The following is a 124,154-nucleotide window of genomic DNA, read 5'->3' as shown; positions in this document are numbered from 1 at the left end:
TCATGAGTATGTCCTTGTTAAAAGAGGTGTGTTTTCTGTGGTCCTTTGCAGAAGCTTGAATTGTTTACTGTGTGTGTTCATTTCCTGAGTGAGTTTTTGAGACTTAGTGTTTGTTGTTTTCTAGTGTACTGTGATCCTGCGGCTACTGTTTCTCAGTAAAGTATTTATGTTTATCCTTAACCACTGATTCCGAGTCTGGTCTCTTCTCTGCACATGGGTCCAACCTCATCACGTCACAGCAAGCTTCTGCCACAACATGGACCCAGCAGAGATCACCCATATCCAGAATGTGGTAGCCTACCCGGGAGCACTGTTAGGACGGCAGCAAGAACACCTCTCCCAAATCTCCGGGACCCTTCAGGGACTTGCCAAGTCTGTCACATCTGCTCCTGCCACATCCCCTAGTGGACATACGGTGTCTCCTTGACCTGCAGCCATTCCCCCAGTACCCTCTCCCTCTCTCTGTGTGTGATTGTATGGTTGGAGACACGTGTGCTGGAGTCAGAGCAGATCCCCACCAGCTGCAACCTGTTCCATAATCAAGACCTCTACAAATACTCAGTCCTGCCACTTCCACTCTGCCAGATCGTAATCTCCGTTCAGTCAGTCATTCTTCTAGCTTTTTGTTGTTATTTAAGATTCTGCTGTGCCTGTTTTCCTGCCTGACACTGTTTATCCTTGGGGCAGCAGGTAGCCTAGTGGTTAGAGCGTTGGACTTGTAACCGAAAGGTTGCAAGATTGAATCCCCGAGCTGACAAGGTAAAAATCTGTCATGCTGCCCCTGAACAAGGCAGTTAACCCACTGTTCCTAGGCTGTCATTGAAAATAAGAATTTGTTCTTAACTGACTTGCCTAGTTAAATAAAGGTAAAATACATTTTAAAAATCCTCTCACTGCAGTTTTTACACTATGGTTCCTGTTCCACATCTCACTGCTACCCTGTTCTGGATTCAGCTCACCACCACTCCCTTGGATTCCCCTTCGGACCTGTTAACCCTGTCCCAACCCAGCTCACTCCATCCTCAGCCTCCACATCTGGTTTCCTACAACTCATCCGAGCTTCCCCGGATCTGCACTCCATTTCTCCCTGTGTTACAATAAATACCTTGGTTCATTCATCCCTGTTTCCTTGTCTGAGTCTGCTTGGGTTCCCCTGTGCTGCTCCGCCTAACAGAATCGCATGCAGCTGGGTCACACGTCTGAGCCCACAGGAGCGTGACAGGTGCATGTGCGAAGGCTGCTTCCTCTACGGCGGAGGTCTCGGCAATCTCTGTGCTACCCGCCCAGAGTTTACAGAATATGCCAGGGCTCGCCAGCACAGGGGAAGAAACTGACGAGCGGTGCAGTTACCTCTCGGCTACCCAGTCACCATCTGTTACTACCCACAACCCTCCACTGGGACAACTGTCAGCACCAGATTCAAGCCTTTGTGGACTCCGGGTCTGCGGATAATTTCATTGATCAAGACTTCGCCAGAGATTTACTGATCCCCTGCATGAAATGTCCCATCGATCTGCAGATTCAAGCCCTCAATGTACGCCCCATTGGCTCCGGTCAGGTGGAATATCAGACCAAGCCCATTCTACTGCAGGTTGGGGTGAACCACTGAGACTCTTAGTTTTCTGTTGATCGCTGCTCCCGAGAACCCCCTTATACTAGGGTACCTCTGTGTAACAGTATAGCTTCCGTCCCTCTCCTCGCCCCTACCTGGGCTCGAACCAGGGACCCTCTGCACACATCAACAACAGCCACTCTCGAAGCATCGTTACCCATCGCGCCACAAAAGCCGCGGCCCTTGCAGAGCAAGGGGAACAACTACTTCAAGGTCTCAGAGCGAGTAACGTCACCGATTGAAACGCTATTAGCGCGCACCACCGCTAACTAGCTAGCCATTTCACATCGGTTACTCTTGGCTTGCGCTACATAACCCACTAGTTTCCTGGTCCACGGGACACCTACTAGACTGGGGTATGGACTGCCAAACTAAATGTCTAAGACCCCCACCAAGAGCCTCATCGTGTCTTCCTGCATCCCTTGAAGACCAATGCTTTTTTTTCTGCTCCTCGACCTCCGGGAGGCCTTCAGTAAGAGGCTGGCCGCCACCCTTCCCCTCATCGTCCTTACAACTGTGTCATAGAACTCCCCGAGATCATCTGTGCTCCCTTTCGACCCCTGAACCAGCAGTCATGAACAATTACATCCGGGAGTCACTGGAGGCAGGTTTCAATCGCCCCTCTACATCCCCTGCTGGTGCAGGCTTCTTCATGGGTAAGAAGAATGGAGGCCTGTGTCCCTGCATCGACTACAGAGAGCTGAACCAGATTACGATCAAGAATTGTTACTCCCTACCCCTGATGTCCTCCGCATTGGAGTTGGTCCAAGGGGCCCAATTCTTCACCAAACTGGACCTCTGTAAGCGTTGCAATCTGGTGAGAATCAGGGAGGGAGATGAGTGGAAGACTGCCTTTAACACCCCTAGTGGCCACTATGAGTATTTAGTCATGCCCTTCGGATTATCAAATTCTCCGGCAGTCTTTCAAGAATTGGTCAATGACACCCTGAGGGACATGTTGAATTGGTTCATCTTTGTTTACCTCGACGACATCTTGATCTTCTCCAAGAGCATTCCGGATCACACACTGCATGTCCGCCAAGTCCTGAGACGCCTCCTGCAGAGTCAACTATATCAAGATAGAGAAGTGTGAGTTCCACGTATCCCAGGTTTCCTTCCTGGTCACATTACCTCTACCACAGGCATCCAAATGTACCCCGTAAAAATTGAGCCAGTTGCCGACTGGCCCCGTCCCACCTCACTCAAGCAGGTCCAGCGGTTCCTCGTGTTAGCCAATTTTTACTGCCACTTTATTCACAACTTTGGTGTGGTGGCAGCGCCTCACACAGTCCTAACCAGTAAGTCCCAGACCCGTTTTTGCTGGACCCCCGAGGCTGACAGGGCATTCATGGAGCTCAAGGGACATTTCAACTCTGGACCCATCCTCATTCATCCTGATCCAACTCATCCCATTGTGGTGGAGGTGGAGCAGAGGCGGTCCTTTCACTGCAGAACGAGGAGGACAAGAAACTGCACCCATGTGCCTTTCTCTCCAAGTGGTTCTCGCCAGCGGAACGCAACTACGATGTAGGCAACCAGGAGCTCTTGGCAGTTGTGGGCTCTCAAGGGGTGGAGACGCTAATTGGAGGGGGCACCTCCTCCTTTTGTGATCCGGGAGGGGGGGGGGGGGGGACTGTCATTGTTCCTCTTGGCACCAGAGGGTGGCAAATACCATCCTAGAATATTTTATTGGAGGTGTGTATTATTATGCCTAGAAGACCAGCATCACGGAGTCCCCTCTTCGTTGTTGAGACTGATGTTTTGCGGGTAATATTTAATGAAGCTGCCAGTTGAGGACTTGTGAGGCATCTATTTCTCAAACTATACACTCTAATGTACTTGTCCTCTTGCTCAGTTGTGCACTGGGGCCTCCCACTCCTCTTTCTATTCTGGTTAGAGCCAGTTTGCGCTGTTCTGTGAAGGGAGTAGTACACAGCGTTGTACGAGCTCTTCAGTTTCTTGGCAATTTCTCGCATGTAATAGCCTTCATTTCTCAGAACAAGAATAGACTGACGAGTTTCAGAAGAAAGTGCTTTGTTTCTAGCCATTTTGAGCCTGTAATCTAATCCACAAATGCTGATGCTCCAGATACTCAACTAGTCTAAAGAAGGCCAGTTTTATTGCTTCTTTAATCAGGACAACAGTTTTCAGCTGTGCTAACATAATTGCAAAATGGTTTTCTAATGATCAATTAGCCTTTTAAAATGATAACTTGGGAGTAGCTAACACAACGTGCCATTGGAACACAGGAGTGATGGTTGCTGATAATGGGCCTCTGTACGCCTATGTAGATATTCCATAAAGAATCTGCTGTTTCCAGCTATAATAGTCATTCGCTGTATTTCTGATCAATTTGATGTTATTTTAATCAACAAAAAATGTGCTTTTCTTTCAAAAACATGGACATTTCTAAGCAACCCCAAACTTTTGAACGGTAGTGTACCTTAAAAAAAAGTTAGGGGCGTGGATCCTAAAACCACTCTTTATTTGGTGTGACCACCATTTGCCTCATGCGACACATCTCCTTTGCATAGAGTTGATCAGGCAGTTGATTGTGGCCTGTGGAATATTGTCCCACTCCTCTTCAATGGGTACGCGAAGTTGCTGGATATTGGCGGGAACTGGAACATGCTGTCGTACACGTCGAGCCAGAGCATCCCAAACATGCTGAATGGGTGACATGTATGGTAAGCATGCAGACCATGGAAGAATTGGGACATTTTCAGCTTCCAGGAATTGTGTACAGATCCTTGCGACATGGGGCTGTGCACTATCATGCTGAAACATGAAGTGATAGCAGCGGATGAATGGCACGACAATGGGCCTTAGGATCTCATCATGGTATCTCTGTGCATTCAAATTGCCATCAGCAGTCCGGGTGGCTAGTCTTAGGCGATCCTGCAGGTGAAGAGCTGACGTGGTTACAAGTGGTCTGCGGTTGTGAAGCTGTTTGGACTTATTGCTAAATTCTCAAAAATTACGTTGGAGTTAACTTATGGTTGCGAAATGAACATTTCATTATCTGGCAACAGCTCTGGTGGACCTTCCTGCAATCAGCTTTCCAACTGCACGCTCCCTCATCACTTGAGACATCTGTGGCGTTGTGTTGTGTGACAAAACTTCACATTTTAGAGTGGACTTTTATTGTCCCCAGCACAAGGTCCACCTGTGTAATGATAATGCTGTTTAATCAGCTTCTTGATATGCCACATCTATTAGATGAATCGATTATCTTAGAAAAGTAGAAATGCTCACTAACAGGGATGTAAACAAATTGTTGCACAACATTTTAGAGAAATAAGCTTTTTGTGCATATGGCAAACTTTTGGGATCTTTATTTCAGCTCATGAAACATGAAACCAACACTTTACATTTTGCATTGATACTTTTGTTCAGTATAGTTTTCATGCATCTAATTAGCCTATTTCTCAGCGGCGCCGACGGAGGCCCGCCTCGGCCTCCTCACCTAATTGCAGTGATGTAAAGTACTTAAGTAAAATTACTTTAAAGTACTACTTTAGTAGTTTTTGGGGGTATCTGTCCTTTACTTTACTATTTATATTTTTGACTACTTTTACTTCACTACATTTCTAAAGAAAATAATATACTTTTTACTCTATACATTTTCCCTGACGCCCGAAAGTACTGGTCACATTTTTCCAACTTTTCTTTCCAACTCGCTGGAGGTTGAAACCAGAGATCTGTATAAAAGGACAAGATGCTCATGTCTCCGCCCTAACAATGGGAGTCTTTGTCCCAAAGGCAGGAAGGCAGGAGACAAGCTTAGGTTTGCATATTATGCCCATAGAAACATTGAGCTTATTCTGGACAGAGTTTGGCAAGAGTGAGACCTCTCGCTTCGCCTCTTCCTCTCTGCTGAAACAGTGCATTCGGAAACTATTCATACCCCTTTACTTTTTCCACATTTTGTTACGTTACAGCCTTATTCCAAAATGTATTTTTTTTTTAAACACACATGACCCAATAATGACCAAGCAAAAACAGTTTTTTATACATTTTGGCAAATGTATCAAAATAAACTGGTTTACATAAGTATTCAGACCCTTTGCTATGAGTCTCAAAATTGAGCTCAGGTGCATCCTGGTTCCATTGATCATCCTTTAGATGTTTCTACAACTTGATTGGAGTCCACCTGTGGTAAATTAAATTGATTAGACATGATTTGGAAAGGCACACACCTGTCTATATAAGGTCCCACAGTTGACAATGCATGTCAGAGGAAAAACCAAGCCATGAGGTCGACGGAATTGTCCGTAGAGCTCAGAGACAGGATTGTGTCGAGGCACAGATCTGGGGAATGGTACCAAAAAATATCTACAGCATTGAAGGTCCCCAAGAACACAGTGGCCTTCATCATTTTGAAATAGAAGAAGTTTGGAACCACCAAGACTCTTCCTAGAGCTGGCCGCCTGGACAAACAGCAATCGGGGGAGAAGGGCCTTGGTCAGGGAGGTGACCAAGAACCTGATGGTCATTCTGCTGAGCTCCAGAGTTCATCTGTGGTGATGGGAGACAATTCAAGAAGGACAACCATCTCTGCAGCACTCCACCAGCCTTTATGGTACAGTGGCCAGACGGAAGCCACTCCTCAGTAAAAGGCATATGAAATACCGTTTGGAATTTGACAAAAGTCACCTAAAGACTCTCAGATCATGATAAACAAGATCCTTTGGTCTGATGAAACCAAGATTGAACTCTTTGGCCTGAATGACAAGCATCACGTCTGGAGGAAACCTGACACCATCCGTACGGTGAAGCATAGTGGTGGCAGCATCATGCTGTGGGGATGTTTTTCAGCAGTACGGACTGGGAGTCTAGTCAGGATTGAGGGAAAGATGAACGAAGAAAAGTACAGAGAGATCCTTGATGAAAACCTGTTCCAGAGTGCTCAGGACTTCAGACTGGGGTGACGGTTCACTTTAAAACAGGACAATGACCCTAAGCACACAGCCAAGTCAACGCAGGAGTGGCTTCGGGACAGGTCTCTGAATGTCCTTGAGTGGCCCAGCCAGAGCCCAGACTTGAACCCGATCGAACATCTCTGGAGAGATCTGAAAACTCTCCAAATACAGGGGTGCCAAGCTTGAAGTGCCATACCCTAGAAGACTCAAGACTTTAATTGCTGCTAAAGGTGCCTCAACAAAGTACTGAGTCTGAATACTTATGTAAATGTGTTATTTCAGTTTTGTATTTGTTATAAATGTGCAACATTTTCTAAAAAAACAGTTTTTGCATTGTCATTATGGGGTATTGAGTGTCGATTTGATGAAGTTTAAAAAAATATCAATTTTAGAATAATTCTGCAACATAACAAAATGTAGAAAAAGTCAAGGGGTCTGAATGCTTCCCGAATGCACTGTATGTATCACAACCAGCCGTGATCGGGAGTCCCATAGGGTGGCACACAATTGGCCCAGTGTCATCCGGGTTAGGGGAGGGTTTGGCCAGGGTAGGCCATCATTGTAAAATAAGAATTTCTTCTTAATTGACTTGCCTAGTTAAATAAAATAAAAATGTCACCGGAAAAAGCATCAGAGCAAGCAAAACTTGCCCTTCTATATCTAGCCCATGTATCTGATGCTGTCTGGCCAGAAATAGTATGACATGACATACTCTTTTGATCCAGATAGCATCAGATACATGGTCTACAGATACTGAGACAGAAGACGGGCAAGGAGATGCGGTACGGTGGACCAGGCACCCTAAGTCTCGCCCATAACGCCGGACCTGCCAATGTGTAATTTAAATAGGCTACCAGCTAAATACTGTATATAGCTACTGATAGGCTAGAAGGTTAGACTGCATTGTCTACATAATGAAATAATCCCTATTGGTTTGACGGTGGACTTTGTCACATGCGCCGAATACAACACTTACTGTGAAATGCTTACTTACAAGCCCTTAACCAACAATGCAGAGTTCTTTTTTTAAGTAAGTAAGAAAATATTTGCAAAATATGACCTGAAGATCACTGTCGTCATGATATTACCTAGTTTTCTTTTCTCCAAGTTCCCAATTGTCTTGAAAGCAACATGACCATCAGTCCTACAGAACTGTTTTATTAGCTTAATGTTATATTTTTTAAGTCATGTTTCAAAAAAGAATCTGAGCGGTAGATCTTGGCTTGCTTTCTGACTGCAAAAGTGATCTTACATATTTTAGTTGTATCAGCTTGAACATTTTGAGTAACTCCACTAAACCACACCTCCACTATAATTCCCCAGTGTGCCTTGCCTTTGAGTGAATTGTAGTTACCACCCACGACTCTATTTGTTAGTGATAGAAACATGGTTGTTGAATTCAGTAAACTTCAGTTCTGTGGCCTTCACCAAGTGAGTTCCTAAGGACAGTGTTTCCCAAAATTGGTCCTCGGGACCCAAAGGGGTGCATGTTTTGGATTTGCCCTAGCGTTACACAGCTGATTAAAATTATGAAAGCTTGATTATGAGTTGGTTATTTGAATCAGCTGTGTAGTGCTCGGGCAAAAAAACGATTTCGGGAAACCCTGATATAGAGAGCAGCTGTTGCTTCATGACTTATATCTACCTGAAAATACATGATCTAAGTGATTGATAGTTTGTATTCAGCAGTCATAAAAGTATGCTTATTTACTTTAAAGAACTATAAAATAGTGGTTTTGTCAGACAGCATAGGCAGCAGCTCTATAGAGATGAGATGATGACTTGGAATAAAACAAATTATAATATACACAACTGAAATATTTTAGTAAAGTAATGTGAATAAATGGCTAATAAGTGATAAGCAGTAATGGGCAGTCACTACCATCATGGGACTTATATTCATTGTTTTATTCTGTGTAGTTAGAGCATGCAAAATGTAAAATAAAATAATCTTGAAATTGAAAACTGTGATTATTTTTTAAATAATCGAACCAAAACCGAACCGACCTCAAAAAAGTACTCAACACTAGAAGGTATTCGCTCCCCTTGACTTTTTCTAAATGTTGTTGTGTTACAGCCTGAATTAAAAATATATATATTTTGTGAATTATGTTTTAATTTTAATTTTTTATAAATGAATTAAAAATGAAAAGCTGAAATGTCTTGAGTAAATAATTATTCAAACCCTTTGTTATGTCAAGCCTAAATATGTTCAGGAGTAAACATTTGCTTAACAAGTCACATAATAAGTTGCATGGACTGTGTGCAATAATAGTGTCTGTACCCAACACATACAATTAGCTGAAAGGTCCCTCAGTCGAGCAGTGAATGTCAGACACAGATTCAACCACAAAGACCAGGGAGGTTTTCCAATGCCTCGCAAAGAAGGGCACCTATGGTAGATGGGTAAAAAAAAGTTATTAATTACACTTTGGAATGTGTTTCAATACTCCCAGTCACTACAAAGATCTTTCCTAACTCAGTTGTCGGAGAGGAAGGAAACTGCTCAGGAATTTCACCATGAAGCTTTAAAACTTTAAAGAGTTTAATGGCTGTAATAGAAAACTGAGGATGGATCAACAACATTGTAGTTACTCCACAATACTAACTGAAATGACAGAGTGAGAAGGAAGCCTGTACAAAATAAAAAATATTCAAAAACATGCATCCTGTTTGCAATAAGGCACCAAAGTAAAACTGCAAAAAATGTCGCAAAGAAATTAACTTTATGTCCTGAATACAAAGTGTTATGTTTGGGGCAAATCCAACACAACACATCACTGCGTACCACTCTTCATATTTTCAATCATGGTGGTGGCTGTATCATGTTATTGGTATGCATGTATATCGGCAAGGACTAGGGAGTATAAAAAAATAAAAAATAAAGGGAATGTAGCTAAGCACAGGAAAAATCCTAGAGGAAGACCTGGTTCCGTCTGCTTTCCAACAGACACTGGGATGCAAATTACTTACCAAGACAACATTGAATGTTCCTAAGTGGCCTAGTTACAGTTTGACTTAAATCGTCTTTAAATCTATGGCAAAACTTGAAAATGTCTGTCTAGCATTCATCAACAACCAACATGACAGAGCTTGAAGAATTTGAAAAAGAATAATGAGCAATTATTGTACAATCCAGGTGTATAAAGTTCTTTGAGAATTACCCAGAAAAACTCACAGCTGTAATTGCTGCCAAAGATGATTCGAACATTTATTGACTTAGGGTGTTAAAACTTATGTAAATTAAAATATTTCTGTATTTAATTTACAATACATCTTTTTATTTTTTTTATATCTAAAAACATTTTTCATTTTTTTATTTTGTCATTCATTTTGTCATTGTGTGTAAATGGGTGCAATTATTCTTTAAATCCATTTTGAAATCAGGCTGTAACACAACAAAATGTTCGCTACACCAGACCTCCGGCTGCACTTTCCATCACAAGCAAAGAGTCGTCCCCCCACCTAATCCACCAGCTTTTGTCTTGATTTCATTTGATTGAAAGAGTTTGACAAAGACATCAATGGGACAGACCCCAAATCAAAGCATAAGGGCACACTCATTCACCTACACTTATACAGTATGCCAATGCCATTGGCTTCACCATACACACATCTAAGCCTTTCATTTTGTCACTAACTGACTAACCTAAGAATAACCCAATTTAGGGTAATTTGATTCTGGTGGTCAGAAGATCAGAAAGAAGGACAGTTGAGAGGTTTTATTAAGCCCCAAACATAGTAAGTTGAGAGGGGGGAGATGGGGGGGTGTCACGTCCTGACCTTAGAGATCCTTTTAATTCTCTATTTGGTTAGGTCAGGGTGTGACTAGGTTGGTCAATCTATGTTTTCTATTTCTTTGTTGGCCTGGTATGGTTCCCAATCAGAGGCAGCTGTCTATCGTTGTCTCTGATGGTGGGATCATATTTAGGCAGCCTTTTCCCACCTATTGTTTGTGGGATCTTGTTTTTGTGTAGTGCCTGTGAGCACTGCATTTGCTTCACGTATCGTTTATCCTTTATTGTTTTCATTATTAAAGATGTGGAACTCTGCGCACGCTGCGCCTTGGTCCATTTATTCAACAAGCGATCGTGACAGGGGGGGGGGGTCGTTTTTCTTTCCAATCAAACTCTCTCGAGGAGGGAGATGACCTCAGTAATCTGATTACTGTCTGTGTTATCATAAGGCATTCTGACTCCTTTTGAGTAAATCTAACTGTGTGTCTGCAATGGTGTTGCTGCTAAACAAACATATTGGGTGTTCCTGAACTTTAGTAAAGTTATATAGACTGAAAGCACCGGGGTGCACCTTTAACCTGAAGCAATAAGATAGGGGCTTATTATTTAAGATGTCAGTCTAATATGTGACAATTATTTGTGAAGATAATGGTACTGGCAAATCATCTCTAAAGAGTTATGACTAACATGTCAATCAAGGCAATTACCTGTCAATATTAATCGGACAATATACTGAATGTTATTTGATTAATCATTTTATGTTAACAACTGTGGTCATAATAGTGCCCACATTAGTAGAAATGAAAGAGCATGCACATCCAGTTTCTTTTTTTCTTTTTGACAGCAAACTTGGAATGAAGTTGTATATTTATTTTAAATGCTGACACTTCAAAACCCATTGATAAAAGTGTGTGTTGATTTGGAATTCTAGCCATTTCTGTGTAAAAACCATAACAGGTTCTTGAAACCAATTTAAGTTCTGATCCAGCACTTTTTCCTCTTGAACTTTAAAAGGCATTTTGAACTACATTTGGCCTTAATGAGATTAGTTTATGCACACATGATAATGACTATAAATCAGAACAAATGTCAGAATGATTTTATTCATTGTTAAGGCGTGTGGGACTTGTGCTGTGTCTTTCACAGTACTTAGAATACAGTGTTTTCCACATGCAGTATGTGGACAGTTGCGATGTATCATTATCATGTTAACACTGGAAAATAATTGATGTTTTGACACCCATAAAAACGAAAGTACTCAGCTCCATAAAAGTATGTCAACGTAAAGCATTTGACCTAGCTGTACAATTTAACGCTTTAAAAGCACTTTTTGATTAATATGTTTTTTTTTGTTCTGCTTGTGTGAGATAACAATAACAATATGACCTGTGGGTGAAAAAGCTTGAGAAATGCTTCAACATGACATATATCAGGAGATATCGCGACAGAGAAACACAAACAGTAACTGAAGAAGCAAATGTAATGAGTCTTTGCACCAGGGTACACCAAGATCAACCGTCCTGAATCACACTGTAAGACACTGGCAGGGAGTCCTATCTAATACTGACATGTATAGGTTACAGTGTATTTACAGCTCACACCTTGACTACCACATCGCAACATGAACACTCTCCCCAGTAATTCAAGCCTGCTTGACTCTCCTTACCGAGGTTGACTCGATGGAGGAGGCTTGCCTTTAGCCTCTAGATTTATGATGAGGGGGGATGGCCTTGATGTGTCCACAACAAAAACCCAGACAAGTCGTTTCTTGCATGTTGCTCTCTTGGTTGAGGGTACAGTGAGAATAACAATTTAAAAAGGATTGAACAATCAGGCTTTGATGAAAGTCATTGCAAATGAAGGGTGGTGGGGAACTTGGTGTTAACGACATTTGGTTCTATTTGGAACAGTAAAGCAAAGGAACAGTAGCCCTATAAAGTATCAAAGGGTATAGGAACATGTACAGGCCTTCTTAAAATGAAGTACAAAGCTTCCTACACTATGGGACAAAAATAAAACAGAGTTGAGGAGCCTTTTGCTAAACTAACAGACGCAGCGATGCAATGGAGGAAATTGGTTAATGGGTCGTTACCATATGTTTACAGCTAGCAGTCTCGTTGATAACCTCACAGATAACCCAGGCATATTTCTCTCCACCCCCAGCATGTGGGCCCAAAGCCTGCACATGCTGACTCAACAAAGAGCATATTTACCAGCCCAATGGCTGCTCCTTAGTGTGGGGTTTGTAGTCTAAAACTGGCAAGTCATCCTGGGGTTACAGTACTGTTTCACAGTTTCTTTTTTATCCTCATCACACACTGGCATGACTCACTCCTGTGAAATTGATATAGGCCAGGGTGTGATGTGGGGGATTGTGTATTTTCTGATATCTTACCAAAGGTCAATTTGTGGTTGAATAGGGTTCCCATTGCGTCGATGGACCATGAACCGCAGTAAATAATGCAGAGCCCACATGTAAAATGACTTTATTCCTTATGTACTTTTCTTTCCGTTGGATAACAGATAATCTATGTTTTTTTTACTTTTTCAAGCGCCTCCTTGATTGAGCAACATCAGTGATTGTAAAAACATGGGCACACAAAACGCTGCTCTTCAGGACATCTTTGCCACAGATTTACACAACATGGTTAGCTAAGCCTGGGCAAAACACCCAGGAATGCAAGAGGCACACAGCAGCAGCTAGTTTACGCCATCTACAAGTTTCCAAATACACTGTCTCCCTGTCAAGAAGCCTATCACATGCAGTCTAAATGTCTACGATTGAACAATCCATATCATTTGATTGGTGTAGTCTCTCAATCTTGTGTTATGGTAAAATAACCAAAAAGTAATTATCTAAGGCAAAAAGCAGGATCACAAAGAGAGGGCCACAGAAAAGGGCTCAGAAAAGGAGAGGGCGAACTTAGGATGGGGACAAGCTGAACTGAAATGTGACACAGATCACTCACTTGCCCTGGGAGAAGATAAGATGGTATAGGGGAGAGGGGGGCAAGAGCCTTGTCCCTGGACCAAAAGTTGTTTTGTAAAATGATCCACTGTTATCAAGCATGAAGAATTCTAGAAGCGCTTTGGACTCAGCCTTTTCGCTTGTGGCAGTGGTCTCTGGAGCCATGTCTGCACTGCATTAAAAATACAAAAAGAAAACCCCAAACCAAGAAGGCTTTGAGTCAAGCATTGCTACAGTACAACATCCTGAGACTTCAAAGCTTTGATTCCTATAGGAATAATTTAATATCATACAGATGAAATAGGGGAAACCACAGCACATGATCCAACTTCCATTAATAAGTACAGGGTTTCCAGCACACCCTGTATACATGCAGTGTGAAGTCTCTGCGTTCACAGTAGTCTTTGTTGCATGAGACTTTGTTTCAATTCATTATTTCAGAGCCAGCACTATATGATCATGGCTTGAACCAGAGACAATGACCCTATTGTCTAGTCTAGGATAGACATACAGTGCCTTCAGAAAGTATTCACACCCATTGATTTTTCCCACATTTTGTTGTGTCACAGCCTGAATATAAATGGATTCAATTGAGATTGTGTGCCACTGGCCTACACACAATACCTCATAATGTCAAAGATGAATTATGTTTTTTGAAACGAACATGAAAAGCTGAAATGTCTTGAGTCAAGTATTCAGCCCATTGTTATGACATGTCTAAATAAGTCTAGGAGTAAAACATAATATGCTGCATGGACTCACTTTGTGCAATAATAGTGTTTCATGTGATTTTTGAATGACTACCAAACACTAATTCAACCACAAAGGCCAGAGTTTTTGCAATGCCTGGCAAAGAAGGGAACCTATTGGTAGATCGGTAAAAATACAAATAAATCTGACACTGAATATCCCATTGAGCGTGGTGAAGTTATTATTTACACTTTGGAATGTGTATCAATACACCCTGTCACTATATTATACAGGTGTCCTTCCTAACTCAGTTGCCAGAGAGGAAGGTCCCGTGTGGCTCAGTTGGTAGAGCATGGCGCTTGCAACGCCAGGGTTGTGGGTTCATTCCCCACGGGGGGACCAGGATGAATATGTATGAACTTTCCAATTTGTAAGTCGCTCTGGATAAGAGCGTCTGCTAAATGACTTAAATGTAAATGTAAGGAAACTGCTCAGGAATTTCACCATGAAGCTTTAAAACTTTAAAACAGTTAAAGAGTTTAATGGCTGTGATAGAAAACTGAGGATGGATCAACAACATTGTAGTTACTCCACAAAACTAACTGAAATGACAGAGTGAGAATGAAGCCTGTAGATAATAAAACAAATTCAAAAATATGCATCCTGTTTGCAATAAGGCACTAAAGTAAAACTGCAAAAACTGTGGCATAGAAATTAACTTTATGTCCTGAATACAGTGTTATGTTTGGGGCAAATCCAACACATCACTGAGCACCCCTTGTTATATTTTCAAGCATGGTGGTGCCTGCATCATGTTATGGGTATGCTTGTCATCGGCAAGGACTAGGGAGATTAAAGAATCCAGGTGTTTAAAGCTCTTCAAGAATTATCCAGAAAAACTCAATGTGTTCGTTGCCAAAGGTGATTCTAACATGTATTGACTTAGGGGTGTGAATACTTATGTAAATTAGATATTTCTGTATTTCATGTTCAATACATTTTTTTTAAATCCTAAAAACATGTTTTGACTTTGTTATTATGGGGTATTATGTGTAGATGGATGAGAAAAAAACGAACAATTTAATCAATTTTGAATTCAGGCTGTAACACAACAAAATATGGAATACGTCAAGGGCTATGAATACTTTCTGCAGGCAACTAAAACCATGTATCCTTTAGTACATATACAGTAAATTACAATATACAATAATAATTTTATTGGCACTTTATGTTATGGTACAGAAATGACCAGGGAACTCAAAAAAAATAATATATATATATATATATATATATATATATATATATATATATATGGTCAAACTATAATTACATAGTAGTAACCTCTGAATTACTTATTTGTTGGGATTAGATGAATCAGGCACCACTAGGGACTATTTGTCAGTCCATCTGTAATTTGCATGTCTTGTATTCATGGAGTATGTAAAATGAACTATGCAAAACTAGCTAGTCTACATCCCAGCATATTCAAATATTCAGAGGAACAACATTTCTAAGGTCTGCTCTCTAAAAGTATTTTTGACATAATCATGTTGAATGTATTGTTTGTAGCTTATAGCTATTTATACTATTGCACACACACACATACACACACACATATATCTAAACATCTGAGTAGAGGGTTTGTCCATTGTGGTCCTCCCAGGTGACACACACCCTAGGTCTGTAGGCCATCCTAGTGACATCCAGCTCAGGCTTACACTGGAACCATGTTTGAAGCAATTGATCCATCTGTTCCTGCTTGGTGATCCCATGGAGTCTCTCCTCCTCTTCATCCACCATGTCTTCTTCCCCCCTGTACCTGACTTCGGGTGAGAGAGGCAGTCTGAGTACTGCGTCTTCCCGCATGCCCTCGAAGAACTGCACAACGCACTTGCGGGCAAAATCGCGGCAGTGAAGCACGCAGGTCTCATCGAAGAGCTTCTGCTCGATGTCCAGGTAGTTGCTCCAGTAGCGCGTCTGGAGGTTGGTGGCGTGGTCGTCGAAACAGGGCTTGATGAGACGGCCCAGCGCACCCAAGAGAATGAGGAAGAGGAGGATAGACCAGCCAATCGCCTGTCAGGAAATACAGTACAAAGCATTGGCATTCTCGAATGGAGAGTGGAGGACATGGGTGATAGTTTCTGACACACCCCGGTTTAGGAATGGGATTTGACTGTACAAATAACGAACAAAAGCCAGCCTACCTAAGTAGTGCAGCAACATTTTTTTTATCCCTTTGAATACTAAACCCATCAACTCAAATACGCAAAGTAAAGACATGAGTTTCAGAGGTATTTAAAAATGGGAGTGCACTCACTTGGGAGTAGCAGCGCACGTAGCGTGAAACAGCTTTACGAAATGTGCTGTTCCTGAAAATCATATCCTCCTTGCAGGGCACCTTGGCCATGAGCTTGATCAGGTCCAGGCCAGTATTGTTGGGCATGCCTGTGAAAGTATAGAGTACAACTAAAGTTTGTGTTTGAGTCGAAGTTCAAATATTATAGTGGACAAGACTACACTATTTTGACTCTGGGTGAGGGTTTGGGTGAAAGTCAGAGTTAGTTACAGGGCTATGAGTTAAGGTTATGATTGACAGGTGTTTCAGTTACCTGAGAAAGGCTTGGGGTCTACACTCATGCTGAAAGCACAGATGAAGATCTTCCCATCCAGCAGAGTGACCAGAATCCACACCATGGGCGCCAGTAGAGCCCTCTGCATCATGGCAGAGAACATGTACCTGCAGAGGGTTAGGAATAACATCACAATAATTACAGGAAGTCGTCGTTTTTTGGATGAAAAGCTGTGATGGTAGTGGTCGTAAACACAGGAACATGAGGTGGTTTGACAGCAGCACTTGACAACTCACTTGACAATGGCAGGATTTTTGCTTCTCTTCCCAATGGGTCTCAACCATTCGTCCATCATGACCCCTGTGTGTCGATTGACCAAGATTCCCAGGAAGAAGAATATTAAAGGCGGGACAAACATCACCCCCAGTGCGTAGAGTTTGTTGTATTGTGGAATACAGGGGCAGTTGAAGTCAAAGCTGGTGTAGAGCTTCACACTGATCAGGGCCAGTACAATACAGATTCCATTTGATATGGACTCGGAGTTGGACTGGAAATACTGCAGAACTAACTTCAGACGGTCCATGGTTTAGTGAGACCGAAAACTTATGGCACACATATGACAATGATCCGGTAAAGTGGTCAGACTAGGTTAACACACTGTCAAAATACACTGTACAAAATTAACCTCAAAACACCTTATTTTTTTTTAAACAAGATTTGCCCTACCACAAAATAGTCCTCACTGAAGAAATCAACTTAATTCCATTGTTGAATAAAGAAGCTCAATACCGTACTAGTTTTTTTAGGTCGAGTCAAGAGTCAGAGCAGAGGTTGAAAACGCACCAGCCAGGTTAGTGTGATCGGACCACACCCCAGTAGTACGTGTGCAGGTCGGAGCACACTGACATCAGAGGCTTTAGGAGAGAATGGAGGATGTGTTCACTAGCTGCTCCTGTGCAGGTGCAACAGAGTTCAACACTGTATAACAATTACTGATCTTTGAATGACAGGTGCTTGTAATGACTTTGCTGTACTCTTAAGAGCCAGAGCCTTTCCTACCAATTATGTTTTACTCTGAATAACCCCAATGTGAACTGTTCACGTCAACTTTGTGGCTCACATTGCTTCCCAACCACGACATTTGATAACATTGTTTTATTAATACATTTGAAAACATTGATACTCCTTTCAAAGACAAAGGTGCATTCACCAGTGCTGCTTACAGACTATGTACCTCTATAAGAAATAGAGCTCACATGATCATAACTAAACATTCAAGTGGTAGTTTATTTTTAGAACACGAGTTGCATACAAAACAATTAAAAGGACATGGTCTCAGCATGGGTAAAGTGCTTGGAGTTTTGCTCCAACATACAGTGTCAATGAACCCATTAAGCGAACAAGATAGATAGGAGTTCAGCATTTACTTTAGCATGCATTATGAAAAGTAATTGATTCCAATTCAAGTGGTGCTTATGAATGATTACTTCAAGTGATTTAATCGTCGCACCTAAAATGGGTAAAGGTCCAACCAGCATCCAAATCCACAGCAAAAATAGCATAATGGCAGTTATGAGATTTGTCCAAGAAGCAAAATACTTCATTATACACCGAGTATACAAAACATGCTCTTTCCATGAGACTGACCAGACGAAAGCAATGATCACTTATTGATGTAACTTGTTAAATCCACTCCAATCAGTTTAGATGAAGGAAGGAAAACAGTTTAAAAGTATTTTTAAACATTGAGACATGGATTGTGTATGTGTGCCATTCAGAGGGTGAATGGGAAAGACACGATTTAAGTGCCTTTGAACAGGGTATGTATGGTAGTAGGTGCCAGGTGAACTGGTTTGAGGGTCAAGAATTGCAACACTGCTGGGTTTCACACAACAGTTTTCCATGTGTAAGTAAAATGGTCCACCACCCGACAACTGTGGGAAGCATTGGCGTCAACATGGGCCAGCATTCGTGTGGAACGCTTGACACCTTGTAGAGTCCATGCCCTGACGAATTGAAGCTGTTCTGAGCGGAATTCAATATTAGGAAGGTGTTCCTGAAGTTTTGTACACTCAGTGTATATGAACACTATCTTCTGGAAGACATGATTCGGTCTCCACTATAACAAACAGCATTTGACAAACTCCACAACCAAAAGATAAACATTTACCATAGGCAGTAAAGAAAGACATCAACTTTAGTATAAACAGTAGTTTCAGGAGAATGGGTTGAGTAAGTCCTCGGGTTTCCGTCTCAGTTGGTTCAGTACTACAACGAACAGCAGAGCAGTGGACCCTTAGGATCCAGCCATTAGGAGTATCACATCTGCGCCTTTCAAACTTAGGTCAAGCTGATCTCCGATGATTCTTTGGCTTCGATCACCTTGAAAACGCCAACCTTCTGTTTGGAGCTCCTCTGGGCCTTGTCTGGAAAGAGACAAAATGGTTTCATTACACACAATACAACAGAGGCCAAACAAAAGCAAGGTCTCATCAGGTGACCATGTTACAGGGGGAGGCACTGGTGCTCTGCAGTGGTAAAGCATCCTGACAAAGACCGAGGACTTTAGTATATTGTGACGCAGATATGATCAACGTCATTCATGATAACAGTAGTTGTGAATCGAATAGAACCCACAGCGTAACTCACCCAGAAGGTCACTGCGGTCCAGCAGAGCCTCCAGGTCCTTGTCACTAATGACCTTCCCCTTGGTGCTTTTCACTTCCCTGAAAAAGACAAGAAAAAGGTCAGATAACCATAGACTTCTGACCAACCTAATAAAAAACATTTGAGTTTCATAATGAAAATACAATATGAAAATTGATCGACAAGAGGGGGGGGAGAAATAACACTAAAAAAACGAGTACTTCTCGTAATCTCTGGCGTTGAGAAGATCCATCAGCTCAGACACGTCGACGCAGCTCTTGGTCTGTTTGAGCTCAGCCTTTCCTCCTTTGAATTTTTCTAATAATAATAAAAAAAGTTAGTCAGTCTGAATTCAGAGAATTCAATTCCTCAATTCAACTGTCACATTAATTCCAAAAATTCAATATTATCCCCAACAATTCCCCCAAGCTGATCATGTCACTGTTCAGACAGCCTAGCTACACAGGAAATCTAGTTTTGATAGTGGATTAGTAACATTAATGTCTCAAAGTCAAACCGTTGGGGGAAGGGGGGGGTTCTACCAGGTTAATAAACATATGGAATGGTTAAGACGGTCATACCATTGATCATTTAGTCATTAGAATTTTAGGTTCACTATTTGATAAAATATTGAATTTGTCCTTTACTACTAAGCCCATAGAAACGCATTGAACATTCATAAATGTATCATAAGGAATACGGTTTTAAAGTGTCTGTCCTATATCTAGGAGATAAGGAAGCTCAGGAAATGTTTTTTGGGACACATTTAAAACCTAATTTTTGTTGGCACAAAACTACCTACATATAGTTCCATTCATTTGTATGGATTACCTTCACACAAGTCCTGTAACACTTGTGGGGGTTGTAGAGCAAAACAGAGAACATCGTGTTTGTGAGAGTCATCTTACCAGAGTGGACTGTTTGTAGGCCAAACCATTCAGACGTTTGGGAAAAATACTGATTTTCAGGATGTCTCACGGTCCGGCAAACGCAGCTGTAACTCGGCCACCTTCCACCGCAGATGCGGAAGGCCGACATAGGCGGATTTAGATGCAGCCCATGCAATAAAACTGTTCTCTATCTAAAACTGACGGATTTTGATGGGGATATTTTGTATTATGTCACGTAAATTGACACGGGTGAATTCAAGAATTGGAATTTCAAATAATGAACACACCAGACAGGAGTTCAAATCTCAATTACTTTCAAAGTAAGTATTCAAATATATTTTATTTAAGACAAGTAGTTGAATATTTAAATGTATTTGGAAATACACTTGGAAAGTGTACTTCCAGTCACTTTTTTTGTTGTTGTCCTGGATCAAAAAGGGGCTTAGGTGGTTGGGGTGGCAGGGAGCATGGTCGCCCATTTGAATTTAAGAACATTTTAGAGGCTCCCCATCTTGGCGGTATAGAGACATGTTAGCATTTAAGTACATTCCCTGTAATTCTACAAATTTCTCCATGGAGCCAAGATACAATTTATAACCCCACCCTCGGAGAGTGGGGCCACGGCCAGGAATCAACCATTATTGACGGCGAACCTGGAGCAATTACAGAGAAGTGCCTTGCTTTCACCTTGTCTGCTCGGGATTTCAACTACTGACTCAACGCTAAGCTACCTGCCACCCCATGTCTCAAATACTATTTTCAAATGCATAGGAATGTATTTAAAATATACTTAACAAAAATATTTAAAACGCAAAATGCAACAACTTCATTGATTTTACATAAGAGGAAATCAGTTGAAATAAATTAGGCCCTAATCTATGGATTTCAAATGACTGGGAATACAGATTTGCATATGTTGGTCACAGATAATAAATGTAAAAATCCTCACAACGGGCCTCAGGATCTCGTCACAGTATTTGTGTACGTTCAAATTGCCATCGATAAAAAGCAAATTGGGTTTGTTGTCCATAGTTTATGCCTGCCCATACCCCCACCATGGGGAACTCTGTTCACAATGTCGACATCAGCAAATTGCTCGCCCACACGATGCCATACAAGCGGTCTGTGGTTGTGAGGCCGTTTGGACATACTGCCAAATTCTCTAAAACGACTTGTGGCAGCTTATGAAAATAAGATTACTTTATTTCAGTTCATGAAACCAACACTTTACATGTTGCGTTTATATTTTTGTTCAGTGTAAATATTTGATAAAAACACGTTACGCGCCGTGAATATACCAGACACTCAAATACACATGCATTTGAATCCAGGTCTGGAACACACGCGCCACAATAGTTTTCTATTCTGACATACTTACCAGCTCTTCCATGCACCTTCTATTCAGGTGGGTTTCACATTTACCTCAATGTAATAACAGTTTTGATGTGTCCTGGATGAGAGAGGAGTGGTACTCTACTCACTCTTGTGAATGACCATCTTCTCCAGCTTCCTCTTGGCTGACGCTCTCTCCAGGATCTTCTCGTCGATGGTGTTGGCAGTGACCAGTCGGTACACCACCACGGGTTTTGTCTGCCCGATACGGTGGCATCTGTCCTGGGCCTGCAGGTCAGCCTGAGGGTTCTGACAGAAGAAGAGTCCATTAATTATCGTGTGGCACTAGAAGAATCAGTACCAAACATGTAGCAGTAAGCAACAGTTGTTAAGCTCAACCTGAGAGCATGAGTCCTACACCTACCCAGTCACTGTCAAAGATGATGACCGTGTCAGCAGCAGTCAGGTTGATGCCCAGGCCACCTGCTCTGGTGCTCAGTAGGAAGAGAAACACCTCTGGGTCAGACGAGAACTTTGTCATCTGCAAAAAAAAATATGATGGAAGGATAAGCTCACAACCCAAGAAATAGTGAGGGAGAAAGACTGCTACATGATTATAAGTAGAGCTGCACGATATTGGCAAATGTAATTTGAGCAAATACTGCGATTTACTTGCGATATTATTCTAACTCGATGGTTAGAATATAGTGGGCAACTCAAATACAGTGTTGTTTAGCATGAGTGAAAAAGCAAGGGAGGGGTTGTGACGGGAAGGAACCAAAGTGTTGGTGTTGTCGGTGTTTCCCATGGGGGCCTAATTACACTCTACAAAAATAAACGCGTTACATTTCATAATTTTTGGGGATAAAATCTGTCAATTTAAATTAATTCATTAGGCCCTAATCTATCGAATTCACATGAATGGAAACAGATACATCTATTGGTCACAGATACCTTAAAAAAGGTAGGAGCATGGATCAGAAAAGTCATATCCAGTGTGACCATTTTTGCCTTGTGCAGTGCGACATCTTTAGCAAAGAGTTGATCAGGTTTTGATTGTGGCCTGTGGAATGTTGTCCCTCTCCTCAATTGATGTGCGAAGTTGCTGGATATTGGCGGGAACTGGAACACACTGTTGTACACGTCAATCCAGAGCATCCCAAACATGCTGAATGGGTGATATGTTTGGTGAGTATGCAGGCAATGGAAGAACTGGGACATTTACAGCTTCCAGGAATTGTGTACAGATCCTTCCAACATGGGGCCGTGCATTACCATGCTGAAACATGAGGCAATGGATGCGGATGAATGGCAATGGGCCTGAGGATCTCATGATATTCAAATTGCCATAGATAAAATGCAATTGTGTTCGTAGCTTATGTCTGCCCATACCCTAACCCCACCGCTACCATGGGGCACTCTGTTCACAACATTGACATCAGCAAACCATTCACCCACAACGCCATACACACACTGTCTGCCACCTGCCCGGTACAGTTGAAACCGGGATTCATCCATGAAAAGCACACGTCAGTATGCCAGTGGCCATCGAAGGTGAGCATTGTCTACTGAAGGTTACAACGACGAACTGCAGTCAGGTCAAGACCCCGGTGAGGACGACGAGCACGCAGATGAGCTTCCCTGAGACGGTTTCTGACATTTTGTGAATAAATTATTTGGTTGTGCAAGGCCAGTTTCAGCTGTCCGGGTGGCTGGTCTCAGACCATCCCGCAGGTGAAAATGCCGGATGCGGAGGTCCTGGGCTGTCGAGGTTACACATGGTCTGCAGTTGTGAGGCCGGATGGACATACTGCGGAATTCTTTAAAACAACGTTTGAAGGGGCTTATGGTAGAGAACTGAACAGTCAATTCTCTGGTGGACATTCCTGCAGTCAGCATGCCAATTGCACACTCCCTCAACTTGAGACATCTGTGGCATTGTTGTGTGACAACTGCACATTTTAGAGTGGCCTTGTCCCCAGCACAAGTTGCACCTGTGTAATGATCATACTGTTAAATCAGCTTCTTGATATGCCACACCTGTCAGGTGGATGGATTATCTTGGCAAAGGTCAAATGCTCACTAACAGGGATGTAAACAAATTTGTGCACAAAATTTGAGAGAACTAAGCTTTTTGTGCATATGGACAATTTCTGGGATCTTTTATTTCAGCTCATTAAAACCAACACTTCACATGTTGCGTTTATATTTTTGTTCAGTCTAGATTTGAGATTACATTAATCACAAGGTAACATTCATGCGTCGCCCATTACTCTCCGACATACCGTTGCAAACAATATGCTGATCTGGTCCTACAGCACCATAGCCTGACAACTCACTACATTCTCCCGCTGCTCTTGTCTTTTGCTACATACTTCGGCCATCATTGAAGTCGTTTGTGGTGACGAGGGGCATTGTACAAAAACATCAGCGATTGGGTCGCCTCTAACCAATCAGAGTATCAAAGCCAATGACGAATTTAACCGCCGCTTTACCTACGTGTTTTCAGGCTCAACCCATCGGTTTCTGGACCCGAGTCTGGGTAGCCATGTAAACCACACCAGTGGTATCAGACTGTACTAGCGATTAGCTGCTAACGCGGATTATTTTGGCCCCAACTTGCTAAGAAAAGACTAACTGTTTGCAGAGAGTTCAATACACAAAGTAATAGCAGAATAATAAAAAGCATGTGGATTTATATTAAGACGCAAAGTGGAAAGCAGCATCTTTGTCATTAAGCTTGTGTTTCGTTGACGATGAGCGAACTTGGAAGGAACAGCAAGTGGGTAAGGCGAGCGACTGCGCTCCTTGAGTGACGGGCCGGGGCTTGGTGTGTGCGTGCAGCGGGAGAGAGGCAGCTCAAGTAGCAAACTATAAAATCGGACGTTAAACACTGTGGAGAGGAGCGTCAAAATATTGCAGACATTTGCAATTTAAACATTGCACATGTCAATATCAAAATTATATTAATCGTGCAGTCCTAATTATAAGCGCTTTATGACGGCTTTGAGGATAATTCCATTGTGGGGAGTAGACCATGCCACCACTCACGTTCTCTTCTCTGTCGGGATAGGCCATGCTCCCATCCAGTCGGCTGTACTGGTAACCCCGCAGGTAGCAGTAGTCCATTAGGATATCCAAGATGGACGTCATCTGGCTGAAAATCAGCACCTGTCGACAAGGTACACAACAGGTCAGAAGTGGTCACAAACATCTTACAATAAATACATATTCATGGAAAAGTTACATTTTGGGGGATTAAAATCAATCACTTGCCTGAGGACATAAAGTATAACAACTGAATTTGGACGTTTACCTTGTGTCCTCTCTTCTTCAGCTCTGGCAGCATTCTGTCTAGAATGAGGAATTTCCCTGAGGTCTGGACCAGTTGTTCATCAATCTGCAATGGAAAGAGATTCAAAGGGTGAAACAAGATCATGTATTTACACGAGCTACACCAACTGGCAGTCTAACTCCCTAAACACTCTGACAAAGCCTCCACTTAGCAGTGCTGAGAGAAGTCATGAATGCACCGACAACATTCATTGGCCATGTCATGTCTACATCATTTGGTCACAGCCATTTCAATCCCGCGGGGCCTTTACCTTGAACTCCTGAGTGGCCGGGTCCAGCGGGTACTCTATGAGGTAGGGGTGGTTACAGCACCTCTTCAGCAGCATGAGGATGTTCTGCAGTTTCAGGTTGATTTGGGAGTCCAGGGGCATCTGCACATCCACAACCGGGGCGGGGCTGGAGAGGAACGGGAAAGGCAATGAGTGAGTTGTCCCAGCAGAGGTCTCACGTGCAACTATCAACCTCTAGTCTTCAGTTCATTTATTTTAAAAAGGGAGCACACATTAAAATGTTTAACATTCACAGAAAATATCGAATTGGTACAATCATGTAGTTTGTCTTCATGGACACGTGTGTATCAGATGTATCAAGTCGTATAACAGAGAAAAGATAGACTTGATAAACTATCATTGGTATGACCAGTGCACCCCCTAGTGAGTAAAGGCACAAGCATAAAAATAGAATCATCCCATTTCTATGGGCACCGCAGTGTTTCCTTCACACAGAACACTACCATAGTAGGATATATTCTGACCTCTGCTCAGCCTCCTTCTGAACCCTCTCCAGGTATTTCTCCAGGTCGTAGGGCGTGTCACCATCAGTCTCTTTGTAGTCCACAGGCCTCCTGGTCCTGCGCTTAGGCCTGCCGTCGGTCGTCAGCACCACTGGAGCCTCCACCTGACACGTCAAAGTCTGTTAGAAAGCTCCTTCAAACAAAGTCTGGCCTCTGAAAAGTCAGCAATGCATACATTTGCCATTCTATATAACAGTGTAGCAGTGAACCGAGGGCCTTACCTTCACCTGGCCCAGCATTTTGGCGATGGTCTTGTTGACCACAGCAGTGTAAAAAGACTCCTGTTTGGCAGTGAGTGGAGCGTACACAACAATCTCCTTTTTGGGCGGCACCTCCAACGTCACGTCAGACTTCAGTCTTCTCAGCAGGAATGGCGTCAGAATCTGCAGATGAAAGAGAAAGTTTATAGACTACCTACTGGTTTAACCATTTTATCTTTCCCAGTGTATTGCAGAGCTAGTCAGTCTGAGGGCTTACCTGGTGGAGCATGTGCAGGATGTTCTGCTCTCGTTCGTTAGCGACAACATTTTTTGCATCGGAACCAATGGTGTCGATGTCAAACCACGACTCAAAGCTGTAGAGATATAGGTGAAGCGCAATTACACTTTTTTTTATTTTAAAGACTAAAGAAAAACATTCCATATAGTCCCATTCCAACAGTAGAGACAGACAGACATGTCCCCTACCTCTTGAGGTCGTCAAACACCTCAGGCAGAAGGAAGTTGAGCAGTGACCACAGCTCAGCTAGATTGTTCTGCAGCGGTGTGCCCGTCAGGAGGAGCTTGTTGTCCGTGGGCAGCATCTTCAATTCCCTCACCAGTCGGCAGTTCAGGTTCTTGATCCTGTGGCCCTCATCCACAATCAGGTACTTCCAGTGGAAGCGCTGGGGAGGAAAAGCAAGGGGGTTATCAGTGAGAGGCTGAATGGGTTAAATAGGTGGCACAACTTGATGCATGCATAACTCAAAACTTTCACGCAAATTTACCTTTGATACCAATGCATTATTTGCACAAAAAGGAAAGTTATGCTCGTGCCTTTCAATAGATAAGAGCTCAGTATCGTAAGTTCCAACCAACAGCTATATCAGAATACCAAGTACAGAAAAATAACACATGTAACTTCTACAGCCTACATAGAAATGATAGGAGTAGGGGAGTTGGGCATACCTGCAGAAACTTCCTGTCTATCATGGCAATCTCAAAGGAGGTGACCACCACAGGGAACATGTTGTGAGTCCCCTGGGGCTTACGAATCTGCTTTAACAATGCCATCCTATCCTTAGCAGGCCCATGGTACAGCTGCACTGACACCTTACAACACAAGATGAACAAAGACAATTTAACAGTGAAGTCAGTGATTGGCATTGGTGATACACATGACATGAATTCACTTAGAAAATTGTATCAATAGCACAACTTCTGTAATACCTTGAATGCTTATTTTTTAGCAAGGAATGTTTTTGGTTTTTTTACCTCTGGAGTGAAGCGCTTGAACTCGTTGATCCAGTTGGGCAGAGTGGACAGGGGGGCCACTACCAGGAAGGGACCCATCACCTTTCTCTCCAACATCATGGCCACGTGGGCAATACACTGGATGGTCTTCCCCAGACCCATCTCATCTGCCAGGATCCCATTGATACCATTCTCCCACAACATCTGGAGAAAACAAAATACAAACACACCAAGGATGATATGAAATACTGCATCTATGATCAAACAAAGAAAATGTGCATAACCAACAGTCCACACTCACCCTGAGCCACTCCACACCCTCTATTTGGTAAGACCTCATGACTCCCCCAGTGAAGAGCAAGGGCTGCTGGGCGGGCACAGCCTGCCCGTTCACCTTCCTGTCTGGGTCCAGTAGATGCTCGGCATTGTCTCTCACAGTCTCCGACAGACGGCCCTTGATGTCAGCATTGGAGTCACTCATCTTTTCGATGTCCTCTGCTTCTAGCTTCTTCATCCAAGGGACATCCTGTTATCCATGTACACAGATACATTATTGACATTTGAGGTACGGTACATCTAAAAACACCCTCCAAGTTCTTCACTCTTAAGAGTAAATCAGTCCAAAAATGTCCCTTGCAGTGAATAAACAAGTCCTTTACCTCTTCCTCCACTTTACGTTTCTTGGCCTTGGACATAATTTCCTGAAACAAAAACATGGCCAAAAAAATGTTAAAAAATGTCAAATAGTGAAATAGGCCTGGATTTATATGTTGAGAGACAATGTTTACCTCTTTAGACATGACATCAGCAATTTTATAGTCTTCCTCTCTCTCCCTTTTATTTTTTTCAACTGAAAAAAACAAAGAAACTTAAGTCGGAAATTGTCACTATAAACTGTTTCCACATCAACTATAGAGAGGAACTCAATTGTCATGGATGCAAAGTAATGGAACACAAGTGCTGCCTACCTCTCCCAGCCTTTTTGCCAATGCTCTGTGACAGAAAAGTTGATAAGGTTAGTGATTAAGGACCTGCAGGCAGTAATTGTAAATGAACAACTCAAAGAAAATAAAACTCACTCACCTTCTCTGCCTTCTTTACCAGTCTTTCTTTCTTCAGCATTTCCTGAGTTTACAGGGAAAATGTACAGTTAGACACAGCTTTTCAAAGACTCCTCACACTCCTTGGATAGATTTGACCATTGCCTTTCCATGCATTTTCTGACCATCAAACATGACAGAAAGCAATTAGGGATAGCTAGAGCAGAGTTCTACATGACCACAGAAGGGGATTGGGAAGATCAGGGCTAAGGAGCCATGGTACATTACTGTGGTCATTTGCATTTGTTCACCCATGAGCTGTAATAGGATAAGTAGTTCTACAATATGCTGTGCAAGGGCTACTTCTTGCACTGGTATTAGACTTACCTCCTGCTGCTGCTGTTCCATCTTTGTAAGAAGGAATTTGGAATATATGTTACTTTTCTCCAGCAAGTGTTGCAGTCTCTTGAAGCGAATGTCATGAGTTTCCTTCTTCTGAGCTTCTCGAGCCTAGTAAAAAAATGCCAATGTTGGGCATTAACAACATCCACACTTGCCAAACAAGATCAATAGTTTTCAAATATGTTCAAAAAAATTTGAACAAAGAAACCTTTTTCATAATCTCCTCTTCTTTTTTCTCTCCTTTCTCCACCAACTGCATCTCCTCTTCCTCCATCTCTTTTGTGATGACAACTTCAGACACCGCATTTTCAGCTTTCACACTTGCATCTGCTGAGAACAAGTGGTGATATGGTTATGATATGGTTCATTTACATGAAGGGGAAAATTCTCAGTTAGCTAGCAACTTCTAATGATAGGTACTACATGCCATTTAGTTAACGCATTAATTGGCCAGCGGTGGCTAACTTTACTTACAATTTCCAGGCAAAGTCTCCTCCATAGCCGTACCCAGCGGTTCTTCAGATTCGTTAGGCTTCGGACAATGAGGAGACACGCTTCGGCTTTCTTCCTTTACACTGGGTTGTGAGTGAATATTCAATGAATAAGAGTGTGATAAATAACCTTGCCTGTGTTAACTGTATGGCAAGTTACCAGTTCAGCTAGCTAGCCTTGAAGCTATGAAACACCACACTAATGTTAGTAACATCACGCTCGGGCAATTGCTTCGTCCCGCAACTAGCCATTGCAGATGGCTCGTCGCGGAAGCCAAGCATCCTAGATAAACCAAATCTAAAATATTCAGTTTCACCAAAATAACGTTTCCAAACAAGAGGCATATTCAATAGCTCTAGGAACAACACTTAACGTTACGATTTGACGTGTTGAACGTGTCCTTCACTATCAAATAAGCATTTAAAAACACGTTATCCAGGGTCTCCCATTTTCCGTATGTAGAAGATCGACAGTTACGTATGTAACCATGGTTATGTGAGTTATATGGATCACTCTAATATATTGGTATTGCATCACTCCGCGGCGGAGGGATACATCCGAGGTGAGGATTTACAGATTGATCCATATAGCTCACATAACCATGATTACAAATGTAACCTTTGTTAGGTTTCACTATATTGGATCACTCCAATATATTGGTATACCCGTACCAGATTAGTCAGTGCTAGAGGGAACTGGCCAGCCAGGGGCAAAGTCTCAGCGCGGGACAGAGAGGCAGGGGCCATCAATGTGGAAGGGGGGTCCCGGCACAATCACTGGAAGGGGAGGCGACACCCAGGACCGCTGAACCAACCGCAGAGGGAGGTGCCACATTTACCCGATTTGCATCTTTGCTAGGTACAGAGGAAGCCCAGCTGGCCGCAGCACAGATATCAGCGAGGGGCACTTGTCTCAGTAGAGTCCAGGACACAGCCACACCTCATGTCTCAGTAGAGCCCAGGACACAGCCACACCTCGTGTTGAATGTGCCACCACAGATCCCAGCACTGGCCTGCCAGCCAGCCGGTAGGCTGTCATAATCATGTCCATGATCCAGTGAGACAAAGAGCTGGTCTGTTGTTTTCACTGACCGTGTCCGCTCCACATATGAGGTGACAGGCTGCCTAAGGCACAGCATGCCGGAGGGAGGCCCAGACTCCCCTGCCACTGCCGGGGGACTCGTAAACAGGCAGTATATAAAGGGATGCTCACATGCCTGTGACAGAACCGTCGGGAGGAATGAAGTGTTAGGGCAGAGAGATATATACTCCTCCCCACAGGGTCCATCCGGTGGCACTCAGAACTTAACGAAAGAGCATGGAGCTCACCCACCCTCACGGAAGATATCGCTACCAAGAAAACCACCTTCTTAGAGGTGTTTCAGGGAGGCAGACTCCAATTGTTCAAAAGGCGGCTTTGCCAAAGCTGCCAAGACCACATCCAGATCACAGCACGCCATTGAGCAAGTCCTAGCTGGACACAGGCAACAAACTCCCTTCATAAACATGGAGACCAAGGGATGGCGCCCCACTGGCCTGTCTATCCACCCCGCATGGCAGGCAGATATAGCAGCCAAATACCCTCTGTGTAGAGGCTGCCAAGCACTCATCCAAGCGAGACTGCAGGTATTGGAGAACATACTGCACCCCGCATGACTTGGGGTCATGGTGTTCATTACACCCTCCTGTAGTCCTAACATAGACCATTGGTGCCGTTCAGTGGCCAAGCCCACAGACTGAGGTGGTGCGGCCTCGGATGCCACAGAGTTCCCCCGACCTGAGACAGCAGGTCCGGTCTCAGGGGAAGTTGCCAAGGTGTACCAAACAGGGACAGCAGAAGGCTGAAACAGAGTTGTCTGGAAGAGTATGGGGCCACCGGAAGCAGACGATGCTCTGCCATCCTGGTCCAGTCCAGCACAGCCTGGATCAGGGGAAAAGGGGGAGATGCGTAAGCAATCGTGAGCCAGAGCATCCAAGCCCAGAGGCCCTGGTGGCTCTGACATGGAGTACCACAGGGGGCAGTGTGCATTGCCCAGGGAGGCTAACTGGTTCGGGAGGGTGCAGGTGGACTTGTCCCATAGGCACTGCACCACCTGGGGATGTAGGATCCAGTCCCAAGGTGACGGGCCCTCCTTCAAGAGCATATCCGCTGCCACGTTTAGTATGCCAGGTACGTGTGCTGCGCATAGAGACGCTAGACATCCCTGAGCACAGAGAAGGAGCTCCCGTGCCATAATATGGAGCCGGTGGGACCTCAGTCCACCCTGATGGTTGATGTAAGCCACCACTGTGGTGTTGTCCATTCTCACCAGTACAGGTCTTACCTTCAGATGTGGAAGGAAAGACTGCAGGGCCAGCTGTAGTGTATTGATGTGCCTGCCGCTCCAAGGGGTTAGCCAACAGCCGCTGGCCGACCTGCCCTTGGTCACACCCCCCCAGCTGATCTGGGAGGCATCTGTGCTGACTAGCTCCCGGCGGGCACATCCTCAGCTTCTCCACCCCATCTGACAGAAAGGAGTGACAGCCACCTCAACAATGCCCTGAGGCACTGTGCGGTCACACCTGAACAGAGGCAGGCACCGGAATTGGAGTCAGTACCCCTCGACCATTGAGGACAACACCCATGGGGACTCCACACACTCCTCCCACTTTGCCCTTTGAGACCGGGAGAAGTGGCCGAGGAAGGGTGTGTCAGGGGACCTGCCAGGGCCCGCCTCTCCTCTGGCACCCCCAGGCACGTCACTATGGCAGTTGACACCATCACACCTGTCACAAAGGGAAGCCATAAGCTCAGCCAAGCAAACAAGGCCACGGAGCAAGGGTCGAAGCCCTGGAAGAGCTTATGTCGTGACCCACTTGGAGGAATAGGAACCCGGCGAGGGATAAATTACCCAGTAACTCTGCCAAAACCAGGGGAAAACCTGTGTGGGAAAAACAGGCTGTTGCTTCACCTCACACTGTCGTCCCTTAGCACGAGGCGATGGGGCAGGAGAGGGACCCCACCGTCGTTCGGGTGCAGGTGGGTGGCGACAGTCCGTCTGCCTTGAACCCAGGGCCTGAAGAGGTGGCATGAACCGTCTCAGGGTCACCAGGTCCCCACGAACATTATCGTCTGCTCTATAATGTCATCAACCCAGGGGTGATGGGCAAATGTGCTCTGGAGAGCAGCTGGCAGACATGAATGGGCCAGCCAAACACGTCGCCAGGAGATAACCATCTGCACCATGGCCAGTCCGTTGGCCACATCCTTCTGGAGCAGAGAAAGCAGGCGAGACACCTCCATCACTTCCTGGAGGACCTCCTAAGTGCCCTCCTGTAGCCAGGAAAACAGAGTATGCAGGTAGGCCTGCAACAGCATGGCCGTGTTGGTAAGGCGGCCAAGAGAGCAGAGAGACCCATATTTGGCTCTCAAGTCCGCATCAGACTCTTTGGGGGGGCTCCAAAGTTAAATGTCTCAACATAGTGGCAGCCCACCACCATACTCTTACATTCAGCAGGAGAAATAACAAGAAAACCCTGTAGAGGAATTAGCTGAGAACCCATGTAGGGTAATTAGCAGAGAAATCAAAGCAATTCACAATACATACAACTTGCCGACTGGCTTGTTTTGTAAGGTATATACAGTTTGTGGCAGCAAGAGCCACCGATATATTAATGGATGCACACAGAGTCGTAATGAACGCTAACGAAACACAAGCACTACAAACCACGTGCGGAAGATACAGATCAACCGCACGCTGTAAGGGCTGGTCATGTGGCCAGCTGCAAACAGCCAGTGAGTTCCACGCAAGTTATTACAATTACTAGTGACTTACCAAGCGCGCTTCAGAAAGTTTGTACCTCAAACCATACGGAAAATGAAAGGGAACGTGTGTCGCGGCCATGGGGTCTATATATATATATATATATAAGGGCAGACCCCAGCCGTGACACAGGTGTAAACGGGAGTAAATCTAAATCCTCACCTCGGACCCTCGAAAGAGTCTTTCCCTCCACCGCGGAGTGATACCAATATATTGGAGTGATCCAATATAGTGAAAACTACTATGTGGTAGAACGAATAACAATTGCAGCGCAGTGGCACAGGCGGAAAATAGGAGATACTGCTGTATACAAACGTGTTATAAAACACTTATTTGACAGCGAAGGACACATTCAAAATGTCGAATCGTAAGCATTCTTCTAGAGACACTAAAATACCTCGACTGCAAACGTTATTTTGGTGAAACCGAACATTTTAGATTTGGTTGATCAAAGGACGCCAGCCTACGGAAGCTTCTGCAACGAGCCATCGACATGGGTTACTACTTACCTTATCTAGCTGCTTGGAACAACAAATACAGTTTTGAAACAAACAGAAGGACTTACCAACTCATATTGAAAAACTGCCAAACTAGATATGTAGTAAAATGTTTACTACAATTTTCCTGGGATATTTGTATGAAGAACCCGTTACAGCAAGTTACACAACATAAAGCATGCAGTAGTCTGTGTGTGATTGTATAATGAAGAAGGCGGGGCTTTAACATTTCGCGCCAAAGTGGATGCAACCAATGTCAAAGACAGGGGTGTCTGATATTTTGCAAAACCAAGTCTCTATATTTTTGGTTTGCAGAGCATCGAAAGAGAGAAGACTTGCTAGTATGATCATTACCAAGATCATATACACATTTTACTCACAATAGAATTGTTCAGACTTGCGATATGAAATCGCTTCATGAAACATGTACCCCTTCTTAGGAAATCTAGATCCATTGCCTTAATATTTCCCGCAAAACTCTTGTGTTCATTCATTCGCCGACACAGTGGGTGATTCGTTTTGCATGGCCTGGCCAGGCGCCAGCTGTACATGTTAGACCATTCCAGTGGTCCTTCAAAGGAAATTGCAAAATGTTTCTTCAGAATCTCCAGCACCACCCCAACATCAACATATGTGAAAATGGCACGATTCTATGTTTTGTGGGGGAAAAAATATAGAAGATGATACTTATGATTTGTCACAGTGGTTTCTTTACCAAGCAGGTTAGGATAATTAACGTGGCTGGTTAGGTAAATTATCGTGGCAGGTTAGGAGAATGAGGTTAGGGGTAGGCTTAGCTACAATGCTACAGTTGTTGATAAATTAGATAAAGAATGATAGCAGCAAACTCAGCTGCATCCTTCAATGTGGCAGAAGGCTTGTTCATAACAAAACCCTTTGATATTGCCAACCACTTTAATAACTTTTTTGTTGACAAGACTAGAAAACTTAGCTATGACATGCAAACAACAAACACAGAGCCTTCATATTCATGCATAATCGACCAAATAATGAAAGACAAGCACTGTAATTTTGAGTTCTGCAAAGTTGGTGTGGAAGAGGTAAAAACATTGTTGCTATCTATTAATAAGGACAAGCCACCTGGTACTGACAACCTGGATGGTACAGTAAATTGCTGAAGTTGGTAGCGGAATACATTGCGACTCCTGTTTGCCATATCTTCAATTTAGGCCTAGAAAACTGTGTGCCTGAAGGGAGGGAAAGGTCATTCCGCTGCCCAAGAATAGCAAAGCACCCTTTAATGGTTCAAACGGTCGACCAATCAGCCTGTTACCGATGCTTAGCAAACTTTAGTATTTGGTAAAACACAATTTTTTCCAATGTTATTTTACAGAAAACAAATGAACAACAGACTTCCAGAATGCTTATAGGGAAGAACACTCAACATGCTCGGCACTGACAAAAATGACTGATGATTTGCTAAAAGAAATTGATAATAAGAAGATTGTGGGAGCTGTTTTGTTAGATTTCAGTGCAGCTTTTGATATCATTGATCATAACCTATTGCTGAAAGAAATGAGATGTTATTGATTTACATCCTCTGCCTTATCGTGGATTGAGAGTTCTCTATCTAATAGAACACCGAGGGTTTTCTTTAATGGAAGCCTCTCTAATGCAAATTCGGTTTAGTGTGGTGTACCACAGGGCAGCCAGCTTGGGACATTGTTTTCTGTTTTTACTCATGACCTTCCACTGATCTTGAATAAAGCCTGTGTCTTTGTACACTGCTGACTCAACCGTATACACATCAGCTACGACAGCAAAATAAATAACTGACACCCTTAACATAGAGCTCCCGTCTGTTTTAGAATAGGTAACTAGAAATAGTTGCGCTAAATATCTCAAATTAAAAGCATAGTTTTTGGGACAAATCACTCACTCAACCCTAAACCTGATCTAGATCTATTACTGAATAATGTGATGATTGAGCAAGTTGAGGAGACTAAACTGCTGGGTGTAACCTTAGATAGCAAGCTGTCATGGTCAAAACATATAGAATCAAAGGTTGCTAAAATGGGTAGTCTGTCCATGATAAGGCGATGCTCTGCTTTTTTGACATCTAAATGAACCAGGCAGGTCCTACAGACCCTAGTTTGTCACACCTGGACTACTGCCCAGTTGTGTGGTCATGTGCGGCAAAGAAGGACATATGAAAATTGCAGTTGGTCCAGAACAGAGCAGCATGTATTTCACTTAGCTGTACTGTACATGGAGGGCGAATGTCAGTGGTATGCATGTCAATCTCTCCTGGCTCAAAGTTGAGGAGAGACTGACTGCATCACTATTGGTGTTTGTGTGAGGTGTTGATGAGTTAAAGTTACCAAACTGTCTGTTTATATATTTGGCACACAGTTTGGACACTCATTGATACTACACAAGACATTCAGCCAGAGGTCTCTTCACAGCCCCCAGGTCCAGAACAGAGGCTGGGAAATGCACTGTTAAATAGAGCCATGCCTACATGGAAATCTCTGCCACCCCAGGTAACTCAAGCTAGCAATAAAACAAGATTTTAAGAAAAAACTGGGGTCTGTGAAGAGACACAGACATTTTATATATTTTGAATTGTATTATGTATTGTAAAATGCAGTGTTAGTTATTTTATGTATTTTATTTGTTGTGTTTTGTTTCCTGGTTGGACCACAGGAAGAGAAGCCTAATTGGGGATCCTAATAAAATACTAAACACTGGTGTCCCCGACGCGACCACTAGATAGAGCTGTAGGCCTACTCCATTTAGCCACAACTGTAGAAACGTAAACAAACCATCTGTAGCACAAATCATCAGTATCAATAAGTAGGCTATGTTCATCATACTATAACCTATTAGTAATTGAAGACATCTGAATGTAATGAATGTTTTGTAAACAAAGTCCTTTGTTTGGACAAGAAAGATGATCCCTTATCATAACACTATCCATTCCAGATGAGAATATTGTGTTACTTTTTCCTCCTCAGTAACCAGGTTTCCCTCCAACCTTTTCACGTGAGTAAAGTAAATGTCAGATATAAAATGACAGGTCTGATGGAAACAGAACATTTTCCTGTAAACTTTCCAAATGTCTACAAAATAAAATACGCTAGACACGGTGGGATCTTTTAGTGTTGGTAAAATTAATTATGTGAGAAATGTTGGTGGAGACGCTTTTATGCGCAAATATTGATATAATAACCATCATATCGAAGTAAACTTGGAGACGCGATTACATGTTGTGTGGTCCTCCCACTATGACTTGTCAGCAAAGCATGCAGTTTATTAGGCTACAGATGAAATATATTATGGTGACCACAGGGTGGTGAACGTGCAAGGTGATGAGCTTGATGTTCCTTTTCAGTAAATATCAAGGGTCTTATGATGGTGACATGATCATCGATGTTTGGCTGCCCTTTGACAAAATTATCTTGCTCTTTTGTCCACTATAATCTCATCATGTAGGCCAGCGGGTCCCAACCAGGAGTACTAGGACTTAATTGGCCTATCTACAGGGGGTACTTGAAAAGACTCATGAGTCCATATGGTTACTGGTACAATGCACATGAAGGGGTACTTCAGGAGTACTCCGGGCAGAGCAAAATTCAGTTCTGTAGTAGGGTAATCAAAAAAGGTTGGGAACCACTGATGTAGGCTATATGTGCGCTCAAGCCAACAGTGGGGAATAAGAGTACAGTGATGGGCCTCAACATCATGATCTAACTGGACAGCACTATACAGGGCAGAACCAAAGTCGTCAGGTCCAGAGTCATTCTCCCTGTCAGGTCCAGAGTCGTTCTACCTGTCAGGTCCAGAGTCGTTCTACCTGTCAGGTCCAGAGTCAGTTTCCCTGTCAGGTCCAGAGTCAGTTTCCCTGTCAGGTCCAGAGTCAGTCTCCCTGTCAGGTCCAGAGTCAGTTTCCCTGTCAGGTCCAGAGTCGTTCTACCTGTCAGGTCCAGAGTCAGTTTCCCTGTCAGGTCCAGAGTCGTTCTACCTGTCAGGTCCAGAGTCAGTTTCCCTGTCAGGTCCAGAGTCAGTTTCCCTGTCAGGTCCAGAGTCGTTCTACCTGTCAGGTCCAGAGTCAGTTTCCCTGTCAGGTCCAGAGTCGTTCTACCTGTCAGGTCCAGAGTCAGTTTCCCTGTCAGGTCCAGAGTCAGTTTCCCTGTCAGGTCCAGAGTCAGTCTCTCTGTCAGGTCCAGAGTCAGTTTCCCTGACAGGTCCAGTCAGTCTCCCTGTCAGGTCCAGAGTTAGTTTCCCTGTCAGTTCCAGAGTCAGTTACCCTGTCAGGTCCAGAGTCAGTTGCCCTGTCAGGTCCAGAGTCAGTTTCCCTGTCAGGCCCAGAGTCAGTTTTCTTGTCAGGTCCAGAGTCGTTCTCCTTGTCAGGTCCAGAGTCGTTCTCCTGTCAGGTCCAGAGTCGGTTTCTCTGTCAGGTCCAGAGACGTTCTCCCTGTCAGGCCCAAAGTTATCAGCACTAGGCTCTGAGCCTTCAGCCGTTAAGTTTCGGTTTGTCCAGCTCTAGTCGGCCCTCAGTCCACTGCTCTGCCAGGCTATAGGCTCTCTGCCCCACTAGGTCTGCAGCATCTGCCCTCAGTTGGTCCGTAGCCCCCAGCCTCGGTCGGCAAGCAGTCAGCTCCCTCAGTGCTACAATCCAAACCACCGCCCTAGTTCTAAACCTTGGGTCTCCTGCCCCGCTAGATCCAGAGTAATCTGCTCCTCTAGGTGTGCAGTTAGACTGTTCTCAGCCCTCAGCCTGTGCCCAGTCGCCTATACTAGCGCTAGACTACACAATCCCTGCTAGGATAGATTTGCAGCCTGCCACCATACCTGGCTTGAAATCCTCAGATTTAGTAGTGAGTTCCAATTCCCCTGCCCTGCTAGGCCCTCAGCTCCCTGACCTGGGGGAACCACCATTCCCTGACCCGGGGGGCCTGCTGTCTCTAGTTCTGGGGGGCCGCCTGCCACCTGCCTTGGACGACCCTCAGCCCTTCCCACGTGGGAGACCACCTGACCTCTACTCTGGGGCCCAGCCGCCTCCAGATCCCTGATGATCATTGCCCAGGGATCGCCACATGGTCCACCATGGGAGTCATCGCTTTCAGCAGTGGTGAAAGAGTCACCAGCCTCAGCCACAGCCAGCGAGCTGCCAACAACAGTTGTGGCCGGCATTCAACATTCCTCCACCACAGTAGGCGAGCCACTTGCTTCAGCCGTGGCCAGCCTCTGGCATTGCACTCAGTGTCTAAGGATGGGGCCCAGCTGCGTTAGAGGGCCCTCCCCCACCCGCTTGGCGTTCCACGGGGCGGCCCAGGACTGTCTCTGCGTATCAGTGTGATTTCAACAGATGTGTCAAATTAATTAATTACTGTCTTTTGTTGAATTTATTTAACAACATTACAACCTTGTTTAGCATTATCTAGTCCAAATTTGGCATGATTCTATTTGTATCCATTTGTGTCACTTTCAAGAGGGGCTTTTATTTTGAAGGCAAACTATAAATGCCACTATTGTGGCTAATCCATACTGTGGCTAGTTTCACATAGGTGTCAACCCGGTCCATTTAAGACACGGGAGCCGGATGAAGCTAGTTAGCTGCTTATAACGTTAGCTTGGTCATGTGGTTTGGTAAGAAGAATGCCCCTTTTCCCACAGGTGTTATTATTACCTCGGAGGGTTTAGAGCTTGAGGTAGTCACCTCATACAAGTACTTGGGAGTATGGCTAGACGGTGCACTGTCCTTCTCTCAGCACATATCAAAGCTGCAGGCTAAAGTTAAATCTAGACTCGGTTTCCTCTATCGTAATCACTCCTCTTTCACCCCAGCTGCCAAACTAACCCTAATTCAGATGACCATCCTACCCATGCTAGATTACGGAGATGTAATTTATAGATCGGCAGGTAAGGGTGCTCTCGAGCGGCTAGATGTTCTTTACCATTCGGCCATCAGATTTGCCACCAATGCTCCTTATAGAACACATCACTGCACTCTATACTCCTCTGTAAACTGGTCATCTCTGTATACCTGTTGCAAAACCCACTGGTTGATACTTATTTATAAAACCCTCTTAGGCCTCACTCTCCCCTATCTGAGATATCTATTGTAGCCCTCATCCTCCACATACAACACCCGTTCTGCCAGTCACATTCTGTTAAATGTCCACAAAGCACCCACATCCCTGGGTCGCTCCTCTTTTCAGTTCGCTGCAGCTAGCGACTGGAACGAGCTGCAACAAACACTCAAACTGGACAGTTTTATCTCAATCTCTTCCTTCAAAGACTCAATCATGGACACACTTAATGACAGTTGTGGCTGCTTTGTGTGATGTATTGTTGTCTCTACCTTCTTGACCTTTGTGCTGTTGACAGTGCCCAATAATATTTGTACCATGTTTTGTGCTGCTACCATGTTGTGTTCCCACCATGTTGTTGTTATGTTGTGTTGCTGCCTTGCTATATTGTTGTCTTAGGTCTCTCTTCATGTCATGTTGTGTGTCTCTCTTGTTGTGATGTGTCCTATATTTATATTGTATTTTTTATTTTATTTTTATCCCAGGCCCGTCCTCGCAGGAGGCATTTTGCTTTTTGGTAGGCCGTCATTGTAAATAAGAATTTGTTCTTAACTGACTTGCCTAGTTAAAAATGAAATGAACAAGGGAGAGGTTAAACGTAGGCTGTCTGGCATAGTTTTTTTTTCACGCATTAACTCTGCTGCAGTGGCCTGAGGTTGTCTCCGTATAGGCTATTCCCTCCATCGCGACACTGCTGCCCAGTTGAAGAGCTTGTGTTCTCCATGCAGCACCACAGCACCATGCGCCTTCGGAAAAGCACCCCTCAGACTCAGAAGATGACCTTCTGGAGGCATGCAGCCATAGAGTCATTATACCCTAATGTAGGTCTATTTGCCTACTAGCCAAATAAAGTGCAGAACATGCATGATGCGTGCAACTCCTCATTCCAACATATTTGAACATTTAATTCATCCTTCATTCAGTTCAGTCAGTTAGTATGTCATCCATTCTGCCATTTGTCTGAGTTGCAATAGGAACTAACGTAAAGAGAATAGAACAGTCTTATCCATTTATTTATTGAAATCCATGTGTGTATTCAAAATTATCTAAATTCTCAAAAGTTATTTAGCCTATCACTTTAATAATTCAATGTTTTAATTAAACCTATTCAAATAATAAATATAGGCCTTCAACTTGTAGGCATTGCAATTTAGGCTATCATTTTGGGTACTGGTGTCTTGCCGAATAATTTTAAAACTCTATTTGTGTTATATAACTGTTTTTTATTATAGGCCTGAGGACAGGTTATAGATATGGATATAGCCTCTGCATGATGGGGTTGTGCAACGCAAATGGTTATAACAAGCCTACGTACAGAGTGGAATTCACTAATAAAACAGTCAAAATGCCTAACATAAGGCCGACAGTCCGTGCTCCCAAATACTGGAAAAAGTGTAATTCATTAGGTTACATGATCACCACAGTAGCCCCACGCGGCTATAAAAATGTTTTAAAATAATTATATGGCCATTAAATAACACACTACATTATGGTATATTTAGATAGTGGAATAGGCCTAGCCTAAATCATATTTGCTTTCTATTTTGCTGTGTCTTTAAAGTATAATTCTCACAAGTAATTTGCTGAAGGCCCAAGTCTATACTACGCCATCTACTGGTATAATGTCGTTATTGACTGCAGTTCTAAAACAAGCTATAGACTTTTATTTTGTAAATGAATTCGGAAGCTGCAAAGTAACTCTAAAGTCTGGGCTAGAGTTGCTTGATTGACTAGCTAACTTTGACTAGGTACTTTCGGTTCATGTCCTTTGCAGATGCCACATTCCTGACAAAAGTTTGTATATATAAAAAAGATCTGTAACCGAGTAAAGGGAGACGTAAAGTAAGAATTGAGCGTGTAAATATTCATGCATAGTCGTAACATAGTGTTTGTACGTTTACAGATCAAATTTAACAGTTACGTTTCATGTTTCACGCATGGCTTTTCTTATGATCCTAACAATTTACATATGGATATTCTTATGATCCTAAGGATACATGCGTTCAACCTTTTGGCAGCTATCTGGCTCTATAAAAACTTTACCAGCATCATAGCATATGTATCGGTGAATCGCTGTGACATATGAAATACGAATGCTAGTGTTAATCAATGTGTAATAACTACGTAAATGTTTTATTAACGTGTTAAATTCTTGTGTGACATGCAGTCATATTCAGGACCTGATTGGTGAACAAGTTTATTTGACACGCAAATACCCAAACGGCTTTCCATAATCTGGTGCCCGACTACTCAATCAATGACGTGACACGCAACCATTGGCTGATGCATGCAACGAGGAGATGGGAAACTCCATTGTAGTAACAGCCATTGTGTACATTGCCCATGTGTCGTCAATGGGCCGCGTGGAGCATTCTGGGTGATTCTGGGACAAGGAGGGGTCTCCAAGGAGTGAATGGGAGTCAACTGGGCGCTAGCTCAAAACCCAACATTAGCATGAATTTAGTGAACAAGAAGTACAACATTTCAAATATTTTCCGAGATGTGAGAATTAACTTGTTCTCTGTAATATCAGTATAGGTCGTTATCAGTAAAAGTTATCAATAAAACGTCACAATAAGGTGCAGAGTGTTTGATTTGCCTGCTGGGGAGCAAAGAGACCTCCAACTCCTCTAAAACCATTGATAACTGCGTGCCGTTATCAAGGGATTGTTAAATAAATGTAAATTATTTGGTTGTAATATCATCACCTTTTGAAGAGCATAGTCAGAACTACACATTTTCGATTATTCCATCTAAAACAATTGAGCACATTTAGCTCTATCAGAGTTATACAGCAAGTGACTGCATGCTTTCATAATCGGTAAACGTCAATTGATCATGTCATTTCAGATACGTGAGATTAGCCTCAACATATCTCTCAATATTGCCCACCATTATTTGAGTGATATAAAATCAAAGTGAACTATACCTGACAAGTTTAATTGATTTAGGTCAATTTCCCATGTTTGTGGGCTCTGCCTTCTAGCAGCTGAAGGGCGCATTTGCTGATAGTGTTTACTTTGCAAGCTACGGATAGAAACGTTGTACAGTTGGCTACAAAGTGGTAAATAGACATAATCTACTTTTTTTCTCCTACCAACATAGGCCTACCTAATGAAGTTGGCTATCATTATTCCCTTTTCAACAGTGTTTTTAAGAGTGTTTAATCACGATTGCTGCTGACAGGCATGATAAGCTACATTGATTGATGGACCATGTTAAATTGGCAAGCTAGCTAATAACAGATCACGTCAATATGGCTAGTTAGGAAACTAACGTTCGGGGGATTAACTAGGTGGCTATATCCAAATATTGTTTTATTTGTTTACCGTCTACACTGAGTGTACAAAACATTAAGAACACCTGCTCTTTCCATGATAGACTGACCAGGTGAATCCAGATAAAAGCTTTATTGATAACGACCTATACTGTAGTTTTGGAATCGTGACGTTACGTACTTTTGACGAAAATAGGCAGGTTTTGACTCATACCCTGACTTTGAGAAGGGGTTGCTGACGCTTAGCAACCGCGTAACGCAGCATGACGACGTGAACGCGATTGATCGACATCTGCTGGTAGAGGCGTTATACGTCATTCAATTCATTGCTCAATGGGATTACTATCTCCTCTCTAATAGCTCTGCCTTTTCTGCTCAGCGGTAGCGGATTGACTACATTTTGTCCCTATAATCAATATCCACATGGTGTGACAATTCTGTGATTAAACAACTAGCCAGCCATTTGGGCACCATTGCAGGGGAAGGTTCTCCTGCAATGAGGAAGTACAAAATATATTGCTGGAGCACATGGTCTGAACAGATTGTAAGCTTTATCAAAAATATGAATAAAAATATTGTACTTTTCTGCCATCATCAAAGAGATTTCTTACATGCTGACCACACCACTCACATACATGTTATTAAATAATTGCACCCACACTGCTTGCGCACGTCAACCAGTTTCTGCGTAGCCAGGCACTAAAATAGAACTTGGTTCTATTTGTGATGCAAGTCTCGCCTCTCTCATTTCCTCATTGGTTTTAAAGAGCATATACCCACGTGGGTGATTGAAAGATGAACTGAGGTCCACACTCCAGTCCAGTTGGTGATGGTAATGCACCTTAAAGTTGGTTGCCACCTCAATATAAAGTCCAGAGAAGAAGAAGAAGCCTGAAGGAGGAGAGATGACTAGAAACTAACTCAGTTTACCCTTTTATCTGAGGATTAATTGTCGGAGTAGAGGACCTTGTGCATTTCAGGTAAAATAACAACCCAATGTTTATATCCCAGGACAAATTAGCTAGCAACAGCAAGCTAGCTAGCTAAATTGCCATAAATGTTTAATGCTTTTCGACCTGTCCCCAAATTAATATAGTTGGTTCATAGTTCGTTTTGATATTTCAACCTGCATGTCCTGATCATGTCTGGTGTGGGTGGACAAAATCAACATGCGCACAATGACGCACGCGGTGTGGTCATCATGTTAGTCATGTGGTGTGACGCCCTTTGAATGTATAATTGAAAATAACTAATATTTGTTTAACAATTGAAATATAAAAAGCAATGAGAAAATGTTCTGGTGAAATCAAATGGAAGGCTTATTGTTAACAGTAAGGATCAAAATGGACCATACAGGCTGAGATTTCCAACGCTGTGACAGCTTTTTTTGCTTGGTGGGACATGAATGTGTCACATTATAGGAAATAGCTGCCACTCCAAGGGACATGAATACACTTCTATAATGACCATTTTAGACTTTTTTTTCATCAAATAACACTTTTTTTGTATTAGACTTAATTGTATCCTGTTGCAATTTGGATAATTTTAAGTGGTTCTGAGTGCAATAGTTACATTTTCATTCTACCAGGTCTGGTTTCTCACACCCTGCAGGTGACCATTGCTTCGCCGACCACTGGGTCATCCTAACACCGGCCAGAATCAGTGACACTTTGTGTTTCTCCATTGTGCGGTATACTCCAACAGAACACATCTCGAGTGGTGCCTCAGCTCCCACAGCTTCCACGGCTTCAGCTGTTGGTAGGTTGGTGCCTATCACTGGGTGCGCTTGGTTCTCCCACTTCATTATGGGCCAGGTACACCTCAATGTTGTGGGGGTCTACCTAAGTGATCCGGCCAGTCTTTTCCCAAAGATTAAGCCATGTAAGTCTTAATACACACGGCCTGTACAGTGAAACTGCCAATGGCTCATTAAATTAGTTATGGTTCCTTTGATTGCTCCAACGTTACTTGGATGACTTCAGCAGTTATAGAGATAATACATGCCAACAAAGTGCTGACCTTCGCGGATGCATGTGCTCTTCTATGAATTCCGCTAGCTCGGAGTGGAGTCCGTCCTAACATAGTTGGCCCTGCGCTCGTGGTTGGAGCTAGCTCGGAGTGGTGTCTGTCCTAACATAGTTGGCCCTGCACTCGTGGTTGGAGATAGCTCGGAGTGGAGTCCGTCCTAACATAGTTGGCCCTGCACTCGTGGTTGGAGCTAGCTCGGAGTGGTGTCTGTCCTAACATAGTTGGCCCTGCGCTCGTGGTTGGAGCTAGCTCGGAGTGGTGTCCGTCCTAGCATAGTTGGCCCTGCGATCGTGGTTGGAGCTTGCTTGGAGTGGTGTCCGTCCTAACATAGTTGGCCCTGCGCTCGTGGGTGGAGCTAGCTCAGAGTGGTGTCCGTCCTAACATAGTTGGCCCTGCGCTCGTGGGTGGAGCTTGCTTGGAGTGGTGTCCGTCCTAACATAGTTGGCCCTGCGCTCGTGGGTGGAGCTTGCTTGGAGTGGTGTCCGTCCTAGCATAGTTGGCCCTGCGCTCGTGGTTGTAGCTAGCTCGGAGTGGTGTCCGTCCTAACATAGTTGGCCCTGCGCTCGTGGTTGGAGCTAGCTCGGAGTGGTGTCCGTCCTACCATATTTGGCCCTGCACTCGTGGTTGGAGCTAGCTCGGAGTGGTGTCTGTCCTAACATAGTTGGCCCTGCGCTCGTGGTTGGAGCTAGCTCGGAGTGGTGTCTGTCCTAACATAGTTGGCCCTGCGATCGTGGTTGGAGCTAGCTCAGAGTGGTGTCCGTCCTAACATAGTTGGCCCTGCACTCGTGGTTGGAGCTAGCTCGGAGTGGTGTCTGTCCTAACATAGTTGGCCCTGCGCTCGTGGGTGGAGCTAGCTCGGAGTGGTGTCCGTCCTAACATAGTTGGCCCTGCGCTCGTGGGTGGAGCTTGCTTGGAGTGGTGTCCGTCCTAACATAGTTGGCCCTGCGCTCGTGGGTGGAGCTTGCTTGGAGTGGTGTCCGTCCTAGCATAGTTGGCCCTGCGCTCGTGGTTGGAGCTAGCTCGGAGTGGTGTCCGTCCTAACATAGTTGGCCCTGCGCTCGTGGGTGGAGCTTGCTTGGAGTGGTGTCCGTCCTAGCATAGTTGGCCCTGCGCTCGTGGGTGGAGCTTGCTCAGAGTGGTGTCCGTCCTAGCATAGTTGGCCCTGCGCTTGATGATCCCTGCTCTAGTGCCTTCATCTTATCTCTTTTTTATTCAACCTTGAACAGTTACAAATGTATTTAAAACAACTTAAGTAGTACTTTAGAGTATTTTTACTTAAGTTCTTTACATCACTGAGTGTTCTACCTCGTTGGTGGCATGCTGAATAAGAGTACCTGGGACCTGGTGTCTGAGTGGAGCAGCTGCCTTCGCCGTCTTAGTCACTATCATTGGCCGAGCGGCCGTGGCTCCCGTGACTTGGACGGTCATCTGACTATGACGACTCTGGAAAGGGGTTAGAGGTCATGGGCATGGCTTGAAGCGCTGCTGCTCTCCCCTTGGCTACCAACAGGAGGCGTACTGGTCCCAGTTCAGCTCCTAAGAGCATGACCTTTTCCATGCACGCACGCGTGAAAGAGAAACGGGAGGAGCACCAGAGCGCCAGCCCCATCTTTAGTACAGTGTGGAACTGGATCTCTGGGGTCTATCTGTACAGAGAGAACAAGGGACTGCCCCTCTACAGCCGCTTCAACAAGTGGGCCCAGTACAGTGTGGAGAACAACATTGAGGCCATAGAGAAAGAGATCCTGGGAACCCAGAGGTACTGCAGGCTTTTGTACCAGCCCAGCACTGACACATTCAACTGATTAACTGTATAGTCAAGTCCTGATTTATTTGAATGAATCAGGTGGTGTAAGCACAGGGATAGAACCAAAGCATACACTCCCAGTGGGTACCCAGGACCAGGGTTGAAGAACACTGAGGTAGGTAGATTAGTCCTTTACTTGTATTTTCCCACATTGATATGTGTAACATCCTTCAACTTGTGATAAATGTAAGTAATTGGAATAGACTCAAATATGGACTGAAATAATGTTCCCAACGTTACTGTCATTGTTCCCCATTTACTTCTGTTCTCTTCCAGTTGTCAAATGCTTGTAATGGCTGATAAAGGATTTCTGAGTTTGTGTTTATGTGCTTATTGTGTCTAGTTCACGGTCCATGTTTAACAGGACGTTGTATGCAAGGTGTTTTGCCCCTCCCCCCTCAATAGCTTTTCTTTAAGATGGTCAGTTACTGTAACATCCTGCACTTCCAAACATCAGCCAGTAGACAGAGTGCCTTTCTCTCTTTTTTTACCTTTAATTTAATATTTTTCCTGTCTTCCTGATTATCTCTAAGATAGTTGCTAAGTCTGTCAGTTTCTGTGTGTGTTTATCTGATTCCTTATCTGCTTGTCTGTCTGACTATCAGATTCACTGGCTGCCTGATTGTCCGACTGTCAAACACACCTGTCTGCTTATCTGTCTAGGAGCCTTTCATGTGTACCTATCTTTTTGCCTGTTTGCCCTCATGTCTGTCTGTCTATGTTACCATGGTCGAGTTCCTGCCCAACTAAATGCGCAGGTGTTGCGTTGCATCAACCAACGGTTGCGTGCCACGTAATCGACTGTGCAGTCAGGCATCAGATTTTGCTATATTATATGTGGTTAGCTGATATGTTAAATCCATATGCTTTGTAAGATCTGTCATGCGTCTGCAATTGTGTCAGGCAAGAACTTGACCATCTGTCTGCGATCCTGTCTGCCTGTTGTCTGCCTGCGATCCTGTCTGCCTGTTGTCTGTCTGCGATCCTGTCTGCCTGCCTGCCTTCCCAGCTCCCAACAAACATTCCCACAACTTTAGGGAACCTTTCCTTAAGAGTCTCATTAGGTCATTAACTAACGTTTTCATATGATTTTTTAAAATGTAGTTTATTATTTCAACCATTTAAAAAAACAAGCACACATAAAACTTGAAAAGCCATACATGCACCTGAGTAAAATCACAGAGCATAACACACAATAAAGTCTGGGACTTATTTCCATTGTGGTCCTCTTGAAACAAGATGGCTAGGCAAGATCGAACACGATTGAACACAGTATGGCATTGAGATAATAAAACATAAAAACAAAGAAGAAGAACATCTATCACATCATTGCAGTTACATCGGGGGTTATTCATATACAGACAACAGTTTTTACTTTATTTTTTAAAACTGCCCAGAGAGGACGTCGTTTTTACGGGCAAAGGCAACTCATTCCAATGTTCCCGTGATGTGCAAGGAATGTTTCCAAGAGACCATTCCCTTAATGTCAAATAGAACTTACCCACAACATGGTTACCATGATCTCAGAATTTAAGATATTAATGTTCTAGATACGTTTCATGGGAACGTTTCAAGAACATTCATTTGTCCAGTTTTCTGTGGGTTCTCAAAATGGGGTCCGCAGACCCATGGTACTGCAGGGAGTCCGCGGCCATATCTCTCTCTCTCTACACACACGACCATTCAAAAGTTTGGGGTCACTTAGAAATGTCCTTGTTTTCCATTAATAAATACGTTAAATTAGTTCCAAAATTAAGAGGAAATATAGTATTTCATCAAAGAATCCTCCATTTGCAGCAATTACAGCCTTGCAGACCTTTGGCATTCTAGTTGTCAATTTGTTGAGGTAATCTGAAGAGATTTCACCCCATGCTTCCTGAAGCACCTCCCACAAGTTGGACTGGCTTGATGGGCACTTCTTACGTACCATAGGGTCAAGCTGCTCCCACAACAGCTCAATAGGGTTGAGATCAGGTGACTGTGCTGGCCACGCCATTATAGACAGAATACCAGCTGACTGCTTCTTCCCTAATTAGTTCTTGCATAGTTTTGAGCTGTGATTTGGGTCATTGTCCTGTTGTAGGTGGAAATTGACTCCAATTAAGCGCCGTCCACAGGGTATGGCATGGCGTTGCAAAATGGAGGGATGGCCTTCCTTCTTCAAGATCCCTTATACCCTGTATAAATCTCCCACTTTACCACCACCAAAGCACCCCCAGACCATCACATTGTCTCCACCATGCTTGACAGATGGCGTCAAGCACTCCCCCAGCATCTTTTCATTTTTTCTGCGTCTCACGAATGTTCATCTTTGTGATCCGAACACCTCAAACTTAGATTCGTGTGCCCATAACACTTTTTTCCAATCTTCCTCCAGTATCTGTGTTCTTTGCCTTAATCTTTTCTTTTTATTGACCAGTTTGAGGTATGGCTTTTTCTTTGCAACTCTGCCTAGAAGGCCAGCATCCTGGAATCGCCTCTTCACTGTTGATGTTGAGACTGGTGTTTTGCTGGTACTGTTTAATGAAGCTGCCAGTTGAAGACTTGTGAGGCGTCTGTTTCTCAAACTAGACACTCTAATGTACTTGTCCTCTTGCTCAGTTGTGCACCGGGGCCTCCCACTCTTTCTATTCTGGTTAGAGCCAGTTTGCGCTGTTCTGTGAAGGGAGTAGTACACAGCGTTGTGTGAGATCTTCAGTTTCTTGGCAATTTCTCGGATGGAATAGCCTTCATTTCTCAGAACAAGTATAGCCTGACGAGTTTCAGAAGAAAGATTTTTTTGTTTGGCCATTTTGAGCCTGTAATCGAATCCACAAATGCTGATGCTCCAGATACTCAACTAGTCTAAAGAAGGCCAGTTTTATTGCTTCTTTATTTAGAACAACAGTTTTCAGCTGTGCTAACATAATTGCAAAAGGGTTTCCTAATGATCAGTTAGCCTTTTAAAATTATAAACTAGGATTAGCTAACACAACGTGCCATTGGAACACAGGAGTGATGATTGCTGATAATGGGCCTCTGTACGCCTATGTATATATTCCATAAAAATCAGCTGTGTCCAGCTGCAAATAATTTACAACATTAACAATGTCTGCACTGTATTTCTGATCAATTTTATGTTATTTTAATGGACAAAAAATGATGTGCTTTTCTTTCAAAAACAAGGACATTTCTAAGTGACCCCAAACTTTTGAACAGTAGTGTATGTGTATATATATATATATATATATATATATATATATATATATATATATATATATATATATATATATATACAGTTGAAGTCGGAAGTTTACATGCACCTTAGCCAAATACATTTAAACTCAGTTTCACAATTCCTGACATTTAATCCTAGTAAAAATTCCGTCTTAGGTCAGTTAGGATCACCACTTTATTTTAAGAATATGAAATGTCAGAATAATAGTAGAGTGAATGAATTATTTCAGCTTTTATTTCTTTCATCACATTCCCAGTGGGTCAGAAGTCTACATACACTCAATTAGTATTTGGTAGCATTGCCTTTCAATTGTTTAACTTGGGTCAAACATTTCAGGTAGCCTTCCAGGTAAGCTTCCCACAATAGGTTGGGTGAATTTTGGCCCATTCCTCCTGACAGAGCTGGTGTAACTGAGTCAGGATTGTAGGCCTCCTTGCTCGCACACGCTTTTTCAGTTCTGCCCACACATTTTCTATAGGATTGAGGTCAGGGCTTTGTGATGGCCACTCCAATACCTTGACTTGGTTGTCCTTAAGCCATTTTGCCACAACTTTGGAAGTATGCTTGGGGTCATAGTCCATTTGGAAGACCCATTTGCGACCAAGCTTTAACTTCTTGACTGATGTCTTGAGATGTTGCTTCAATATAACCACAACATTTTCTTCCTCATGATGCCATCTATTTTGTGAAGTGCACCAGTCCCTCCTGCAGCAAAGCAGCCCCACAACATGATGCTGCCACCCCCGTGCTTCACGGTTGGGATTGTGTTCTTCGGCTTGCAAGCCTCCCCTTTTCCTTCTAAACATAACGTTGGTCATTATGGCCAAACAGTTCTATAATTGTTTCATCAGGCCAGAGGACATTTCTCCAAAAAGAATGATCTTTGTCCGCATGTGCAGTTGCAAACTGTAGTCTGGCTTTTTTATAGCGGTTTTGGAGCAGGGGCTTCTTCCTTGCTGAGCGGCCTTTCAGGTTGTCGATATAGGACTTGTTTTACTGTTGATATAGATCCTTTTGTAATTGTTTCCGCCAGCATCTTCACAAGGTCCTTTGCTGTTGTTCTGGGATTGATTTGCACTTATCGCACCAAAGTACGTTCATCTCTAGGAGACAGAACGCGTCTCCTTCCTGAGCGGTATGACGGCTGCATGGTCCCATGGTGTTTATACTTGCGTACTATTGCTTGTACAGATGAACGTGGTACCTTCAGGCATTTGGAAATTGCTCCCAAGGATGTACCATATTCGTGGAGGTCTACAATTTTTTTCCTAGGTCTTGGCTGATTTCTTTTGATTTTCACATGATGTCAAGCAAAGAGGCACTGAGTTTGAAGGTAGGCCTTGAAATACATCCACAGGTACACCTCCAATTGACTCAAATTATGTCAATTAGCCTATCAGAAGCTTCTAAAGCCATGACATCATTTTCTGGAATTTTCCAAGCTGTTTAAAAGGCACAGTCAACTTAGTGTATGTAAACTTCTGACCCACTGGAATTGTGATACAGTGAATTATAAGTGAAATAATCTGTCTGTAAACAATTGTTGGAAAAATGACTTGTGTCATACACAAAGTAGATGCCAAATGTATAGTTTGTTGTTAACAAGAAATTTGTGGAGTGGTTGAAAAACGAGTTTTAATGATTCCAACCTAAGTGTATGTTAAATTCCGACTTCAACTGTGTATATATATATATATATATAATAATTACATGTCATTTTTTAAATTAATATTATTAGCAACAGATTAAGATGCTTTTTTCAAGGGATCCATATAATAAGTATCTGTGGAATAAGTGTGTAATACAATACAATGTAATATAATCTACAATTTATGTTCCTAACCTTGGGCAATATGGGCCTGGGAGGCTCACAGGGATATTGCTATTCACATATTGTTATACTCCACCATTTATCAAATGTTCAACTCAATACTATTCCCCAAATTTTAAAAATATAAATGCACTGTCAAGTAAAGTTTAAAACTGCAAAGTTTTCTCTGCCACGTGGCAACATGTTTAGAATTACAGTATTTTAGCTTCCATAGTCCAATGCAGATGCGTTTCTCAATATCAAATCATTTCTTGGTAACAATTAAATACCTTACTGTGATTGTTTTCAATTCAAATGGTCAAAAATATCTTCTTAACAAAGGGCAATTTCTCAAGCAATAATTGACGCTAGAACTGTATGGAAGTGGTCTCAGTGGAGATGGGAAAACTAAAAAGTTAATGGCAGAGAGGTTTTGAACTGTCTTTCTTTTCAGTGTATTAAGTAGTTTACCGCATGGTGACGTCACCATGGAAGGCCAAAACTCCATCCCACCAAAACAGGCTGAAATTTCAGGCGGTCTGTTCAAACAGCTCTTACACTAACAGGGCATTATCATCCTTTTCACAATTTCACAGTATTATTCCAACCTCATAGTGTGGAAATATACAAAATGACAGACTTTTCATGACAGACTGACCAGGTGAATGCTATGATCCCTTATTGATGTCACTTTTTTATTTTACCTTTATTTAACTAGGCAAGTCAGTTAAGAACAAATTCTTATTTACAATGACAGGGCCAATTGTGCACCGCCCTATGGGACTCCCAATCACAGCCGGATGTGATACAGCCTGGAATCGAACCAGGGACTGTAGTGATACCTCTTGCACTGAGATGAAGTGCCTTAGACCACTCTGCCACTCGGGAGCATGAAGGGGAGGAGACAGGTTAAGGAAGGATTTTTAAGCCTTGAGACAATTGAGACATGGATTGTGTATGTGTGCCATTCAGGAAGGTGTTCTTAACGTTTTGTATACTCAGTGTATATAAAACACAGGCAAATCACATTTTGGACAGCACTGGGCCTTTAATGCTGCAACAACAAAAAATCTCTGCCCGATGACAAAATGTGTAGAATTGAAAACTGAAGAATTTTCTCTCCAATGCCAAAAGGGCTTTAACATTTCTAGTTGTTATTTTTTTATTTAACCTTTATTTAACTAGGCAAGTCAGTCAAGAACAAATTCTTATTTACAATGACGGCCTACCAAATGGCAAAAGGCCTCCTGTGGGAACGGGGGCTGGGATTAAAAATAAAATGAAAATATAGAACAAAACACACATCTACATAAAGAGAGACCTAAGACAACAACATAGCATGGCAGCAACACATGACAGCACAGCATGGTAGCAACACAACATGACAACATCATGGTAGAAATACAACATGGCAGCAGCACATCATGGTAGCGGCACAAATCATGGTACAAACATTATTTGGCACAGACAACAACACAAAGGGCAAGAAGGTAGAGACAACAATGCATCATGGGAAGCAGCCACAACTCTCAGTAATAGTGTCCATGATTGAGTATTTGAATGAAGAGATTGATAAAACTGTCCAGTTTGAGTGTTTGTTGCAGCTCGTTCCAGTCGCTAGCTGCAGCGAACTGAAAAGAGGAGTGACCCAGGGATGTGTGTGCTTTGGGGACTTTTAACAGAATGTGACTGTCAGAACGGGTGTTGTATGTGGAGGACGAGGGCTGTAATAGATATCTCAGATAGGGGGGAGTGAGGCCTAAGAGGGTTTTATAAATAAGCATCGACCAGTGGGTCTTGCGACGGGTATACAGAGATGACCAGTTTACAGAGGAGTGTAGAGTGCAGTGCTGTGTCCGATTTAAGAAGCATTGGTGGAAAATCTGATGGCCAAATGGTAAAGAACATCTAGCCGCTCGAGAGCACCCTTACCTGCTGATCTATAAATTACATCTCTGTAATCTAGCATGGGTAGGATTGTCATCTGAATCAGGGTTAGTTTGGCAGCTGGGGTGAAAGAGGAGTGATTACGATAGAAGAAACCATGTCTAGATTTAACCTTAGCCTGCAGGTTTGATATGTGCTGAGAGAAGGACAGTGTACCATCTAGCCACACTCCCAAGTGTATGAGGTGCCTACCTCAAGCTCTAAACCCTCAGAGTTAGTAATCACACCGGTGGGGAGAGGGGCATTCCTCTTACCAAACCACATGACCTTTGTTAAGGGCAGAGAAAGCTTGTTGGACACTAAGAAAGCTTTGTTGTAGAGCATTTAACACAACATCCGGGGAGGGGCCTGCTGAGTATAAGACTATATCATCTGCATAAAAAATGGATGAGAGAGCTTCCTACTGCCTGAGCTATGTTGTTGATGTAAATTGAGAATAGCGTTGGGCCTAGGATCGAGCCTTGGGGTACTCCCTTGGTGTCAAACAGTGGCTGAGACAGCAGATGTTCTGACTTTATACACTACACTATTTGAGAGAGGTAGTTAGGAAACCAGGCCAACGACCCCTCTGAGACACCAATAGTTCTTAGCAGGCCCACAAGAATGGAATGGTCTACCGTATCAAAACCTTTGGCCAAGTCAATAAAAATAGCAGAACAATATTGCTTAGAATCAAGGGCAATGGTGACATCATTGAGGACCTTTTAAGGTTGCAGTGACACATCCATAAACTGACTGGAAGCCAGATTGCATACCAGAGAGAATACTATAGACATGAAGAAAGCCAGTCAGTTGATTATTGACAAGTTTTTCAAACACTTTTGATTAACAGGGCAAAATAAAAATGGACTGCAAACAGTTAGGATCAGCTTGCTCTCCCCCTTTTAAGTAAAGGACAAACGGTGGCTGCCTTCCAAGCAATGGGAACCTCCCCAGAGAGGAGAGACGGGTTATTAAAAAGGTCAGAGATAGGGTCATCAACCTTAAAGAAGAAAGGGTCTAAACCATCTGACCCAGATGGTTTTTTTGGGTCAAGTTAAGGAGCTCCTTTAGCACCTCGGACTCAGTGATCGCCTGCAGGGAGAAACTTTGTAGCGGGGCAAGGTAGAAACTTTGTAGTGGGGCAGGGAAAAAAAGAGGGAGGAGCATCGGGGCTTGTCGCATTAGAGGGGGTGGGAGATGATGAAATGTTGGATGGGCAAGGAGGAATGGCTGAGTCAAATAGGAATCCTGACTTAAAACCTCTACGGGATCGGTGTCCCTAAACCGGGACTGTTGTTGCTCAATATGCGATAATGTGACTAGAAAACGTTGTATACAACAGCCAACTTTCCAGGACATAGACATGTCTTATATGGGCAGAAAGCTTAAATTCTTGTTAATCTAACTGCAGTGTCCAGTTTACAGTAGCTATTACAGAACAAAACATACCATGCTATTGTTTGAGGATAGTGCACAACAACAAAACACTTTTATCACGGCAGCTGGTTTGACACACTCACCTCTGAATATACTTACATTCAGTAATCTGGCTCTTATTTGTCATCTTGAGGGTCCCAGAGATAAAATGTTGTTTTGTTTGAAAACATCTATTTTTATATTCAATAGTAGGAACTGGGTTCTACAGTTTGACCCCACTGCTGTCTCTGGCTCCACACCCACTCCACCCGGCCGTCTAGATGTGTGAAGGTTAGTGTTTTCTGTAGGGAAGCTAATAATCCATCATGTATGACATTCCTGGGAGTGTGTAAACTATAATTTTTTATTACCAGAACATTTTTGTATGTTCTCTATAGTTATGTACTTGAAAATGTATAAATTGACCAATTCTGAACATTTGGGCAAACTCCAGGCAGACTTGATGCAAAATATTGTGTCGTGAGGTAATTCTTCACTGGATCAGTCTGACACTTTGCACACACACTGCTGCCATCTTGTGGACAAAATCTAAATTACACCTAGGATCCTATCTTAGCGTAGGGCCATTCTCTTGCATTTCAAAGATGATGAAAAAAATATATATAGAAAATGCATGTTTTCTTGTTTGTATTATCTTTTACCATATCTAATGTGTTATATTCTCCTACATTAATTTCACATTTCAACAAACTTCAATGTGTTTCCTTTCAAATGGTATCAAGAATATGCATATCCTTGCTTCAGGTCCTGAGCTTCAGACAGTTCGATTTGGGTATGTAATTTTAGGCGAAAATTTAAAAAAGTGTCCGATACTTAAGCCATGTGCTCCTTGTCAGTAACGACCACATCATCAACATTAAGGGACATGGGCAGCGGTGAGGAGGAGGGTTTATTCTCCAGGGCTTTAACCGTTATCCAGAACTTATTGGGGTTAGACCCACAGAGAGAGAACTGCTCCTTAAAGTAACTAACTATGGCCTTCCCGGAGAACAAGAGCCAGTCAGCCTGAGTATGCATGTGCCGATCCTTTCGCCAAATGAAATGGTCTTTCCTCAGGCCCGAGACTTGGTTCGTCCAGCCAGGCACTGTAGACGTCATAGAAAAACTCTTTGTAGGCAATTTTTATTACACTCGAGTTGTGTTGCAATGGATGGCTACCGATGTTTTCGGGCTCCTGACCAATTCTTCTATTTTGTGTCTTTTTTTGCACTGATCTTAACCTTTTTTGTACATAATGTTTCCGCAATCATTTCCAATGACCGAAAACAGCTTCTGGATATCAGAACATCAATCACTAACCTCGATTTGAATGAAGATTTCTACTTCAACGAGTCGGCGGCACATGACATACTGCTCATCCCGGACCAGACCCTAATCCCTGAGACTCAGAAAAGGAAGATACGGCTTAAGAGAGGCCGACATGCAGGAATCCTGACGAAACTAACTCGGAGAGTAAATAATCTGACTCTACTCTCCGTTCTTTTGGCTAATGTACAATCACTGGAGAACAAATTGGACGAGCTCTGTTCTAGACTATCCTATCAACAGGACCTGAAGAACTGTAATATCCTATCTTTCTTGGAGTCGTGGCTGAACAAGGACATGGATAATAGACATCTAGCTGTTTTTTCTATGCATTGGCAGGATCAAATGGCAGCCTCGGGTAAACTCAATGGGGGAGGTGTGTGTCTCTTTTGTTAAAAACATCTGGTGTGCGATCTCTAATATTAAGGACACTTTGAGGTTCTGCCCGCCTGAGTTAGAATACCTTGTGATAAGCTGTGGACTATTCTATTTACCAAGAGAGTTTATCCTCCAAGCTCATCACTAAGTTAAGGACCCTGGGACTGAACACCTCCCTCTGCAACTAGATCCTTGACTTCCTGACGGGCCACCCTCAGGTGGTGAGGGTAGACAACCTCAACACGGGGGCCCCTCAGTGATGTGTGCTTAGTCCCCTCCTGTACTCCCTGTTCACCCACAAATTCGTAGCCTCACACGATTCCAACACCATCATTAAGTTTGCTGATGACACGACGGTGTTAGGCCTGATCACCGGACGATGATCAGACAGCCTATAGGGAGGAGGTCAGAGATCTGGCAGTGTAGTGCCAGGACAACAACCTCTGCCAAGAGTGTGCAAAGCTGTCGTCAAGGCAAAGGGTGGCTACTTTGAAGAATCTCAAATATAAAATATATTTTTATTGACTTTTTTGGTTACTACATGATTCCTTGTGTTATTTCATAGTTTTGATGTGTTCACTATTATTTTACAAGGTAGAAAATAGTAAAAATAAAGAAAAACCCTGAAATGAGTAGGTGTGTCCAAACTTTTTACTGGTACATCAAATCAGTGATGAGAATAGTCAGATTAACCAATACTTAACAGGGACATGGTGGCGTAGCAAGAAGATTGGTGTAACATGAACCTGGACAGTTTTATCTCAATCTCTTCATTCAAAGACTCAATCATGTACACTTTTACTGACAGTTGTGGCTGCTTTGCGTGATGTATTGTTGTCTCTACCTTCTTTCCCTTTGTGCTGTTGTCTGTGCCCAATAATGTTTGTACCATGTTTTGTGCCGCTACCATGTCTTAGGTCTCTCTTTATGTAGTGTTGTCTCTCTTGTCGTGATGTGTGTTTTGTCCTATATTTATATAAAAAATAAATAAATAATAATCCCAGGCCCCGTCCCCGCAGGAGGCCTTTTGCCTTTTGGTAGGCCGTCGTTGTAAATAAGAATTTGTTCTTAACTGGCTTGCCTAGTTAAATAAAGGTTCAATAAAATAATTAAAAACCAAGAGGTTGTGAGTCAAATCCCAGGTAAGGGGAAAGCATGTGTTTGATGTTGTTGATACCTTTCCACTTATTCTACTCCAGCCATTACCACGTGCCAGTCCTCCCCAATTAAGATGCCACCAATCTCCTGTGACATGAATGTGTCTAGAACATTAATGTTGTATATATTCTGAGAACATGGTAACCACCTTCTGGGTATGTTCTGTTTGATATTAAGGGAACGTTCTAACTCCAATGGCAAAATATGCTAAAATGGTTAATGGGAAAATTGGGCATTCAAACATTAGGGGAACATCAAGGGTAACATTACAACATTTTTCTTTCTGCCTCTTTCTGTTAGCTGGGTTTCTGCCTGTCTGCCTGTAGGGCTCCTGCTCTGTTGTCACCTAGTAATAGCTTACAGCTGGAAAGAGGGGGAGGGAGGGAAAATGAGAGAGGGAAAGTGAGCAAGGCAGAGAGAAAGGAGGGGGAGGGTGAAAGCTGAGCTATGATGCAGACAGCGAATCACATGAGCAGGGATATGTTTACAAACTGAGCTGAGGAGGTGTGCTCACTAGCTCCATTGTGAGGAAGAGGGACTGAGAGCAGAGAGAGAGAAAAAGAGAGAGTGGGACCAGAGAGCGGCTTCCTGGGTTAAAATTATCAGTGTTAGGCTAATTTTCGCTGTCTCCTTTTTCACCCCCTCTTTGTCTGTTTTGGAAGAAGGGGAGCAGATGGTTGGGCCTGACAGAGCAGAGAGCACAACGCAAGTGCAGGCAAAATAGCTGCTTTTACAGGAACACTGGGCACTGCAGGGAACCATTCAAGTTCTTCCTTTGTTTCCCATAATTAGCAGGTTTTCACAGCAAGAGAGGAAATCTATGTCGAGACGAGTATTCAAGGAAGGCGGAGGCAGAGAGAGAGAGGGAGAGGAAAACAGGACTTCAGAGGATCAGGGGAGGGAGGGATAAGCCTTGTGACAATGTTTTGAAGGGGAGACAAAGCAAAGCAGCGACTGCACTCAGCTGGATAGATTGAGTTAGCTGCATGGGAGTTCTCTCCAGTTGGAATATTAACAATAACATTGATGTGTCTTTAACCTGCGAGGGTATGATGTTTATCCCCTAATATAAACACGGCTATGCTCTGGAAATCCCTTTGTTTATTTGAAGAGGGGAGCCATTGCAATACGGATATATTTGATTCTGTTGCCTTTAATAACTTCACACTTTTTAGCATAATTTGGGATTTTAAAAAGTAGCTATCAATTCCTGATGAAATTGTTGCTTGATTATTCACATAATGACAAATCATCACAAAGAAGAGTGTGGATTTCAACAATGAGTGAGTTGTTTTTGTAATGTTTTACTGGATAACAGAGCATCATCCACAGGAGAGCTTCTTGGGGAACTGAGAATGTTTATCACAATGGGATTGACTCATAGCCTACAAATAAAAGTCATTTTCATTGGGGACACAGAAGAGGTTGGACTCACATCATTGTCTGGAAGACAGTGACTTTTTTGGGGACAACCTCCTCGATCTGTCGGCACCCCAACATAGACCCAGGACTGGCTGTGACCCCAGACATAGTGACTCTAGAGGTTGTGAGTAACTTCAGACGTTTTGACCCCCATCCACTGATTCCCTGGGTCCCTCTGGCTTTCTTGAGGCTGATTTCACCCAGTCCAGGGTGTCACGGTGAGTACGTTCTTCCTATGTGTATTGTCGTAATAATTATCTTTGTGTTTGTGGTGTAACAATGTGTTGTCTCGTTACAATTGGTTTGCATTTGAGTGGGTATGACTTGTATGGTCCTGTCTGTTTTGTTGTGTGCCTTTCCCTTCGACGCTAGGTCCTAGACGCTCTCCCAGACAGCATGTGTTCACAGTGGCCTACCTCTTAGACCTCGACTGTCAATGATTTACTAACATCCTACTAAGATTACAGATGCCCCTTCCCTCACCCAAACCCAGCACCCCACCCCCCTCAGAGACAGATCTGGTGGAATGGCCCTTCTGGCCAGACCCTCACACAGGCAGAAGTGACCTTTGACCCAGGAAGTACTCTACTTATTGTGGGACATTGGGTGGCATTAGACATTAAGGTTGCTCATCATTCTCTCCATAGGTAGTGCTGCTGGTGATGGTCTGAAACGGCTGCATGGACTGAAAGGACCAAATTCCAATTCCCCATCACACACACACACACAAAAAACACATACACACACATCCCCAGGCCGACAAACAAGCGTAACACATTCAAGTCCAACAATATACTGCATATTATACTACAGTGGTATTCAAAATCGGGATTAGGAGCAACACATTTAAGAGTACAGATTATGGTTGTAAGTCGCTCTGGATAAGAGCGTCTGCTAAATGACTTAAATGTAAATGTAAAATGGTATGGGACAATATACAAATGTTTAAAAATATATATTTCATTGAGTAAATGTATTTATTGGTTTCTTTTCATTTTTATAAGAGATTAACATGCAATGAATTGAAGGTTATTTTTTAATGTAAAAATCTAAATGTACCGATTTTAAGGTTTTGTCATTAGATTTCTTGTTGTCATTGTGGAGTGCCTCATTGCTGGGGTGGCCTTCAGATATGGGACTCACACACACCTGTCAAACACACATGCACAGGCCTTACTGGGGGAGCTGGTTCAACACACACCCCACTCCCACTGAGAGCTCACTTTTCAGTAGAAGTAACGGAGTACATTTTGAAAAGCTCATGCAACACAATGAAGTTCAACAATGGAAGTAGTGTTACATTGATACAGTACGTAAAACAAGAAGCTGCTGAGTGGCTAACAGTATGCAATATGCATGTCCACCCTGCCTTAGGCACACACATGCAATGAGATGAGCCGAGAGTCCAGTACCGGTCAGACATACGATGCGCAGCCCACTTCACAGTAAATAACGAACGCATTTATGCTAATAGGACATTCCAAATTTAATTTGATTCAGTCTGCTTCATATTCATATGTAAAACATATTCTGTGCACTTAGTAGATGAACACACAGCACAATGTTTTAAAATGCCATGTACTAATTTCTTGAATGTACAACATCCTCCCTACATTGTATTTTTTTATTTTATTATTATTATATTTTTTTTAACCCCCTTTTTTCTCCCCAATTTCGTGGTGTTAGTAATTACTATCTTGTCTCATCGCTACAATTCCCGTACGGGCTCGGGAGAGACGAAGGTCGAAAGCCTTGCGTCCTCCGAAACACAACCCAACCAAGCCGCACTGCTTCTTAACACAGCGCGCATCCAACCCGGAAGCCAGCCGCACCAATGTGTCGGAGGAAACACCGTGCACCTGGCGACCTTGGATAGCGCGCACTGCACCCGGCCCGCCACAGGAGTCGCTGGTGCGCGATGGGACAAGGATATCCCTACCGGCCAAACCCTCCCTAACCCGGACGACGCAACTTGTGCGTTGCCCCACGGACCTCCCGGTCGCGAACCCAGAATCTCTGGTGGCACAGCTGGCACTGCGATGTAGTACCCTAGACCACTGCGCCACCCGGGAGGCCCCTCCCTACATTGTAAATGAAACACTCACGCCACTGAAACGTGCTTCAGAATCCATTATTGAGGATGACGTATATACTGAACCCCTTTTGTTTTTTTGCCTGTAACGACAGAAGGGTCTGTAGAATTTGGTCAAGTAGACTCAAGGCTCTCTGTCTTCCTCCTCTCAGGATGTCTGTGTGGTTTAAGATCGCAGAACTCAGACCCTTTACGGCAAGATGACATCGGAAGACATCTACCACCTGCCCCTCAACATGTACGTTATCATCCTGGGCATTGGCCTCTTCATCTTCATGCTCAGCCTGATCTTCTGCTGCTACATGTTCAGGTGAGGCTTAGGGGAGAGTGGGGTAAGTTTAGCCATTATTTTACATTCGGCATCACTCCGTCAAGGGAGCTATAGTATTCTTTCTAACAAAGATATCTACATATATTTCACGATGTTGTGTATCCCTGGAAATAATCTGAATTCATGTAAACATGACAGTTTATATACTTCGGTTTAGATACAAGCATTATGAAACATCTAACACATTCAATTGACTTGGTGGAAATCTGTTTTTTGGACCTAACTTGCTTAGCACTTTTCCCATGAGGTTTCTTCCTTCACAGACTCCCTACACTACCAGTCAAAAGTTTTAGAACACCTACTCATTCGAGGGTTTTTCTTTATTTTTTACATTGTATAATAATAGTGAAGACATCAAAACTATGAACTAACACCTATGGAATCATATAGTAACCAAAAAAGTGTATTTGAGATTCTTCAAATAGCCATCATTTGCCTTGATGACAGCTTTGCACACCAGTAGTGTAAATATTTGGTCAAATATTACATTTTGTGTATGGTTTCCTAGAAAGGTGACTCAACTTACCCCTTTGGCAAAACTTGCACCACTCTCCCCTACTGCACAGCAGCGATCACCTAGGGCAGGGTTCCCCAACTGAAAGGTGATTTTATTTGGCCCCCAAGTTTTATGAGCAAAAACATAATAAAATGTGATTGTATACAAATGTAAGCAAGTTTTGAAATGATTTTCTATTCAAATATTATACTGAACAAAAATATAAATGCAACATGTAAAGTGTTTGTCCCATGTTTCATGAGCTGAAATAAAAGTTCCCAGAAATGTTCCATATTCTCTCAAATTTGTGCTCCAAGTGGGTTTACACCTCTGTTAGTGAACATTTCTCCTTTGCCAAGATAATCCATCCACCTGACAGGTGTGACATATCAATAAGCTGATTAAACAGCATGATTACTCAGGTGCACCTTGTGCTGGGGACAATAGCCCCTCTAAAATGTGCAGTTTTGTCACACAACACAATGCCACAAATGTCTCAAATTTTGAGGGTGTGCGCAATTGTCATGCTGACTGCAGGAATGTCCACCAGAGCTGTTGCCAGAGAATTTCATGTTAATTTCTCTACCATAAGCCGCCTCCAACGTCGTATTAGAGAATTTGGCAGTGTGTCCAACCGTCCTCACAACCACAGACCACGCACCATGCCAGCCCAGGACCTCCACATCCAGCTACTTTACCTGCAGGATCATTTATATTTTTGTTCAGTATATATCTGTTTGGGGTTTTTGTCCATTTTAAGTTTTGTTTGTAATTATTCCGACCCACTGACCATCCGCTCAAGAAAAATATCTTCCCTCTACTGAATCTAGGTTATGATCAATGAGTTATGGGCTTGTTAATCACAATAACCCATAGTCAGCTATAGCTTTCTTTATAGATCAGGGCCTGTTTTCCCAAAAGCATCTTAACGCTAAGTTCATCATTAGAACCTTTGTAGGAGCATCGTTAAATCTCAGAGCTGTTTCCCAAAACCATCGTTATTAACTTTGCATTTGAAAACACGTCATCTAAAGCCTGCATTAGACCACTCGTAAAACAGATTTCCGCTAAACATAGAATCACATGGGTTATCTGTCCTCTGTGACCGCCCATAACGTCAAAACAAAGTTAACTACAAATACACAGCCTGGTCTCATGGACTATACGTAACGTAGTAAATGTAAATCCAGGACATTGAAATTAGATTAATATGTTACGTTTTGTATGGTTACATAAGAAATACTGTAAGATTATTAAAGGCAAAAACAAAAGGAGAGTGGATGGTCGGAGGGGATGGGTGGGCGTGTAACGTGAACGTTTAACAACCCAAAGGTTGCGTGTTCAAATCGCATCACGGACAACTTTAGCATTTGAACAACTACTTACTACGTTTTAGCTACTTTGCAACTATTTAGCATGTTAGCTAACCCTTTCCCTAACCCTGACCTTAACCCCTAGCCTAGCTAATGTTAGCCAACCTAGCTAACATTAGCGTTAGCCACCTAGCTAATGTTAGCCTCAACAAATAGGAATTCGTAACATATCATACGTATTGCAATTCCGTAACATTGATCGAATTGCAATTCGTAAAATATCATATGAAAGGGATGATGGACATCCACAAATTAATACATATCATCCAAAACATAACATATCATTCTAAATGGAGGGAGGCAGATTTACTTTACTATGTTATGTCTACCCGAGTCCAAGTTGAAATACAAAGTTGCCAATGTCTTTGCACTTGATACAAAATGAAAACTGAGATGACTGCATTCATGTTCAATAAATGTTGTTTTATTTTGCTACTGTCTAATATTTCATGATGTGTAGCCTAACATGTGCCAAATTGGTGATTTAGTGCATTTTTATTGGGTAAGCATTAGAATTGTTGTGAAATTGTTAGGTTAAATTACTTGTTAGATATTACTGCATGGTCGGAACTAGAAGCACAAGCATTTCGCTACCCTCGCATTAACATCTGCTAACCATGTGTATGTGACAAATAAAACTTGATTTGATTTGAATAATCCGCCTCAATATTTGCAGCCGTATTTGATATTATCTCTCCAAGAGCTGATCCGTCATCAGTATTGTGAAATAATAATAATGAAAAAATATATATATTTTAAATATATATAAAAAAATGTTTTACTTTACTTATTTACCCCTTTTTCTCCCCAATTCCGTGATATCCAAATGGTAGTTAAAGTCTTGTCCCATCACTGCAACTCCCATACGGACTCGGGAGAGGCGAAGGTCGAGAGCCATACGTCCTCTGAAACACGACCCTGCTAAGCCGCACTGCTTCTTGACACACTGCTCGCTTAACCCGGAAGCCAGCCGCACCAATGTGTCGGAGAAAACACTGTACAACTGACGACCATGTCAGCATGCATGCGCCTGGCCCGCCACAGGAGTCGCTAGAGCGCGTTGGGACAAGGACATCCCGACCGGCCAAACCCTCCCCTAACCCGGACGACTCTGGGCCAATTGTGTCTCGCCTCATGGATCTCCCGGTCGCGGGCGGCTACGACATAGCCCGGGATCGAAACCGGATCTGTAGTGACGCCTCAAGCAATGCAGTGCCATAGACCGCTGCGCCACTCGGGAGGCCCTTCATTTTAAGGTAAAATTGATTTGAGAAAGCTGATCTGAGAGCAGCACTACCTTTCTTTCAATCCCATCAGTATCGACATATGCTTCAACGACACACTTAGTGACTTTTCTCTCTGCGTGGTGTTTTGGGAAACGCATGTTACATCTTCGGCCGTTGTAGGAAAGATGCCTCGTTAAAACACTCGTAAGCCTAAGTTCCATCGCTATCGGGAAACCGGGCCCAGAACATTTGAGTTATGTTTTTTGTCAAAGTTAGCTCAGCTGGGTAACCTATTAATCCTGCTTTGGAAAATACAACCCTGAGGCAGACAAAATCAGGTAGTACAATATGTTTTAAAGCTGCAAAATGTAACTTTTTGCGCGACTCGACCAAATTCACATAGAAATGTGAGTTATAGATCTGTCATTTTCACTGAAAGCAAGTCTAAGAAGTGTTCTATGTGTGTTATTTCTATGCTTCCCATTCTTAAGTTTTGTTTTTGTGTCTTTTACTTTTGGTTTTGTACACCAGCTTCAAACTGCAAACTGCTAACTGTTATGGAAAAGATATTTCACAGCAGTTTAGATGGTTCAGTGATTCTCTACACTATACTTGCTTGTTTTGTCACATAAAGTGAAATTAGGCAAACTATTAGAGTTTTAGCAACCAGGAAATGTCGGAATGATTTTTACATAGTGCATCTTTAAACATCAATGTGATCAATGCTAGGTGTTGAACAACCAGCTGCGAGCCTTTTGCTAAGACTGTGTTTACACCTGGAGCAAAATGTGTTTTCTGGCCAAATCTGAGGCGTCTTCTTTTAGACTTTCTTGTTGTCGAGATGTGGAACCAAAAATACATACTCAAATCTGCACCTGATAAGGTGCTTTGCAGCTGTAGCACAGCCAAGTGTAGACACATTGTGACTTGCATTTGGCATACTGTTCATGGGTTGCATGTTTCGTCACAATACTGTTTTGAACGTTCGCTTTGGACTGATGCCCGACTGAGCGTTCTACTCAATTCATCGTCAATGATCGCTGATTAAGATTTCATCAAATGTGCATTATAGTGGGATGGAAATACAATGCATTCAAAATAAGGCAAATAATTAGCAGGAAAACCATTTGTCATGATTTTGATGTCGCCAGATTGACTTTAGACTTTAGGTTGAGGGGAGGCCACCGGATTTTAGCTAGCTAACGTTAGCATTGCTAGCTATTTTTGACGAACTTTGCTTGCTAATGACAACATTGCCATCTGTCTAAAGTAAATTTGATGACATGATAATGCTGGCAAAGTTGTTTCCTACTAAATATTTGAATACTTTAGCAATGTCAACGTATTTCCAGGAACTATAGTGGAATTCAGACGAAACAGTAGTTAGCCTCCGTCCAGAATGACTGTGCTTCTTCTTCTCTGAAGTTTTATGGCAGACTACACCGATTGATGTATTGCCACCACCTACTGTACGGAGTATTGAAACAAAACAAAAGGAATACTGTATATTCCATTGCAGGAGGGGGGGTTCCCGAGATAATAGAAAAATAAATCAAACAACCATCCCACTCTTTCAGTCATATTCAAAGCAATCCCTACACAGGCTCAGGTGTCTGTGACGATGGTCATTCATCGACAGGATTCCTTGCCTCTGCAGAAAAGTCCCCGAGGCCCCCAAAAAACGCTCAGCACTCACGATGATGCCTATTTACTCCGATTTCCTCTCCGTTTGCGCTGTGCATTGATAACCAAAGTAATAAACGCTACAAAGTCCACCTTCTTAACGTGCAACATGTCAGGATCCCTCTGTTGACAAGGAACATCATCTTGTGTCTCTACTACTACCATTACTTCATGAACTTCACTCCTTTCTTCCACACTTCTCAATGCCTCCGGATAGGAGACATTCTGGACAGCCCTTATTCTTGCCAACTCCATCTCCTTCACCTTAACAGGACACTTCAGAAATTCGGGTGAATGTTCACCACCACAATTGCAGCATTTAGGCTCAGCTGACATTTAATACTCCTCCGGTCTACATACACTTGACACATTTTTCCCACTGCATGGGTTTGGGCACGGAGGCTCTCACAGGGAATCTCATGTAACCTAAATACAAGTGGGAAGGGAGCGACTCTTCATCAAAAAACAATAGAGTGGATGGAGTTGGCTTCCGCTCTCCATCTACCGTACAGGTCAGTCTTTGTGCACCAACCACTTGATCCTATTCTTCACATATATCCTTTGCATTTACTTCTAGAGCCACCCCAGAGATAACACCCTTGATAGGTGCCCTGCTTCAAAGATCCAGACACACAACACATTCCAATCCGACATCTTGAGGCGCGAAGCACGTTCCTTCTGTTCCGTAGAAAACACAAAAAAAACAAAAAAAGCCCACTTCTCGTTATTCTCATCGACGCCACCAACGCATCCACAATTTTCATAGAGACTTCAAACGGCTCTCCCAGGTAACAAAATTGATCCAAAACCCTTATTCCAACCAAAACATACTCAGACCTAGGTTTGGATTTACTAGTTTTCACTACCACTTTACTTCTCTTGTTTCCTTTTACATTCGCCACTGTAATCCAATTCTACTCATTCTCATCTCCACTCGACAAGCCATCTAATTCAAACAGAACATCTGCTTCCATGACTATGCTGATCACCACTTCAGGGTACCACTATGGCGCCGCCGGTAGAGGGCGGCTTGAACGTTCATAACAATGGCATGACGTGACCGTGTGACGGAGGTGCAACCTATGAATAGCGGTCTCCATGACAACACATCAGGCATGATGGGACATATGATCGAAAGATGAAAAGTAATGGGACAAGCATTCATAACAGATCAATGTAATTATGAAGTGTCAATTATAAACAGATTATGTGTATCAGTCAATGTCAAAAATCCTTTTTGAATATGCCTTTTTATATAATTCTGTTTCAGGTTAAGGCGACAAGGCACAAGGGAGCAATATGGATATAATGAGGTAATTTCATCTTGTATTAATACAAAATCTCTCAAACGTGGTAAATTTCACAATGAGAATGACTTTGATTTGTTTCTTGATATCTTTGTATTGCCAGTTGTTGTTTCTAAAATCGATCTCTATTATATTAACTTAAAAAGGTGTTATTTTGCTGTGCTTTTATTGTAGAAAAGATTTCCCTCTGTCATAAATTCATCTTTGTCTCTAGGTTGTTTTGAAAGGAGCAGGAAAGAAACTGAGTCTTCTTGGAGTAAGTTGATTTTGTTGTTCCAGCTATGCACTTTGCAAATTGTTTTTTGCAAGGGAATAGAATTTAGGCCTCAGTGTCACGTTCCTGACCTGTTTTCTGTTGTTTTGTATGTGTTAGTCGGTCAGGGCGTGAGTGTGGGTGGGCATTTCTATGTTATGTGTTTCTATGTTGGTAAATGGGTGACCTGATATGGTTCTCAATTAGAGGCAGGTGGTTTTCATCTCTGATTGAGAACCATATTAAGGTAGGTGGTTTCACATTGTTTGTTTGTGGGTGATTGTCGCTGTGTCTGTGTTTATTTGCACCACACAGTACTGTCTCGTCTCGTTCGTTCCTGTTCATGCGTGCTTCGTTATATGTAGTTTGCATGTTCAGGTTAGTCTACGTTGTTTGTTTGTTATTTTGTAAATATTCAAGTATAGTTCGTGTCAGTGTTCGTCGTGTCTAATAAATTCATTCATGTCTACATACCTCGCTGCACATTGGTCATCTGATCCCTCTCTCCTCTCCTCGTCTGAGGAGGAGGACGACGTAGAATGTCGTTACACTCAGCATCAGAGGGTTAGGGTGGGGAGTGAGAGATTTTTTTTCCTTCCAAGGATAGTGTTAACGTGATTTCTTTCCCATCCTACAGCAGACCTGTGCCGTGTGCTTAGAAGAGTTCAAAAGCAGAGACGAGCTTGGAGTGTGTCCCTGCTCACATGCCTTTCACAAGAAGTAAGGCCCCTCCCACAGTCCTGGCTTTGATGGCGTGAAGTGAACAGCTGAAGGCATACACAGGGAAGAAGAGATCAAAAGCTAATTTAATTAAAAAAGAGACAGAAGCCTTGACAAAGCCCTCCAGTTCTAGTGTGAAAGTGACAGGCATTTACTGTCTGTGTGACTTTCAGTCATTTGACTAAATGCACCTGTTTACCCCTAAGGAAAGACCCCGATGACATTGTTTGCAGACTGTTTGCTTGAGATGATAGACTACCATCTGTTTCTCCCTGGACCAGGGTAGAATAGTATAACGACCTCTCCCACAGGATATGTTTGGCATGTTAGTAGCCAATGGGCGTATATAGTAATATACAGGGTAGTGTGTACTGTTGAACCTTCCCTGAATTGCATCTTTCTCTCTCATGCGTCCTTGCTCTCTTTGTATGCCTGTCTGCCTCTCTCTCTCGCTCTGTCTGTCTCTTTCCCACTTTCTCACTCGCTCTCCCGCTCATTATCTCTCCTTTTCTTCTCCACATCTCCATGTCTTTCTGTAATATAATATGTTCCCCTCTCTACCCCTACGCAGGTGTCTGTTAAAATGGCTGGAGATCCGCAGTGTCTGCCCCATGTGTAACAAACCCATCTGCCGTTTGCAGCCAGACACCCCACAGGGCGCAGAGAGGCCCCAGAGCCCAATGGAGGTGTGAGATGAGCGAGGGACCACACTGCAGCACCACAACACCCCTAATTACAGTTCCAACCTGCCTCATCCCACTCCACTCCGCCGGACCCCTAAAAATCACACCCTGGTCCAGTTGAAGTGAATCAGGCATTCCATCCTGACGTCTTCCATATACCCCCATCCTAGAGTTCTGACAGACTCTACTCTGGTTTTGAAGGTGTTAGACCCCTGAAGGTGTGTGTGAGATGAGACTTTGAAGTGGAACTCATAGAACAATATTGGAGAACAAACTGAATGGTTTTTTATCTAAAAGGCAGGGGATGGATGAAGAGACCCTGTCCCATGACCACCGGCCAACCCCTACAGGAGAAACAGTGGGTACTGAAAAAGAGTTGGGATGCTGTGCATTGGGCCCTACTTTCCCAAATCATAGTCAATAACCCGCCATCCCATGTTGCCAAGTGAAGATAGGGTGTCCTGATTGGTCGATGAGTAACATGGGGCCTGGATGGAGGTAACACGCACATACCATGCCCACAGCTGCCATCATGGTCCTATGAGGTATTCAGCTATGACATAGGGTGCAGTGACCCTGTCACTAAATAACACTTCAGGGTCATTCTTGACTTGCATTGCCATTTGGGCATGGTATTTTGGAAGAAATTAACTTCATTTTTGTTTGTTTTTATTTAAATGTACAGTATATGGGTACATCTTACTATTCTAAATAAACTTTTATGGCAGCTTAATGACTTTAAATATCAAGGATGGTAATGACACATTTTAGGTAATTTAGTATTTTCTTAAATGGAGAGCACAGATGCTCAAATGTCCTTAACCCTAATGGGATATGATTAATCTTTTAATCACAATGTAATTTCCCTTACATTTTTACATTTAAATTGAGTAATACCAATGACAATTTTTATTTAGACACCAAGTCATCAATGGAATCCTCAAAATGATGACATGCTAAAAGGGTGTGATTAGCTAAGAACTTTCTTTAATATAGACCCCTCCCCCGATAACAGTTTGCAACTGGAGGGAATGCTCAAGGTCCTTGTATATTTTTTGTGTAATGAGTAATTTCAGAAACGCCTAACTAAAATCTGGCGTAATTGCATCAGATGCCCGATTAGCTTCTGGGGGAGATGTATGAGAAAAGATAGGCCTACTAACGAGACAAGAGAAGTCACTTTAAACAATGCATTAAATATACAGTTTTGCAGTAGAAATTGATTTATCTATATTTTATCAATGATAAACAGTACAATATAAACAAAAACATGTATGATGTGTAAGTATTTGTTATTTGAAAGTGTTTTTCATTGTTGCAAAGCCGAGGGACGCAAATGCCACTGCAATTCAAGAATGACCCATCAATAAAATATATAATTTTAAAATTATTTCTAAGGAATTGTTTTGTATTATAACTGGCTTTCAATAAAGTGTATTGTTTCAGTGATATGTGAAATGATGTTATTCATTCTGAAACATTAACCATGCAAATGTTATTCAGTTGGGGCATAGTTATAACCATTTCAAGTATCTGCATTTACATAAACATTATTATTATTAAAAAACATTTTTTTACCTTTATTTAACTAGGCAAATCAGTTAAGAACAAATCCTTATTTACAAAGACGGCCAAACACGGGGGACGCTGGGCCAATTGAGCGCCGCCCTATGGGACTCCCAATCACGGCTGGATGTGATATAGCCTGGATCCGAACCAGTGACTGTGGTGACATCTCTTGCACTGAGATGCAGTGCCTTAGACTGCTGCGCCACTCGGGAGCCCATTTGCATGCGCCATTTCGGGAAAAAATTGTTAGCAATGGATGTGCCACCAGTCAAGAAGATCTAAAAAAAAATGAGGATGAGTTTTTTTCAAATGAGTGCAAAGGATTGTAAGTAAGGTTCTTGGCAACTGCCCACACACCACCCCTGGCAAAGTAGCTGGAAAATGTGAGTGCTTCCAGCTTAGATGTCTTTAACTTCATCACAGTAATTATGGGTCATGAAGATGTGTTCCATGTGTTAAGACTTTGTACGGTGCTATCATGATCATGGCAGTAGAGTAGAGTGACAGCGAGAGAGAGAGAGAGAGAGAGAGAGAGAGAGAGATGTTAACACATGTTTCCCATGCCAATAAAGCCCCTTGAATTGAATTGAAAAATTGAGAGAGAGAGAGAGAGAGAGAGAGAGAGAGGCCAGAAACAAAGCCATTGTTGTGAACCGCAAAAATAGCCAATGCAGTCGCATGGCTACACTTATGAACTCCACTGGGGCAATCGCATGTGGTAGAGACTTTGAACACCTTGAATTCATGACTTTGAACACCTTGAAATGCATTGGTTGTAAGAAATGTAGAATATAAAGTTTGATTTGATGGATGACATTACAGCTGTAGAATATGTAATCAACTGAAATTGTGCAATTTCAGTTGATTAAATATTGTGCAATTTTTCCATAAACTTTTAATTGATAATTTGGGATTTTATCACTTGACATATCAATCATTTAGTGGGAAGGATCATATAAATCAAGTCTGTGTGAATGCATGTACCACCCTGAATAAATAAATACTGTGCCTTTGAAGATTTGTCTCTGGTCATGAAACTACACCAGCTGGATGTCTAAACCATGTCAATTCTGATTGTCAATAGATTTTATTTTTTATTTTTCAATAGAGTCATTCTCCTCAATGACAACATTCTATAACTGAGTTATCACTCTTCGAAGTCTGGTATCTGCGGTAATCTGGTTAATGATTATATCATTGATTAAGTGGCTCTTTTCTTGTAGAATGTTGATAGCTGTATAGAACATTGCATTGCTACGATGCTCAAACTTAACTTAATAGCTACACTCACCGACAGAGGATAAACTGTATCCCTCATGCTGGCCCTGACCAAACCGGTAAGTTGCCCCTCACTATGGCTGCACATCTCCACATGCCCAGACTTATAGTGGTCTTCTTCCCTTTTAATGCTTTTATGCTCATCCTTGAAAAATGCCATAAGGTGTGAAATAGACACACGTCGACATACTGTACAAACCGTAGGCTAAGTAAAACTAAAGATTTTTTGATCTGCTGCTCTGCTAACTAGATAACTAAAGTGTAGTCAATGGCTAGCTAAAATAGAGAATGGGGACAGAAGACCTTTGTGGTTTGGACACGGGTCTCTGATCGTGCTGGTGAACAGTAGTTGACAGTGTCGTCTAGAGATGTAATTAGCATTTAACATTTTTGAAAGTAATTTGAGGCTAATTTAATGATAGAACTCACCTTGTCCGAGAGAGTCTTACAATGCTATCAAAACGTCACGCCAGCCTACACGAAACACAGACCTTATATCAAGTTGTTCTAAAATCCCAAATGCCCCCCAACAAAAAAATTACCAGGTTTTACTGATAGATTTAATGGCTATTATTAATGGGTCCACTGTGCCTGCCTATAAATGTCTTCGGCGTAGGCAACCTCCATCTCAGAACCCCACCCCCAAACAACTTCCCGCAGCTATGTAATTGTGTAAAGTGGAGATTGATTCATTTCATTTGGACCTTCATGCCTACCTTTAAAAAAAATTTAAACAGTTTTTAACTGTGTATGTTACTGGTTATTATTACAGTATAATAACTGTATTATAAATTGGAAATATTACGTTAAGTTACAAACCACCCAGCTAGCACATTTGATTCTGGGAACGAAGCCATACATTTCCTGACCGGTAAAACTGAACGTTTTTAAAATATTCTGAGAACAGAAGTGAAAATTGTGCCTGTTATGGGAATGTTCATTTTTAGGTTGCAGGGAGGTTATGAGAAGCTTTTTGAATAACTTCCTTAAAACTTTCACTGAATGTTTCAATAAGACTTTTAATAACACTGCTAGCTTAGTTTAACTGTTTTGAACTCCAAGCACAGATAAGACACATGAAAATGTATTTGCTTAGGTGTTCATCATTCAAACACATTTATTTTTTACTGCGTCAGTGAGATTCAAACTTATGATCTCTTGTTCTCTACCATGGAATTAGTCCACTGCGCCACCAAGATGAAGCTAGCATGTTTTTATTTATTTAAACAAAGCTACACATTTTAGTCTATTCAAACAGACCCCATTTCAAAGGAAAGAAGCACTCATTAAGATCAGGTGTGGCCAATTAGTGGGTGTGGCCAACACCTGAACACACTTAACAAGATAGAGGATAGAGTTTGGTTGACGCTGAGAACGGAATGTACAGTGAATTTGGAAAGTATTCAGACCCCTTGACTTTTTCCAAATTTTATTACGTTACAGCCTTATTCTAAAATGTATTACATAAATAAAAATCCTCATCAAAAAATCCTCACACAATACCCCCAGTAACGAAAACGTTACTTTAAATGTTACTTTAAATGAGAACATTACTTTAAATAGAACCATGAGGAAACATGTAAGAAATGTTATGCTGAATCATTGACATTTCCACAGGATAATGTTTTCTTAATGTTCTCTGAACAATTTGAGAACATGACTTTAAATAGAACCGTGAGGAAGCCTGAAGGAAACGTTATGATGAAGTACTGAAATTCCCACAGAAGAAAGTTGTTTCTTAATGTTCTCTGAACTATTTGAGAACATTCCCAAACATTCCCATCTAGGCCAGAAAAGGTGAGAAATTGAATCTGCAATGGTTATGAAAATTCGGGACCCCGCTCCACCTCTGGCTCCCCCCACTTTGGTGGCGCCTCTGGTGCGGGGACCCTTGTCGCCGACCCCGGACTGGGGACCCTCTCCACAGGCCCCGGACTGGGGGCCCTCGTTGTAGGCCCCGAACTGGGGACCCTCGCTGCAGGCCCCGGACTGGCCCGTGGAGCAGGCACAGGACTGGGGACCCTCGCTGCAGGCCCCGGACTGAGGACCCTCGCTGCAGGCCCCGGACTGGACACCTCTCTGCAGGCCCCGGACTGGGGACCCTCTCTGCAGGCCCCGGACTGGCCCGTGGAGCAGGCACAGGACTCACCAGGCTAGGGGGACATACTGGAGGCCTGGTTCTTGGAGCAGGCACAGGACTCACCAGGCTGGGGAGACATACTGGAGGCCTGGTCCGATGAGCAGGCACCGGTTGAACCGGGCTGTGGGGGAGCACTGGAGATCTGGTGCTTAAAGCTGGCACCACTCGTCCTGGCTGAATACCCACTTTGGCCCGGCACGTGCGGAGCGCAGGCACATGACGCACTGGGCTGTGACAGCGCACCGGAGACACAGTGCGCAGAGCCGGCGCAGGATGCCCTGGACCGAAGAGGCGCACCGGAGACCAGGAGCGCTGTGCTGGCACAATCCGTCCTGGCTGGATGCCCACTCTAGCGCAACACATGCAGAGAGCTGGCTCAGAGCGCACCGGGCTGTGAACGAGCACTGGAGACACCGTGCGCTTCACCGCATAACACAGTGCCTGACCACCACTTTCAAAGTTCTTGAAATGCTCCGAATTGACTGACCTTCATGTCTTAAAGTAATTATTTGCTGTCATTTCTCTTTGCTTATTTGAGCTGTTCTTGCCATAATATGGACTTGATCTTTTACCAAATAGCCCGATCTTCTGTATACCATTTCTACCTTGTTTCAACACAACTGAGTGGCTCAAACGTATTAAGAAGGAAAGAAATTCCACAAATTAACTTTTAACAAGGCACACCTGTTAATTGAAATGCAACCAGGTGACTACCTCATGAAGCTGGTTGAGAGAATGCCAAGAGTGTGCAAAGCTGTCATCATGGCCAAGGGTGGCTACTTTGAAGAATCTCAAATATAACACTTTGGGTTACTACATGATTCTATATGTGTTATTTCATAGTTTTGATGTCTTCACTATTATTCTACAATGTAGAATGAGTAGGTGTGTCCAAAATTGACTGGTACTGTATCTGCACATATGTGACTCGATACACTTTGTACAGTAGAGCTACTTTCAGAACTACTGGCTAAAAAGTAGGCTTTACAAAGTACAGGATAAACCCTTTTAATGACTACTTGATTCCTTTGAAATGGGGTCTGTTTGAATAGACTAAAATAACCAGCTTTATATGTAATAAAAAACATGACATGCTATCTCCATCCTGGTGGTGCAGTGGACTAATTCAATGGCTACAAAATAGAAGATCATAGGTTCAAATCTTACTGATGCCATGTCAACTTACAGAAGAAAGTTTGCATGAATAATGCCAAAGGAAATAAAGTTCTATATCTGTTTAGAATTAAAAAAAATAAGCTTATTGTGTTATTAGAAGTCCAATTGAAACATTCAGTGAAAGTTTTTCAAAAACATCCACCTAGATAAGATATAAGGAACCTCCCTGCAACCTAAAAATAAACTTTCCCAGAACAGGTGAAATGTTCACTTTGTTTCTCAGAACCTTTCAAAAACATTCAGTTTTACCGGTCAGGAAACACATGGCTTAGTTCTCACAACTTCCAAAGAGCCAAATGTGATGGCATATTAAACCACGAGGACTTGCAGAGCTCGGTTCTGTGCTCCGATGCCGGATTCCTCATGTTTGACTGTTCCCTGTATCTTGCATTGTCAAATTAATAGTTAGAGATTTTAATGGCCACATCTGGAGGTATCCGATCCATATTTATATAATTAGGCAGAACCTATAACTATAACTATGTATCCCTATTTGGGAGATACTGAACTCCAATCAAGTCTGTTTTTTTTAATGACAGCTTAAATATTTTCAATTCTTCATTAATATCATATGAATCCCTATTCTTCCTAGAGAAGCAAGATAAGGGAAAGCAACTGTGGTCCAGTCTTGAAATTCTATTTCTAGTGGACTCTGCTCTGTTATGATTTAATTGGCTCGTTTCATTGCCATAGCGCCAGGAAGTTGCTGAAACTTGAGCGACAACGGTAACGTTAGCTAGCAACTGTTACAGTTGGTTTTGTTTTTATTTATTTGGGGTTAGCGATAACATTTAAGCAATAGTTAGTGGTTAAATCACATGGGGTTTATTGGTAACGTTAGTCCGTTAAAGTAAAGGTTGAACTGTTATCGTTGTTTTTTTGTTTTTGTATTCCTTGAGCTAGCCAGCACGTTTGCTAATAATGCCAGTGTCAGGTGAATATCAAATGATTAATTGAAGAATTTATTGGCGCGGAAATCAACCCAATTTGCAGTACCATGGAGGACAGCACCATGGAACTCGAAAGACCCGGTTGTTTGAGTGTTGGTCAGCAATCAGAAGAGGCGACACCAACCTATATTAGCCACCAGAACAGTGTCGACAACGATGGTTCGAAAGACCACAATGGGACATCCAATAATGTTGACTCGGATTCATGGGATGAGGTACAGTATTACAGACTTGGACAATATCTAGTGTTTTCTAATTTTGCTGGAGTGACGAGAATAATAATAATGTAATGTTATGAATATGATAGCTGCTACACTGGTTGGTACTCTACTGTAACTGGGATGCACTCCAGTTCTATAATGTGGAATGACATTGTTTGTTTTCACAGCCTGAACTCCCTCTTAATCAATTTTACCCTTACATCCGCTGTACTCTCTGCTGCGGAATCCTCATTGATTCCACCACCATAACTGAGTGTCTGCACACTTGTGAGTTACAATGATTTGAGATGAACAATCCTGAAATATGACTGCTATCCCTTCAGTCTCATTATATCAGTCATACTTCCTTTGTAATCTGTTCTCTCTTCCCCAGTTTGTAAAAGCTGCATAGTGAAACACTTCTTCTACAGCAACAGGTGTCCCAATTGCAGCATTGTAGTCCACCAGACACAACCATTGTACAACATAAAGTAAGCATGCCTGCATGAAATCTACGAGCACACAGACTCTTGTCTTGTTTTACATTTGAAGACATCGTTCATGTTTTTCTACTTGGCATCATGTTATTTAAAGAGGACATCCCATGAGTGTCTGTTTCTATGGTTACCCTCTCCCTGCTGGGGAGTTACCTGGAACACAAAGTCCTGGTGTGACGCACGGATACTGATGTCTCTCTGTAGACTCCTCTGTTATTCATGTCCACGCACACTCGTCGTCTATTGCACAACTCTGCTTTCAGCACAGGCCAAAGGGACGCAAATGTAAATATTACTGTTGTGCCAACTCATTTGAATGAAAACGTTGCCACGATAAGCTGAGATGTTCACTGAAACAACGGCAGCTTTGAAGTTGATTACTATACCTCTCCCATTGACCCATTATCAATTAATACAATGAGCTATAGGCTAATACTCACTTATACACTGGTATGTAGATACTTACTGTATGGTGGGTGTTTTTGCATCTCCACAGACCTGACAGACAGTTGCAAGATATTGTTTACAAGATGCTGCCACATCTGGAAGAAAGTAAGTATCCACAAGTCTTCCATTTCTCAGCTTTTCCCCAAACGCCTCTTATCAGTCTTTTGTTTTGCAGTTCAAATGAGTATTGTCTTTACTCCTTATTGTCTTTGCAGTGGAGAGAGCAAGGATGATTGATTTTTACAAACAGAGAGGACTGGAGGTGCCTAAACCAGGTAAATAAGACCAATGTCGTCGTCGTTGCTGCTTATTGTGCTTTTTGGTAGAAATTTGGTGCAGCTTTGTTTATATGAAATAGTTTGGGTATTTGAAGACCCTCTGATTTTAGCCATGTCTCTGTCTGTCTCAGTGCTGTGTGTGGAACATTCCCCTAATGCTTCTGTAAACGCTCGTCTTTCTCTGTGACCACAGTGATGGCGTCCCCTGCGGTCCCTGTGCTGAAGAACCAGAAGCAGAGAAGGGCATTGCTGCCCCAGTCTGTCTTCGCCATCCCTCCTGAACTGGACGTGTCACTGCAGCTGGAGTTTTTGGGGTGAGTCTCTCCCTAGTCTCTCCCTAGCATTTTCTATTTGAGGGATGGAAGGGTATTCCCTGAGAAATTGGATTGTTTGTTTGTCTCTGGTCATTCTTGTCTCCACCAGTAGATGGTGCTGGGGTGCTACTGTGCTTCCTTTGAGTGCATATGGACTAGGGCAGCATTTCCCTAACTCGGTCCTGGGGACCTCCAGGTGTACACATTTTGGGTTTTTGCCCTAGCACTACACAGCTGATTCAAATAGTCAAAGCTTGATGAATAGTTGGTTATTTTAATCAGCTGTGTAGTGCTATGGCAAATAACTAAATGTGCACCCCCTGGTGTTCCCATGACAGCGTTTGGGAAACCCTGGACTAGGGAGAACGTTACAAGACTGATGGTTAACTGTACAAGATTGGTTTCAGGGATAATGAAAATTCAATGTAAAGTCGTTTTGTTTCCAGAGCGGAAGAAGGCATAGATGGCTATAAGGTAATTACTGCTGTCAAGCTCTTTTCTCATAATGACTTGTATGAGACTGTTAAAATTAAATAACAGCATAACGCTGCTATCCAGCCACTATATAGTAATGGTCATGCATAAAGCAATGTTGATATTGTGAATTTGAGTTATATTGGTAAAATGAATAAGGGATTGCATGCTCTAACACCGGTGTCTCTGGCCAGCCTTTGGAGAGGCGGTATGTGCGAGTATCGGGGGATGCCACTGTCCGCCATGTGGCGCTCTTCATCAGGAGGAAGATGGAGCTGAGTCCCACCTGCCAGGTCAGTGGGAGGGGTTACACATTGACTTTACCAGGATGTCTGATGCGGTTATGAACTATTTCTCGGAGGTAGACCTGGCAAGGGGAAATGCATAAATATGTACATATCTGCTCGTTATGTGAGAGCTCTGCTTCAAGAAAGAGGTATGTTGAACCCATCTCAATTTCATCCCCTGTAAAATACTTTAGAGGCCTAAGTAACCAGGTGAGGGGTAGATGCAGAGCCTAATGCTCACACAAGGACAGAGGGAAGAGTGTTCGTGTCTTATGTAAAACTGCAGAGCGCAACAGCACAGCCCTACCTGTACGTAGGGTGTTTAGCAGTAACAGGGATTGATTTCTTGGCACTCACCGGAGTGGGTAATACCGGAGTGGGTAATAGGTGCTCGCTTTATTAGCTGGGTGCTCTGCCATTTACAGGGCATTCGGAAAGTATTCAGACCCCTTGACGTTTTTCATACTTTGTTGCGTTACAACCTTATTCTGAAATGGATTACATCCCCCCCCCCCCAATCTACACACAATACTCCACGACAAAGAAAAAACTGTTTTTAGAAAACGGGTATCACATTTACATAATTATACAGACCCTTTAATCAGTACTTTGTTACAGCCTCGAGTCTTCTCGGGTATGACGCTACAAGCTTGGCACACCTGTAAATGGGGAGTTTCTCCCATTCTTCTCTGTAGATCCTCGCTGCACAGCTATTTCCAGGTTTCTCCAGAGATGTTCGATCGGGTTCAAGTCCAGGCTCTGGCTGGGCCACAAGGACATTCAGAGACTTGTCCCAAAGCCACTCCTGCATTGTCATGGCTGTATGTTTAGGGTCGTTGTCCTGTTGGAAGGTGAACCTTCTCCCTAGTCTGAGGTCCTGAGCACTCTGGAGCAGGTTTTCATCAAGGATCTCTCTGTACTTCGCTCTGTTCATCTTTCTCTCGATCCTGACTAGTCTCCCAGTCCTTACTGCTGAAAAACATCCCCACAGCATAGTGCTTCACTGTGGGAATGGTGCCAGGTTTCTTCCAGATGTGACACTTGACATTCAGGCCAAAGTTTCTCATTGTCTGAGTCCTTTTTGTGCCTTTTGGCAAACTCCAAGCGTATTAAGAAAAACTTTTAACAAGGCACACTTGTTAATAACTTCTTATGGCTGCATCCCGCTACCGGGATCGATATGACAGCAGTCAGTGAAAGTGCAGGGCGCCAAATTCAAACAACAGAAATCTCATAAATAAAATTCCTCAAACATACATGTGTCTTATATCATTTTAAAGGTAATCTTGTTGTTAATCCCACCAAAGTGTCCGATTTCAAATATGCTTTTCAGCGAAAGCACTACAAACGATTATGTTAGGTCACCATCAAACCACAATAAGCACAGCCATTTTTCCAGCGAAATATAGCAGTCACAAAAAGCAGAAATAGAGATAAAATGAATCACTAACCTTTGATCTTCATCAGATGACACTCATAGGACTTCATGTTACACAATACATGCATGTTTTGTTTGATAAAGTTCATATTTATATAAAAAAATCTGAGTTTACATTGGCGCGTTACATTCACTAGTTCCAAAAACATCAAGTGATTTTGCATAGCCACATCGTTTCAACAGAAATACTCATCATAAATGTAGATGATAATACAAGTTATACACATGGAATTATAGATATACCTCTCCTTAATGCAACCGCTGTGTCAGATTTCAAAAAAACTTTACGGAAAAAGCAACCCATGCAATAATCTGAGACGGCGCTCAGAAATATAATAAAAATAGCCGCCATTTTGGATTCAACAGAAACCAGAAAATACATGATAAATGTTACCTTACCTTTGATGAACTTCATCAGAATGCAGTCCTAGGAATCCCAGGTCCACAATAAATGCTTGATTTGTTCGATAATGTCCGTTATTTATGTCCAATTAGCTACTTTGGTTAGCGCGTTTGGTAAACAATTCCAAAGTCACAAAGCGCGTCCACTATAACGTGACGAAATGTCCAAAAGTTCCGTAACAGTCAGTAGAAACATGTCAAACAATGTACTGAATCAATCTTTAGAATGTTGTTAACATACATCTTGAATAACGTTCCAACCGGAAAATTAGATTGACTTCAGATGAGCGGTGGAACGGATGTCCTCATGTGAACGCGCATGGTGAAAGCATGGTCAGCTCGTGGCAGTGGTGACTAATTCCTGTCTCCTTCGGCCCCCCTTCACATTAGAGTCATCAGACAAAGTTATATTGACTGTTGACATCTAGTGGAAGCCGTAGGAAGTGAAAACTCATCAATATCTCGCTGTAATTTCAATGAGAGCTTGGTTGAAAATCTGCCACCTCAGAAAAAATCCAAACAGGAAGTGGAACTTCTCAGGTTTTTGCCCGCCATATGAGTTCTGTTATACTCACAGACATAATTCAAACAGTTTTAGAAACTTCAGAGTGTTTTCTATCCAATACGAATGATAATATGCATATATTAGCAACTGGGACTGAGGAGCAGGCAGTTTACTATGGGCACCTCTGTGCACCTTTCATCCAAGCTACTCAATACTGCCCCTGCAGCCATAAGAAGTTAATTGAAATGCATTCTAGGTGACTACCTCATGAAGCTGGTTGAGAGAATGCGAAGAGTGTGCAAAGCTGTCAAGGCAAAGGGTGGCTGCTTTGAAGAATCTCAAATAAATATATTTTGATTTGTTGAACACTTTTTGTTGTTGTTGGTTACTACATGATTCCATATGTGTTATTTCAGAGTTTTGATATCTTCACTATTAGAAAATAGTAAAAAAATTAAGAGAAACCCTGGAATGAGTAGGTGTGTCAACTTTTGACTGGTACAGTATGTCTCATCACAATTCTCTCTCGGAGATCTACGGACAGTTCCTTGGACTTCATGGTATAGTTTCTGCTTACATGCACTGTCAACCATTGGTCCTTACACAGGTGTTTCTTTCTAAAATTATCTACATTTCTAAACACGTTTTAATTTTCTCCTCACCTACCTACACACAATACCCCATAATGACAAAGTGATCTATTTAATTCATTTTGAATTCAGGCTGTAACGCGACACAATGTGGAATAGGTCAAGGGGTATGAATACTTTCTGAAGTCACTGTATACAAATACACAGATCAGCAGAATAAACTTGACAAATAGCATTTAGGTGGAAGTAGGAGATATTCTGGTGTAATAGTTACTTCCTAGCGCACAATAACCCCCCCCAAAAAATGGGTATGGGGCTTTGGGGTATGAAAAGTAGACATCTGGATAGAAAGATTGATTGAATGTAGGGAAAATATATACAAATGGCAGTGCCGCCATATAGTCTAAAACAGTGGTCACTGACCGGTCGATCGACTAGTCGATCTCCAAGGCATTCCAAGTCGATCGTGAACACTTTCTTTATAAAAAAAACAACGATAAAGCCTCGCATTCCTACTTTTTTCTGTCTCGCCCTGTTAGCAGTAAGTGCACTTGTTTCAGCTGCCTTGTGTGCCAGGTAGGCAAAGTGTTCCCATTTTGAACCATTTCATGTGTCAAGGTACAAAATCAAGTGCTCCTATAGGCCTACCGATTTGCTCAGATCGCTGTCTGCAACTTACTCGTTGATACTGTGATTTCAAAACGTCTAAACATTAGAGAAATGTCAATGAATACAACAGTGAGTTCTTGTTCAGCACTGTCAACATTTTATTTTTTATTTATTATTATAAGCCATGAAATGCGCTGCAACCAGCACTGTAGATTCAATGAATAACTACCAAAGTGTAGCGCTTCCATTTTTATAATTAGTGGCTTTTAAAAATATATATATCAAGGAATATTTCACTTTCTCCGGTAATGGGAGTAACAACATGAATCTGTGCATGAGGCAAAAAGAATACGGTGCGACTCGAGTTTCTCCATCAGCTCAAAGACGGTGTTCTCTATTTTGGTCAGTCTTAGCCGAGGGGGGATAGCTGAGGGACAATCCGAGTGTGACCCTCTAATGCTCTCCCTCCGCTGAGACTGACCATCAGATGCAGGCACCATCAGTCCAGTAAAATAAAGTAAGCAAATTATGAACATTTACAGTGCATTCGGAAAGTATTCAGACACATTCCCTTTTTCCACATTTTGTTACGTTACAGCTTTACTCTAAAATTGATCAGGAAAATAATTGTATCAATCTACACACAATACCCCATAATGACAAAGCGAAAACAGGTTTTTAGTTTTCACAACCTTTTGCTATGAGACTCAAGTGCATCCTGTTTCCCTTGCTCATCCTTGATGTTTCTACAACTTGATTGGGGTCCACCTGTGGTGAATTGATTTGGAATGGCACACACCAGTCTATATTCGGTCCCACAGTTGACAGTGCATGTCAAAGCAAAAACCAAGCCATGAGGTCGACGGAATTGTCCGTAGAGCTCAGAGACCGCATTGTGGCGAGGCACAGATCTGCGGAAGGGTACAGAAGAAATTATGCAGCATTGAAGGTCCCCAAGGACCATTCTTAAATGGAAGAAGTTTGAAACCACCAAGACCCTTCCTAAAGCTGTCCGCCTGGCCAAAATGAGCAATAGGAGGATAAGGGCGTTGGCCAGGGAGGTGACCAAGAACCCAATGGTCTCTCTGTGGAGATGAGAGAACCTTCCAGAAGCACAACCATCTCTGCAGCACTCCACCAATCAGGCCTGTATGGTAGTGGCCAGATGGAAGACACTCCTCAGTAAAAGGCACATGACAACCTGCTTGGAGTTTACCAAAAGGCACCTAAAGGACTCAGACCATGAGAAACAATATACTCTGGTGTGATGAAACCAAGATTGAACTCTTTGGCCTGAATGCCAAGCGTCACATCTGATGGAAACCTGGCACCATCCCGACAGGGAAGAATGGTGGCAGCATCATGCTGTGGGACTTTTTTTTTCAGCAGCAGGTACTGGGAGACTAGTGACGATTGAAGGGAAAGATGAACGGCGCAAAGTACAGAGATCCTTGGATGAAAACCTGCTCAGGACCTCAGACTGGGGCAAAGGTTCACCTTCCGACAGGACAATGCAGGAATGGCTTCGAGACAAGTCTCTGAATGTCCTTGAGTGGCCCAGCCAGAGCCCGGACTCGAACCCGATCGAACATCTCTGGAGAGACGCTCCCCATCCAACCTGACAGAGCTTGCGCATCTGCAGAGAAGAATGGGAGAAACTCCAAATACAGGTGTGCTAAGTTTGTAGCTTCATACCCAAGAATACTCTAGTCTGTAATCACTGACAAAGGTTCTTTAAACAAAGTATTGAGTAAAGGGTCTGAATACTTATGTAAATGTTATATTTCAGTTTTTATTTGTCATTTGCAAGCATTTTCTAAACCTGATTTTGCTGCTTTGTTATTACGGGGTGTTGTGTGTAGATTGAGGCGGGGGGGGGGGGGAAACTATTTAATCAATTTTAGAATGAGGCTTTAATGTAACAACGTGGAAAGTAAAGTGGTCTGAATACTTTCTGAATGCACTGTATGCTCACTTAGCTGTGACTCACAAGTAATACAACAAATTATGATCTATTACTGGTGTGATCATATACCAAGTTTTGAAATATAATATTAAAACGGTTTTAGAAGAACAACATTGGCAGGGCAATTCAAGCATAGCCAATATTCACTGATAATGTATTGGGCCTATAGTCTACTGCACAAACCTCATTGCTACAGAACTGTTTTTAGCTATCAATTTCAGAGTTTCTAGAGGCAAGGGTCGATAGGAACAAGACAGGTTCAGGTGTTTTTCAGAACTCATGCCCATAACTATTGCCACACTTTTTTCTGTGGGTTTTATGACAACGTCCGTATTCTCCTGGAGTTCTTTTAGTACTCCTCTTTCAGCTGGAGGAAGACTGTGATATTAGGGTCCCTTGTCATTTTTGCATTTAGTTTCCAATTCTTTTTCAACCAGTCTGCCAAATGTGGTGACAATTGGACTTGTATGAGTAGGGGGGGACAAATGAGGAAGGGCGAGGGGCAGGGAGGGACCGCTGGGTTATGGTTTCTCGTTCTTTGTAGGGTCTGTCGATATGAAGCTTGTACTGGATCTGTTCAGTATGACTGTATGAAAATTTGGATACCACCCAACCCTAATTTGTGTGTGTATGTGTATATATAATTTCATTAATTGTTGGTTGACTGTTTTGAATACCACTTTGCACCGCCCTGTGGGCAATTGTAATTATCACCTAGGCACTTGCATAAAAAAACTATGACAAATCCATATCTCTTGATGCTCTGATGAAAGCATAACTGCCAAAATGGATTGGCCTGCCCAGCCAAAAATAAAAAGTGTAATGAGGTGACGTCTTAATTTTTATTTTTTTATTATTGAACTTGGAATTTAGTTTCTAATCAGAAATACTATTTCTGTATCTTATTGAAATGGATCCGTAGCATTTATTACGGTTTTCATTTTCACATCCCAAACTGCACCTACCAGTTTTCGTTCACAGATATTCCCTCCCTCAGGTGACTCCATGTATGTTGTAATTCAGTATGTCACTCTCAATTGATTTCATGCAGTCTGTCGCAGTGGTATGATGTCACGTTGTGGTGCAGGTGGAGGTTGTGTGTGGAGACCACCTCCTGGACCGTTACCAGTCGCTACGAGAGGTTCAGAGCTCCATGGGAGATGACGCTCTACAGGTGAGTCCACTCAAAGGCCCTATGTATTTGTAGTTACACTCTGGTCTGGAAATAGTCCTGATATCGTTAGCTTCCATTTATGAGTTTTATGTGTGCTTATTTTCTTGTGTTTTTTATTCCCAGGATGGTCTTTTGATTCTCCACTTTGGACTGGTCCTGGCTGCTCACACGTGAGCAGGGGGAAGGAAGTGGGATGGATGTGATCCTGATATTAACCCTGACCCTCAGGGAATCACGGTCTTCATTCTGCTACTAATGCCTAACAGAATCAAGTCTTCTACTCTCTGCCACTTATACCTGACAGTTAACAGTGAATTGCTGAATCCAGGGCCCCAAAACCTTCTGGTAAGGTTAGGATTAGGTTATAGTTTATCTCCAAGACTGTGATTTCAGAGGTCTGAAAGACTACAAGGACCTGTCATGCTACTGATGCCAAAAGCTCATGTTTTTGCTACACTTTGAGTGTACACCGTATTCTTTTTTTCTTTTTTTGTGACCAACTTTTGTAGCAGTCCCCCTCCCATTCATTCCCCGAGTCTCTATTTAGAACAAAGTATAAATACATATACAGTGCCTTCGGAGAGTATTCAGACCCCTTGACTTGTTCCACATTTTGTTACGTTATAGCCCTATTCTAAAATGTATTAAATACATACAAATCCTCAGCAATCTACACACAATACCCCATAATGACGAAGCAAAAAGTGGTTTTAGAAATGTTTGCAAATGTATTAAAAATAAAAAACTGAAATACCTTATTTACATAAGTATTCAGACCCTTTGCTATGAGACTTGAAATTGAGTTCAGGTGCATCCTGTTCCCATTGATCATCTACAACTTGATTGGAGTCCAACTGTGTGAAATTCAATTGATTGGACATGATTTGGAAAGCCACACACCTGTCTCTAAGGTCCCATAGTTGACAGTGCATGTCAGAGCAAAAACCAAGCCACGAGGCCGAAGGAATTGTCTGTAGAGCTCCGAGACAGCATTGTCGAGGCACAGATCTGGGGAAGGGTAACAACATTTCTGCAGCATTGAAGGTCCCCAAGAACACAGTGGCCTCCATCATTCTTAAATGGAAGAAGTTTGGAATCATCAAGACACATCCTAGAGCTGGCCGCTCGGCCAAACTGAGCAATCGGGGGAGAAGGATCTTGGTCAGGGAGGTGACCAAGAGCCCGATGGTCACTCTGACAGAGCTCCAGAGTTCCTCTGTGGAGATGGTTGTCCTTCTGGAAAGTTCTCCCATCTCTGCAGCACTCCACCAATCAGGCCTTTATGGTAGAGTGGCCAGACGAAAGCCACTCTTCAGTAAAAGGCAGACTAGTCAGGATCGAGGGAAAGATGAACAGAGCAAAGTACAGAGAGATCCTTGACAAAAACCTGCTTGGCTGTTCAGAGGACCGATGCTGGAAGGAGAAGACAGGCTGCTAGTCAAAGGAGGGTGCTGTATTCTCGACCAAAAGGCAAATGTAAGCAGGCCACATTAAGTCAAGTCAATTATTACTGGTCTGTATGTAGCAAATTTCATTCAAAATTTGATACATCCACTTGGACTATATTAGAACATGAATGCTTGTCATAGCAAGTGTAATTTAGTGTAGCCTAAAGCCTACATTCAATAATGTACATACGTCAGAATAGGTTCTACATATCAAATAATGTGAAAGCTATTTATTTTGTTTCAATTTGGTAAAGTTGCCTTTTCTTATCAAAGACTGTGTGCCAAGTCCCAATGTGCCCATCCTGAGGGTGTATTTGGACGACCTGGACCCCGAGCCCCACTTCCGAATGACCCAACCCTCTTTTGACCGCCTGGTAGAGGTCTCGCACCAAGAAGACCAGGATCATGGCTGGGGCAAGACCTTGGAAAGCCTCATGTTTGTGCCACTTCGTATAGTGTCCGAGGCTATTGATGTCATCCCCAGTGTCAGTGGCGTGATCATGAAGAGGGTCATCCATTTTCCATCAAAGAGATGAAATGCAGGAGGTTGGCGAGGGATTCGCCCAAAAAGCACAGTTCCCTGCATTTCAAAAGGTTGCTGGCGCTATTGCTGGATGCCACATCAGGATTAAGCCCACTGCAGTGGACCAGCAGGATTACCTGAAAATAAAATAGTTTTATTCATCAACTATAGGCCATCTGTGACCACAGGTGCGGGTTCATTGACATCTACATTGCCTGTGCACTACAGCAGGGTCATGAAACACAGCTATGTGTATGTTCAGAGCCTGTACCCACCACAAGGTTGGTGTCTCTTCGGGGATGGAGGAATCCCTGCCTGGTGGAGCCCATCTGTCTGACACCCTACAGGCAACCAGTGAGGGGTGCAGTGGAGGCCACCTACGATGCAAAGCATTCCAAGGTGAGGAATGTGGTGGAGTGGTCCTTCGGGACAATGAAGGTGGCACACCATCTTCATGAAGGCCCTGGAGGTGAAGCCTAGCTTTGTGCCTGAGGTGGTTGCACTCTGTACTGCACAACGTCTGCCTCAGCAACGAGGACATTGTGGAGCCTGAGGCCACGGAGGAGAATGAGGATGATGATGGAGACCTGGACCAACTGCCGCAGCAGAATGTGGATCAACTGCAGGACCAGCTCACAGCATCAGGAGTGGGCAATGTTGCAGCACCCGCTAACTTCATCCCAGGTGACCACAACTACTGGAATCCCCCCCAGTAGAAAACCCTTACACGCACACGCCCTGTTTAAAACGTAATTGTTGATTCCTAAATCAATCTATCACCCGTGTTCACATATTACATTTTTGTAATATTACGTGTGATCAATATTCCAAATCTTAAATACTATTCTGCTGTTCGTGTGTACTGGAGCTCTTTTAAGAGCTTTGTGGCATAAAACGTGATGCTTTTGTTAATACAATTTTCTATAATATCAAGCTGTGTGTGGCCCTTCCATTTCTATATAATAAAAAAAACATCCACTTAATGCCACTTTTTAATTTAATTTAAAAAAACGTTTTTATATTACAGCTGGCAAATATTAACGTAAATAAATAATCCCAGTGGATAAAAAAACTAAAACAAACTTTGTCAATAAAAGCCTCCAATCAATCAAATGTATTTATAAAGCCCTTACATCAGCTGATGTCACAAAGTGCTGCTCAGAAACCCAGCCTAAAACCCCAAACCGCAAGCAATGCAGGTGTAGAAGCACGGTGGCTAGGAAAAACTCCCTAGAAAGGCCAGAACCTAGGAAGAAACCTGGAGAGGATCCAGGCTATGAGGGGTGGCCAGTCTTCTTCTGGCTGTGCCGGGTGGAGATTATAACAGAACATGGCTAAGATGTTCAAATGTTCATAGATGACCAGCAGGTTCAAATAATAATCACAGTGGTTGTCGAGGGTGCAACAGGTCAGCACCTCAGGAGTAAATGTTGGCTTTTCATAGCCGATCATTCAGAGTATCTCTACCCATCCTGCTGTCTCTACCCATCCTGCTGTCTCTAGAGAGTTGAAAACAACAGGTCTGGGACAGGTAGCACGTCCGGTGAACAGGTCAGGGTTCCATAGCCGCAGGCAGAACAGTTGAAACTGGAGCAGCAGCACGGCCAGGTGGACTGGGGACAGCAAGGAGTCATCAGGCCAGGTAGTCCTGAGGCATGGTCCTCGGAGAGAAAGAAAGAGAATTAGAGAGAGCATAATTAAATTCACACAGGACACCGGATAACACAAGAGAAATACTCCAGATATAACAGACTGACCCTAGCCCCCAGACACATAAACTACTGCAGCATAAATACTGGAGGCTGAGACAGGAGGGGTCGGGAGACACTGTGGCCCCGTCTGACGATACCCCCAGACAGGGTCAAACAGGCAGGATATAACCCCACCCACTTTGCCAAAGCACAGTCCCCAACAGTCTATCCTCCCTGTCTATTCTCGTCTTCTCTACGTCTATTCTCCTCATCCGTCATTCTCCTGTACTCATCGCTTTCTTTTTTCCTTATTTCTCTTCTCTCTTTTTATTGCCTCTTCCTATCTCTTCTCATCGAGAGCGCTGGCCTGCCTTTCTCTCTCCATCTCTGTCCTGCATCTCTGAGTAGTGTGACCCACTCTGGCTCTCCTACTTTTGGGAGTTATCTCCTCTTTCACCCTGTCCCTCTTCTCCTGCACTTTTCTGAAAAACACCTACCTACTGGCTGGATGAGGCAACTACAACAGGTGGTGTAATTGCGGGCCTGTACCATTTCCAGGAGGCAGTGGTGCTCTCCCCTCCCTCGGTATTCACCCCAGTTTGGGGGGACTTCAAAGCCTTAAAGAAAAAAGTTTGGACACAAACAGCTAAAATGCTGCACTCACCATACAACCTGGACATTATGTAGATATTGAGACATTTTAGATGCCTTTGAGGTTCTCCCATTTTATTATTTATCCAGGCTGCAGCCACCCTCCCCTCCAGACAGTACTCCTGCACAGAACCAGATCATATAAGCTGCAGTAGTTTAACTGTCTTGACATAACCATCAGTCTGTTTGCATGTGATTGTTAATGTTAGGTAACGTTCCCAGAAATTCAGCTACTTACGCAAGCCCATTCACGGCCGCATGCCTCTTTTTCCTGTGAACCGGAATTCGTTATTTGAAAAGTCATATTTTTTTTTTTACATTGCTCAACATTTTCTTACATTGCTCAACATTTTCTTAACATTTGTTATAATTCGATTTTGTACTTACATTTGTATCTGCTCTCGTTGGACTTATTTTCTGCCATTTTCTTCAAATCTGAAAATGTGGTGAAGTCACGCCCATTTTCTAAAGAATTGCATTATGGGCCCTAAAAGCACAGAAATAGTGTCCACTGCGTGTATACTTTGTATTTTGGAGAATTTAATATTTTATCCGGGAACTTTGGCATACTAAATATATCCATACTGTCATGACTCTCCTGTGAGGATCCAAAGATCAGGTTACAATGGATCAGCGTCTACAGAGCCCTCTCACCCGCAGAGGGGAGGGGGGATAGGTGTGGGGTTTTATGACACCTCACGTCAATCGTAAATTATAGCAGCAGACGACTCCTTTTGGTCTCTAGTATTGGTGAATGGAATCACTTCGTTACAGAAGGTTTTGCTGCCCAAAAACTCTTAACATCCAACAGTGAACACTGGGACAATATATTTCAACATCCAAATGTGGGGAATGATGAGAGATGGAATATGGGAAATTACTTTTGTGATGTCATTAAAAATGGTATAAAGTGATATAATGACAATATTGTAACTTGAAGAGCTTTCACACTGTACACATCAGGTTTACATTCTTTACGCTGTGTAGGAAATATCAAGGCTGAAGAGAATATTTTTGTTAAAATAGGAATGTGATTTTAGATTTCTAACGAGATCATCGTATTTGATGTTTTGCCCCGTAACTAGCCACGACTGAGGGACCTCAGAGAGCATGTCAGTATGACGGAAACACCCCTTTTTACCCAAGTGTATAAAAGACTGAGTTAAGAATTAACATACCAGACTAGAAGGACCACAAGCTCTCCAAGACCACTATGTCTCCATTGGTCACGATCCTGAAAATCAACGAGTTGAAGACGACAAAGTAGCTTCTAACAGTCAATGTTACGGTTGAGTAGCTGTTCTAAGTACTGTATCTAAGAAAGTGAATTTAAGTAGGACCATCCGGTTATTATGGTCAAATCATCACCGTCAACTACACTGCTCTCATCACAACTCTGGGGATCATAGACACGGCTGATAAGCTGTCCTCAGAAGACCACTCTTCCAGAACGATTGAAAGTAATGACAGACAGCTAAGGAGAAGGACATTGTCCACAAGAGGTCACAATCAGAGCCTTACGAACTATGGAATAGGCCCAATCGAACCCTTTTCACAAAGCGGAACCTTTTTCACGAAAACCTGGGTCCAACAGAGATACGTGACGAAGACCTTCAACACGTAAATACATACATTACTTCTTACCCAAACAGGCGGCAGGTCGGGGCAAGGTATTAGGATTACTGTAAGCGTAGTTCCTAAATGTATCCAAGTGTTGTCTCTCTTTCTCTCTCTTTAACTTTCCATCTTTTGTAACAAGTGCCATATTGTTTAGTCTGCTCGGGAGCTGTTTTAATACGATAAAGTTTCTATACAATAACCTATACCGTGTGTGTATCCTGTGTTTATTTAATTTGTTGTACTTTTTCTTCCAATATTATCAATTGAGCGCAATTTTAGAACAATAGAGCACATGCAATTGATTTGCTGTACAGCACATCACAAATATATATACATACACACATAAAATAGGCTACATCACATGTATAAGACCCATGTTAAGGGTTACCTCAGTAGTTGGTTGAGCGAAAATGTCCCTTCTGCTCCTTGAATGAATTCATTCTAAATGTGTAGTCTGTTGTTGCCCTCCTTGTGAGGAAATCCAGGTGTGCATTGGTCAGTCTGTTACTCTGTTTTTGTTTTACAATGTTCACTGTTGAAAATGAGCTACAAGTATGACTGGGAAAATACGTTTTGAACGGTCATTCAACTTGGATTTGTAAATCCGGCTTCTTTCTCTTTGATGACAAAATTGGCCCACGAAGGACCGCCGCGCCACTTTCCTGTTCAAGCACATCACAACAATGTGAGTCCAATAATGTCTTATGCTGCTTTATAAATTATGTAGGATGCCAGAGAAATATAAATACTGTAGCTAATAAAGTAATACTAAGTGTATGTGCCTCACCCTAATAATTTGGTCTATTTTCACCAACGTGGTATTGTAAACACATCGTTCGTGGCCGGTGTGTGCTTGTTTGCCTATAACCTGTTTTAGAAAAGTGTAATCATCGAATATAAGCTATGTTAGCTAGCTGCATTTCCCCGCCGCCATCTTCCTGATTTTCCTGGTTCTCCGGTGGTTGTTCGTTCATAGCTGTCATGTTGTTCTCCAGGTCTTCCCCCTCATTTTCATTGTCAATAGATTTACGTTTTTTTTAAAACAATAAATCGATCCATGTCAAATGGACTGCAAAATTAGCTAGTAGCAAACTGACATGGGTCGGTCGCTGTAGCTGAGCGTTCTATTTCGGCCTTTCTGTTCAACAGCTGCGCTATACTGCCATCTATCTGCCGTTCAGGGAACAATAGATAAACTCAGCAAAAAAAAGAAACGTCCCTTTTTCAGGACCCTGTCTTTCAAAGATAATTCGTAAAAATCCAAATAACTTCACAGATCTTCATTGTAGAGGGTTTAAACACCGTTTCCCATGCTTGTTCAATGAACCATTCTATAATTTAGCCCAAACAACTACCTCTCCCCCTACTGTATTTATTTATTTATTTATTTTGCTCCTTTGCACCCCATTATTTCTATCTCTACTTTGCACATTCTTCCACTGCAAATCTACCATTCCAGTGTTTTACTTGCTATATTCTATTTACTTCGCCACCATGGCCTTTTTTTGCCTTTACCTCCCTTATCTCACCTCATTTGCTCACATTGTATATAGACTTATTTTTCTACTGTATTATTAACTGTATGTTTGTTTTACTCCATGTGTAACTCTGTGTTGTTGTATGTGTCGAACTGCTTTGCTTTATCTTGGACAGGTCGCAATTGTAAATGAGAACTTGTTCTCAACTTGCCTACCTGATTAAATAAAGGTGAAATAAAATAAATAAATAAAAAACCATAAACAATTAATGAACATGCACCAGTGGAACGGTCGTTAAGACACTAACAGTAGGCAAATAAGGTCACAGTTATGAAAACTTAGGACACTAAAGAGGCCTTTCTATGGACTCTGAAAAACACCAAAAGAAAGATGCCCAGGGTCCCTGCTCATCTGCGTGACCATGCCTTAGGCAAGCTGCAAGGAGGCACGAGGACTGCAGATGTGGCCAGGGTAATAAATTGCAATGTCTGTACTGTGAGACGCCTAAGACAGTGCTACAGGAAGACAGAATGGACATATGATCGTCCTCACAGTGGCAGACCACGTGTAACAACACCTGCACAGGATCGGTACATCCGAACATCACACCTGCGAGACAGGTACAGGATGGCAACTGCCCGGGTTACACCAGGAACGCACAATCCCTCCATCAGTGCTCAGACTGTCCGCAATAAGCTGAGAGAGGCTGGACTGAGGGCTTGTAGGCCTGTTGTAAGGCAGGTCCTCACCAGACATCACCGGCAACAACGTCAGCTATGGGCACAAACCCACCGTCGCTGGACCAGACAGGACTGGAAAAAAGTGCTCTTCACTGACGAGTCGCGGTTTTGTCTCACCAGGGGTGATGGTCGGATTCGCATTTATCGTCGAAGAAATGAGTGATACACCGAGGCCTGTACTCTGGAGCGGGATCGATTTGGAGGTGGATGGTCCGTCATAGTCTTGGGTGGTGTGTCACAGCATCATCGGACTGAGCTTGTTGTCATTGCAGGCAATCTCAATGCTGTGCGTTACAGGGAAGACATCCTCCTCCCTCATGTGGTACCCTTCCTGCAGGCTCATCCTGACATGACCCTCCAGCATGACAATGCCACCAGCCATACTGCTCATTTTGTGCGTGATTTCCTGCAAGACAGGAATGTCAGTGTTCTGCCATGGCCAGCGAAGAGCCCGGATCTCAATCCCATTGAGCACGTCTGGGACCTGTTGGATCGGAGGGTGAGGGCTAGGGCCATTCCCCCCAGAAATGTCCGGGAACTTGCAGGTGCCTTGGTGGAAGAGTGGGGTAACATCTAACAGCAAGAACTGGCAAATCTGGTGCAGTCCATGAGGAAGAGATGCACTGCAGTACTTAATGCATCTGGTGGCCACACCAGATACTTACTGACTGTTACTTTTGATATTGACCCTCCCTTTGTTCAGGGACACATTATTCCATTTCTGTTAAACTGAGTTCCACAGACATGTGATTATGTCTCAGTTGTTTAATCTTGTTATGTTCATACAAATATTTACACATAAGTTTGCTGAAAATAAACGTTTTCTTTTTTTGCTGAGTTTATATTCAATGAAGTGATCCAGGCCCGCATTAAACACATTGAATTGAAATTGTATCATTGTTATGTATTATGAATGTAAAATAGGAAAATCAGGACTCGCGGGCCACGCGATGAGTACCACTGGGCTAGAGCGAAGAGATGCGGGGAAAGGGGTGCAAGTGATGGGTGCACACATATGCAGCAACCGGCAGAGGTGGAACTGCTGAGAGGGAGTAGACTGCAGAGCAGCACAGCTGAGCTCAGCCGAGCAAGCACACACAATTAGGGAAGTCGCTAAACCAACCAGAAGTCGCTGGGGCAGCCTTAAAAAGTAGCTACATTTGTCGCTATTGTCTTACCAATAAAAGTTGCTGGAGGTGTCTGAAAACTTGCTAAATGGCAACACTGAGGTCAGTTCCGGTTCGATTATTAAAAAATAATCACGGTTTTCGCTTTAAAATATATATTTTTTTACATGAAATGTATGCATTATGTGGGTTGAATGCTGCAACAACACAGAATAAAACAATTCATAAAAGTCCCATGATGGTAGTGACTGCCCATTACTGCTTATCACTTATTAACCATTGATGACTTTAATCAAATATTTTAGTTATTCAATTTGTTTTATTTGATGACTTTATTATTTCATTCCAAGTCATCATCATCATCTCTATGGAGCTGCTGTTTCGTCAGGTTCTTCTTGACGTTTCCCTGCCCTTGTGCAGCGTTGTGTGGATGTATAAGGGGGGCCCAGCAGCTCATGCCATCCTGGACCTATGACCCATGATGAAGGCACAACTTCAGTCTCCTTCTTCTCCACGGGTGTAAAGCCCACAATGTGAAACATGCTGTGTAAATTGAGAATGAATATGCATCATTTATAGTATTGAAGGTAAGACTCTCATAAGAGGACTAGCTCTGCTGGCTGTGGTGTTGGTTGTAACCGCTGACCCTCACTGACTCTGAATGTCCCACATTTAGCCCACTAGATTGTGTATTTGTGTCATGGTTATTTTTTAGACATGTTTTACTTACTCATGCTAGTTGGTGACTTATATATACTACAAACCTGTGATCATACATGTGTATTACTTAATATTTCAATATGATATGAATGATGTAGTGCTCATTACTTTAGACACAAATTCACGCACTTTAAAAGACGCATTTGTATTTAGAATAGTTCAAATACTTACATATATTTCACACTTTTTATACAATCATTTACATACTGATGTTACAAAAAACAATTTCTCAGCTCTGGCATCCAACCAAAATGCAGCAGTTTTATATATTATGTTTGTAAAATACAATCAAGTATCTGGCAATATCTGTTAGATTACAGATTGCAGCTGTTAACCTTCAACCAAATGAAGAAGCGGCATACGCACATATTTGTTTTTAAATGGCAAGAGCACATACTTTAGAAGGCTTTCATCTACCTTGACACATTTCAGATTCAAAGACATATCTGACAGAAGGAAGACTCCAAACTGTGATGATTTAACTGGGTCGTCAAAAAAGTCTGTGACAGAAGTGAACTCAATATATACAACACATGGATAATCAAAATTATATTTCTAACTAAACCTATACTGTCTTTGCTTTTGATGCAATTGTCACCACTGACAACCTTGATGCAGAATTTGGCGAGATATATTTCCTTGTATTCACTGACTGGACAGGTAACATGTTGTGGAATAGGATCATCATTGTGACATTTTTTTCACTTTAGGGTAAGAAATGTCACTACAACCATCAGAGGTCATATGTTCCAACTCTAATATCCGTCTTATAACTTGTGCCACAGGAAAGTGTGGACTTCTAACCATTTTTTAAATTTGACCTAAGAAGTTTTCAAAAGGAAAACCAGAGATAGGATTAAGGTGACCGTGCTGTTTCACATCATCAATTCTTATCCCCATAGAGCTGGCCAAAGTGCTCTACAAAAGACACCAGCAAAGTTCTAGCAAAGTCACACATCTGAACACATGGGGAAGGATTAGCAAGAATTGATATTGCAACTGAAAGGAGCATGCGATTATTGTACACCGGTGCACTCAAAACATTGTACAGCACAACTGGCCCAGTGTATAACAAAAACTCTGAATTCAGTCGCCTTCCACCTGTGTCTTTCAGCAACAGCCCTAGGCTTTCTTGCAAACTCAGAGGGAGTATAGCTTTTTAGAGAACGTAGATTCTGAGACAACTGAGTAACCCTCTGAGATGATAACCGGCATTGAAGTGACCTAGTGCTGCCACTCCATAGCTCTAACAGTTTTCTTGTCACTCCAAGACATAAAAGGTGCATGTCGTAATGGGGAAATGCTGTTACCATACCAAAACAAAGTTTTCTAAGTGGGGAGGTCTCCTTGTGATGTTCCTCATCTGACTGCATTAAAGCTCCTATCAGTTCTTAGGACACATTTAGTCTCAGGAAAAGGTAATCCTACCTTGAAAATGCAAACCATATGCTGTACATTTATCACACCCAGCATAGCCCGTGTGTGACTTGATGCCTTTGATGAAAGCCTGTGCAGGGGCATCACACATTACTGAACTAATTGTAATGAAGAGTTGTTTCCCTTTAAACGTGAAGCCAGAGTGTAATTGTTTTGCTTCTTCAACTAAATCTTTTAGATACGCTGCCAATGAATTTGGTTTAGATGTTCCACCAAAAAGTGCAATCAGAAACTGTTTCTTAATGTTAAATCCTTGCATCAGTCCCAATATGGGCCATAGATCCAACAAATACCTATTTGTGAGTTTCTGCCAAAGTTTGTCAAACGTGCCAGATAGAGAACTTAGAATATTAAAGTAAGAGAAAGTGCCACCAGCACTGTCAACTCTGTAGACTCCGTTGGTAATAAGGAGGGTCCTTGAATCTTTTGGCAAGGTTGGATGTTGATAACCTCAGAATCGACAGCAGGGCTGTTAACACAACTAATATTGTTCCACATTCAAGAGCCCAATTCACCAAGTAGTCTTTGTAATGGTCCGTTGGACTTTCAGCCTCATCGTCAACCATCTCCTCGACATCATCAACGTTCTCCTCAGCATCATCAACCTCACCCTGACCTCCACCTTCTCCTACACCTGCGGTGTCCTTCAAAGCATTCACAAACAGTTCATCCTCAAAGTCCTGACCACTGGACGATATTTCCTCAGAGGCCTCATTGGACGTATATAATGTCTGAGGAACAGCTGCATTTTCTACATTAAGTGTAGACTACACTCATTTGATAGATGTCAGAAATCTTGACACGTTTGCAGTACACCTTTGCCGGAAGTTTGAAGTCACACTCTGAATACTTCAGTCATTTCTGGCTGACGTTGAGGGCCGGAGCTCTAAAACACACATTGATGAACTGAATTACTAAAGGGCAGGGACTTGCATTAATTCTTAGGAACCTTAATCACCTTTGTTGGCTGAATAGCTGGCTGGCTGTAGGAGGAAGAGCTGGGGCTACTGCTGGAATTAGCTGGCAGGCTAGAGAGAAAGAGCAGAGATAGCAGTTTGCTATAAATTAACATCACAGACAACACAATCTGATTGCTGATTATGAAACTGGCCTCGAAACATGTTAGAAATCCTCTAACGTTGGTCACTTTATGTGTCAATATCCAACTCAGTCCTATAAATGAACGTTAGGCTGTTAACCTGCCTTTTCACACTGGTAACTTAAGCGGCAGTAAAATAACTTAACATACTTTTCTGCAGAATATTATTACAAAAATGATCCAGTTACTTAATGTCCAAATTGGATAAGAAATATTATTGAAGTTGAATGTTTTATTGTAAACACAATCACAGAAACACATAACTTGAACGTACTCTGATTTCCCGAGCATTTTACCAGACCATTTAGCAAACGATAGCGCAAACAAAATATCATAAATAGATTACCTTTTAACATTAGAACTGTCACAAAACAACAATAGCTAGCTATTTTGCTTCCATCTTAGCAAAAGGGGTGTTTACCTACCATCTTGTTGGTTGAGCTCTAGTGACAGTTTATGACAGTTGGAATAGTACGCCCCTTATTAACTCGTGCGCTGGTAGACAGGTTGAAGTAGATCTGCTCGAGCACAGGTGGGGGTCCACTGTGGATGTTTAATTAAACTCAACGAATAGCCATACTGAATACGGCCGCGCAAATGACTTTCAAAGCTGAAATCTACATTTACTTTGTCTTCCGTATCAATTCTATTCGAACTACCATTTTATGGAAAAATACTGAAATGTTAATTATATAAAGCTGCCACCACCATGCTTCATCTTAGGGATGGTGCCAGGTTCCCTCCAGAAGTGATGCTTGGCATTACGGCCAAAGAGTTCAATCTTGGTTTCATCAGACCAGATAATCTTGCTTCTCATGGTCTGAGAGTCTTTAGGTGCCTTTTGGCAAACTCAAAGCGGGCTGTCATGTGCCTTTTACTGAGGAGTGGCTTCTGTCTGGCTACTCTACAATAAAGGCCTGATTGGTGGAGTGCTGCAGAGATGGTTGTCCTTCTGGAAGGTTCTCCCATCTACACAGAGGAACTCTAGAGCTCTGTCAGAATGACCATCGGGTTCTCGATCACCTCCCTGACCAAGGCCCTTCTCCCCCGATTGCGCAGTTTGGCCGGGCGGCCAGCTCTGACATTGTACGCTGATGATTCATGTTTTCTTTTAAATCCACAATTTGGATCCCTTCACAGCCTCATAGATGATCAAGATACTTTTTCTAACCTCTCTGGATTACAACCAAATAATAATGAATAACCAAAGTGTACTATATTAAGTATTGGATCACAAAAAAATACAACTTTTATATTACCGTGTAGTTTACCAATAAAATGTTCTGACGGTGAAGTGGACATACTCTGTATTCATATCCCGAAAGAAAGAAATGATATCACTACAATACATTTTAATAGAAAGTTGTCAAAAATAGATAAGCTCTTGCTAACGTGGAAAAGAAAATACCTGTCTATTTGTGGAAAAATCACCCTTATTAACTCTTTCGTCATATCCCAGTTTACCTATTTGCTTATGGCCTTGCCTACACCTGGCGACTTGTTTTTTAAATTATATGAACAAAAGATATTCCATTTTATTTGGAACGGCAAGCCAGACAAAATTCAACAGGCCTATTTATATAATGAATATGAATTCAGAGGGCAGAAATGATTAAATATTAAAGCATTACACGGAACCCAAACCGGCATCGTGCGCTATCGTGCATAAATGTATTTTGTCCCCCTACACCAAACGCGATCACGACACGCAGGTTAAAATATCAAAACAAACTCTGAACCAATGACATTAATTTGGGGACAGGTCAAAAAGCATTAAACATGTACGACAATTTAGCTAGTTAGCTTGCACTTGCTAGCTAATTTGTCCTATTTAGCTAGCTTGCTGTGGCAAGCTAATTTGTTTGGGATATAAACATTGAGTTGTTATTTTACCTGAAATGCACAAGGTCCTCTACTCCTACAATTAATCCACACATAAAACGGTCAACCGAATCGTTTCTAGTCATCTCTCCTTTTTCATCTTTGAACTTATATGGTGATTGGCATTTACACTTTCATAGTAATACCACGACAACCGGCAAAACAGTTCGTCTTTCAATCACCCACGTGGGTATAACCAATGAGGAGATGGCACGTGGGTACCTGCTTCTATAAACCAATGAGGAGATGGGAGAGGCAGGACTTGCAGCACGAGCTGCGTCAGAAATAGGAATGACTTCTATTTTAGCCCTTGGCAACGCAGACACTCGTTGGCGCGCGTGAGCAGTGTGGGTGCAATAATTGAATAACATACAGTGGGGCAAAAAAGTATTTAGTCAGCCACCAATTGTGCAAGTTTTCCCACTTAAAAAGATGAGAGAGGCCTGTAATTTGTAATTTCATCATAGGTACACTTCAACTATGACAGACAAAATGAGAAAGAAAAATCCAGAAAATCACATTGTAGGATTTTTAATGAATTTATTTGCAAATTATGGTGGAAAATAAGTATTTGGTCAATAACAAACAAGCAAGATTTCTGGCTCTCACAGACCTGTAACTTCTTCTTTAAGAGGCTCCTCTGTCCTCCACTCGTTACCTGTATTAATGGCACCTGTTTGAACTTGTTATCAGTATAAAAGACACCTGTCCACAACCTCAAACAGTCACACTCCAAACTCCACTATGGCCAAGACCAAAGAGCTGTCAAAGGACACCAGAAACAAAATTGTAGACCTGCACCAGGCTGGGAAGACTGAATCTGCAATAGGTAAGCAGCTTGGTTTGAAGAAATCAACTGTGGGAGCAATTATTAGGAAATGGAAGACATACAAGACCACTGATAATCTCCCTCGATCTGGGGCTCCACGCAAGATCTCACCCCGTGGGGTCAAAATGATCACAAGAACAGTGAGCAAAAATCCCAGAATCACACGGGGGGACCTAGTGAATGACCTGCAGAGAGCTGGGACCAAAGTAACAAAGCCTACCATCAGTAACACACTACGCCGCCAGGGACTCAAATCCTGCAGTGCCAGACGTGTCCCCCTGCTTAAGCCAGTACATGTCCAGGCCCGTCTGAAGTTTGCTAGAGAGCATTTGGATGATCCAGAAGAAGATTGGGAGAATGTCATATGGTCAGATGAAACCAAAATAGAACTTTTTGGTAAAAACTCAACTCGTCGTGTTTGGAGGACAAAGAATTTCCATGGCTGAACTGAAACACATTCAAAACATTCAAAACATAGTTTTTAAATTATTATAAAAATTATTGCAACCAATAGAATGTTATAAACTCAGCAAAAAAAGAAATGTCCTCTCACTGTCAACTGCGTTAATTTTCAGCAAATTTAACATGTGTAAGTATTGTATGAACATAAGATTCAACAACTGAGACATAAACTGAACAAGTTCCACAGACATGTGACTAACAGAAATTGAATAATGTGTCCCTGAACAAAGGGGGGGGGGGGGTCAAAAGTAACAGTCAGTATCTGGTGTGGCCACCAGCTGCATTAGGTACTGCAGTGCATCTCCTCCTCATGGACAGCACCAGATTTGACAGTTCTTGCTGTTAGATGTTACCACACTCTTCCACCAAGGCACCTGCAAGTTCCCGGACTCTTCGCTGGGCATGGCAGAACACTGACATTCCTGTCTTGCAGGAAATCACGCACAAAATGAGCAGTATGGCTGGTGGCATTGTCATGCTGGAGGGTCATGTCAGGATGAGCCTGCAGGAAGGGTAGCACATGAGGGAGGAGGATGTCTTCCCTGTAACTCACAGCGTTGAGATTGCCTGCAATGACAACAAGCTCAGTCCGATGATGCTGTGAAACACCGCCCCAGACCATGACGGACCATCCACCTCCAAATCGATCCCGCTCCAGAGTACAGGCCTCGGTGTAACACTCATTCCTTCGACGATAAACGCAAATCCGACCATCACCCCTGGCGAGACAAAACCGCGACTCGTCAGTGAAGAGTACTTTTTGCTAGTCCTGTCTGACGTTGTTGCCGGTGATGTCTGGTGAGGACCTGCCTTACAACAGGCCTACAAGCCCTCAGTCCAGCCTCTCTCAGCCTATTGCGGACAGTCTGAGCACTGATGGAGGGATTGTGCATTTCTGGTGTAACTCGGGGAGTTGTTGTTGCTATTCTGTACCTGTCCCACAGGTGTGATGTTTGGATGTACAGCTCCTGTGCAGGTGTTGTTACACGTGGTCTGCCACTGCGAGGACGATCAGCTGTCCGTCCTGTCTCCCTGTAGCGCTGTCTTAGTACGGACATTGCAATTTAATGGCCACATCTGCTGTCCTCGTGTCTAATTGCAGCATGCCTAAGGCATGTTCACGCGGATGAGCAGGGACCCTGGGCATCTTTCTTTTGGTGTTTTTTAGAGTGAGTAGAAAGGCCTCTTTAGTGTCCTAAGTTTTCATAACTGTGACCTAAATTACCTACCGTTTGTAAGCTGTTAGTGTCTTAACGACCGTTCCACAGGTGCATGTTCATTAATTCTTTATGGTTCATTGAACAAGCATGGGAAACAGTGTTTAAACTCTTTACAATGAAGATCTGTGAAGTTATTTGGATTTTTACGAATTATCTTTGAAAGACAGGTTCCTGAAAAAGGGATGTTTCTTTTTTTGCGTTTATATATGGGAGATACATATGGTTACAAAGGGCCGGAAACCTTCCGGTAAATTTCTGGAATTTTTCCATGGGAAGTTAAGCGGATTTGACCATATTAATGACCAAAGGCTCATATTTCTGTGTGTCTATGATTTGATATTTGATAGAGCAGCCTGACTGAGCGGTGGTAGGCAGCAGCAGGCTCGTCAGCATTCATTCAAACAGCACTTTACTGCTTTTGCGAGCAGCTCTTAGAAATGCTTGGTGCACAGCGCTGTTTATGACTTTAAGCCTATCAACTCCCGAGATTAGGCTGGCAATACTAAAATGCCTATAAGAAAATCCAATAGTCAAAGGTATATGAAATACAAATGGTATAGAGAGAAATTGTCGACGCGTCATAATTCCTATAACTACAACCTAAAACTTCTTCACTGGGAATATTGAAGAACTGGGAATATTGAACCACCAGCTTTCATATGTTCTCATGTTCTGAGCAAGGAACTTAAATGTTAGCTTTTCTACGTGGCACATATTGCACTTTTACTTTCTTCTCCAACACTGTGTTTTTGCATAATTTAAACCAAATTGAAGATGTTTCATTATTTATTTGAGACTAAATAGATCTTATTTATGTATTATATTAAGTTTAAATAAAAGGGTTCATTGTTCAGTCAGTATTGTTGTAATTGTCATGATTACAAATATATATAAAAATTGTCCGTTTAATCGGTATCGGCTTTTTTTTGGTCCTCCCAATAATCGGTATCGGCGTTGAAAAATCATAATTGTTCAACCTCTACAAAGGAGCTGTTTAATCTAACTGCTTAACTATTTATCTGTACATGGAATTGTATTTGGTTATTTTACAAAAAAAATTATAATCTTTACAGCAGTGGTCATCAACCTTTTCTGAGTCAAGATCACTTTCTGAGTCAAAATGCATGCTGAGATCTACCGCTCTGACTTTTTTATTAACATGACTTAAAAAATGCAACATTAACCAATTAAAAACAGTACTGTAGCAATGAGGTTTGTGCAGTACGCTATAGGCCCATGAATAGCCTTCATTTCTCAGAACAAGAATAGACTGATGAGTTTCAGAAGAAAGTTGTTTGTTTCTAGCCATCTTGAGCCTGTAATCGAACCCACAAATGTCTAAAGAAGGCCCGTTTTATTGCTTCTTTAATCAGAACAACAGTTTTTAGCTGTGCTAACATAATTGCAAAAGGGTTTTCTAATGATCTATTAGCTTTTTAAAATTATAAACTTCGATTATTTAGCACAACGTGCCATTGGAACACAGGAGTGATGGTTGCTGATAAATGGGCCTCTGTACGCCGATGTAGATATTACATAAAAAATCTGCTGTTTCCAGCTACAATAGTCATTTACAACATTAACAATGTCTGCACTGTATTTCTGATCAATTTTATGTTATTTCAATGGACAAAAAATTAGCTTTTCTTTCAAAAACAAGTACATTTCTAAGTGACCCCAAACTTTTGCACGGTAGTGTACATTTAAATAATTCGCTTTTTATTTTACTGGGCTGATGGTGCCTGCATCTGATGGTCAGTCTCAGCGGAGGGAGAGAGCAGCAGACTGAGGGTCCACCTCTCAACATCCCTCTGCTTTCCCTTTCCTCCACTGACACTGACCAAAAAGGACACCGTCTTCCAGCTGATGGCGAAACTCGAGTCACACCGCATAATTTCTCCCTCATGCACAAATTCATGTTGTTACTCCTATGAACAGAGAAAGTGAAATATTCCTTGACAATAAAAAAGAGCCAATCCACTAATAATAACAACAAAGCCTATAGATACACTTTCCTACTAATTTTTTACTGCTGCACTGCTTGTTGTCGCGCTGAGTGGAAATAGGAAGAACGTGCATTGTATGGCTTATAAAAGTGTTGAATACAAAGTGTTGACAGTGCTGAGTAAGAACTTAAACATGAACTCACTCATAAAAACAGCATACAGCTCTTTGCTGTATTCGTTGATAGTCTCCCTCTGGTCATGATTTTAAACGTTTTGAAATCTCACAGTATCAATTTTGCTGTAGCATTCTTTTATGCCTGCTACATTACTACAGAATCGGTCAACTGAGCAATCTGGCCAGTGGTAGCATAGTGCACTTGATTTCCTCTCCAGGCCCACCGGGAAGGCAGTTTGTACCTTTAGACACATGAAATGGCAACAGTTTGCCTACCCGGCACGCAGGGCAGCTGAATTGGCTGCACCTACCACCAACAACAAAAAATAGGAACACAAGGCTTTATCTTTGGGTTTTTTACAGAAATTATAGACTAGAAATGCCTTGGAGATCGACAAGCCGATCGCGATCGACCGGTTGGAGACCACTGCTTTACAGGAAAATGTCACGGGCACTATCTGATGTGTGGAGACATTTCACTGCAGCTAATGTAGAAGGAAAAGCTGTGTACATTTGCAAATACTGTGCCAAATCATATGTGAAGAATGCAACAAAGATGCAGAATCATCTGGCCAAGTGCATAAAGTTCCCTCAGCGCTCACAACAAGCAACCTCTGACAAAAGTCCCTCTACTTCTATTCGAGGTGAAAATTATGAATCAGACACCTTATCGATAGCAACAGCTCATGCTCCTCCTGGAATCAGAAGTTTTTTTGACTCAATGGAGGAACGTAGTCAGAGAAATGCTGATGAATGTCTTGCTCGAGCTGTGTATGCAACTGGTTCACCTCTGATGCTCACAGGCAATGTGTATTGGAAGAGATTTCTGAATGTTCTTCGCCCAGCATACTCCCCTCCAACCAGACATGCTTTATCTCACTCATTTTCTGGATGCAGAGTTCAACAAAGTTCCAGTGAAGGTCAAGCAAATCATAGAGAAAGCAGACTGTATTGCAATCATCTCTGATGGGTGGTCGAATGTGTCACAAGCCGGCTCATAGCCTGTGACAAAAATGAGGGGACACGAACAACAGGTATAGGCCAAATAAAAGTGTTCTTTATTATAAACAAAACTATTAACTTTAAACTAAGAAAAAAGAGGTGTGGAAGTATCATAATGTAAGGTGTATGTAAAGTGCATGGATGCGTGAATATGTGTGTGAACATGACTGAGTGAAAACTATGCAAAACTACAAAGGAACAAACAAAACATGATCATACCTGGAGGAGCAGAGAGAGAGAGAGGTGATTAGTGAAACAGTTTATAAATACCCTGAGCCCAGGTGACTCCAATCACTAACGACCCTCTGCCTGCAGGAGGAACCGCCCCCTGCACTGCAGAGGAGGAGCCGTGACAAATGTTTGTGGAAAATGAATAATTAACTACATCTCCACCACTCAACCAGTATTCTATAAGAGCACAGATACAAGGGACAACAGAGTCACCGGTCTCTACATTGCAGATGAGCTGAAGGCAGTCATCAATGACCTTGGACCACAGAAGGTATTTGCACTGGTGACAGACAATGCTGCGAACATGAAGGCTGCTTGGTCTAAAGTGGAGGAGTCCTACACTCACATCACACCCATAGGCTGTGCTCCTCATACATTGAATCTGCTCCCCAAGGACATGGCACTGAAAACAAGAGAGCCAAGGAAATGGTTAGGTATGTGAAGGGTCATCAAGTTATAGTGGCAATCTACCTCACCAAGCAAAGTAAGAAGAATAAGAGCACCACATTGAAGCTGCCCAGCAACACCAGTTGGGGTGGTGGTGTCATCATGTTTGACAGTCTCCTGGAGGGGAAGGAGTCTCTCCAAGAAATGGCCATATCACAGTCTGCCGATATGGACAGCCACATCAAGAGGATCCTTCTGGATGATTTATTTTGGGAGAGAGTGGTAAGCAGTCTGAAACTCCTGAAACCTATAGCAGTAGCCATTGCACGGATTGAGGGAGACAATGCCATCCTGTCTGATGTTCAGACTCAGCTTGCAGATGTAAGAGAAGAAATTCGTACTGCCCTGCCTACTTCACTGTTGCTCCAAGCAGAGGAAACTGCAGTTCTGAAATGCATCAAAAAGCGTGAAGACTTCTGCCTGAAGCCCATACACGGCTCCACGTACATATTGGACCCCAAGTATGCTGGAAAGAGCATCCTGTCTAGTGCAAAGATCAACAAGGCCTATGGTGTCATCACTACCATGTCTCATCACCTTGCCCTGGATGAGGGAAAGGTTCTTGGCAGTCTGGCGAAGTACACTTCCAAGCAAGGGCTTTGGGATGGAGATGCAATATGGCAGTCGTGCCAACATATCTCATCAGCCACCTGGTGGAAGGGACTTTGTGGATCTGAGGCTCTTTCCCCTGTTGCCTCCATCATCCTCCAAATCCCACCAACATCAGCCACCTCAGAGCGCAACTGGTCCTTGTTTGGGAACACACACACCAAAGCATGCAACAGGCTGACCAATACAAGGGTTGAAAAATTGGTGGCCATCCGGGCAAATTTGAGGCTTTTTTTAGCCTGACAACTAGCCATCCTCAACAAGGTTGGAAAGTGACAGTGTAGATGAGGCCTCAGAGTCTGATGTTCAAGAGGTGGACATTGGGGAGGTCCAGGAAGAAGACATGGAAGCCTGAGTGTTGCGAAGCACGTGTGTTGCGAAGCAGAGGATCACTGGTTCGAGCCAAGTATGGGCCAGTCGGACAGTGGAGGAAGCTAAGCTGTTAGCAGCACACTGATGCCCGTTAGTCGCCCCTTCTATAAGTCCAGTCTCTTTGGGGCATGGGACTGTAACGGGGTCAGTGTGCTGCTCCGTTTAGAATGTCATGTGTACAGTAACCCACTCCCTTGCATGTAGGAGGTCTTGATGTAGGCTAGTCCCCCAAGTGGGCCAGCTATGCTGTATGTGAAAAATGTAACCCTGATGACATGTACCCATCACAGACATCACCCTATCAACCTGTAACCTCTCACTCCACTGCCTTCTGTAGGGTCTCGGAAGTCGAATTGCATGTAACCCAAGCTGTTTACATCTGCCTCTTTATAAAGCCTGTCCCTGTCACATAAACAAGTGCTGCTTAGGGGTTGTGTTTCCACACAGTGACCATGGTTGGGGGAGGGGAGATAGGAGGGGGGGTTAGTTCCTGGCTCTTTAGTTCCTGGCTCTGACTAGAGCCAGGAACTAAAGGGTTTTTGACATGCCAACCGCTACAGGTCATCTGCTTCCATGGCAACTATTGACAGTTCAGTCTAAGCACTTTCCAGGCCTGCTCTTAGTGTGTTTGTGTGTCGTGTGTCGTGTGTGTACTTGCACGGGTATGTTATTCGCTTAACATATCCATACCAGTTTAATTTCAACTGTCCACAGAGGACACGTATAAATCCTTCCCTGTGTTCCAGTGTGTAGGCCCTATAACTTGCTTTGTCAGTCTCACCACATAAATCTGTCTCCCTCTCCATGAACACTGAGAGACTGCACTGTAGCTCTGTCCCAGTGAGTATATTACTCTGTACTACAGTAACTGTATCTCTAGCCCTGCTTACTGCAGTGCATAAATCACCTGAGTATGAGTTGCTGGGGTTTGACCTGACCGTGGAACGTCTTGTCCACGTCGGTTACCCACAGGAGATGTCTATGACCCTGCCTTCCCCACCAGGTCTGCCTGGCTGACATCACACGTTTACATCAGTTAGTAATTAGGTTTATGTTGTCCCAACTGGCTCATTAATCCCCGCCTCCTCTCCCTTGTAACAGTTCCCCAGGTTGTTGTTGTAAAAGAAAATGTGTTCTCAGTCAACTTACCTGGTAAAATGTAATTCTCATTACTACCTTTATATAGTTGTCTTTGACTCTATTAAACTCTATTTCTTTATGTTATCTAACAGTATTTGGTTTGAGCTGAATTCATTTCACAGATATTATTTCAAAATAATAACTTAGGGTTTGAGAAAATACCCCCCCCCCCCGGTCTGGCCCGGGTTAAAAATGTAACATCTCAGTTAGTAGGTCCTTTTAGAGATGATGGCTGTCCCTCCTATCTCACACACACACAAGTTGTCCTGGTTCCAGGGGCCTGGTGTTTGACACGATGCACAGGGATCTGCTCAAGGTTGACGCATATGACAACATCCTGGTTCTGTGCCCACGGCTTCAACTTCATGAGGTGGTAAGTTCTGAAGCTCGTAATTATATCCCACTCATATGCAACATTTACCATGTACTCATACTAAATACCCTCATATTGCACGTACAGTGCACTTACACAGTATAGTCGTATCATACTCATTCACTCACTCTCTGTTGTTCCTTTAGGCCTGAGGTCAGGGAGATGTACCCCAACAAGTTTATCCAGCATGGAGACACTGACCGCTTCTACATTCATATCACACTGTTCAACCTCCATAGTGAGAGAGCAGACTTCCCTGTAGCCCTTACAGTGACATTCACTAAACTGTGTTCACAGTCTCTCTGATACTGTCCACATTGTAGTACTTCATAAATACTCCACTGTTTGTTAGTTTGTTTGTTTTCTTCAGAATGTACAGTACCAGTCAAAAGTTTGGACACACCCACCCACTCAAGGATTTTTCTTTATTTTTACTATTTTCTACGTTGTAGAATAATAGTGAAGACATCAAAACTATGAAATAACACATGGAATCGTGTAGTAACCAAAAAAGTGTTCGACAAATTAAAATATATATTAGATTTTTCAAAGTAGCCACCCTTTGCCTTGATGACAGCTTTGCACACTCTTGGCATTCTCTCTTGTTATTAAGGCACACGAAAGTGCACATTTTCAAGAAGGCAAAGCTGTTCGTTCAAATGCCTCCTGTGAAGCAGTGACGAGCGTCATACGGTCAGCTTTCTGTAACGGGTCACAAATGTGCTCTCTTATCTACCACAGTATGTTGAGACAAGTACAGATTAATACAGCTTGACTCAACCAAAGCCCAATCCAATAGAACTTTCTCAATGTCCACAGACATCTTGACAGCAGCAGCAACGAGAGACCTGATATCAATTCCCTCCAGCACAGAATCAAGCTACACACACACCAGGGTTTCCGTTAGCTGGTAATAGCCGGCTTTTGGCCAACGCAAAAAATGTAAAGCAAATAAATAAAATTACCGCTGGCCAATTGTCCGGGAGAAGAAAAAAATATCAGTTTTTGCCTATTCATTGTTTGAAATACCAGTCGATAGCGCGAGAGCTGCTGCCACACTGTTCTAAATAACAGAGGTTCGAAATAACAAACCAATGGGTCAGACAGCTGAACAGACAAAGACATGTTCCCACCAGCAGAAGTTTATATATATCCCAATTTGGGTGAAGTCTCCTCCTTCCCTCTAAACATTACATATTTATTGCTAGGCCGGAAGTTAAGTGATGCAGGTAATAAACTGTTCCTTCTCTCTTAATGTGACCTGACGTCGGCCCCCATTCCTCACTAATCCACAGCTCTCTACCCTTATTAGTGACCGCAACCATATACATTACTCCTACAGATAACCTTTAACTATAACCTTTAACTAAATGTAACTACCTGATGATTAACAATATTTCAAGTTTAGAAGTCAGAACCCATCACCACCAAGACTCTTCTTAGAGGTGGCTGCTCGGCCAAACTGAGCAATCAGGGGAGAAGGGCCTTAGTCAGGGCGGTGACCAAGAACCCGATGGTCACGCTGACAGAGCTCCAGAGTTCCTCTATGGAGATGGGAGAACCTTCCAGAAGGACAACCATCTCTGCAGCACCCTACCAATCAGGCCTTTATGGTAGAGTGGCCAGAGTGAAGCCACTCCTCAGTAAAAGGCACATGACAGCCCTACGGTGAAGCATGGTGGTCGCAGCATCATGCTGTGGGGATGTTTTTCAGCGGTAGGAACTGGGAGACTAGTCAGGATCAAGGGAAAGAGCGAAGTACAGAGATCCTTGTTGGAAACTTGCTCCAGAGTGCTCAGGACCTCAGACTGGGGCAAATGTTCACCTTCCAACAGGTACACAGCCAAGACAACGCAGGATTGGCTTTGGGATAAGTTTCTGAATGTCCTTGAGTGGCCCAGACAGAGCCCGGACTTGAACCTGATCAAACATTTCTGGAGAAACCTGGAAATATCTGTGCAGCGACGCTCACCATCCAACCTGACAGATCTTGAGAGGAACTGTAGAGAAGAATGGGAGAAACTCCCCAAATAAAGGTGTGCCAAACTTGTAGCGTCATACCCAAGAACACACTGCCAAAGTTGCTTCAACAAAGTACTGAGTAAAGGGTCTGAATATGTTATATTTCCGTTTTATATTTTTAATACATTTGCAAACATTTCTAAAAACCTGATTTTGATTTGTCATTATCGAGTATGGTGTGTAGATTGATGAGGGAAAGAAACTATTTAATCCATTTTAAAATGGCTCCAGAGTGGCGCAGCGGTCTAAGGCACTGCATCTCAGGGCAAGAGGCGTAACTACAGGCCCTGGTTCGATCCCGGGCTGTATCACAACCAGTCGTGATTGGGAGTACCATAGGGCAGCGCACAATTGGCTCAGCGTCGTCCTTGTTAGGGGAGTGTTTGGCTGGGGTAGGCCGTCATTGTAAATAAGAATTTGTTCTTAACTGACTTGCCTAGTTAAATAAAGTAAAACATATATAATAATAAGGCTGTAACGTAACAAAATGTGGAAAAAGTCGAGGGCTCTGAATACTTTCCGAATGTACTGTATATACAAGATCAGTATATTTGTGTGTAATTTACCGTAAAGGGGTTCTGAAGGGATGTGTTGATGTTGTATTTTATGCGCATTTCAAATGGCTGTGGTTCAATGACGTTGCATTAGTCCATCGCATGCTGCCTGAGTACCTACTGTATATCCAGAGACAATATCATGCATATGCTTAAAACAAATTATTATTATTGTTATTATTATTATAAAACTCATCAAATTGGAGGCATTATGTTGAGAGCTGGAAAAACATGGTATTGAAATGCATCTGCGCATCCTCAAAACTGGCTTAACTACTGTAAGTATTCAGCTGCATTAATATATTTTTCTAAGAGGTAATTCTGCACTGCAAGAATCGTTTTCTTATTCCTGCAATAGTATAGGCTACCTGAGTATATCCGTCTCTCTTTGGGCGTACAGTTGTGTACGAGTGTTTATGGTTGATGATGATGCGTAGCATGACCCAGAAACTGGTTCATGTTGCCCCAACACATTTTCCCTCGAATGGTTTGTTTCCCACACTTGGGACTGACTCTCTATTGGTTACACAGACTTTTGGCCCCCCATCCTATTCTAACCACCTCTCGCCGGCTTTGTATTCATGTTATCTGATGAAATTGCTGTACAATATGATCTTGTTGCCATCTGATTCACATTCAGATGTCATAAATCAGCAGTGCAGAGCTCTCCCTGTCCTGTGGCGTGCCTTGATTGTATTACTGTTGATGATGTCTGGAAATGTGCATGTACACCCTGGCCTATCTACTGTTGCTAGCCCCAATTCTGACACTGATATCTGCTTGACTGATTTCTGCTCTCATAAAAGCCTGGGTTTTCTGCATGTTAACACTAGAAGCTTATTACCTAAAATGGATCAGTTGAAAGTGTGGGTTCACAGCTCCAATCCAGATGTGTTGCTCATTACTGAAACGTGGTTAAGAAAGAGTGTTTTGAATGCTGATGATAACCTTTCTGGTTATAACCTTTTTCGGCAAGACAGATCTTCCAAAGGTGTGGGAGTGGCAATCTTTACCAAGGATCACCGTCAGTGCTCGGTTGCCTCCACCAAGTCTGTCCCCAAACAATTTGATTTGCTGGTTTTAAGCAAAAAGCTCTTTGTTGACTGTTGCTGGGTGCTATCGTCCTCCATCAGCACCGGCCTGTACCCTACCTGCCCTAAGCTCTCTCCTGCCCCCTTACACTAAGTCTACATTTGTCCTGCTAGGTGACCTAAACTGGGACATGCTTAAACCACCTGACCAAGTCCTAAAGCAATGGGACTCCCTAAATCTTTCTTAGATTATCACTAATCCCACAAGGCATGCCTCTTAACACCCAGAAAAGGCTACTCTCCTCAATGTTATCCTCACAAATAATCCTGATAGGTATCAGTCTGGTGCTTTCTGTAATGACTTTAGGATCACTGTTTTACAGCCTGTGTCCGTAATGGCTGCTCAGTGAAACGACCTGTCCTGATTTGTCATAGATGCTTGCTAAAAAACTTTAATGAGCAAGCCTTCCTTCATGAACTGGCCTCTGTAAAATGGTATAGAATAAGCTTGATACCCTCTGTCGAAGACACTTGGACCTTCTTTTTTGATATTTTCAGTGGTATTGTTAACAAACACGCCCCCATAAAGAAAATTAGAATTAAAAAACAGGTTCAGCCCCTGGTTCGACCGTGATCTTGCAGAGTTACTCCACCTCAAGAATTGCATTTGGCGAAAGGATCGGCACAGGCATACTCAAGCTGACTGGCTATCATTCAGGCAAATGAGAAATAAGTGCACTCAGGCAATCCGGAAGGCCAAACTTAGTTACTTTAAGGTGCAGTTCTCTCTCTCTCTCTCTGTGGGTCTAACCCCAAGAAGTTCTGGAAAATGGTTCAAGACCTGGAGAATAAACCCTCCTCCTGACAGCTGCCGATGTCCCTTAATATTGATGATGTGGTTGTTACTGACAAAAAGCACATGGCTGAGCTCTTTAATCAGCACTTAATTAAGTCAGGATTCCTATTTGACTCAGCTATGCCTCCTTGCCCGTCCAACATTTCCTCATCTCCCACCCCTTCAAATGCGACTATCCCCGATGCTCCTCCCGCTTTTTCCCCTGCCCCGCTACAAAGTTTCTCCCTGCAGGCAGTCACAGAGTCCGAGGTACTAAAGGAGCTCCTTAAACTTGACCCCATCTGGGTCAGATGGTTTAGACCCTTTCTTCTTTAATGTTGCTGCCCCTATCATCGCCAAGCCTATCTCCAACCTTTTTAACCTGTCTCTCCTTTCTGGGGAGGTTCCCATTGCTTGGAAGGCAGCCACAGTTTGTCCTTTATTTAAAGGGGGAGATCAAGCTGATCCTAACTGTTATAGGCCTATTTCTATTTTGCCCTGTTTATCAAAAGTGTTGGAAAAATGTATTAATAATCAACTGACTGGCTTTCTTGATGACTATAGTATCCTCTCGGGTATGCAATCTGGTTTCCACTCAGGTTATGGATGTGTCACTGCAACCTTAAAGGTCCTCAATGATGTCACCATTGCCCTTGATTCGAAGCAATATTGTGCTGCTATTTTTATTGACTTGGCCAAAGCTTTTGATACGGTAGACCATTCCATTCTTGTGGGCCGGTTAAGGAGTATTGGTCTCAGAGGGGTCTTTGGCCTGGTTTGCTAACTACCTCTCTCAAAGAGCGCAGTGTATAAAGTCAGAAAATCTGCTGTCTCAGCCACTGGCTGTCACCAAGGGAGTACCCCAAGGCTCAATCCTAGGCCCCACGCTCTTCTCAATTTACATCAACAACATAGCTCAGGCAGTAGGAAGCTCTCTCATCCATTTATATGCAGATGATAGTCTTATACTCAGCTGGCCCCTCCCCGGATTTTGTGTTAAATGCTCTACAACAAGCTTTCTTTACCCTTAACCTTGTTCTGAACACCTCCAAAACAAAGGTAATGTGGTTTGGTAAGAAGAATGCCCCTCTTCCTACAGGTGTTATTACTACCTCTAAGGGTTTAGAGCTTGAGGTAGTCACCTAATACAAGTACTTGGGAGTATGGCTAGACAGTGCACTGTCATTCTCTCAGCACATATCAAAGCTACAGTTTTATCTCAATCTCTTCATTCAAATACTCAATTATGGACACTTATACTGACAGTTGTGGCTGCTTTGTGTGATATATTGTTCTTTCTACCTTCTTGACCTTTGTGCTGTTGACCATTTTTTGTGCTGCTACCATGTTGTGTTGCTACCATGCTGTGTTGTCATTAGAGGTGGACCGATTAATCGGCATGGCCGATTAATTAGGGCCAATTTCAGGTTTTCATAACAATCGGATATCGGCCTTTTTGGATGCAGATTATGGCCGATAACATTGCAATCCACGAGGAGACTGCGTGTCAGGCTGACCACCTGTTACGCGAGTGCAGCATCAAAAGGACCTTGTGGTTGCAAGGAGCCAAGGTAAGTTGCTAGCTAGCATTAAACGTATCTTATAAAAAACAATCAATCTTCACATAGTCACTAATTAACTACACATGGTTGATGATATTACTAGGTTAACTAGCTTGTCCAGCGTTGCATATAATCAAAGTGGTGCCTGTTAATTTATCATTGAATCACAGCCTACTTCAACTTCGTCAAACGGGTGATGATTTAACAAAAGCACTTTTGCGAAAAAAGCACAATCGTTGCACAAATGTACCTAAACATAAACATCAATGCCTTCCTTAAAATTAACACACAGAAGTATATATTTTTAAACCTGCATATTTAGTTAAAATAAATGCATGTTAGCAGGCAATATTAACTAGGGAAATTGTGTCACTTCTTTTGCGTTCAGTGCAAGCAGAGTCAGGGATAATGCAGCAGTTTTGGCCGCCTGGCTCGTTGCGAACTGTGTGAAGACCATTTCTTCCTAACAAAGACGGTAATTAATTTGCCAGAATTTTACATAATTATGACATAACATTGAATGTTGTGCAATGTAACAGCAATATTTAGACTTAGGGTTGCCACCCATTCGATAAAATACGGAAAGGTTCTGTATTTCACTGAAAGAATAAAAAAAAAAATCTCTCTAAATGATAGTTTCTGGATTTGACCATATTAATGACCAAAGGCTCGTATTTCTGTGTGTTTATTATAATTAAGTCTATGATTTGATATTTGATAGAGCAGACTGACTGAGCGGTGGTAGGCAGCAGCAGGCTCGTAAGCATTCATTCAAACAGCACTTTACTGCGTTTGCGAGCTTAGCAACTTAGCAATGCTTGAAGCACAGCGCTGTTTATAACTTTAAGCCTATCAACTCCCGAGATTAGGCTGGCAATACTAAAGTGCCTATAAGAACATCCAATAGTCAAAGGTATATGAAATACAAATGGTATAGAGAGAAATAGTTGACGCGTCACAATTCATATAATAACTACAACCTAAAACTTCTTAACTAGGAATATTGGAGACTCATGTTAAAGGGAAACACCAGCTTTCATATGTTCTCATGTTCTGAGCAAGGAACTTAAACGTTAGCATTTTTACATGGCACATATTGCACTTTTACTTTCTTCTCCAACACTGTGTTTTTGCATTATTTAAACCAAATTGAACATGTTTCATTATTATTTGAGACTAAATAGATTTTATTTATGTATTATATTAAGTTAAAATAAAAGTGTTAATTGTTCATTCAGTATTGTAATTCTCATGATTACAATTATATATATATATATAAAAATAGGCCGATTTAATCGGTATCGGCTTATTTTTGGTCCTCCAACAATCGGTATCGGCGTTGAATAATTATAATCGGTCGACCTCCAACAATCGTGTATTGCTGCCTTGCTATGTTGTTATCATAAGTCTCTCTATATATCGTGTCGACCTCTAGTTGTCATGTGTGTTTTGTCCTGTATTTATATTGTATTCATTTATTTATTTATTTTAATCCCAGGCCCCCGTCCCCGCAGAAGGCTTTTTGCCTTTTGGTAGGCCGTCATTGTAAATAAGAATTGCCTAGTTAAATAAAGTTAAAATAAAATGAACTCCCTTAAGGTGTATCAAAGGTTGTGCAAAGGTCTTACTACGCAGAGTATGATATTTTTCCAAATTATTGCCTGTTTGTTTTATTTTCATAACTGTTACTGGACTCTTGTCCTACAGCAGTGGTTCCCAAAAAATGTTGGTTACTGTACCACCAACGCTCTGCCCGGAGTACCCCTAGATCACATGAGTCTTCTTAAGTAACCCCTTTGGGGGTGGAAACCACTGTCCTCCAGTATGGAACTGGACAGACTCCCTCTACTGGAAGTGTGAAGACTGCCGTTGACTCAAATGTTTAAATTCAGAGGTCCGTTTACCTTGAGACGGATGTAGCTGCTTTATAAAAGCACCGCTAACTGTGCCAATGAATGTAATGTTTTCCAAATTTGAGAATGATCATATTTTTTGCATGTTCTGAGTTTGTCAAAAGTTTGGAGACAACTGTTTTTTTAAAATTCATTGTTGAATGTGATAGACGTCCTACAAAAGAAAACCATGCCAAAGGATTTAATGCAATTTGTTCGTGCATGTTCTGCAGTTGCTGATTGTTTTTAAGTATGTATTTTGATTCAGAGAATGTTAGTTTTACTGGGGAATATACATTTTGATGTTAAATAAAACATACTGCTCTGTCACAATAGGTTATATGCAATGTTCCCGTACTCTACACAGACCAGTGCGCCATAACCAATCAGAGCTGCATTAGGCCTATATGCAAATAGACCACTGCCGTATATGGATCTGTGCCATTAACTTTGAACTGGACTGTTTTTACAGCATGAGCGGTCATGAGTAGATGTGCTTGTTTTGAGATCAAAGTGAGAGCTACATGTAGAGACGTGTGCACATTTGTACATATGTTCATATCCTTTGCTAGTTAGTGAGTTATAAGCCCAGTTATAGATCATTTGTAGTCAGCAATGGGGGAGTGATTGATTCCTACAAGAGCACAAAACGTGTGCATTTCTAGACAAGCCAGTCAGGTAAATCGTTTTTCTTTTACCTTAAAGGGGCAGTGTTGTATTTTGAGACAGGCTTGAATAAGATAAGTAGCCAATAGGCAGAGGGTAGCATAATTTGTCTGATTATCTGTTATAATGTTATGGAAATAATGATGCATTTTATTTTGTAAAGTGGTTTCGTGCATCAAACAACACAACATTTTCAGTCACCTCCTTGTCTGAAGGACAAGTGGATAAACAGGTTAATGTCAAGCCCTGTATGTTTTTCTTCAAAAGTCTCATGGAATGTAGGCTTACATTGAACAACACACATTGGCTGCTACTGTAGGCTGAACGATAGAACAGCTATTTCAATGTTAAAATGTTATGGGATGCATTTCCTCCATTGTTTTTGATGGTAGGCCACTCTGGTAGGCCTACATTATGATCAAATAGCCACAGTAGCCTACTTGACTAATGTTAAAACTCATTTACAGCCTCAGTACTCACAGAAAACGTGCGCCGGAAGTTGCACAGAATTCTCACAATGTTCACGTTTGCGCTCAGCAGACCTGAAATTTACTCAGTGACGAAAAATGTTTGACGAAACATTGTCACACCTTTTACTCCATTGAGTAGCTTACAATATCATATTAAACTCTGCCAAACAGGACTAGTCCAGACCCTATTCAGGTGCTGAGGTGACAGCAATCTCTGGGGTTATTGATTGGTACACCCATCTATTACCGTGTCAAACTCCCCTTTGTCTCCAGAACAGCCTGAATTCTTCAGGGTATGGTTTCTACAAGGTGTCAGAAACGTTCGTTGCTCAATTATTTTCAAAGGACGTACCATCTGCCAGGAAAACATTCCCCAGTACACCATCACCACCAGCCTGTACCGTTGAAACCAGTCAGGATGGGTCCATGGACTCATGCTGCCTGTGCCAAATGCTGACTCCGCAATCAGCATGACGCAACAAGAACCGGGATTCATCGGACCAGGCAACATTTTTCTACTCCTCAATTGTCCAGTGTTGGTGATCGCATGCCCACTGGAGCCACTTCTTCTTGTTTTTAGCTGATAGGAGTGGAACCCGGTGTGGTAACCTGACTAAATGATTACTGCCCCGTAGCACTCACGTCGGTAGCCATGAAGTGCTTTGAAAGGCTGGTCATGGCTCACATCAACACCATCATTCCAGAAACCCTAGACCCACTCCAATTCGCATACCGCCCCAACAGATCCACAGATGACGCAATCTAAATTGCACTCCACACTGCCCTGTCCCACCTGGACAAAAGGAACACCTATGTGAGAACTAGAACGAACTGCAAAAATCACTGAAGCTGGAGACCCATATCTCCCTCACTAGCTTTAAGCACTGACTGTCAGAGCAGCTCACAGATCCCCATACTGTATTTATTTATTTTGCTCCTTTGCACCCCAGTATCTCTACTTGCACATTCATCTTCTGCACATCTACCATTCCAGTGTCTAATTGCTATATTGTAATTACTTCGCATCTATGGCCTATTTATTGCCTTACCTCCCTTATCTTACCTCATTTGCACTCACTGTATATAGATTTTTCTTTTTCTACTGTATTATTGACTGTATGTTTGTTTATTCCATGTGTAACTCTGGGTTGTTTTTGTTGCACTGCTTTGCTTTATCTTGGCCAGGTCGCAGTTGTAAATGAGAACTTGTTCTCAACTGGCCTACCTGGTTAAATAAAGATGAAATATAAAAATTTAAAAAATGCTGTTCATTGAATACAGGTCAGTGTTCAACACCATAGTGCTCAGAAAGCTCATCATTAATCACGATTGAGAAAAACTGTACAAATAATAACTTAAAAGGCTCAGTATATTTCCACACTATGAGGTTGGAGTAATACTGTGAAATTGTGAAAATTATGATAATGTATTTTTGTCTAAGAGCTGTTTGGTGGGATGGAATTTTGGCCTGGCTGCTGACATCTCCAGACAGGCAGTTAGCTAATAGACCAATAAGAAAGAGAGTTCCAAACCTCACTGCCAATAACAGATAGTTTTCCGTTTCCCCTCCCCACTCAGACCACTGCCAGACAGTCCTAGCAAAATTCTTGCTTGAGAAAGTTAAGAACCTATTTTATTTTTATTTTTACCATTTTAATTGAAAACAATCACAGTATATCACATTTGATTTGAGTAAGGTACTAAATTGTTACCCAGAAATAATTTTATATTGAGATAAAAATGGCTGCATTGGATCTTTAACTTAACATATTAGTAATTTAATAGGATCTCTGGCCACTCACCACCTGGTTGTCATAGGTAACTAGTATCATCACGCTGGGTGTGGTAAGAGCCATATACAGTGTATTCGGAAAGTATTCAGACCCCTTGACTTTTTCCACATTTTGTTATGTGACAGCCTTATTCTAAAATGGATAAAACAGTTTTTTCTCTCTCAACAATCTACACACAATCCCCCATAATTACAAAGCAAAAGCAGGTTTTCAGAATGTTTTGGAAATGTATACATTTAAAACTGAAATTACACATTTACATAACTATTCAGACCCTTTACTCAGTACTTTGTTGAAGCATCTTTGGCAGCGATTACAGCCTCAAGTATTCTTAGGTATGACGCTACAAGCTTGGCACACATGTATTTGGGGAGTTTCTCCCATTCTTCTCTGCAGATCCTCTCAAGCGCTGTCAGGTTGGATGTGGAGCGTTGCTGCACAGCTGTTTTCGGGTCTCCCTAGAGATGTTCGATTGGGTTCAAGTCTGGGCTCTGTCTGGGCCACTCAAGGACATTCAGAGACTTGTCCCGAAGCCACTCCTACATTGTCTTGGCTGTGTGCTTAGGGTCATTGTATTGTGGGAACGTGAACCTTTGCCTCAGTCTAAGGTCTTGAGTGCTCTGGAACAGGTTTTCATCAAGGATCTCTCTGTACTTTGCTCCGTTCATCTTTCCCTCGATCCTGAATATTCTCCCAGTCTGTGCCGTTGAAAAACATCCCCACAGCATGATGCTGCCACCACCATGCTTCACCGTAGGGATGGTGCCAGGTCCCCTCCAGATGTGATGCTTGGAATCCAGAATCTTGTTTCTCATGGTCTGGAGTCGTATAGGTGCATTTTGGCAAACTCCAAGCGGGCTGTCATGTGCCTTTTACTGAGGAGTGGCTTCCTTCTGGCCACCCCACCAAAAATATCTGATTGGTGGAGTGCTGCAGAGATGGTTGTCCTGCTGGAAGGTTATCCCATCTCCACAGAGGAACTCTGGAGCTCTGTCAGAGTGACCATCGGGCTCTTGGTCACATCCCTGACCAAGATCCTTCTCCCCTCGAATGCTCAGTTTGGCTGAGCGGCCAGCTCTAGGAAGTGTGTTGATGGTTCCAAACTTCTTCCATTTAAGAATGATGGAGGCCCACGGTATAGGCACGGAACACACGGAGACCACAAAGTGTGTTTCAAAAATCGTCAAAGACAAATTATTTTAACCTAAAGCATTTAATAAAGACATTTACAGTACAATATTATGGGGAATGAGAATGAGAGGGCTACTTACACAGTGTTGGAAAGGGAACACAGCAGTGACTGAATGAGGGTATGAGACATGAGTTGAGGTGTTCAGAGGCTTGACCAGTGCAGGACAGAATTTTACTGGGAAGACAAAAAACAATAACACAAGACAGTACACAGTTAAACAAAAGAGCTAAGAATGAGTTAGTCCAAGCAAGAAGTAAAATCTTTGATGTGTAATAATGTGATTGTGTATGAGATTGAATCTACATACAGTAATGAGAGAAAATTGACAGGGGTACTCACAGTGCTTGGAAGGGAAACATTCAACGTGCCAGTGGATGAGCGGGCACATGAAACGTCATGGCTTCAGTTCATGTCAGGAGAGAGTTGACAATGGTAGTGGAGTGGAGTAGTCATCACCTCTTAATCAGGGAACATGAGAGGACTAAGCTAAATACAAATAGCAGATACATTCCATTACAGCTGCGCCATCTTAGGTTTGGATAACGAGCTTCTCTATGAAGTTAAACTCAGACATCTCAAAATTCATCAAGTCGAACGCAGACTGCGCATCTCGCCCACTTGACACATCAAAGTAGCTCAAGAAACGTTCCTGAATAGCGCCCTGATCATCCACACACCTGACGATAACTGACAACTGCAAGCAGACTGGTGGCACCATAGGTCCCAGAGCGGTGGGGCAATTTTTCCCTCCTGGGACCTGGAGTTTTTCCTTATATGTTAACCTAACTAGATAAACTCTGAACCCTATAAGGTATGACAGTGATAAATCAGTTGTAAAAAATTTTCATATGGGCTATGATGGGACCAGTTTTTCCTAATCAAGTCACATGGTTTTAAAAAACTCCACTGGGGGGATGAACCCTTTCAAACTGCAGCTACCTTATATTTGTTCATATAAATTACATTTAGACTAGATTAGGAGGGGGATTTCCTCTACCCAGACACAGAGACAACAACTGATAGACAATAAAACTCACAGGGCTGAGCTTGCTTTGTGCATGTTTGCATCATGCAGGCCTATGTAACTGTAGGCCTTGTTAAAAAAGGACTCACATCTCCCATCACTATTATGGTGATTAGTTCATTCAAGTTCATTAGTTCATTCCATAATTTTGGATTAAAAACATATAGGCAGCCTAGCCAGCTCAATTTTGAATATAATCTAAATTTGATCACATTCAAATTTTTTCCTGACACACAAATGGACTATAAATACATAACGCTACCAATTAGTTACCCTGACCAGATGGACAGGGCGCATAGGCTGTATGCAGCTGCTCTTATTAGTAGCCTACAGTTGATCAAACAGAAAAATAGTCTAGTTTTCATCCCATACAGCATGTCAGATTTCTAATGTTTAGGTGTAGCCTGGGCTGCTGCAACATTTATGTCATGAATTTTTGCTTGTGTCTGTCTGGAGTGATTATGTGTGATGTTTCACAAAATTGGTATCCGAGGTGAGGATTTACAGATGTACTCCCGTGTACACCTGTGTCTACAAGGCCAGCCCTTCCTTTTGAGTGCTCCACTTTCTGCACGGGGTTGACCTGTATCTTCCGTCCATGGTTTATCGTACTTGTGTTTTGTTAGCGTTACACTACGACTCCGTGTGCATCCATTAGTATGGTGGCTCTGGCTGGCCAGGTCCCTCTAGCACCGACTAAATCTGGTACAGGTATACCAATATATTGGAGTGATCCAATACAGTGAAACATAACGAAGGTTACGTATGTAACCACGGTTATGTGAGCTATATGTATCACTCCAATCCTCTACGGTGCTAGAGGCGCCTCAAAAATTATGTAGAGAACTTGTATCCTTGCCACGTGGTCTATATATAGGGGCGAACCCCAGCCGTGACACAGGTGTACACAGGAGTAAATCTGTAAATCCTCACCTCGGATGTATCCCTCTGCTGCGGAGTGATACATATAGTTCACATAACCGTGGATACATACGTAACCTTCGTTATCATCTTTGCTAAATAAATACAGGAGGAAAGTGCAAAGCCTACTTGAGCACACGCAAAAAAAGTGTGCTGCGTCAACCTCTCTCTTTAATGTAACTTTTAATGGATGATGTGATGGAAGTTATCAAATCATTCTGAATAGTTTTCGACATCCCAGAAAAGATGTTCAGCATGTAAAGAATCTTAACATGCAATTACAGGCGGCTTGATGATAGGCTCCCTGTTAACCAGCTATACATTTGATACCAGTTGGTATTAAACGCCCTCACCTTTTCATCCTTCTTCATGAAACTGATCTGAGGCAGAGGACGACCCTCGCTTTTAATTCGCACCTTTTCCGTGTACCCCAGAGAATGAAAGGGATTCTTTAAAAAAAAGTCCACAACATTTTCAGCAGCGTTGGCCAATCTACCATTCTGGCGGAAAGACATGCACGCTCGCACTGATAGCTAGCCAGCTACCGAAGTTAGCAAGGCAAATTTAAATAAATGGCTCTAACTGGACACAAAAATAAAGTTCTAAACCCAAGAAAACAATGTATAATATACCTCCTCCATCTCCTGTAATTTGAAAAAACTCATTTGAATTGAATAATGTCCCAAAAATACTCAACTATCACTCTTCACTCTTAATCTCTATCCAACAATGTCACCAAGATTCTCAACACATAGAACGCCCATAATGCTCTGTGGCACAATCCCAATACAACTCACTAGGTTCATTCTCTGATCCTACATCTATGATTGGATGAATGTGTCAGTTCATACCGCAAAATCTTTGATTGGTTGGAGGACGTCCTCTGGAAGTGGTCATAATTACCATGTATGTCTATGGAAGGGGGTGAGGCATACCAGCCTCCTAGGTTTTGTATTGAAGTCAATGTAGCCAGAAGAGGATGGAAGCTAGCTGTCCTCCGGCCAAACCATGGTGCTAGCCCAGACAGTGCTGTTGAAGTTACTGTAGACCTTCATTGCAAAACAGTGTATTTTAACCAATTATTTCGTGACATATGAATACATTTAGTATAGTTTTATCTAAAAAGGATTAAAAAAATTATGTTTCACTATTTTTATTTTTATGAAATTTCACTGAGGAGGATGGTCCTCCCCTTCCTCCTCTGAGGAGCCTCCACTGGTGTGTGCCTTTCCAAATCATGTCCAATTAATTGCATTTACCACAGGTGGACTCCAATCAAGTTGCAGAAACAGCTCAAGGATGATCAATGGAAACAGGATTTACCTGAGCTCAATTTTGAGTCTCATAGCAAAGGGTCTGAATACTTTTGTAAATTAATATTTTAATTTAAAAGAAATGTATCTATAAACTCAGCAAAAAAAGAAACTTCCCTTTTTCTGGACCCTGTCTTTCAAAGATAATTCGTAAAAATCCAAATAACTTCACAGATCT

At 42.5% G+C, this 124,154-nt stretch overlaps 4 protein-coding genes across 9 annotated transcripts; 2 read left to right on the top strand and 2 right to left on the bottom strand.

Annotated features, from left to right (window-relative positions):
* Nucleotides 1-15,418: 15,418 nt before the first annotated feature.
* calhm3 (calcium homeostasis modulator 3) lies at nucleotides 15,419-17,220 on the bottom strand. Its single transcript, XM_071393005.1, has 4 exons — nucleotides 16,796-17,220; nucleotides 16,539-16,666; nucleotides 16,247-16,374; nucleotides 15,419-16,002 (listed from the first exon to the last, which is right to left on the bottom strand). The coding sequence occupies exons 1-4, from the start codon at nucleotides 17,080-17,082 to the stop codon at nucleotides 15,550-15,552; spliced, it is 996 nt and encodes a 331-aa protein (XP_071249106.1). The 5' UTR covers nucleotides 17,083-17,220; the 3' UTR covers nucleotides 15,419-15,549.
* A 546-nt stretch (nucleotides 17,221-17,766) lies between these two features.
* Nucleotides 17,767-33,440, bottom strand: LOC139570808 (lymphoid-specific helicase-like). Of its 4 annotated transcripts, none has more exons than XM_071393001.1 (23): nucleotides 33,267-33,440; nucleotides 28,882-28,982; nucleotides 28,616-28,737; nucleotides 28,393-28,515; nucleotides 28,049-28,090; nucleotides 27,934-27,958; nucleotides 27,754-27,815; nucleotides 27,625-27,666; nucleotides 27,267-27,491; nucleotides 26,987-27,169; nucleotides 26,681-26,824; nucleotides 26,201-26,397; nucleotides 25,992-26,088; nucleotides 25,736-25,897; nucleotides 25,476-25,618; nucleotides 24,973-25,117; nucleotides 24,684-24,767; nucleotides 24,419-24,538; nucleotides 21,792-21,908; nucleotides 21,517-21,676; nucleotides 19,367-19,463; nucleotides 19,149-19,225; nucleotides 17,767-18,925 (listed from the first exon to the last, which is right to left on the bottom strand). In XM_071393001.1, the coding sequence occupies exons 1-23, from the start codon at nucleotides 33,425-33,427 to the stop codon at nucleotides 18,840-18,842; spliced, it is 2,715 nt and encodes a 904-aa protein (XP_071249102.1). In that variant the 5' UTR covers nucleotides 33,428-33,440; the 3' UTR covers nucleotides 17,767-18,839. The 4 variants fall into 4 exon arrangements, with proteins under 4 accessions (XP_071249102.1, XP_071249103.1, XP_071249104.1 ...); XM_071393002.1 differs by having other exon boundaries at nucleotides 28,616-28,734; nucleotides 33,267-33,398; XM_071393003.1 differs by lacking the exon at nucleotides 33,267-33,440 and adding an exon at nucleotides 32,714-32,766.
* Nucleotides 33,441-58,056: 24,616 nt separating this feature from the next.
* Nucleotides 58,057-70,635, top strand: LOC139570807 (RING finger protein 122-like). Of its 3 annotated transcripts, XM_071392999.1 has the most exons (7): nucleotides 58,058-59,240; nucleotides 59,670-60,331; nucleotides 61,267-61,424; nucleotides 67,494-67,536; nucleotides 67,745-67,786; nucleotides 68,421-68,503; nucleotides 69,075-70,635. In XM_071392999.1, the coding sequence occupies exons 3-7, from the start codon at nucleotides 61,315-61,317 to the stop codon at nucleotides 69,193-69,195; spliced, it is 399 nt and encodes a 132-aa protein (XP_071249100.1). In that variant the 5' UTR covers nucleotides 58,058-59,240; nucleotides 59,670-60,331; nucleotides 61,267-61,314; the 3' UTR covers nucleotides 69,196-70,635. The 3 variants fall into 3 exon arrangements, with proteins under 3 accessions (XP_071249101.1, XP_071249100.1, XP_071249099.1); XM_071393000.1 differs by lacking the exon at nucleotides 59,670-60,331 and having other exon boundaries at nucleotides 58,057-59,240; nucleotides 61,267-61,352; XM_071392998.1 differs by lacking the exon at nucleotides 59,670-60,331 and having other exon boundaries at nucleotides 58,059-59,240.
* A 5,370-nt stretch (nucleotides 70,636-76,005) lies between these two features.
* Nucleotides 76,006-86,244, top strand: LOC139570806 (polycomb group RING finger protein 6-like). Its single transcript, XM_071392997.1, has 11 exons — nucleotides 76,006-76,075; nucleotides 76,343-76,514; nucleotides 76,688-76,787; nucleotides 76,894-76,990; nucleotides 77,493-77,548; nucleotides 77,659-77,718; nucleotides 77,915-78,035; nucleotides 78,482-78,509; nucleotides 78,704-78,802; nucleotides 85,394-85,480; nucleotides 85,604-86,244. Exons 2-11 carry the CDS (start codon nucleotides 76,347-76,349, stop codon nucleotides 85,652-85,654), a joined length of 867 nt encoding a protein of 288 aa, XP_071249098.1. The 5' UTR covers nucleotides 76,006-76,075; nucleotides 76,343-76,346; the 3' UTR covers nucleotides 85,655-86,244.
* The last annotated feature ends 37,910 nt before the right edge of the window (nucleotides 86,245-124,154 follow it).

The sequence above is a fragment of the Salvelinus alpinus genome, chromosome 3, assembly GCF_045679555.1.
Source record: "Salvelinus alpinus chromosome 3, SLU_Salpinus.1, whole genome shotgun sequence".
NCBI lineage: Eukaryota > Metazoa > Chordata > Actinopteri > Salmoniformes > Salmonidae > Salvelinus > Salvelinus alpinus.
This window is presented reverse-complemented; position numbering and strand designations above follow the sequence as displayed.

Coding starts and splice junctions, on each gene's coding strand:
- LOC139570808 (XM_071393001.1), bottom strand. CDS start 33,427: ATGTTAAAGCCCCGCCTTCTTCATTATACAATCACACACAGACTACTG. Junction 27,959..28,048: donor TGGTAAAGAAGGCAGAGAAG/GTGAGTGAGTTT, acceptor TTTCTGTCACAG/AGCATTGGCAAAAAGGCTGG. Junction 25,118..25,475: donor CAGAAGGAGGCTGAGCAGAG/GTCAGAATATAT, acceptor GTTCCTCTCCAG/CCCCGCCCCGGTTGTGGATG.
- LOC139570806 (XM_071392997.1), top strand. CDS start 76,347: ATGGAGGACAGCACCATGGAACTCGAAAGACCCGGTTGTTTGAGTGTT. Junction 78,803..85,393: donor AGCTGAGTCCCACCTGCCAG/GTCAGTGGGAGG, acceptor GTTGTGGTGCAG/GTGGAGGTTGTGTGTGGAGA. Junction 85,481..85,603: donor TGGGAGATGACGCTCTACAG/GTGAGTCCACTC, acceptor TTTTATTCCCAG/GATGGTCTTTTGATTCTCCA.
- calhm3 (XM_071393005.1), bottom strand. CDS start 17,082: ATGGACCGTCTGAAGTTAGTTCTGCAGTATTTCCAGTCCAACTCCGAG. Junction 16,667..16,795: donor AAAAATCCTGCCATTGTCAA/GTGAGTTGTCAA, acceptor AACCCTCTGCAG/GTACATGTTCTCTGCCATGA. Junction 16,375..16,538: donor AGACCCCAAGCCTTTCTCAG/GTAACTGAAACA, acceptor ATACTTTCACAG/GCATGCCCAACAATACTGGC.
- LOC139570807 (XM_071392999.1), top strand. CDS start 61,315: ATGACATCGGAAGACATCTACCACCTGCCCCTCAACATGTACGTTATC. Junction 67,537..67,744: donor AGCAATATGGATATAATGAG/GTAATTTCATCT, acceptor CTTTGTCTCTAG/GTTGTTTTGAAAGGAGCAGG. Junction 67,787..68,420: donor AGAAACTGAGTCTTCTTGGA/GTAAGTTGATTT, acceptor CCCATCCTACAG/CAGACCTGTGCCGTGTGCTT.